Source organism: Manis pentadactyla, chromosome 5 (genome assembly GCF_030020395.1).
Source record: "Manis pentadactyla isolate mManPen7 chromosome 5, mManPen7.hap1, whole genome shotgun sequence".
NCBI lineage: Eukaryota > Metazoa > Chordata > Mammalia > Pholidota > Manidae > Manis > Manis pentadactyla.
The window spans coordinates 86,119,324-86,263,502 of record NC_080023.1 but is presented as its reverse complement, the minus strand read 5'-3'; the positions used below and the strand labels follow the sequence as shown (position 1 = coordinate 86,263,502).

Below are 144,179 nucleotides of genomic sequence, written 5' to 3'. Positions count from 1 at the left end.
AAAGGCTCACATACCTGAAGTTTAGAACCTGACCACAGAAGGCAGAAGTGCAGGACTGATAGGGAGAGAAAGACAAAATAAGGTTGTATTGAGTTTACAAATATTACCCTTTTATTAATATTAGGTGGTTAAAGGGCAATCTTCCCAAATAGTACATAGTAAGAAATGAGCTGTGGGTTGCCAGGGGCCATCACCGGAGCTCAGAACAAATCCAGTGCAGAGGAGGGTAGAGCTAAGAGAGGAGCACAAACCAGTTTTGTTCATGTCCCTTCAATCCCTGGACTGAGATGCGCTACTTGTCAGTTATAAGGACCATTTTTTTTCCTCCAGTTTTGGTTTTGTAAACCAACTCATTTTCTTATTGCTTGGGCCAGTGTGAATCATGTTTTCTGTCACCTGCAACCAAGGACTTCCAACTACTATACTTCCACAAGAACAGACATCACACTGTGTTCTAGTTGCTTGTTAGTGTCTTCTCCAAGAGGCTGTCACCTCCTTGAGGTCAGAGTCCATGCATCTTATTCAACTTGTATCCCCAGCACCCAACAGAGCACTTGGAATATAGTAGAAGTTCTGCACATGTCGGATTGATAGAATAAATCTGTAATAGTAATTTCCATCTGTAATATTGATCCTTTCTAGTCTGTCAATGCATTCTTAAAGAACGTAAGTGGGTTAACCTTTCTTCCTGAGGGGAAGAAAAGCAGATGAAAATTTACAAAAAAATTTGATGAAATACATTCATTGAGGAAAAAAAGATGGTTAGATGAAAGAGTTAACATTATTTAAAGGTATCCTATCAAAAGTACATCTTTTTAGACCTCTTTTTTCTTGTTGACTGTAATAGAGCTAAAAGGTCAATAAAGGTATAGTTATAATTGATCGCATTAAAGTATGACTAATATAATGGAGAGATATTTTTCTCTTTTATTTGTGTGGGAAAAATTTCTATGTAAAATGAAGATATGGCAAAGAGAAAATGCCGTGATGTTGATATTTTATCTTGCTTAGCCCTAAAAGAGAGTTACTGTGGCTAATTATGATCCTGTTGTTTAGAAACTCACAAAAGAAAAGCTTATTGAACATTTGAAAGTTTCTAAGAGGGTACATCTTAAAAGTTCTTACCACAAGAAAAGAAATTTGCAACTATATATGGTGATGGATGTTAACTAGACTAATTGTGGTGATCATTTTGCAACACATATGAATATCAAATAATTATGTTGTAGACCTGAAACTAATATAATGTATGTGCCAATTATACCTCATTAAAAAAAGAGAAAATCTTATTCCATGACCTGGTTCATTCCTTTGTATCAAGACAATACTACCTCTTCCCTCTTAATTGAAAAGATTTCTGAAAGAAAACATATAAAGTGGGAAATTCAGGAAACCCATGATTTTATGCAATTATTCATCCTTCTCTTTGTATTTCTTGTTGAAGGAGAATTAAAAGATTTCATTATATTTAACCTTAAAACTACATATGCTCTTCTACTCTACAAATTGAATCATGAAGTGATTATCTGAGAAGCTCACTATATAATTGTATTATTGGCAAGAAACTCATGCAAGTAGCAAGTACTGCTGAAATATATTTCTCTAGAACCCAACATTTATGAAAACAGCATACAGATAAACAAAAGGACAATGTATCTTAATAATAACATTTTGGGGACAAATCCCAACTATTTTCATTAAGCCAAAACATGAGCAGTTAAAAGATTTCAATCCCCAAATAAACTTCCTGCCTCAGACTAATGGTAAAAATAAAAGTTTTTTTTTTAACTTAAAATTCAGACTGAATCAAAAGCAAAGGAAAAAAAAAAAGTCATCCTTCTTGCCTTTCAGTAAGATTCAGAAAGCAGAAGTAAATTAAGTCTGATAGAAAGGGCAGTTTATGAACCCTTCTTCCCAGATAAGGGGCCTGCGCGTCAGCATCGGCTCCCTCCAAGCCTGGCAGCAGGCCCGGCTGCCTGGGTGCGTGAGCGGCGCGTTGCGTGCGCATGCAGTCTGCAGTGAAGGCTGAGCAGATGGTTTGCAGAATTATTTTGGACGTCTACAAAATCGGGATGCGTAAATCATGACTCTGCATTTCTATAATGCTTGTCTTTATTTGTAAGTGTTCAGTCTGTACTTTCACTTCTATGAGCCTTTTGAATATAGTTTCATCTTGATGAATCCTCCTTAAAGTCCTTTATGTTAATAGGAGCAATTACTAAAATCTGAAAAAAAATCTAATACTATGATTCTTCAATGTGAAATTGAGGTTAGAATATTTTAAATTAATGAATCACTCTGATAAAAATGAAATAATTCATTTCCCAGACCATTTTTTCTACCTGTAATTATTTTCATGATTTCATATTATTTTTCTTGAAATTGTTAAAGTTTTAAAACATTTCTGTTTAAACGAAATAGATTCATAAACACAGAGAACAGACTGATGGTTGCCATAGGGAAGGTTGGTGAGGGCATGGGTGAAATAGATGAAGGAGATAAAGAGGTACAAAATATCGATTATAAAATAAATTCATCATGGGGATGAAAGTACAGCATAGGAAATATAGTCAGTAATATCGTACTATCTTTGTATGTTGACAGATGGTAGCTACACTTAATGTGGTAACCATCTACTAATGTATATAATTGTCAAATCACTATGTTGTATACCTGAAACCAATATAATATTGTATATCAATTATAAAATTCTTCGTTTAAAAATAAATAGCAAAACCTTATATTTTGAATTTAAAATAAATGACTTATTATTAACTCTTTGGACTACTTTCCAGATTTTTTAAACTGTTAAAAAAGTTTATTTGTACTATAATATCCATTCTGAACTTCACAAAATATTATTATAGGAATATGTAGGTATCTGGTCAAAATGCAGAAAGGCAACCTTAAAATCTAAAATCTTCTCTTGATTTATTCAGAAATCTTCCACTCTCTGTCCCTTCCTTCCTCCTTTTTTCCTTCCTGTCCTTCCCTCCATTCTCTCTCCCCTAAAACCTGCTCTATCTGTCTCTCTTTTACTTTTTTTTAAAAGATGATCTCAGTCTGGAATAAACATTCTTGCGAAACTGGACAGGATATTTGCCAAGCATAGTGTGTGCATGTCAGCTGTTTTCTGGAAAATAACTGTACCATGTGACAATGTCTATTATTTTAATAAGTACTGAGGAGTGCTTCCAAGATATTTCATCAGGTCAGTCTCTTACACAGGCAATAGCTTTTTATTTCCTGAAATGCTGATTAAGCAGATAGATGACATTTGACATTTTGTATAAGTTAACAAAATAATTTTTATAATTAATAAGCCAGAGCTCATAGAAGTAATAATAAACCATTCCCAAGAATACAAAAGGATTTAGAACCTGTATTCTGAGGAGAACAGGACCATCTGTAGAGAGCAGTGTTCCAAGTACCAAAAGGCAACATCAACCAAACTCTAGCACTGTGGCAGGCCACTCTCAGGAAGGCCCTGGTGTGTCTGGGAGCTCAATGCATGTGGTTTGTGCAGCTTCCAGGGTTTTAGGCCGTCATCTGGGGTCTTTTGTAGTTCCAGGATACTTGCCTATGTTTGTGAGTTCAATTCAAGCATTAATTCCAAGATCTGAAAAAAGAGCCACTTTGTGAAATGGTATTGAGAACACACATTCAGAAATTCACAAACCTGCAAACTAAGTGTGTTAATAGTGCTGGAGTGGGAAAGGGGAGCTTTGTTTCCTCTTTCCCCAGCTGTTCTGCCGACACCGCTGTAAGATGAACTAAAGATTAGGTAAAGAAGCAGTCATCTGGAAAGGAAAACATTCTAGGGTCATTATGCAACATCACACAGTGTCAGTGTGATTTTGCAATATAACAAAACACAATCTTGTATACTGTTTTTATATTTCTTCTGTGTGAATAAAGGCAGTTAGTCAGTTTTATTGTGAGTCTTTGAGGAGGTTGGAAGGCCACACCCCTGTGCATGGACATGATCTCCTGTCAGAGAGGTGGCAATCCCTGATATTAGTCACTCTGAGAAGAGATTTCCAGAGTGGAACTGGACTGACATTGGTTGGAGGAAGTGATTCCCCTCCTCTTCTGGGTCGTTATCTTTCAGTCTGCATACATTAGAGGACACTGGCCTGTGCTTGTGGATGGCGGGTTCTGTGATGGGGCCCATCACTTGGATACCAGAACCTGATCCAGCCAGGCTTGAAGGAGGGCACATCATAGTTTGCAAGCTTTATCATTTATGTAAAGAATGACTTTGCTCTACTGACATTTCTAAAAATTCTGTATTTCCCTATTTTCCATCAGATTTACCCCTCCATTGCTTAGTGTGGACAGGAAATTCAATATTAGTAAATTATCAAGGCATGCTTTGCCTTGCCTAAGAACCTTGGTCTTACCCAGTCCAGGAAATCTAGAGGAGGACAGTTTTCAGTCTGTGTTGTCACATAACGTGGTAGCCTCCTTTTGGGCAACTAAGCTTAATCACCTGATACACCTTCCAAACAAAGGCCTACTTTCTTAGGGGGTGGTATTAGCGAGGATCACTTTGACATTTTTAGTTTCAAAACACAAAAGATCTGTTCCTTGTCCCCACAGTGCTGTCTCCAAGGTGGTGGGGAGGGAGGGAGAAGGGGATTGAGGGGTATTATGATTAGTACACATGGTGTGGGGGGGATCATGGGGAAGAACAGTGTAGCACAGAGAAGACAAGTGGTGACTCTGGCATCTTACTACACTGATGGACAGTGACTGCAGTGGAGTATGGGGGGAGACTCAATAATATGGGTGAATGTTGTAACCACATTGTTTTTCATGTGAAACCTTCATAAGAGTGTATATCAATGATACCTTAATAATAATAAAAAAAGAATCCATCAGGATTTGAGATTACCAAGGTCTAGTCTCTAAGAGGGATCAGAATAAGGGTAGGATGGGACATGGTTTAATTTTCCCCTGGTGACTGCTAAAAAACCAAGGGACCAGTTAAATCTTTTCACATATCCATCCTGATGGCAGTAGCATTATTCTGTTTCAAATCAAGTTCCCTCTAGTTATTCCTTTCCATTTAGTCAAGTGTTGTTGAAATATGCTAGCCCTGTGGTAGTTTTACTTGTTGATATTAAAGGAATGGTCTGTGTCCAAACTTGGTCCGGTATGTTAAAAGTGAAAGGGCATTCTCTTTCTCCTCATCTTAAACCAAACTAGTAGTGTCAGGTGCAGACGTGAGATCCCAAAGGAGAAATTAATCTATTAACTAGAGATAGGGCTTCAGGCGCCTTCCATCCTTTTTTGTGTGGCAATCCTTTGACAACTTGGGAAGGTCTGGATTTTATTTATATTAAGAAGGATACAAATTTTTACATAAAAAGCTGTGGCTCCATTGGATTCCTGAGTTATATAGTATTTATGGTTTGCAACTAGAGAAACCTCCAAAACCATGCATCTTGTTGGCGTTTCAAGGTGGCATTATACTTCTTTCTGATTGGCAGGAGAAATTAGGAAGAATCCTTAGCTTCAGAAGCAGGATAAAACAGGGAAATGGAATGATAGTCACAAGGTCCCTTTCCCCAGGATTTCTTTCTTTCCTTCTCAAGACAGTGTATGACTCAATCTATGCTAACAAGTTGGTTGCATTTTTTCATTTTTTTTCTGCCTCTGTGTTTTGACTTAATAATGTTTTGTTAATTAGTAACTATAGATGAAGAGTCCATACAGGTGTTGCTGTTATTATTTTTTGGTGCTGATCATGGGGCTTAGACAGAAGCAGAGAGAAAACTGGTGAGATTCTGTAGTCTAGGCTGGGCATACTATCAAAGAAAGCAAGTAGTTACTTTAATATTTTGCTTCAATTTAAGAACTAAATGATTAAAAGAGTGAAAAGTAGGTCATTTAAAAATGCGACTAACCTATGTTGCAAAGAATACTGTTAAAAAAAACCCTGTAGTATGTTTTCTTTACTTTTGAACTAGGCTATAGATATCCCAATTAAAAAAAGAAAAGGATGAATAATTGTTCTTGAATGTGAGTTAATTTCCAACTTCATCAAAGTTCTCATTCCCTTTAAAAGGAAATCTACTGCCACCTACTGTCCAACTCCTAGAGTAACTGAATTACTGCGTTTAGAAATATTTCTAAAACTGATAGTACCACTTGGTGGCACTATGTACAAAATATATTAAAGGCAAAATTCTGTATATACTACTTGGTTTACCTGTATTCAAAAGTTTGTTAAATGTGATACACATAGTTTTCCTTTTCAGATTAATAATATTATATTTTCTAGCCCAACATGACATATTTTGGAACTGCTGTATAAACTCTTATAAGTCATGAAAAATCTGAAACCCTTCAAATTCAATTCCTGATTTTTGAAGTTATAAATGTTTAAATAGTGTAAACTTTTCTTTTTCTCCCCTTTGTCCATAGAACTGTAAACCATACCAATTTCAACATGAGGAGAAAGATTTAAAACATTTGCACAAATACTAAGTGAAAATATGCAGCACATGTACCACATAACCCGGAAGAAGAAAAATAACTCAGATGAAACTATAACAGGGGCTCTTTTTTTTGAAGCAGAGATCGTTATCCATTTTAATTTATTTTTGTTTTTAATTTTTTTCTTGAAATACAGTTGATGGACAATGTTATATTGGTTTCAGGTGTATGACATAGTGATTTGACAATTATGTACATTACTAAATACTCACCTTGATAACTGTGTTATGTCACCGTACAAAGAAATTACAACATTATTGGCTATATTCCCTATGCTGCACTTTCATTCCTATGACTGATTTATTTTATAATTTGAAGTTTGTACCTCTTTATCCCTTTCACCTTTTTACCACCTGGTTACCATTCTCCTCTCCTATGGTAACCAGCAGTCCATTCTCTATGTTTCTGAGTCTACTTCCAACAAGTGCTCTTTAAATCTAGAAAGTATAGTGGTGGTGGAGTAACTTCTCTTCTAAGCTTTAAATCTAGTGGGGAAAGTTTACCTACCAACAAGAACATCTGCCTGAGATGATTATTCATTATAAAGTGATGCACAGCTTGTGTCCAGAGAAATCAAGAATGCTACTAGGAAACTTTGGTAAGTTATTATGTGAGCATACTCCAGGTTTGATTTTGTTTTTGATACCATCAAATTTGGAAGTAGTAGCAATGGGGAATGAAATTCATTCTATTTCTTCTAATAGATCCTTGAAGAAATTGCTCCAATAAACTGATTTTCCTTATAGTTATGTGAGAAAGAGAAGGACAAACCAAACCATTGCTTGAAACATATCAACTGGCTAAATAAACATTATACCTTAAGCACATCAAAACATCAAATAAAATTTTGGTGCTTAATACCACATAATACCTATCTATCTGTCATATGAATATAACATATACACCCATAATATCTACTGTAGCTTTTGCAATTTTGTAAATCTAGCATGTTATCAGTAAAGATATAATTGTAATGGTGTCATTTAAATACTGTTGCTAGTGAAACAGGAAGCCGAATGCCAAACCACTTCTCAGAATGATTACTAAAATTTTAAAGGCTTATGAGAAATGAGTTTTCACAGCTTATCACAGAGCAATAGAATTTTACTTGTTTGGATAGATTTGTTCATCCGCTTTGGCTCTATTCCAAATCACCATCATTCTCCTCAACATTGAACTCCCAGTGCTCTCAGTAGAGAGCCTTGTCTCTTACCTAACTGAGAAAGCTGTGGTCATCTGTAAAGCGTCAGCCCTCCCCCACAAGTACTAAAACACAAGCAGTTCCCTACCTCCTTCCCTCCTACTCAAGGGCCGAGTCACTCCTCTTGCTGCTCAGAGCCAGCCCTGTCCTGGAACTCCTGGTTCTGCTCCTCCCTCCGCATCTCCAACTGCCGGAATTTTGCTTCATCAATCATCCCGTTTGTTCTGTAGTTTCCACCTTAATCTTTCTATTGACTCTGATCCTCAATGCACAAACTCAAAATCTTTCTTATCCTTAAAAAACAGATAAACAAAATATCCCCCAAAACAATTAAAAACAAAATTCCCTTGACCAAAAAGCAAAAGAGACACAACTAACAAAAAAATCAGCCCCCGTTTTTTGGACCTGAAATGTCCCTTAACTTGCATCCCATCTTTTTTTTTTTACTTTTTTGAATTGTCTTCTTTTCACCTGCTTTTCACCTCTGCTTACTAAACTGTACTTTCCCACCATTCAACTGATGCAATGGCTATTTAACTCTTTATTTTATTGGAAGGATTTGCCAAATTTGAGGGAATTTATTATAGCTTGCTTCTTGAAACCATCCAGTGTTCTCTTTGTAGTCTTGTCATCATCTCTTCTTGGTTTTCTCTTAGTATGTTCTTGGGTTCTTTAAGGGTCCACAGACCTCTTGAAATTGTTTATGCAGAATTTTGGGTGTTTGGTTATGTGTAATTTTCTAGTGAGAAAGTCCATATCTTGTGGCAAATTATCAACAGCATTCCTCTCTCTCAAAAGTTTAATAATCACTGTTCTATGGGGTCTTCCAAGGAGATCTTGGCAATTAAGATTGAAAACAACTGACATATATCAAGTGCTAAGTAAGTATAACAATTTTCAGTAACCTTCAAAACAACTATATGAAGTAGGTATGATAATCTCCATTTTAAATATTAGGAAACTGAGGCATAGAGAGGTTAAGTGACTTGGCTAAGGAAACACAGTTAGTAGGTAGTTGTCATAGTTCTAATTCCCATTTATTTGCTGATGATTCTCAAACTTACATCTCCAGCCTATACTTCCCAAACTTCAGATTCATGGATGACTCAATAAATCATTTCCATTCTCCTCAACATTGAACTCCCAGTGCTCTCAGTGGAGAACATTGTCTCTTACCTAATCGAGAAAGCTGTGGTCATCTGTCAAGTGCCAGCCCTCCCCCACATGCACTAAAACACAAGCAGTTCCCTACCACCTTCCCTCGTACTCAGCTCACCCTATGAGCTGTCAAACTCAACATTTTGTACTTTATGTAACAATATCCTACCTGTCTAAAATCCCTTGCTGACAAGGCTTTGTCAGCTGACAAGGCTGTGGTAACAGGATACGTGGGACAGGCCTTCCGTGATCCAAACCCTACCTCTCCACTATCATCTTCAGCCTTCCCTTTCCCATAAGGGACTCTTCAACTACACTACATTACTCGGTGTTTTTCTGAGATATCTTGTTATTTCTCACTTTCATGCTTATGCTCATGAGGTCCTCTCTGTGTGGAATGTATTTCACTTCCTTTTTTCATCCAGCTAAGTCCTATTCATTGTCAAGTGTCGCTTCATGAAGACTTGCAGGCCTCCTTCCCTGTGCTGACACAATTTGCTGATGGAATAGATGAGAAAGGGAAGAAATGAAGATAATTTCAAGGTTTTGGGGCCAGCAAATAGAAGGATGGGATTGCCATTCTTTGAGATGGGCAAGACTGAGGCTTTACAGGTGAAGATCATGATCTGCTTTTGGAAATATGGAGTTTGAATGGCTATTAGAGTTCCACATAACGTTATTAATTAGGCATTTGGCTACAGGAGACTAGAATTCAGAGGAGAAAACCAGACCAGAGATATACATCAGCACACAGATGGTATTTAAAGACATGAGACAGAGTGGGATTACCCAGGGAATGCATGAAGAATGGGAGAAGAGGCCCACAGACTGAGTGCTGAGCACCTGAGCAATAATAACCTGTTCATGTGTCTGTGCCCCCATAAAATGAGATGGCTGAGCTCCTGGGCCATGCTTTAGTCACCCTTTTCTCTTGATTTCCTTTTTATTATGCATGTATAAGCTTTGTTTAAAATATGCTTGTTGAATAAAATGAGTGAGTGAATGAATGGATGAACTGAAATGGGTGATATTCAAACAGAGGTCACCAAGTCAGATCTCTACAGGACTCAAGCAATAATGCAAGTAAACGGAGCAGCTTAGGCGAATATACCAGGAAACAGCATGGATCATGGGCAACCGAGTTGTCCATGCCCTGGTAAGAGCAGGAAAGCTGCGACTTGGCTTCATTTGGCTGCTACCACTCACATATGGGTCAAGCGTAGCCAATTTTTCTGATTTCAAGAGAAGCTGGAAATCTCTGATTTTTTTTTAATGAAAAAATTTCTGTGAGCCAAGATTCTGCAGGTCAAGTGAAATTTGTCTTGAATCTGTTCATTATCCTGCCAGGTCATGGCCTCTGATCAAGTGGTTCAACCTCTTTTTTTTGATGAAGAAAAGCAGGCCTTCCTATTATCCATTGTTAGATGGGAAGCTAACCTTTACAGGCAGCAAATCACTCTTTAAGCTCTTAGCTAAGATTTAGGCTGCCTTTCAGCTTCAACAGAAATGCAGAAAAACTATAATCATGAAAGCTGCTTAATATATATTGTTATATGTATTCTTATGCTTAAACATGATTGTTTAAGTCACTCCTTTAATTTGGATTCCAGAGATTTAATTAACACATGTATCAGTTTTCCCATCTGTAAAATGGGGATAATAATCTTTGCCTTAATAATCAACAGGGTTATTATGAGATTGAAATGAGGTAATCTATGTTTAAGTGATTTGAAAGGCTTAAATAGAATGCAGTTGTGATGTGTTATTCTCACATCACTCCAGAGGTTAATCCAGGATAAGGCATAAATAGTTGGCTAAGATTTAATGATCTTAGCCAGTTTGATATCATATAGTGGGCTCTTTCTCCAGACACTTGATTGTTTTTCCCCCCTGATTAAAAATTCTTACTAAACTTTGGAATTCAGAAATACATAGAATATTATAATATGGGATGTTAATGGAAAATTTTAATTATTTCACTGAGCAGGATATGACATCATATAAGTACTTTAGAAATTAGACAACACAATTGTGACACTTTGAGAGGAAAAAATTAAGATAAGAGATACTATAGGACTTGGACAAGTTTACACAATTCAAACCTGAAGTCCTTAAGGTACATAGCATAAAAGTGAAATTTTACAATAAAGTTTTTCTGGTAACTCATTAAGAAAATACTGTTGGCTGGAGTCTAAGGCAGCTCTACACTGTACAGAAGTCTGCTGTATATTTCTGTGAGAATAATATACATGTATATTGTTTTGAGGTTTCACTAAGTTATTTTTAAACAAATTCCCCCTCATTTAAAAAGCATTATATGTTCCTTGTAGAATATTAGAAAAACATAGAAACAGAAAAGAGGAAAATAAAAATTACTATTAATTCCAGTAACCAGAGATGTACCTTGATACATGTTTTGGTATATTTTTCTCCAGATACACACAAATATTTAAAATACATATATAAACACATACATTAATACTTTCAGCAAAGTGGAATCATAATACAGATTTTACTTGTTTTTAAACATTGTATCATTAAATATTCTTCAAAACTGTAATTTTAATGGCTTCTTATTTTTTCCATTATAGTCTGCAACCTTGTGGAAAAATACTTAATTTAAGTTCTTTGATCATCTTTTCCTCTAATGGTAGGATTATTTTGCTGTGTTTATAAACTTATCTTGCTAAAGTAGCAGTGAGAAATTTTTTAACAAGGATAAAGGGGTTTCATACGTTGAAATACTATCTGCACATCTCTGTTATGATTTGTTTGACTAATGAACCATATTTAATCCATCAGTACCTCAGTACAAACTGGTTATTTGGCTTGAACGTGTGGAGCGAATTGTCACTGCAGTTGCTGATAAAGTAATTAAAATGGTGGCTCCAACCGGTGCTCTTAGCGTTAAAGATGCATTATATCTACTTAAAGGAGATGTGACACAAGATACACTTCTTAAAGCTTTACTAGTTATTCTAAGTGTTATTAATTCTCTGAGGCTGATTTCATTCTCAAAGTTATATCTCAGCAACCCAGTAATACTTTACTCCTACATGACTGTGTTTCCCTGAAATTCCAGTTCATAATGTGTGTCATTCTGTGATGTTTTATTATTAATGAAAAGTTAAAATCAACGTGGTTAAAAAAAATGGTAATATTTGTCACTTCAGTAATTTAGTATTGTTGAAAGTTGGTAGTGTTGTATTTTTCTTGTTAGGTTGCAAGAAGTGTATGTTGCTTCCTATTTTCTTTGCCGTCATTTTCTTCTAAAATTTCAGAGAAGGTTGCTTGAACATCAGTTTTACATGATTGAAATTATGTACAGATATGAAAAGTTTGGTGGACTTTTGGTGCAGGTTTTATTTTTGTAAAAGGTGGAGCAAATCTTGAATGGTACCCCTTCCCCTTCCCCTGAGTTGGGACAAGGATCCTGGATCCTGTGACTGAAAATCTTCCTATTTCTTGCCCTCAGAGGAGCGCTTCTGCCTCTTGCTTGATTGGAAGTCATGCATTTATAGAAACTAGGACACTTCTTCATTCCTAGTCCAAACTAGAAAATCTCCTGGAATGTTCATAAGGAACAATAATAACATAATATGTAGAAGTTTTGTGAGATTTTAATGAATTAGAGAAATGGATTTTTACCAGGTTTTAAAATAGAAACTCTCAAAGGCTCATCAATCCTCCCTATGAATAAATTTAGTGAGATATTTTTTGTCTCCTATAGTAATAGCAGAGGTGAGCAAACCAACTTTATTCTCCCACTAGTATTTCTAGTATTGTAGGTTATAAATTTGTATATATGAGCAAACAGTTTCAACTTTTTAAACCCAAAAATTTCAATTTGCAAATAAGGAGATATTGCTAGAATGATTAAAGAAGACAGCATAGACATACATAGTTTATTAAATCAAATGCAAATGTATTAACAGCTTGGAAAATATTAGTGTGCTTTCCTCTCAAAAATATGTGAAGTATCCCTAATCGACTGAAATTATATACAGCTGCTCTCTTCTGTTTCTAACGTCTGGACTATGTCAGCATTACTTTTTGCTGTGTCTTCCAGCAATTGTGTAATCAATTTTCTACCTCAATCTCCATGTCTGAAATACCTGGTGTGTTTTCTGTTTTTCTTATAGGCACTGATTGAAACTTCTTATTTTAAACTGAATGAAGATGAAAATTTGTTTTTCTCTCCTTTTAATTAGTGGCTGGCACAGGGTAACAAGATCATTTTAAATTGAGGCAAAATAACTGAAAGACATAGTCTCTGCATATCCAATTACAGTTTGAATAACATTTGCAATTCAACTGTACATCTCTACTTCTACTTTTTATAGCTTAAAACTTCACTTAGGATTAATGTTTCTTTGTCACAGTTCTGCTAATTAAACTTAACAATTCTGAGCAAGACAATCCTAGAGTCTCAGAATTTTCTTAATAGTAACTACTTAGAAGAAATGTTTCAATAGAAACATTTTCCTAAAACTGTGAATTGGCTCCTTTTAAAGATTAAGATACTATCTGCTATTTTTTTCATATAAATCAGATGTGGCTTTTAGTAATTTTCAATTTATTTAAAAACATGTGATACCTTCAGGAATTTCTATTGTGACCAACCCAACAGAGTCCTTACCAGCATTCGCTGTGTTACTTTTTGCACTTTGACTTTTGATAAAGATTGGTCAGTCAACAGCATTCACTGTTCAGCCTCCTACCACATCCTACCCATTCATTGTACATATTCTTAGAAAAGTTTATCACTGAATTGTGGTAATTTATCAAGTTATGACCAGTTTCCTTTCAAAGAAGATTTGCAATACCTTACTGGATCATGCACAGTGTAATAGCATGAAAATTAAAGAAATTTATTTGCAAGGAGAAAAATTTAGAATGTTGAGATGTATTAAAGATAAAGTTAATAATACAAAGGAATGTATGCCACAAGTCTCCACACAGCTGTTAAAAGAGAAATACATATTTGGTTCCAAGCTTCTGATCAGTCAAAGCCAAAAGAACAATATTACTAAGTAAAGAGAAATACTGCCTGTATACTACTACTATAACTACTACTACTTCTACTAGTAATAAATGAAGATAAAAATAAGAAGCTACTGTTTTTCTGGTTATGATATTTGAGGAAAATTTGTCCTCAAAATAGAATTTTGGATGCTTACGAATATGACACAGAATCATGGAACAGGTAGTAGTATCAACAACATCCTTAAAATCAAATTTTTGTGTAGCAAAATAATGAAGTAAGCTTTTTTACTATCTGGGTTGATCCAGAGATAAATATCTAACTTATTTATCAGGTTAGATACCTGGGTGACTCTCTACCCTTTAATTAGACCTTTAATAAGTGTTAGTTTTTGCACTTTGACTTTTGATAAAGATTGGTCAGTGACAGATATTTTATTATTTGACAAATGCCTTGGAGTGATTATTTGGTGTTACTGATTGAAGTACATGCATTTTAAAAATTCATATACTTCAAAAAGCTTATATTTTAAAAATCAACTGAGCAAAGAGAATAAAGCAAATGTGCCCTGTGAATATGAAAGTGCCTAACCTAGACTTGTCTTGAGTAGGCATTGGCCTACCTCTGAATGGAGGAGGCCTGGAGAGCACTGTAGACAGTGTAAAGATTTTTCTCAGAAAACAATTCCAGGTCTGCTCCAGGATAAGGGCAAATCAACAAATAAGATTCCAAAGTTCTACACTGCAGATCATGGCTCTGAAAATTTTAGCCTGGAAAATTTTCAAAGCAGAATTACCCATAGAAAAATTTCAGAAATCCATCTGTGAAATGTCTGAGTTTGAGAAATTCCTAGTGAGCTTTCTGGGGAAAATTACTTGTGAAATGTTCCCCATACTAATGAAAGTGATTGACATGCTATTTAGAGTTGTTAGATATAAACCAATTAAACCTTAGAAGACAGCTGCCAGAAATGTGAATTTGTGTTTAGAGATCATTGACCTTAAATGAATTCTTTCTGACTGTTATGTGATAGGAATGCTGTGTAGTGAGCCCAGTGCTTCCACAGAATAATTGTCTTTTTGGTTTTCTTTGCAAGGTGAGTTATACTTGGGTTATAAAGTTGAGATTGGTTTCTTTCAATTTCTGAAAGTCTTAATGAGATTTCTGTTAACTGGCTATTTGTCTGCAAGTTGTTAACAAACTATAAATGTTAGGATTTTCTGTATAACTGCCAAGAAAGGTAGATAATTAAAATAAGTACTCCGAGGTCTTCTAAATTTCTACTTATTATCTACGGACCAAAACTTTGTGTGTTAGAGGAGCTGTCAGTGACTGAACTTGTGTATAATGGATCACACTTCATTTATATAAAATAGCTCCTCTTCTGTACCAGTGACCTCCCATCTTCTCTGCTAACATTTCTAATTCTAACTTATGTGCTGTAATATGTAGGATTCTGGTGTAAACCAACAGACATGGTGGGGAAGGAGGAGGAAAAGTAAGTTAGCATGTTCTAAGGCTTTAAAAAATATAAACAACAACTTTTCCTCTTTAATTTCTCTTCAAAAATTGCACAAGTAATGTGAGTTTAGTGTAAGTGAAACAGCAAAAGAGAAATAAAGAAAAAAGTGAGTAATTAATAATTTTCCTCACTCTCCTCTCCCCCTCACCCCCAACTCCTAGGTCCAACAAGTGAAAGAATCTCTCACACATTTCTATATGCTCACTCATTTACAAATCTACATGTACACTTGAAATCCCATGGGTCTTAAGTTCAGTTTCTCTACCTTCTCAGTGTATCTGGACTTGGGCTATCTTTTTTCTTATGGACACCAAATAGTTGCTATTACAGTCTGGGCTGTGAAATGAGGTATGGTAAAAAAATTTGGGATGAGCACAGAGATGGCTCTAGGATCTCAGGGTGGCTCAAATGGATAGGGATGACTTGAATGACTGGAGTTGGGGATCTATTTCCAAGACAACTTCTTCATTACATGTCTCTCCTGGGCTGAGATGGCTGAGGAACCAGCTGCTGGAGCATCTGTCCATCCCCCTCCAGCACGACAGTCTCAGGGCAGTCAGATTTCTTCTTCTATGGTGGCTTATGTTGATTCAAATCAACCTGAGCAAGGCAGAAGCTGTATGGCTTTTTGTACCTCCACCATAGAAATTACATAGTATTGCCCTCTCTGTACCATATTAGTCAAAAGAGTCATCCAGATTGAGGGCTTGGGCACAAGGGCTCCACCTCTTGATGGGAGGATGGGTACAGAATTTGTAGCCACTCCCTAAGAGTCCTCATGTGAAATATTTATCTGAGAAGCTCATATATGCATTGTATAAAAGTGAAATAAGCAAAAGTTAATAGGTCAATGATTTTGGGTTGCTCTTTTAAAAATGGGGCTGACTACACTCTGAGTCTAACCAGGCAGGACCATGTTCTTTAAGATTATAAATGCCAAAGGAGGTTATGAGTGTCGATGTCAGCCTGTCAGAGAAGACCTTGACTAAATCATGGCAAGGATTCTTTATTAGGAGCTTTATTTAGCCTGAGCTGTTAATCAGCTCTTCTAAAGGAGAAACTTTACTGGGACGGAGGTAGAAATAGGCCTGGATCACCAAGTTCGGGGTCACTGCCCTAAAAATAAAGCTGAGAAAAGCAAATTTCTCAGGGATCACGTATGATTTGGACTTCCATTATCTCACCCAACACAGTGATACTGTTGAATTCTGCATCTCCACATCTGCCTTCATTAATGGTTTTAAACAGCGAAACTCAGGCCCTGCTCAATCACGCGTTACACCTATGGTTTTAAAATGCAGCAAGTTTATAGTAAAACCACGGCTAAGTGATGGGCATGGTACCAAGTGCTCAGATATAAAGATGAATATAGGGTGGCTGCCATATAATCTGGTGAATGTTTCAGGCATGTGAGCAGATAAATTGCAACATAAGGCATACTTGTGAGTGAACCACGTGATCTCAGAGAGAGCGCTACCTGCCTGGGTGTTCCCACTGGGACTTACTCCCTTTCTGTCCACACCGGAGCCTTTGAAACTTACCTCTTATCTGGCCTTCTAGATGTCTCTTTGAATGACTTCAAACCCAGTTTTTCCCTCTGTGGAGTTTTTTTGCTTTAATGACCCACTTAGGTTTTTATCTCTTTCCCTCCCCTCCAATATCCTGTCTCCACCCTGTTTTTGTCTCTGTGCTCTAAAGCCTGAGGACAAGAGATTCATTCATTAAAAATATATAAGCTGAATAGTGATTATTGCTGGGCAAAATATTAGATGCTGGGGATACAATGGTGTATCAGTTAGGTATAGTGTATATCTGTTACAAAGAGCTTCCTTCTAGTTGGGTGCTTCCTACACTCTAGGAATTATGTGCCTGGCCTAGTCAATGTGGAGTGCTTTATGCCCTCAGAAAATCAGGGAAGCCTTCCTAGTCAGGTGACATTTAATCTATTTTTTTTAAAATGAAAAATATTAAATTTTTAATAAAAAATATTAAGTTTTTTAATGAAGTTTTTCTACAGGTAGTGGTAGACTGGGGAAGACTAGACATGTCATACAGATGGCATAATGCATATGAAAAATAGGAAAGACTTGGTCATTTTGGGAGATAAAGAGAAATTTATTTGAAAGTTTGGAGAGGTATACCAGAGAATGAAGCTGGACAAGTAGGTTGGGGTCATATGGGAAGGACCTTGTATGGCCTTTCTGATTAAGTTTGGACTTTGTCCTGTAGATTAGGGAGAGTCAACAAAAATTTAATAAGCAGGACTGTGATGAAATCGGGTATGTTGTTCTTTAAGAGGATAAACCCAGAAGGATGGTCTCAAAGAAAAGACACTTAGTAGGAAGATGAGTTAGGAAACTATTGCATTAGCCTAGACTGGAGCTGCTGAGAAGCTGAGGAGGAGATTGAAGAGGGAACAGAGAGCAGTGTTCAGTTCTGCAATGGAGTTTTAAGGTGGAATCCTGAACACTTGGCCACCCATTAGCATGGAACATTTGATGGATGATGTGATCATAAATAAGGTGAAAAAAGAGGGATGAGGAGGAGATTTTGTGAATAAGATGATACCAAGTTTTGTTTTGGAGACTTTGATAGTCAAGTGAAGATGAACAGGAGGCAGTTAGAGACTTTGATCTGAATCTAAGAAGAGAGAGAAGATGGGCTGGCTGGAGACCCATTTTTTGGAGACTGTAAGAAGTGAATGGACAGAAAATTAAGCAAACACCTGAGAAAGGAGAAAAAAAGTGTGGAATCAGCAAATAAGGAGGAGAAGCAGCCAAGATTAGCCTCCTGGAAGGGAGGAAAGGTTGAATTGATGAGTAGTGTTGTTTTCTTGCCCCAAGTTCTGTGAGTGCCTGGGCGAAGTGCTGCCTGTGTGATGACAGAGATGCAATGCTGGTCAGCGGCCGGCCCTGTTGTGGGCATGTTGTCCCTGATGGTGGATCGATAACCTTGTGATTTCTTGGTTCTTGCTACTCAGGAGTTCGAATGGAGTTAAAACACACACCAGATTGGTGTCACTCCCGATAAAGAAAAGACGTGAGAAACTTTGTGCACTATGTGCCAAAGGTTGAAAAACATGGAAAACATAACCTTTCCATCTTGGGAGATAATAGCATTTTAAGTTCTAACTTTAAAGCAGTTTTTCCATTTCTGTACCTGAATTTAATTTGCCTCATGCATTTGGTTGGATATCACTTTCTGTTTTCTAATGTATTAGAGATGTTTTTGAGTAGACATGTTATGCAATTTTATGCTGGAAAATAGTTCAAACTGTTCCGATAACTCCCCAAGAAAGTGGCAAGAATTTTCTTTTTCCACAGCAAACATAAAAAGCTGACCTGAAGAGAAGGACATTTGTCCCAATGTCATTCGTTTCCATTGTTTATTAATTTAATTTACATTGGAAAGCATATTAGTTAGAAATGTTCCTACTGTTCAAGATGAATCATTAAATTTACACAGTCCCGTCCCTTGTGAGTAGTGTTTGGTATCAAAAGATCTGGGCTCAGTTTAGATGCTAAGTGACACCCACTAAGGTGTGGTGGAGTTGGGTTGGAATGATGCTGGCTGAGTGCCCTGGAAGGATTCATATCCAAACACGGGGTTATCTAGCTGGGTGAAAGCACTGCTTGTAGAACAGAAGAGAGTAAAGTAGCCAGGTGGTCTGGAAGGAAAGCCACCATAAAACCAAACCAAACCAAGTCGGATGGAACAGTCTGCCGTAGAGAAGGTGACATTGGGACTAGGCTTAAGGAAGCCCTGAAATTCACTTCCAAGATTTAGTCTCCTCACTCATTGTTAATAGTGTTTTCATTTCGATTCCTTCTAAGTGATACAATCTGTATGATGACTCCTTCCTTCTTTTTAAAAATTGGGTATTTATCAGCAGTGTAATTGAAGCCTTTCCTGTTTGGCTTATAAATGAAAGTGCCCCATTATATGCATTTAACTAGGCTTTCTTTCAGATCGGAATCTCTGTTGTGAAATACAGTGGCAATCATGCAACATTTATTGGCTTGTATCTACTCAACTATCTGTGTACAAGTTGTATTTTTCTTACTTGGTAATAAGTACCTTGAGGGCAGGAAACACTAGCTTTTCATCTGTGTGTCCCTCCATCTGTCCATCCATCCATTTACTGAAAAGTTGAGTATCTATGTATCAGCCACTGTGATGAACTTAGGGATGAACAAGGCAATCTTTTCTCTCAAGGAGCTCGTGGTCTAGTCAGTGCAGTGGTTCCTGACATGGCTGTACAGAAGAATCACCTGAATGGCTGCCCTCCATCTCAGGAAATCTGTTTTCATTTGGCTAGACTGTGACCTGGGTATTGGTATATATATTTTTTAGAGCTTTCAAGGTGATTTCAGGGGCAAACAGATTGAGAACCCCTTAGGTATGAGACTAGCCCTATATTAAGTTGTGTAATAAGAAAAGCCAGAGTTTTGTTGACACACAGAGGAATAAAAAAGCTGTATAGTTTTTTTTTCTTTTTTACTCTTCATGCACCTACCAGAGGGCACAGGGTCTTGAGTATACTAGATTAAACATTTCTTTAATTAACAAACTTATTGCCAGTGGGCTCAAACAACCCTACTTCAGTATCATTAGATGGTATTCTGCATTGCAATTAAATTGGGACAATTCTTTCATTTATTAGTTGACTTTTGTCTCAACTTAGAGTTTTGTGGGTTTTTTTTGAGAAATAATGTATTTCAATAGTTCTATATATAGTTTTATAGCTTTTGGATTCTTGATTTTATTTGATGCAATCTAATTCATCCTTTTATGGGCAAAATCTTTCTTGATTTTGAAGCACCTGACTTTTTTTTTCTTATCAGACCCACTCCTAGTTTAGTCAGATAATTTTACAGATTAATTATGATGCATGTAAATTATCTACTTTAATGTACTTCATACACTTAAAATTATGATTTCAACTCTCAGAAAGTCAGTAGGAAACTGTCACACAGTAAACTCCTGACCTAAGAACATTTGGAAGTTTATGGTGTGTTTCTCTTCAATAGGGAATCCCCTACTGCTCAGACGCCCAATCTGGGAATTACTCTTCTCACTCAAGTTCCAGTGAGATAAAGTCCTCCTCTCCTCACAGTAAGCATGAAACTGGAGAGCACACTGGGGCGGACTGCAGAGGGCACAGATCAGAGAGACCAACTCTAGTCATGCTGAGAGAAGCCAGTTTTGGGGGAACCAGTAATTAGTGACAGACACTTTGTGGTGTGTCGAAGGTAGCCAACCTTCAAAATACTATTGATCAAACATAGTTCTTACAGCGTACTTTGAGCATTTTTGGAACAAAAACGTAAAAATCTGTAAGACTTTGGCATAAGAAAATGGCATCTCGACCCAGACCACATTTCTTAGGCTACCCTGCAGCTCGGTGTGTCTGTGACTAACTTTTGGTTAAGAGGATATGAGTAGATGGTGTGTGTGCAACTCTGGGCTTCTGTTCTTGAAAGGAGTGGGAGCTCCCTCCTTTTCCCTTTGTCCTTTTCCCACTGATTGGAATACATATGTGGTCGTGAGACTCTGTGGATGAAGACCAAGATAAAAGCTGCCAGAGACCTTGACAATTCTTCAGAGCAGAGGTACAAACCTGAGCAGACCTTAATGTGAGAGAGGAGTAAATGATCAGATTTCAGCCCCTGCTACTTTGTGTCTTGGTCATACACTGCCAGAACCATGTCCTAATTCACCATCCCTAACCTCTAGATCAATCCTGTTGAATTAAGTACAGTTCCCTGAACTTGAAATGTGTTTTGCTAATGTCTTCTTACCTTTACTCTTACTGTTGCCTGTACCTGAACTGAATTTTCAAATCCATTTTCTCTGTGAATGAGGTAAACTCCTACTCATTTTTCAAGACTCAGATTAAATATTACTCTCTCTGGGAAGTCTTCCTCTATATATCTGTGTACAGGTGATAATCCTTTTATGATTTTCTCGGTAGTATATACATAATTACAATAAAAACAGTATTCACACTTTATTGAGTATCTACTATGTGTCAAGTACTCTAAGTTTTCTTTACATAAAGTAACTCATTCATTCTCATAATAGTTTTATGGGATGTGTATTAAACTCATTATACAGATGAGCAAATCCAGACTTGGAGAGAGAGGTTAGGTAATTTGCCCCAGTTCATAGTGTTACAATAAATAGTAGAGCTGACATTCAAAGACAGGTTAGCCTGGTTCCAATTCTATGTTCTATTCACTCTGCCTTTGTTATAGCCCCTCTCATTTATCCATCGCATTTACTTGTTAACATGTACATCTTGTCCAATGATACCCTGGCTCATATCCAGTGCATTTTGAGTTCTCAATAAATAACAAATTAAACAACTGAGCTACCACTCAATTTTCCTCACCAAAGTCTGCTTTCCAAAATTATGGTATAAACTCCAGGAGTAGTATCCCACCCCCAAGGCAATCACTGTTTGATACTCTGATTTCTGTTTGGATCATGTATTTGTAATTGAGCTGACGCTTCATATCCTAGGCTGGCCTTGGTTACTGTCAGTGCATTAGTCTTCTACACAAAATACCATAGATTGTGTGGCTTAAATAAGAGACATTTATTTTCTCATAATTCTGGAGACTGGAAGTTCCAAGATCAAGGAGCTGTGGGGTTGATTTCTGTTGAGACCTCTTTTCCTGGCTAGTAGAGAGCTGTGTTCTCGCTGTGTCTTCATATGGCCCTGCCTCTGTTCTGTGCATTAGGGCTATATCTCTCTCTCTCCTTATAAGGCCACCAATCCTATCAGATTAGAGTGTGTCACCCTTATGACCTGATTGTCGAAATACATTTCTATCCCCAAGATGGAGCCGCGCCTGCCACAGGCACCAAGTCAGCACAGTGAAACTTAGAATCTATCTTTTGTGTCCCTGTAAATGCTCTGCTTGACCAGAAAAGCAGTATGGTTAACCCTTAAATAATGCAAGGGTTAGGAGCACCATCCCATGTGCAGTAAAAAATCCATATATAATTTTTGACTCTCCCAATTGCCTACTGTTGACCAGAAGCCTTATTAATAACATAAATGGTCAATTAACACATATTTTGTATATTGTTTATATCATATGCCGTATTCTTACAACAAAGTAAGCTGGAGAAAAGAAAATGCTTTTTCAAATTGCTGCAAATCTCCAAAAACTTTTCTAATGTATTTATTGAAAAAAATCTGCATATAAGTGAACCCACACAAATCAAACCTGTGCTGTTCAAGGGTCAACTTGAAATCAAGAGTATGTGAAATCAACCAATCCCCAAACACCAAGTCAACTCTGGGTTTTACACTTATTTTCTTGTTCTGTATTCATTTTCTGCTAGTCTTGTCCTTGTTCCTTATTCTTTACCCTTGAAAGCTCCTGCCATCTGCCCCACTTTGCTGTTCTCTGGGGTCTTGGGAATGGAAATCACTTGCTTCATGGAGCATCAAATAAAGTTGGTTCATATCACCAAAATGGTCTTCTTTAATCTTTTTTAGCACTGCAAAAAAAAAGTTTTCCTTTCCAATATGTTGCATGTATACTCCTGCTTGAATGTGGTATGAGTTCACAGCTCTGCCTACCTGATGCTCGGTTTCCTAATTTTTAAAACGGGGATAGTGATAACAGTACCACTATTTCACAAATGGCTTTTTCTCCTTTTCTTTTTTGGTATTAAATGCGATAATATTCAGAAAGTGTGTTACCAGTTGTGAGTGCTCTGTCTGAAATGTTCTTTCCCCCGCTGTGTGGTGACTGTTGGCTCGTTTTTAATAGTCATTAACTATCATCTCCACTATTGAACTATTATTTTTCCTTGTCATCTTATTGATTGGTGGATGGGTGAAGTTTTTACACCCTAGGGACCAGGTCAGTATAGGTGAAATACAAGAGCGTGGATGATTTGCTGAAGTCTTGTAAGTAACCAGCACTTGCTTCTCTACCTTTGGAACTGCTTGGTCCTGAGTAAGTCCAGACACAGGACAGATTTGTCATTCCTTCCTCTCACCCCACTTCTCATCATTATCTTATGGGATAAGTGTAAGATTTCAAGTTAAATCGATCAGAGTTTAAATCTTGATTCTGCAACTATCTGCTTATTTGATCTTGGGCAGCTCACCTTACCTTTATGAGCTTCTGTGTTCTGAGTCTGTCTGATACTTCAGATAGAATTGCTTGTGGTTCCTATCTCTGCATGGGCATAAAGTGCAGAGGCTGGTGCAAAAGAGGAAAGAGAGGGGAGGGGGAGAGAGAGAGAGAGAGAAGTACTGAGAACTGTCAGGTCAAGTGACATGTGTGCCATTGTTGGTGTTTCTATTTCCACATCTGTCTCCAAATTGGGATCTATCTCTAAAATCTATAGATCTTTTATATTAATTTCCCACTAAGGAAAATCAGGCTTCTATTATTTTTTACAAGTGGTGCCCTTTGTGTTTTAGGGAGGCAGATATCATAGTTTATGCACAGACTCCCAGAAGCTGGGGAAGGAGCAGGGTACATGACTGGTAGAGCAGGTGGGCAGCCCATGGACACCTGTAAGGCATGTGTGAGGGGTGTTGCTTATTGCATTGGTTTGACCTAGAGCATAGGGGAGCTTGAATTTTCCAAGAAGCAGAAAGAATTCTTTTTTTTTTTTGGCACTTGGGACTGAACAAAATAGCCATCTCTGATTGCTTTCAGATTTGCAGGCCTCTAAGGAATTTGAAAAGGGTGTGGCAATTAAGCAATAGTGGAAGCTCCACAGACTGAATAAGTAAGTGTTTTGAGACTTGTGAAAGTTCTGAATATGGTCCAGGCCTTTTCAGTAAACATCTATTACATTTCTCAATATTGAGATGGCTGAAGAAAAAAAAAAGAGGGGGGAAATACCTAACAAGAAGGCAGAGCTGAGTTATGAAATGACAGGAAAGTTTTTTATTTTAAGACTCAGTAAATGCTGCTTTATTCGAAGGTGATCTGAAATGCTTAGTAGTGACTTAAGGGCTGAATCTCCTCTGCCCTAACCTGTTATTACATATAAATTCATTCCTTTTTTAGAGTGATATTTTATTCAGCAGACAAATATTTAGCCTTATTCACATCTAATGATGTATTTAAAATAGGCAGTGGAGAAGTGGGAAGTGAATTGAGAGGTACTTAAGACCAGAGTATTACAGCAATGATTGGGGTGTAACATTTGTGTCTGGGAAAGGTGTTTTGGCACCAGGAGAGAGAAGCATGGAAGAAAGTTGGAAAACATGAGGTATAAAAGCTAAGTGTCTCCTAATACACAGAGTATTTCCCCCAGCCTATGGCCTGTCCTATCCCTTGAAACACCTTGGAAATCTTGGCTTGAAGAAGCAAAATCAAACACATGGATATATATCAATGCAAAGGTGACTGAGCATTGAATGACTTATTTTAAATTAAGGAATCACATGATCTTGGTTTACATGCTTCTGAGCCTCAGTTTCCTTCTCTAAAAAATGAAGACAATAATAGTAGCTACATCTTAGTGAGCATGGGCCAGGTGTTTCACATTCATGATTTTTGGTCTTTGGCACTGAAAGTTTGTGCATTGTGCCATTGGCAGCATCACAGCAGATAATGTCAGTGCTGGCAGGATTTGAGCAGTGCACACATTTAGGTAAGAGAAAAAACAAATTACCTTGTCAAATCTTTGCTCTCAGAGAGTGTGAATGTCATAAATTCTGGCTAAATGAAGTACCCTTTTAAGTGATGAATATTTTCTTGACTTTTCTTTGTGACCAGTTCTTGCTTCTCTTTGTGTTCAAGATGTGGTTCAAGGAAGATTTGCAAATTAGCATGTTATCTGCAACATTTGTATATAGCAGCTAAGGAATAGTCTGTAATTTAATAATTACTCAGCTAAACATCATTGTCCCATAACAGAACACCCAGACATGTGCAATAATAACCAAGTTCAGTCTCATCACTGATATTTTAGTCAAAAATTTAATCAACTTTTAGATATTCATAAATATATGTATATTTAAAGTCAACTTTGAACATATGTGTATTTAAAGATACCTTCAGATATGCTTGTTCTGTCATTAAGAAAGTATATTTATCAAAGTAAAAGGATAGAACATTTATTTAACAATTTATCAGCCTGATTTTATAACTTGTAAATCTTTTGACATATGCAGATCTCCACCTATATTCTTGTTTCAGGCCCTGAAAATGTTATATGTGGATTTGATCCATGTATTTATTTATTTTTTTGCTTAATATGTGTAGTTGTTTTATGTGCATTTTAAAAGAAAAATAATAGAAATGCTGTTGTCATATAGACTTCATTTTTCCTTTATTCTTTTTTCTAAACATGGCTACTGGATGTAAGATCTGTCCATGTAACTGTGTAAATAGCACAGTCCTTCTGAATATTACATAATATTCTTTACTGTGCATCTGCTACATCATACTTAACACATCCCCTGGGGGCAGACCGTGAGATTGTTTCCAGTTTTCTTTCACTGGGAACAATGTTGTGATGAGTATCCTTGAGTATGTTCCCTATAGGCTTGTTTGATTGTTAGATTTCTTTCCAGAAAGAGCACACCAGTTTGTACTCCTGTCAGCAGGGCATGGGGTTTCCTATATCCTTATATCATTGCTAAAACTTGGCATTATCCTTCTTGCTAATTTTGACAATATAACGCATGTAAGGTGATGTTGCTGTTTTAGTTAGGTTTTTTCTCTGAACTGCCTGTTCATAACTCAAGCCTTGCCTTCCTTTGTTTCTGAAAGAATTCTTTCCTATGCTAGACATTAGATCCTTATAAATTTCATGTATTTCTTTCAATCTGCTACTCATTTCCTTCTTAATCACTTGTTGGGAAGACATTTTTACTTCTGATCCAAAGAAATTATTCAAATTTTACCTTATGGTTTGTACTATTGGGATTTTATTTAAGAAGTCCTGTTCGTAAGGATACTTTGCTATATCAGCTTCTCTAAAAGTGTGTCATTTGCTTTTGGATCTTTAATCTATCTATAGTCCCATGTTGCATATGGTGTTAGATCTTTTCATCCATTCAATGACTCACTTTTTCACTGGTATGCACTGCAGCAATTCTTCCTGTCCCCATCGATTTGTGGTGTCTTTTTCATCATTCATTAAATTCCATGAATGAGATCTGTTTCTGTACTGTCTATTCTGCTCATTGTTCCATTTGCTATTCTTGTACTAGAATGCATATTCTTTCATCGTAGTATGTTTTTATATCCAGGAAGAAGGTCTTCCTTTTTGCTTCTTTTTCCTAAGTTGCTTTAGTTACTTGTGGGTATTTATTCTTCCATATCAATTTTAAGATTGCTTCATTGAATTCCTAGTCAAATCTGGTTGGCATTTTTATTGGCATAATTTTAAAGTTATAGACTCATTTGATCAGAATTGGCTTAATAAACTTAAGTTGTCCCATCCAATAGCATCGAATATCACTTCATTTATTCAGATCTTTTAAAATGTCTTTTCATGCAGTCTTAAAAATTTCTCCATAGGGAAGTAATTTCTCACCTGCAATTGCTATTTTCTCTTTCTGGGATGCTATTTTGAAGATGTTGGCATTCCTACTCCTGTTATCCATATCTCTTAGTTTCTCATTTGTATTTTTAATCCCATTATCCTTTTCTGATAAGTTTTGGTAGATGTTCTTCAATTTGTCTTCTAGATTATTTATTTATTCATTAGTACTATTCATCTTATTTATCCAATTTATTGTATTTTAGTTCAATTGTAATGTTTCTTCAACTTCTATGTCTTTTTTTTCCTGATTCATATTACTGCCATCTTTCTGTATGTCTTTGAGCATAAATCTTATGCTTACTTTAAGTTCTTCTTCATGTGATAGATTCTTTTCATTTTGATTTCCTCCCTTTATACCCATTGAATTCCTTATGTGATTAGTTATGTAGGCAGTCAGCTTATATTTTCCTGGGGATATCAGCTATCTGCCTGGAAACATGTATTGGGAAGGACTCTAGACCTTATGCAATTCCAAATAAATGAATAAAGAATTTCAGTGAGGGTAAATGGTGTGCAGAAATAAATCAGGCTAATGTGTTAGCATGAATGCAGGGATATTTGGTATGTTAGCAGTGGCTGGTTGGTAAGGGAAGGTCTTTGTGAGGTTACAGCTGATATGGCAGTAAATTAAGAACAGCAATGAGAAAATCTGGCTGATGAGCATTCAGGTAGGTAGAACACACATGCAGGCACTTTGAAGACAAATAAGCTTGGTGTATATTTGAAAAACAGACAAAAGGCCAAGATCTTTGGAGCAGAAAGGCAGAATGGTGGAGTAATGGGGGCTGAGAACAGCGAGATAGGAAGGGGCTAGATTATAGAAAGTTGTAAAGGCTGTGCATTAGGAGTCTGTGTTTTATTCAGAATGAGATGGAAGCTTCTTCCTTAGGTTTCTATATAAGGGATGAGATGATCTTATTTTCTCTCCTGCTTAACACTTTATTATGATAATTTAAAAGATACAACAACAAAGTGTATAGAATTTTGTAGTGAACACCTATATGTCCACAACAGATTCTCCTTTAACATTTTACCAAACTTGCTTTATTGCATACCTATTCACTTGCCCATCCATTAATCTATCACATTGCTTTAATGTATTTCATAACTATTTACAGTAAATTTACCTTTAAAAAATTCAGTATGTGTATCATTACTTAGAATTTTGATTCTTTTTATTTTGATGAAGTTTTATATAAAATGAAATGCATAAGCTGCTGACTTTTGACAAATATTTCTTCCTGTGCAACTCAAACCTCTGTCAAAATATGGGCCATTATCATTACACCAAAAACTGTATGCTCTTTCTCAGTTAATATGCATACTCACTGCCTCAGAGACAACTAATATACTCAGTTTTTCACAATGTAGATAGCAAAGCTTGTTGTAGATCTGCTTTTAAATATACTCAACCAGTATGGCTCGTTTGTGTAAGGTGTCTTTCATTTAACATATTCTTTTTCAAATCCATCCATGTTGTGTGTGTCAGCAACTTGTCCCTTTTTATTGTGGAGTCATTATATAAATATACCACAGTTTATCTATTCCATTGATGGACATCTGGGCTGTCTGCAGTGTTTGGCAAATATGAATAAAGCTGTGATAATTCTTGTATAAATCTTCTTGCAAAAATATACTTCCATTTCTCTTGGGCAAATCTCTGGTAGTAGAATTGATGGGTGATAGAGTAGGTTTCATTTTACAAGAAACTGGCAGAGCTTTTCCTGAAATTCCATACCATTCTCATTAAACTTTTAAAGATGCTCATTTTGGTTGCAATGTGGGAAGGTTTGTAAGGAGACAGGAATAGAAGATAGGAAGCCAGTGTATTATCATAGCCTATAGCTAGAGTCTGTGTGTAGGCTCTACCCAAATCATCTGCAAAATATTTGTATGCTAATTGCTAACAAAGCTGACATCTGACTCAGAATGTGATAGCTAGCCACAGATCCAGTTCCAGCTATGTAGTTTGGAGATAAGGAAGGAATTCAAAACTCAAGTTCTACTTACAGGAAGGAGCCCTTCATTTAAGAGAAGATAATACCTGTTAAATCACACAGAGAAGATATTCCTGTGAGCCCCTCTGGTGTTTTCCATGTGAGTGATGAGGTGTCAAATAAAGCTGTATTAGCTTTTTTCTTATATAGGCTTATGTATTTTTTCTTTTCTATCATAAAATATAATATAGATCCAGAAAAACCACACACAAAAAAATTGTGTGGCTTTGAATTATTATAAGGCAAATGCTCTTTTAACTCCCACCCAGACCAAACTACAAGTTTTGCCAGCCATTCTAGAAGCTTGTCCAGGTGACCTGTTCCAGTCACACCTGCCCCTCTCTCCAAAGGTAACTACTACCTGACTTTTCAGTAGTCACTTCCTTCTCCATGATTTTGTCACTTGGGAATGCTTTGTTGGACTAATATAGTTGATGTTGCTTACTTAAAACATTTGATATGTCTTTTATTCTATAGGCTTTTATTTTCTAGGCTTGTCCTCCATTTCATTCTTTGACTTAACAGTTTATCTGTTGGAGAACCTGAAATGTTTAACATGAAGTGTCTTGTACCTTGACTTTTTTGACTGCATGCTCATGGTGAAATACAACACACTGTTTTATCTTTTGTATTGGCAACTGGATCCAGGAGCTTGATCAGATTGAGTCAGATTTGATTCCACTGACCCATATGTCTGGCTGTTTTTCTTTTTCTTGCCTTAGTATATATTGACACTCATTGCCTCAAATTATTCATTAGGAGTTGCAAAAGGGTGATACTCTACCATTTAGTTTCCAATTATTAGAAGAAACACTTTTATAAAGATATGATTCTTAACCTACTTTTGGATTATCTAGTAGTGTAACTCACATAGGAAAGGCAGGATACACTTTTGATTCATGCTCTTCACTGACCTGTTTTTAGGTAAAGAATTGGAATTGGTTCTATATCATCCTCTGAAGGTGAGTGATAAATTTATATATGTATAGGGGAAGGAAGTCTGAAAAGGTTTAATAATTCTTTTACCTGAAATATTAACAATTGTACTAGTATTCAAAAGGAATGGCTCTTATATATATATGTATATATTTGTGTGTGTGTGTGTGTGTGTGTGTGTGTGTGTGTGTGTGTGTGTGTGTGCCCCAGGAAAAACAAACTGGCACAATAAAGATATTAATGAATAATTGTACCTTGGCTAATATAACTAGCACTTCTCATTTTTGACAAAGTAAGTTTTCTGTAAAACAAGACAAATTACCACTCTTTGTACTATGACATAATACACTGTATTGAATCACTATCTTTATGAATATTTTTGTCCTATTTATACAAAAAACTTTAAAGAGCCATTTTACTTACTTCACATATTCTTTGGCAGTATAACATGACAGGATAAAGAAAAATGAGCAATCGTAGGGTTACCTAATTAAGAATTAACATGTGAGGATCCCAAGTTGACCAGACTAAAATAACATCACTTTATTTCTTTCATGAGGGAAGTAGAATTATTCCACCTTCAAAAAATAAAAGGCCAGGAAAAGGCTGTGCTTTGCTGACCAGATGTTTTGGGGTGCAGAATCGTAGCCCTAATCTGGGCACGGTGGCTGTGGCTCCCATGCCTGTTGGGTGACTCCTTTGCATGCGGCACCCCACTGCTCCACTTCTTCACAGAGGGACAGCCCCAAGGAATCTGCATTTTTTCTCCACTGGTAAAAAGGGGTCAGGTAAATGCATGTTCTTTCAAGCCTCAGATAGACTTGGAAACATACCTAAGCCTAAAAGATCCTGTCCAGAGCCTTTTCAACGAATGTCCTCTATTTAGGTTAGTTTAATGGGGTTTGTTGAAACTTAAAATCATTGTTCTACATGTCCTATGCAGTAATAAAGGGGTATCAGTATCCTCGGCTTTCCGTAACATGTTTCACTACTTTGCTTTTAGGAAAGGCCTCCATTAGGATGGTGTCATTTTTTTCTTTAAAGGGAAAATCTTGTTTGTGTTTCTTTCCATTAATGAGAACAGGTGCTAATGGAAGTTTTCCCTAAAAGCAGAGTGGCTCAACATGAACTTTCAGAAAGCAGGAGATATTCTTCATTGTAAACCATTTCAGCTTACAGAATGTTTTGTAGGATCATTCCCCTTTAAGATACTGGGGGATCTTACGTTTATGAAGTCTGCTGTGGTGCCCTAGCCCAGTTTCTTCTGACCCTTTTTCTCAAATACCTCTCAGTAGCTTGTTTATAAAGATTTCTAGTAAGTACTTGCGTAATTGCTAACATTTCAGGTAATGGAACTTTAAAAAAATATTTCTCAAATTCTCCTCCTCCTTTAAAAAAAAAACCTGGGCTTATTCTTAGCAACTTAGGATGCACTTTCTGTAAATAATTATATGAATTGTGTGTCAAAGTTCAACACTGAAGTTGTCATTTTAGAGCTAAAGTGGTTCTATCTCTATTTTTGTGTTGTTTTGACTGTATGTTATTTATTTCATAAGGATGTCATCCTACTTAGTGGAGTTAAGGTATAAGCATGTGAAATGAAAAGCATAATTATCATTTAATGTAGAAAAATTATTGATATTGCTAGTATGAGCCATAGCCCTGTAGACTGCTGATTAGAAGTTGAGATGATTTTAACCAGTTTGCATTGCCTAGTTCTGAATCCAGTATCTTTTCACTGGTTATTTGAATTATTTATCACCCAAGCTGCCATCTGTAAGTAGGTTGATTAATCTAATTTAACCAACAAAATCGATCTGTGCTATGTGAGGAGGTAAAAGGTGAGTAAAACATGCTCCCATCTTTGAACAACACATACCTTAAGCAGTGCTACCCAAAGTGTGGGCCGTGGACCAGTGCCAGTCCACAAACTGTTTCTTAGGCAGTCCATTATGGAGTACAGCAACTGAGAGTGAATGTTTAACTGAGTTATTTTATGTGTGATGATTTCATTCTGCTAATAATGTATTTTTAAAAAGTATTGGTCTGAGACAGACTGAAAAAGTAAAAAAATTGATTGTTTGAAATTCAAAAACATTAAAGTAAAAAAAACCTGATAGTTTGAGAAGCACCTGTTAAAGGTATAGACCAGACATGTAAACAAATAACTACAGGTAACCAAAAGGTCTAATCAGGAGCCAGAAATAAATGATAAATAGGTTTCCTGTCATCAAATTCACCTCTGATTTAAGTATTTTCTTACTTAATATCATTGTACACAGTTTAATCTTTCTCTTTGATTACTTTTTATGTGTGATACATTTCACATACAAAAACATCCACACTTTAAAAATGTACAATTCAGTAGTTTTTAGTATATTTATAAGGCTGTGAACCCCTCACAGCCTATCTTAATTCCAGGACATTTTCATCATCTAAAAGAAACCTGAAACCCATAAGTAGTCACTGCTCATTTCCCCATTCTCCCAAGCCTTCAGCAAACACTAATCTCCTTTCTATCTACATGGATTTGCCTATTCTGGGCATTTCCCATAAATGGCATTCTATAATACATGGCCTTTTATGTCTGGTGTCTTTTACTTAGGGTAATGTTTTTAAGATTCTTCTATGCTTTGGCTGGTATCAGTAATTAATTTCTCATTATAGTCTAATAATATTCCAATGTATTGAGATACCACATATTGTGTATCCATTCATCTGTTAATGCGTATTTGAGTTGCTTCCACTTTTTAGCTGTTTTAAATAACGCTGCTATGAACATTAAAGTTTTTCTATGAATATATGTTTTCAAGTCTTTCAGGGGAATATCTAGGAGCAGAACTGCTGGCTTATATGGTAACTATGTTTAACTATTTGAGGAACTGCCAAACTATTTTCCAAAGTAGCTGCAATATTTTACATTTCTGCTGACAATGTATGAAGGTTCTGTTTTTCAACATTCTTTTCAACACTTGTTATTCATCTTTTTATTATAGCCATCCTAGTGGGTGTGAATTAATTCATTGTAGTTTGATTTGCATTTCCATAACAACTAATGATGTTGAATGTCTTTTCATGTGCTTTTGGCCATTTGTATATCTTGGATAAATATGCAATCAAATTCTTTGCCCATTTTTTAATTGAGTTCTTTATGTAGTCTGGGTTCTAGACTCTTACCAGATACATGATTTACAACTATTTTTTTTCCCATTCATGGGTTGTCTTTTCATTTTCTGGACAGTGTTTTTAAAGCACACATTTAAAATTTTATGAACTCAAATGTATCTATTTTTCCTTTCATTTCTTTTGCTTCAGTAGTCAAATCTAAGAAACTATTGTCTAATCCAAGGCCACAAAATCTGCACCTATTTTTTTCTGAGTATTTTACAATCTTTTAATAAGTATTTTTATACTTTCTAAAATAAAAATAAAACATTATTTTTAAAAGTATTTTAATATTTAGGTCTTTGATCTGTTTTGAATTAATTTTTTGTAGATGGAGTGAAGTAGGGGTCCAACTCCATTCTTTTACACGTGGATAACCAGCTGTCATAGCGCCATTGTTTGAAAAGTCTATTCTTTCCTCATTGAATTGTCATGGCAACTTCATGGGAAATTGGTTTTCTATATATGGTATGAGTTTATTTTTGGACTCTTCAGTGTATTCCATCGATCTGTATGTTTATCTTTATGGCAGTATCACACAGGTTTAATTACTGTAGACATGTAGTAAGTTCTGAAATTGGGAAGTGTTAGTCCTGCAAGTTTGTTTTTCATTTTTGGCTGTTTTGACTCTTCTGTGTTCCTTGCATTTCCATGTGAATTTTGGGGTCTGTTTGTCAATTTCTTGGGGAAAAAACGAAGCTGGCTTAAATTTTGATACAGCTTCACTGAATCTATAAATCAATTTGGAAAGTATTGCCATTTTAATAATAAAAATACCAAAATCTTACAACTACAGACTATTTACTGTTAAAAGAACATAAGGGATGTGAACATTCCCCAGGAATGGGTTGTTTTAATTTGTCTGATTTCTCTCAGACTGTTCAAGCTCAGTTGGACAATATCCACCATATCATAGATAAGTTTTCACAAATGCCTAAGGTGCCTAACTGGTTTTCTTGGTTTCACTGGAGATGGCTGGTAATTATAGATATGCTTTGGTTATGTAACTATACTCCTATTATGTTAATGTGTGTGCGCAATTTAAGTAGTAGCTTAAAACCTATACATGCTGAAGTTACTCTACAAGAAGATATGTCAAAGAAATAATCAATCTTCCCATGTTTTCTTCCGCCTGCTACTTCTATAGCTTTTCTTCTTCTTCCTTCCTAATTACAACCCTTAAATAGAATTCATGCCTCATATCGAATTTACCGAGTATCATAATTCTTCCAAGTGGTAAAGATACCTCAAGACAAATGCTGGGCATAGAAGCTACAGGGCATAAATATGCAAAGAAATAAAAAGCTAACCATTTCAAACAATAAGGCTTCTCTCTCACTTACCAACTTTACATTTCCCTGTATGGCCCCGGAAGATGACTGGTTAGCCAGAGACGGGTAAGATTCCTCAAGGGAGGAACAACCTAAGACAGGCACAGTCGCAGGGGGGCCATCAGGTGAGAAATTGGGGATCAACAGAGGTGAGGCTTAGAACCTCACCCCCCCGTTCTGAGAGAAATCTTCTGCATACATGGATGTTTTATTGCCCTTGTCTAGCTTGGATTAACACATAGTCTACAGGCACACACCTGATCATCTACATTTGCTCTCTTACAACACTAAACTATGTTTTCTACCTTTATCTTGCATCTACCTACCACTTCAGCATTTTATTAAAAAAAATAATAATAAAGAGAGAATTGTGGTATCCATATATAAATCAAGTATAAAAATCAAATGAGTATTCATATTTGAACTGACTGTTTATAGTTCATAATGCATGAGCAAAACCGAAGGTTTCTGTGATGGCTGCCCTTGTACTGTTCACCATGTAAGAACTTATTCACTATGTAAGAATTTGTTCTCTATGTAAGAACTTGTTTGTTATGCCTCAGAAGATTGGAGACTGACGAAAATTAGGCTTGGGGTGGATTAATGATTGTGCATTGAGCATTGACTCCCCTATTCAGAATTTTATTGTTGTTAACAACCATTTGATCAATAAATATGAGAGATGCCCTCACAAAAAAAAAAAAAAAAAAAGTATACACTTCCAATGGCAAAATAATAAGTAACCGGGATGTAATGAATATAGTCAAGATGTTGTAACAGCTTGGTATGGTGATAGCTGGTACCTAGAATTGTCATGTATATAAATGTTGAATCACTATGTTGTACACCTGAAACTAATGTAATGTAATACTGTATGTCAACTACCCTTCAATAAAAAATAATTATCTACAAAAAAAAAAAATTACTTCTTTTCCAACGTAGGTGTCTTTAATTCTTTTCCTTACTTATTGCCTTGGCTAGAACCTCCATGCAATGGTGAGTAAAAGTGGTGAGAGCAGACATCCTTGTCTTGTTACTAATCTTAGTGGTAAACCTTCTGTATCTTCATTACATTTTCAACCCAACCCCTTTTGTGAGGGTTCACTTTATTATTTTTCAGACTATTCACAATCTTAACACTTTAATATTGTTAAGAATACTCCTTCATTTTATGTAAAATGTAAACAAACTTGGACTGGGATAATAAAAATTATGATATACATAATAACCTCTTGAAAATCCAAAAGATAATCTATAGAATGTTAGACCAAAGAGCTAGTTCTCTTATCATTAGCTGTAAGTTTTATTATAGTTCCTTTAACGAACCATTGTGATGTGAATAAAATACAGGACATATTTCAGCGGTAAGGTAGGAGGTAGGGAGAAGGTAGTCCTTGGTTGCTCAGGACCTGCTGATTCAGCAAGTGGAATTTAGAATCCTAGGATTTCAAGGTTGAAACAGTAAGTTCACAAGGTTCAGCCATCATGTGATGCTTGGACTCCCCCTACAATTAGCTTTTCTAAGTATCTAACCTGTGTATGTAATTTAAGTATGTAACCTGTGGTTCAATCCCTCTAGTGAGAAGAAACTATATCATATAAGGCCACTTGTATCACTTTGAACACTTCACATTTATTGTTTCTATGACTTAAGCATTTTGTCTCATTAAGACATTTTGCGGAGAGTGCTAGAGCAAGGGAAATGAGAAAAGATTTATTATTAGTAGTAGTACAGTTAGCTAGAAAGTTAAAATTAATTGCATCCATGTAATTTATGAATAACTATTAATTTCCGTTTTACTTAGAAAATGAAACTTGATGGAAAATAAAATATCAAAAATAAATAGTATTTCTCTAAATTAATGGCCAATTTTTCAACTATTATTCTTGTGATCTTAGTGTCATGTTTATTGAGGGCTTTTGTTGTAGGTGCTGTGAATGTAGAAAACAACTTGAGATCCTGTGTTTTAAGGCTTTTACAATCTCTTTGAACAGGTGAGGAAGAAATGGGAAAATAATCAAAACATGAGGGCACTGACAGTACAGGTCAGTGACAGGTTAAAAACCAGATAACTTGGGTCTCCTGGGAAGGCGAGGTGTGGGCAGTCAGTGGGTGCATTACAGAGGCTGCAGGACCTGGGAGGTGATGGAGGTCATGACTTCTTAGGGAGGATGGAGACCATGGGGACTGAGCTGGGCCTTAGAGGATGGTGTGATGCAGAGGCCTGACAGGATAAGGGTGAGAATGAGGAGGCCATTTCAGGCTGAAGAGTGGGGGCTGCAGGGTGTGAGCACAGCCACAGAGGCAGAAGAGAAGTGGGCATGGAGGTGAGTCTGGCAGCTGCAGGAAATAAGGTTGAAAGGTAAAAATGGGCCAGATGGTGGAGGGTGAGGCAAAGGGATGCAGATTTCTGCCCTGCAAAGGTCTGAGAGTTAAAGAATGAGGTTAAATATAGAAATGTTGCACCTCAGAAACTCTAAACACTCAGAAGAATGAAAGAGACTGTGATTATGTTGACTCTGATTATTGCAAAACTTCAGAATTGAAATGAAAAGTGTGACCTAGGTTGATAGTGGTGGGAGTGGAAAAGTAGGGGTGGCTATCAGTGAAGTTATTCAAGAGGAATCAAAAGAATTTAGTAACTTGACTTAGAGGCAAGATTCAAGTAACTCAAACTTTTTGATGATCATCATCATGAAAAATGCATTTAAGTATTTCATATAAAAGTATATATATGTATATGTATATGCTGGAACAAAATAGCAGCAGACTCACAGAACCCAAGAATAGACTAACAGTTACCAAAGGGAAAGGGACTGGGGAGAGTGGGTGAAAAGGGAGGGATAAGGGGGTTAAAGGGCATTATGATTAGCACACATAATGTAGAGGGGGGCACAGGAAAGGCACTATAGCAGAGAGAAGACAAGTAGTGATTCTACAGCATCTTACTACGCTGATGGACAGTGACTTAAAGGGGTATGTGGGGAGGACTTGATGATGGGGGGAGTCTAGTAACCATAATGTTGCCCATGTAATTGTACATTAATGATACCAAAAAACAACAACAAAAAAAACAAATGAAAATGCTAAGAAACAATATTTTTAAGTGACTCTTGATGTTTATATTTCCTTCTTTTATATTTTATTTAAAAAAACAGAGTTAACTCATGAAGGGATTGTTATCCCCAGTTTGAACACTATATCCTAAGGGGGTATGATTTAAAGGATACCAGAGAGGTATCTTCTACTGAAGTTGCATTTCTAGCATTGAAATTAACATTTTCGTTCTCTGTTAAAGCAAACATCGTTGGAAAGGGGCTAAAGTTGCCAGTCTCATACCTCAGAGTGGATGATTTATGAATGTTTCTGGAATGCACGTTGTGCTAGAGGGGAGAGCAGAGAAAATGTGGAAGCCTGCGATGTGTGCCTGACCATTTTACCATCACCATTTTACCCAGAGGTTACTATGATAAGTAGAAAATAAAATGAGTATTTACTGCTGAGACAAGAACTTAGCAGTACATTTTGTGAAAGAGGAAGAATCTGGGAAGAAGGTCAGACCAAGATGGGCAGACGGGACAGTGGAACACATCGTTTCTTAGTTATGCAGAGCAGGCGCTGACCAGTACAGCTGGATGACAGAGGGCAGGAAAGGGAGTGGTCTGGAGTTACCAGAACAGGAAAGGAGGGAGAATGTGGGGTTTACCTCTTTTAAGCAAGATGTGTTAGTGGGCCTTAGCAGAAGAGCCTCTGGTCCTCCGGTTTCGAAAGTCACAGAGTCTGGGTCCTCAGTCTTTTGTTGTCAAGATTTAGCCCCACCAGAATAATTTGCCCAAACAAATCAACATACAAAATATTAGTAGAACTGGCTGCAAGGTCATCAATAGCACTCTCAGGAGAACAGAAGAGTCAGGGTGTTTTCCAACACATAGTGTCAAAAACATCATATTGGATGGGGGATTAGGGCACAAGCCTAAATCTGTGTATGCGGAGGGCTTTTCCTAGCATAATCCGAGCTTTAACTGTTTTGTTGGTATGTTCTGTACCCCCATGACTTTGTCTGGGCTGAGGGGTCACTTGTTAACACTGCAGGGTGGTTCCACACCCACTCACTTCTTCAGTATGTAGACTGTGGCAATTTCACCCTTAAACCTGAGGTGTTAATTTGGCACAGACAGCAGTCAGTGAGTGAAGTCAAATAATTTAAATGGAGCACTTGGATGCATTACATTTTTATCGTAGCCCTGATCTCTACTATCAACTAGATAAGACTACTTTCCTCTGGAAGGTCCAACACCCTCAAGAGAAAGATCATTTTTCTCTTTTTTAAATAAATAGAGGCATTACACATTATTTGCAACCCAGTCCTCAAAATGTATGCCTAAAATTTTTCCTTTAATTTGGAGTAAATTCTCTGGAACTGAAATAACCAGATGAGTTCATCCTTTTTCTCTTTGTCAATTTACAAAGAAGGAGTCAGATAAAGGAAATGACCGTGCTGCTTTCTTCTAAGACTAATAATCAGTCAAGTTCCTGAGGAGAAGCCCAACACACAGTTGAAAGTCTTTATTTCTAGTCTCTGGTGAGAGTTTGAGAGGAAGAACGTGGATCAGCCCTTACCTGTCTGACACTGAAGAGGAAGGAAGTGTGTGTGTGACCCCCTGCCACATCTTCAGTGACAGCCACTAAAGCCTTGCGTTATTCCAGGAGTCCCTACTTGTCCTCACTGGTAGTGAGAGAATTTGACTGGATGGTGGGATCGGGAATCCCCTGAATATCGTGCTCTGAAGAAAACTTTGCCATTCCCTGCAATCATGTAAAATAACCTGCAACTAACAGATGGCTTTGACCTGTGCCCTTCCACCCAGATGCCCCTCACTCTCCACTCTCAGAGACAGAAAAATTCTACCCAAGCTACACCCTGTGATGTAGCCATCCTGGGGCAGCGATGAGAGCCTGCACAGGAAGCAGTGGACCACAGTACTGGGTCTAAAAGTTCTGAGCCCCTTCTCGCTGAGGAGCAGGGAGTACCTGTTTGAGAGCTTTGGCGAGTAACACCACTGGCTCCTCTAGCAGGACTGCTTCATCACTACATTGGTTGTGCAGTGAACCAGCTCTAAAGGTTTTACTGGGGCTCTGGTCTGTGAACATACACTCCCAGGTCAGTTTCACGGAACAGGTGTGAGAACTAAGGTCATAAACAACCACCTTGGAAGACTAATTCACTGTCTCCATGACGTTAGCATTTGCACGTATGATTTCCCAATCAGGGTAAAAGACAAATGACAGCGTGGAATAGGCAAGCAGGTCAAGAAGGACTGGCTTCAGGAGTGACTCTCCATTCCGTGAAAGACTAGGTTGGAGTCCTGATTTTTGTAGCACATCCCTCTCCTTTCCTGAGTTGTAGATGGGTGAAACGCAGAGCTGTCTAACTGATCCACCAGTGGTCCCCAACCTGTGTGGAACAGCTGTTCACAAGGGCATGGTGAAAGGAGAAAAGTCACAAAATGGAGTGGGTTTTTCATAAGGCTAATTTATTACATTTAACTTAGCATTATTTTAAGATTATTTAGTTGAGTAAATGTCCTTCTCCTTTAAGGAATATTATGGAGATGGAATGTAGGAATATGTGTGTGTGTTAAATGCCACAAACAAGTATATTTAATGTGCTTACTCAGCAAAAGAAAAGTAGAAAACAGTATCTCTTCCTGAATCTTTTTGGGAAATTTTACTGGTTTCTGAATTTCCAAGACCTGGGAGTACTGCTTTGCACAGTATTTTGTAGACTGGGAGGTCAAAAAGATAGAGTTCATCTTAACCTCTTTTAAAAATATTAATAGATGTATTTTAGAGAAGTTTAGGTTTACAGAAAAATGAGCAGAAAGTACAGTTTCCTTAAGCCACCCCTACTCCCCCAGTTTTCCCCTTTCATTAACATCTTACATTAGTGTGGTACATTTGTTATAACTGATGAGCCAATATTGATACATCATTATTAACTGAAGTCCATAATTTACTTTAGGGTTCACTATTTGTACTGCAAAGTCTCTGGGTTTGAGTCTTGACAATATCTAATGACGTGTAGCCACAGTATCAGACAGTGTAGTTTCATTGCCCTAAAAATCCTCTGTGCTCTGCCTACTCATCCTTCTCTCTTCCTGAACCAACAACCACCACGCATCCTTTTACTCTCTCCACAGTTTTACCCTTTCCAGAGTTCATATAGTTAGAATCATATAATATGTAGCCTTTTCAGATTGTCTTCTTTCATTTATCAATGTGTATTTATGGTTTCCCCATGTCTTTTGTAGCTGGGTAGCTGATGCCTTTTAATGAATAATATTCCTTTGTTTGGATATAGCACAGTTTGCTTATTCATTCACCTATTGAAGAACATCTTGGTTGTCTCCACTTTTGGCAATTATGAATGAAGTTTCATCTTAGTCTATTTTCACATTTAAAAATACACAATGTAGTAAAATTTCCCAAAAAGATTTGTAATATCACTACAAAGATAACAATAGTGTTACTAATAACTGTTAGTATAAATCTATACTCTCTTTTCTTCCTAAATCTATATTTAGTTATATCTGGAAGCTGTATCTACATCTGCATATGCTTCAGGTAACTTTTTTTATGAACTTGGGAGTCATACATATATATATATTTATATATCCTATATATATGTGTGTGTATGTATATACCCTATATATGTAAAACATATAGTTTTTTATCCTAGTTTTTGCCACTTAACACTGTGTACGTATTTTCAAATCTTTAAATTTTATTCTTTAGGAGGATGATATTTAATAACTATGCAGTGACTTGCATGTTAAGTGTTTTTTAAAAATGAACACTATGTGTTGTTTCATTCCACTCCTGTGAAAATAAGAACTCTAAGAAGGCAAAGAATTTGGTCTATTTTGTTCATCAAAGAACTTTGAGTACATAGAAGAGTGTGTGGCAGGAATATAAGTCACTCCAAGAACTCCTGTTGAATAAATGAAAGCATTGTATTTTTGAAACTTATATGATTCTATTATCTACTTCTTAGAATCAACCCAGAACTTACTTATGGTAAAAGTTATTGCCTGCTTAATTGAGGATCAAAATAACTGTGCAGTCTCAAATATAGTGTTTTTAAGGAGCTGATTACTGGAGTGACTTTCTGATTTACTCAGTGATGATAATGTTTGTACAACTTAGGGGTTTTTGGTGATGGGTAGTATGGTTTCTGTCCTGCTGCTTCTTTTGAGATCAGTGGCACACTGTTCTAAGAGGTTGGTGAGAATCTGAGGTTTGTCTTGAGCAGAGCAACGCTACCTAGATTATGCTGGAAACAGTGCTCTTGGTGACAGGGTCTCAGCTAGAAAGTGCCTCTCAAGTCTTTCTGGATGGGAACCACTTACCCAGAGTGATGGGTAAGATTCCACATATTCCCTGTAGATTGCCCAGGACACCAACCTCTCCATCTCAGCTGACCCAAAATTTCCACTTGTACACTCAAGTGCTGACATTTGTTTGCATCCCACAAAGTGGAGTGGCGGGCAGTCTCAATGACTACACATTGTTCAGATGGTTGATAGCTGGGGAGGGCGGTTTAGTAGGGCATCCTGGCAAGACTCTTAGATTCCCCCAAGGGGCAGGGTGGTGGGCAGACATAGGAGGCTTTTAATTTTAGGGCAAGGGCCTGAAGTGAAAGCATTGAGAGGAAAAAGGGCTCTGTTAGAGTATGAAATCATGGAGTCGAAGGCCTGGAACAGATTTTGCTTACTTCACAGCCTTACTGAAAGGCTAGTTCTGTTTACCACCTTACTGTTACATTGGGTAAGATAATAAAGCCATCACATTAAAAAGTCATTTAAAAATTCATGAATTTATGGAATTGACTAAATTTTCCATTTGAAAATATCTGCTTTGTAATACAAACTTTAAAAATTGCTTTCTAAGTAATGGATTAAAAAAATATGAGTAGGCTTGTATCAGTGGTTACAGCAGTAATGGTATCAAGATTTCTGAAGATAGCATTATCATTTTAGATTTTTTTATTTTGTAGATAATTATTTTTTATTGAAGGGTAGTTGACACACAGTATTACATTACATTAGTTTCAGGTGTACAACATAGTGATTCAACATTTATATACATGACAAATCTAGGTACCAGCTATCACCATACCAAGCTGTTACAATATCTTGACTATATTCATTACATCCTGGTTACTTATTATTTTACCATTGGAAGTGTGTACATTTTTTTTTTTTTGTGAGGGCATCTCTCATATTTATTGATCAAATGGTTGTTAACAACAATAAAATTCTGAATAGGGGAGTCAATGCTCAATGCACAATCATTAATCCACCCCAAGCCTAATTTTCGTCAGTCTCCAATCTTCTGAGGCATAACAAACAAGTTCTTACACAGAGAACAAATTCTTACATAGGGAATAAGTTCTTACATGGTGAACAGTACAAGGGCAGCCATCACAGAAACCTTCGGTTTTGCTCATGCATTATGAACTATAAACAGTCAGTTCAAATATGAATACTCATTTGATTTTTATACTTGATTTATATGTGGATACCACATTTCTCTCTTTATTATTATTATCTTTAATAAAATGCTGAAGTGGTAGGTAGATATAAGATAAAGGTAGAAAACATAGTTTAGTGTTGTAAGAGAGCAAATGTAGATGATCAGGTGTGTGCCTGTAGACTATGTGTTAATCCAAGCTAGACAAGGGCAATAAAACATCCACGTATGCAGAAGATTTCTCTCAGAACAGGGGGGTGAGGTTCTAAGCCTCACCTCTGTTGATGACCAATTTCTCACCTGATGACCCCCCTGCGACTGTGCTTGTCTTAGGTTGTTCCTCCCTTGAGGAATCTTACCCGTCTCTGGCTAACCAGTCATCTTCCGGGGCCATACAGGGAAATGTAAAGTTGGTAAGCGAGAGAGAAGCCTTATTGTTTGAAATGGTTAGCTTTTTATTTCTTTGCATATTTATGCCCTGTAGCTTCTATGCCCAGCATTTGTCTTGAGGTATCTTTACCACTTGGAAGAATTATGATACTCGGTAAATTTGATATGAGGCACGAATTCTATTTAAGGGTTGTAATTAGGAAGGAAGAAGAAAAGCTATAGAAGTAGCAGGCGGCAGAAAACATGGGAAGATTGATTATTTATTTGACATATCTTCTTGTAGAGTAACTTCAGCATGTATAGGTTTTAAGCTACTACTTAAATTGCACACACACATTAACATAATAGGAGTATAGTTACATAACCAAAGCATACCTGTAATTACCAGCCATCTCCAGTGAAACCACAAAAACCAGTTATACACCTTAGGCATTTGTGAAAACTTATCTATGATATGGTGGATATTGTCCAACTGAACTTGAACAGTCTGAGAGAAATCAGACAAATTAAAACAACCCATTCCTGGGGAATGTTCACATCCCTTATGTTCTTTTAACAGTAAATAGTCTGTAGTTGTAAGATTTTGGAGCACTACAATTTGCACTTCTCCTAATTCTTGATTGAGTTCCAACAGTATAGATCCAGTCAAATTTGTTGTTTTACTGTATGCACAGGCCAGCCCAGATATCTCCTTCCTCATTCCTATGGCAAGTCCAGGAACTGGTGGGATGAGTGCATCTACAGCTGTAGCAGTGCGTGGATCTTTGTTGGGGTTTTTTGATGATCATCTTCTGGCATGAGTCTTCCAGAGAGTGCTGATGTTGGAAGTTCTTTTTCATATCATATCTTAGTTTGTTTTCAGTGTAGCCCAATTAGGCTTTGATCCTCTGTATAAACACAAACAGACCCTTTGCCTACACTTTTATATGCCCTTTATACCCTTGTGTAGAACTCATTGGAGGTTACCACACAGGAACTGCTTTTTTTTTTGGTATCACTAATCTACACTTACATGACGAATATTATGTTTACTAGGCTCTCCCCTATACCAGGTGCCCCCTATAAAGCCCTTTACAGTCACTGTCCATCAGTATAGCAAAATGTTGTAGAATCACTACTTGCCTTCTCTGTGTTGTACAGCCCTCCCTTTTCTCCTACCCCCCCCATGCATGCTAATCTTAATATCCCCCTACTGCTCCCCCCCCTTATCCCTCCCTACCCACCCATCCTCCCCAGTCCCTTTCCCTTTGGTACCTGTTAGTCCATTCTTGAGTTCTGTGATTCTGCTGCTGTTTTGTTCCTTCAGTTTTTCCTTTGTTCTTATATTCCACAGATAAGTGAAATCATTTGGTATTTCTCTCTCTCCGCTTGGCTTGTTTCACTGAGCATAATACCCTCCAGCTCCATCCATGTTGCTGCAAATGGTTGGATTTGCCCTTTTCTTATGGCTGAGTAGTATTCCATTGTGTATATGTACCACATCTTCTTTATCCATTCATCTATCGATGGACATTTAGGTTGCTTCCAATTCTTGGCTATTGTAAATAGTGCTGCGATAAACATAGGGGTGCACTGATCTTTCTCATACTTGATTGCTGCATTCTTAGGGTAAATTCGTAGGAGTGCAATTCCTGGGTCAAATGGTAGGTCTGTTTTGAGCATTTTGATGTACCTCCATACTGCTTTCCACAATGGTTGAACTAACTTGCATTCCCACCAGCAGTGTAGGAGGGTTCCCCTTTCTCCACAGCCTCGCCAACATTTGTTGTTGTTTGTCTTTTGGATGGCAGCCATCCTTACTGGTGTGAGGTGATACCTCATTGTAGTTTTAATTTGCATTTCTCTGATAATTAGCGATGTGGAGCATCTTTTCATGTGTCTGCTGGCCATCTGTATTTCTTTTTTGGAGAACTGTCTGTTCATTTCCTCCGCCCATTTTTTAATTGGGTTATTTGTTTTTTGTTTGTTGAGGCATGTGAGCTCTTTATATATTCTGGATGTCAAGCCTTTATCGGATGTGTCATTTTCAAATATATTCTCCCATACTGTAGTGTTCCTTTTTGTTCTATTGATGGTGTCTTTTGCTGTACAGAAGCTTTTCAGCTTAATATAGTCCCACTTGTTCATTTTTGCTGTTGTTTTCCTTGCCCGGGGAGATATGTTCAAGAAGAGGTCACTCATGTTTATGTCTAAGAGGTTTTTGCCTATGTTTTCTTCCAAGAGTTTAATGGTTTCATGACTTACATTCAGGTCTTTGATCCATTTTGAGTTTACTTTTGTATATGGGGTTATGCAATGGTCCAGTTTCATTCTCCTACATGTAGGTGTCCAGTTTTGCCAGCACCATCTGTTGAAGAGACTGTCATTTCGCCATTGTATGTCCATGGCTCCTTTATCAAATATTAATTGACCATATATGTCTGGGTTAATGTCTGGATTCTCTAGTCTGTTCCATTAGTCTGTGGCTCTGCTCTTGTGCCAGTACCAAATTGTCTTGATTACTATGGCTTTATAGTAGAGCTTGAAGTTGGGGAGTGAGATCCCCCCTACTTTATTCTTCTTTCTCAGGATTGCTTTGGCTATTCGGGGTCTTTGGTGTTTCCATATGAATTTTTGAATTATTTGTTCCAGTTCATTGAAGAATGTTGCTGGTAGTTTCATAGGGATTGCATCAAATCTGTATATTGCTTTGGGCAGGATGGCCATTTTGATGATATTAATTCTTCCTAGCCATGAGCATGGGATGAGTTTCCATCTGTTAGTGTCCCCTTTAATTTCTCTTAAGAGTGACTTGTAGTTTTCAGGGTATAGGTCTTTCACTTCCTTGGTTAGGTTTATTCCTAGGTATTTTTTTTTTTTGATGCAATTGTGAATGGAGTTGTTTTCCTGATTTCTCTTTCTGTTGGTTCATTGTTAGTGTATAGGAAAGCCACAGATTTCTGTGTGTTGATTTTGTATCCTGGAACTTTGCTGTATTCCGATATCAGTTCTAGTAGTTTTGGGGTGGAGTCTTTAGGGTTTTTTATGTACAGTATCATGTCATCTGCAAATAGTGACAGTTTAACTTCTTCTTTACCAATCTGGATTCCTTGTGTTTCTTTGTTTTGTCTGATTGCCGTGACTAGGACCTCCAGTACTATGTTAAATAACAGTGGAGAGAGTGGGCATCCGTGTCTAGTTCCCGATCTCAGAGGAAATGCTTTCAGCTTCTCACTGTTCAATATAATGTTGGCTGTGGGTTTATCATAGATGGCCTTTATTATGTTGAGGCACTTGCCCTCTATTCCCATTTTGCTGAGAGTTTTTATCATGAATGGATGTTGAACTTTGTCAAATGCTTTTTCCGCATCTATGGAGATGATCATGTGGTTTTTGTCTTTCTTTTTGTTGATGTGGTGGATGATGTTGATGGACTTTCGAATGTTGTACCATCCTTGCATCCCTGGGATAAATCCCACTTGGTCATGGTGTATGATCCTTTTGTTGTATTTTTGAATTCGGTTTGCTAATATTTTGTTGAGTATTCTTGCATCTACGTTCATCAGGTATATTGGTCTGTAGTTTTCTTTTTTGGCCGGGTCTTTGCCTGGTTTTGGTATTAGGGTGATGTTAGCTTCATAGAATGAGTTTGGGAGTATCCCCTCCTCCTCTATTTTTTGGAAAACTCTAAGGAGAATGGGTATTATGTCTTCCCTGTATGTCTGATAAAATTCCGAGGTAAATCCATCTGGCCCGGGGGTTTTGTTCTTTGGTAGTTTTTTGATTACCGCTTCAATTTCATTGCTGGTAATTGGTCTGTTTAGATTTTCTGTTTCTTTCTGGGTCAATCTTGGAAGGTTGTATTTTTCTAGGAATTTGTCCATCTCTCCTAGGTTTCCCAGCTTGTTAGCATGTAGGTTTTCATAGTATTCTCTAATAATTCTTTGTATTTCTGTGGGGTCTGTCATGATTTTTCCTTTCTCGTTTCTGATACTGTTGATTTGTGTTGACTCTCTTTTCTTCTTAGTAAGTCTGGCTAGAGGCTTATCTAATTTGTTAATTTTCTCGAAAAACCAGCTCTTGGTTTTATTGGATTTTGCTATTGTTTTATTCTTCTCAATTTTAATTATTTCTTCTCTGATCTTTATTATGTCCCTCCTTCTGCTGACCTTAGGCCTCATTTGTTCTTCTTTTTCCAATTTCGATAATTGTGACATTAGACCATTCATTTGGGATTGTTCTTCCTTTTTAAATATGCCTGGATTGCTATATACTTTCCTCTTAAGACTGCTTTTGCTGTGTCCCACAGAAGTTGGGGTTTATTTTTGTTGTTGTCATTTGTTTCCATATATTGCTGGATCTCCATTTTGATCTGGTCATTGATCCACTGATTATTTAGGAGCGTGTTGTTAAGCCTCCATGTGTTTGTGAGCCTCTTTGCTTTCTTTGTACAGTTTATTTCTAGTTTTATGCCTTTGTGGTCTGAAAAGTTGGTTGGTAGGATTTCAATCTTTTGGAATTTTCTGAGGCTCTTTTTGTGGCCTAGTATGTGGTCTATTCTGGAGAATGTTCCATGTGCACTTGAGAAGAATGTATATCCTGTTGCTTTTGGATGTAGAGTTCTATAGATGTCTATTAGGTCCATCTGCTCTACTGTGTTGTTCAGTGCTTCCGTGTCCTTACTTATTTTCTGCCCGGTGGATCTATCCTTTGGGGTGAGTGGTGTGTTGAAGTCCCCTAGAATGAATGCATTGCAGTCTATATCCCCCTTTAGTTCTGTTAGTATTTGTTTCACATATGCTAGTGCTCCTGTGTTGGGTGCATATTTATTTAGAATGGTTATATCCTCTTGTTGGACGGAGCCCTTTATCATTATGTGGTGTCCTTCTTTATCTCTTGTTACTTTCTTTGTTTTGAAGTCTATTTTGTCTGATATTAGTACTGCAACCCCTGCTTTCTTCTCGCTGTTGTTTGCTTGAAATATGTTTTTCCATCCCTTGACTTTTAGTCTGTACATGTCTTTGGGTTTGAGGTGAGTTTCTTGTAAGCAGCTTATAGATGGGTCTTGCTTTTTTATCCATTCTATTACTCTATGTCTTTTGATTGGTGCATTCAGCCCATTAACATTTAGGGTGACTATTGAAAGATATGTACTTATTGCCATTGCAGGCTTTAAATTCGTGGTTACCAAAGGTTCAAGGTTAGCCTCTTTAGTATCTTACTGCCTAACTTAGCTCGCTTATTGAGCTGTTATATACACTGTCTAGAGATTCTTTTCTTCTCTCCCTTCTTGTTCCTTCTCCTCGATTCTTCATATGTTGGGTGTTTTGTGCTGTGCTCTTTCTAGGAGTGCTCCCATCTAGAGCAGTCCCTGTAAGATATTCTGTAGAGGTGGTTTGTGGGAAGCAAATTCCCTCAGCTTTTGTTTTGTCTGGGAATTGTTTAATCCCACCGTCATATTTGAATGACAGTCGTGCTGGATACAGTATCCTTGGTTCAAGGCCCTTCTGTTTCATTGTATTAAATATATTATGCCATTCTCTTCTGGCCTGTAGGGTTTCTGTTGAGAAGTCTGATGTTAGCCTGATGGGTTTTCCTTTATAGGTGACCTTTTTCTCTGTAGCTGCCTTTAAAACTCTTTCCTTGTCCTTGATCTTTGCCATTTTAATTATTATGTGTCTTGGTGTTGTCCTCCTTGGATCCTTTCTGTTGGGGGTTCTGTGTATTTCCGTGGTCTGTTTGAGTATTTCCTCCCCCAGTTTGGGGAAGTTTTCAGCAATTATTTCTTCTAAGATACTTTCTTTCCTTTTCCTCTCTCTTCTTCTTCTGGAACCCCTATAATACGGATATTGTTCCTTTTGAATTGGTCACACAGTTCTCTTAATATTGTTTCATTCCTGGAGATCCTTTTATCTCTCTCTATGTCAGCTTCTATGCGTTCCTGTTCTCTGGTTTCAATTCCATCAATGGCCTCTTGCATCCTATCCATTCTGCTTATAAACCCTTCCAGAGTTTGTTTCATTTCTGCAATCTCCTTTCTGGCATCTGTGATCTCCCTCTGGACTTCATCCCATTTCTCTTGCGTATTTCTCTGCATCTCTGTCAGCATGTTTATGATTCTTATTTTGACTTCTTTGTCAGGAAAACTGGTTAGGTCTGTCTCCTTCTCTGGTGTTGTCTCTGTGATCTTTGTCTGCCTGTAGCTTTGCCTTTTCATGGTGCTAGGAATAGTCTGCAGAGCTGGGACGAGTGATGGCTGGAAGAACTTCCTTTCTTGTTGGTTTGTGGCCCTCCTCTCCTGGGAGAACAGCGACCTCTAGTGGCTTGTACTGGGCAACTGTGTGCAGACAGGGTTTCTGCTTCCTGCCTGGCTGCTATGGAGTTTATCTCCACTGTTGCTGTGGGTGTGGCCTGGTTCTGGCCTCTGCTCTAAAGTGGTGGAGTTGTGTTGGAGGGGGAGCGGCCTGGAGGCTATTTATCTCCTTAAGGGGCCTCCCTGCTCCATGCAGCCCAGGGGTTAGGGTGCCCAGAGACCCCTGGATTCCCTACGTCTGGATTAAGTGTCCCGCCCTGCCCCTTTAAGACTTCCAAAAAGCACCCGCCAAAACAAAACGACCACAAAAAAAAAAAAAAAATTTTAAATTAAAAAAAAAAAAAGTTTTTAATTAAAAAAAAAAAAAAAGGTGGCCGCTCGTTTTTCTTTATTCTCCGGCGCCAGCCTCAGGCATCTGTTCACCGGTCTTGCTGCCCTGTTTCCCTAGTATTGGGGTCCCTATCCCTTTAAGACTTCCAAAAAGCACTCACCAAAACAAAACAGCAAAAAAAAAAAGGTCGCGCGCTTTTCTTATGTCCTCTGTCACCCAGCCTCCAGTGCCCTCTCACTGTTCTTGCTGCCCTGTTTTCCTAGTATCGAGGGCCCTGCACTCTGGCCCGGATGGCGGGGGCTGGGTGTTCAGCAGTCCTGGGCTCCGTCTCCCTCCCGCTCTGCCTGCTCTTCTCCCGCCGGGAGCTGGGGGGAGGGGCACTCGGCTCCCGCGGGGCCGGGGCTTGTGTCTTACCCCCTTCGCGAGGCGCTGGGTTCTCTCAGGTGCGGATGTGGTCTGGATATTGTCCTTTGTCCTCTGGTCTTTATTCTAGGAAGGGTTGTCTTTGTTATATTTTCTTAGATATATGTGGTTTTGGGAGGAGATTTCCGCTGCTCTACTCACGCCGCCATCTTCCGCCCCCTCTCATCTTAGATTTTTTTTACAGAGTTTCTATTTATTAGCCTTCCTTCTGGTTTGTCTCAACACTTTCTATGGGATTTGAAAACTTGTTTGATGGTTTTATTCATTAAACATTTTTAGAAATATTATTAACAATTTTTCTTTCATTAATTCATTTATTTTATCAATTTTTATTGAATACCTAAAAAATGAGGAGTACTTTGACACAATAGGACAAAGAAACCCTCAAAAGTGATAATCAAGTGTATGATATAAATGAATAAACAGGCAATTAAAATAGAGCACAAGATATTTTAAGAACACTCCAGAGGGGCACCTAACCAGAAAATTAACATCACAGGTTTTCAAGAGTAAGTGTCCACTAAACCACGAGTGGTAAAGATGGGCAGTAGTGGTGGTGAGGAGTGGAGGAGAGCATTTCAAGAGGAGGGAGCAGCATTGGTAAAGGCCCCGAGGTGAGATATCACAAGGCTGGTAAGAGACCCGAAAATAAGTCTGCCAAGTGAGGCAGTGAGAGATGAAACTGGGAAGGGAAATTAGGTCTAAAAGACCTTGCACATCATGTTAAGGACATCATACTAAAGACAATTGAGAATATTTAAATGTTTTTACAAGTTAGTAAGTAGGATTGACTAGTCCACAAACTTTTCTAAACAATAATAAAACAATTTAGTGGGGGACAACTCACAAGGCAAAGAGATTCATTAGGAGATTTCAGTATTATCCAGGTAAGAGTTGATGGTGGCCTGAAACCAGGATAAAGACAGTGGGCTTGGAGAGAGTACTAATATGAAAGCCATGGCAGAATCAGCAGAACTTGCTAATTGATGGTCAGATAAAGTGGATGAAGGAGAAAGCTAAGAGAATGACATTGACTGTGTTGGTATATGGGTTCCCCCTAAAAGCAAATCTAAGGGTTCAGGAGGTTTATTTTAGAGATGACCCCAGGAAATAAGAGTACAGGAAGGGACAGAGTAGGTCAGGAAAGGAGAAAGCAACTTCTAGGAAGGAGGAAAGCCAGTCAAGTGTGCATTACTAAACCGTTCATTGCTGCAAAACTGGAGCACAGTCCTGTGGGAGCTCTCCTGGGGAGCCAGGCTGATGGCTCCTCGGAGATTCTCTCTGTAAGGTGGGAGACTGGGCCTTTATTCCCTGACTGTCCTCTCTCTTTGGTTTGTAGTTGCCTCCAGGGATGTGGTTAAGCCCTCTGCTTTTGAAGGCTGCTGAGCAAGTTCTTAGAATTTTGGAGAAAACCCTGAGGCAGAAAACTGAGAAAACCACTTGAGGTGAAATGGGACATAGGCAGGCTGAGAGGATTTGACATGGGGCACAAGGAGGGTATATCATGGTGACCACATTCTGGCTCAGGCAACTAGATGTGCCACCCTATGTTGAATTCTTGGAATGTTTTTGAGACGGTCATGTGGTGAGAGCCGGCAGGTGGTTGGGTATGACCTGCTCAGAGCTGACACCACAGCACTGAGTGTAGGAGCCAAGGCCTAATCACAGGTCCTGTATTAGTTTGCTGGGGCCGAAGTTCCGTGGACTGAGCGGCCGGAACACAGAAGTGTATTCCTCACAGTTCAGGATGCTGGAAATCCAAGACCAAGCTGTCGACCAGGATGATTTATTGGGAGGCCTCTCTCCTTGGCCACCTTCTCCATGTCTTCACATGGTTTTCCTCTGCGCCTTTCTGTGCCTGATGTTTCTCTTCTTAGAAGGATGTCAGTTATATTGCATTCAACTCATCCATTTGATCTCATCTTAACATAATTACCTTTTTTGAAAACCCTATCTTCAAGTACAGTCATATTCTGAGGTATTGGGGGTTAGGACTTCAACATACGAATTTTGAAGGGACTCAATTCAGTTCAGACTAGGTAGTAATTGACACAAAGGGAACAGATAAGTTTGCTCAAGAAATATGTGTAGAACAAGGAGAAGAGGACCTAAAATAGGATTTGGAGGGACACCAACATGTAATAGAACTAACATGAACACTAACAGGACTAACATTTGACACTAACAAAACAGACCGATAAGGAGGTCAGAAAAATAGAAGGAGAATGAGGAGTGTGTGGCTCCATGGAAGACAGGGCAGGATTGTTTCAAGAAGGAGGGTGGTCAACTGATGCCAAATGCTGCTGAGAGACCTAGCAGAGGAGGGAAAGCACGAGATTGTTGAGCCTGTGGGTTGATAATTGAAAAGAAGGGGGCAAATTTGGCTGAGAGGAGAGTGAAATAGTGTAGTAGCTCCAGTGGAGTGTGGAGTAGGTGGATGGCTTTGAGAACTGCTAGGGAGAAGCCAAGGGCTAGGAAAGGGCTGAAGGTGCAGAAGGGAGAGGAGCCACTGGTCAGCAGCCTGAGGTGGAGGAAGAGAAATGGGTTCATGGTTCAGGGGCAGCACTGGCCTTGGATAAGTACGGAGACACCTCTTCCATTTGTCTAGGATGGAAGGAGGAAATGATGGGAGGATGATTGGAAAGGAAGGAGGGTTGGCTATGAGGCAAAGTTTTGCGAGAGAGAAGACAGTTGGAGTTAAACTACGGGTTGAAGTTAGCTTTCACAGAATAGCATGCAAGCATATTTTCATAAATACTTTTTGTGTGAAATCCAGTATCACTTGAAATTTTCAGAATCAGTTTTCTTCATGAAATTGGTGCTTTGATGTATTTTTGAAAGATGAATTTGTTGGAAATATGAAACACAGTACTCCTAAAATTATTGTTATTGTATATGTACATGACTGATCAAAATGCTATTACTCCATTTCCAAAAAACAACTTGAATGAAATACATAAAGCTCTTTTATGGAGGCCTTCATCGGACGGGGACAAGGGATCCCTGCTGTCTTCAGTTAGCAAAGTGTCGGCGTCTTCGGCATCCTGCATAACCTTGCTGTTACTGACATGTAGGGCAATGAAAGAATGGAAAGACAAGTTTATGGGGCTATAGATGGTTGATTACAGTGAAACATCACATCACAGACTAATGCGATCACAGTCCTGTTCCCATTTAAATAAGGCATTTAACGAACCCGTTCAACAGCACTCCTTAGTTTCCTCAATTCACTGTGCTGTCTGCTGCTCCTCTGAGCACTGAACTGAGCAAATCTTCATTTATTGCATTTATTTGCATAATATCTCTGACTTTATATTTCCTCATCTGTAAATTGCCTTAATGTCCAGGAGGAAGTTATTTTTTCTCATTTAATATAATTAAGATAATAATCTTAAATGTCAATGAAATTATAAGGTGGGGTTGGTGATGGGGGATTTTAGTGGAAATTAAACTGATTTGATAGCGAAAAGCTTTTATCCCAGTTTTCACTGTGTCATTTACCCACTCAGATGTCATAAAAAGGCCCTTCAATTCTTAGTCATTTAGTCCCCAAATCTGTAAGATAACAGTTAATACTTTCTTTCCCCAGTACATAAGATGAATATGAAGATTAATATCTGCTAATAGCATTGGAAGGGACAACATAAAGACATCGCAGTTTACCTTAGGGTAAAATATTGGTGAAAATGTATGTTTGCCAAACATAAAAACTTTTTATTAGTAACCTTCAAATTCCTGAAAAATTATAACTGAAAAATATAAAAATCCTTGCAAAATTTATAGAGTCCATAAAGAAAGAGTGCCTAAAAGCAAATGGAAATTTTACATATCACATGTAATTAATAATCTAAAAGCAAATTAACTGCATCAGTCCACAAAATTTCATTAAGGACCTACTGAATATCATTGCCTGGAGCATGGTAGTAAAATAATACACCAATTCCCTGTCTTTTTAGAACTTAGATTCTAGTGCAGGAGACAGACAATAGCTAAATTAAAATTAAATATAATATTTGTTTTGAGAAAAAAAAGCTATAGTAAGTTACCTTGACAAAAGTGTATTCTTGAGAGCAGAAAAAGGGGTGGAGATCTTGACCAGAATGAGTGTGTTGGAGAAGGGGAGGGAGTAAGTGACGGTAGCATTACAAGGAGTTCTTAAAAGATACTTGTATTCAAAGGAAGCAAGGAGTAGGGTGCTAGCCAAAGGAAGATTTAGAGTCAAGGGAATCTTTAAGTAATGCGAGAATGTTTTTTGCTCGTGGGAAGAATCCAGTGCAGAGTGGGCCAAAGTATCAGTTTCCTAGGGCTGCTGCAACAAAGTGCCACACATGAGGTGGTCCCCGCAGCAGAAGTGTACTGTCGCACACAGTTCTGGAGGCACCAAGTCTGAAATCAAGTTGTTCCTGGGTCCTGCTCACTATGCAGCTTCTAGGGGAACCTCTCCTTGCCTCTTTCTAGCTTCTGGTGGTCACTGGCAATCTTCGGCATTCTTAGGCTTGCAGCTGCACTACTCCTATCTCTGCCTTCAGAGAGGCCCAGCTGTGTGTCTCTCTGTGTCTTCAAATGTCCCTCCTCTTGTAAGGACACTGGCCGTATTGGATCAGGGCACCCGACACCAGTATGACCTCATCTTAACTACTTCCATCTGTAATGACTATTCCAAAACAAGGTCAATTCTGAATTACTGAGGGCTAGGGCTTCAACCTGCCTTTGGAGGAACACAATTCAACCTTTATCATAGTGATAGCTGGAGAGATGTATAGAGTGAAAGGAACTTTTAAAAGATAAGATGTTTTCTGCTCATGGGAATAATACCACTCCCGGGGGGAAAAACCGATGATATAGGAGAGAAAGTGTAATTGTGGGAACAAAGACTTTGAGTAAGCAAGAGAAGATGGGATCCAACATAGCAGTGTAGGGCTGGTCTTGGAAAAAACCTTGGAAAATTCATTTGCTTTAACAGGAGAGAAGGCAGACTTGAAGAATTCAGAAAAAGGTGGGCTCTCGATATGATGGATGGGAAGATAAATTTCTCCTCTGAATGTTTATTTTTCTCAGTGAGAAAGAAACAAATGTTTTTGATTTGAAATTCAGATCAAATATCATAATCGCAATTAGTATTGTTTCAGGGACTTGTGCTATATGTGAAAGTCCAGCATAGTGTTTGAGATACACACACATACCATATGCCCTTTGCTTGATAGTATACATATATTACATACTTTAATCTTCACAACATTTGACAAAGGTATTTTTTGGCAAAAGAATCTCTTTTTCTACATACCATTAAGGTTTAAGTTAAGTATTAAACATGGTCACATAGTTGTCCAGAGGTTAACTAGCACATGGTCCTGTCAATAGGTCCTTTGAAGATTGTAATGTAATTAGTACAAAGCTGAGAAGAATAGAGTTTATAATAAGAGAAACTTTTAATGAAATATTTGGGATATGGATTAAAGATCAATTAGTGAATATTTACTGAAAAACAAATCATTTTATTAATATTACTGCTTACCAACAATCAGTTATATGCTGTAAATGACAGGACTAAGAGGTGTAAATTGAGCAAAACAGAAAGTCTGTCTTTTGACATTTAAAACTTGTGAAGAACTCCGTATTATTTTTTTTTGTCATGTATTTTGGATAATAATTAGCTGTTGGAAGCGTCCAGGCCAAGAAAAGAAATGCCCCCCAACCACACCAAATCTCCCCAAAGCAAAACAAACAAAACAAAATCCATTTTAACAGTTGTAAAAGTTGCAAGTGAAAATGCACCATGATCAAGTGCACTCGGATTCGTCACAACCGACTTCACAAGCTGATCAAACACGGCAGCCCCTTTGTACTTTGACCTGGCTTCTTGCTTCCTGGCCAGAAGCCCAGGCAGGAGACATTGTCTCTGTCTGTTTTTGTTTCTCAAATATTGATCGATTTGTTGGTAAGTAGCGGTCTTTACCATCCTTAAAAATATTTATATCAATGTATTTTTCTGTATTTAGCCTATCTTTGATTTAAATTCACTCCTAATATTTAAGAATATAGACTATATGTTGAGCATTCTTGTCTGGTTAGGGCAATTAATTAGTTTTCTAAATGATCACACTCTAGAACTGAAATGTCAGATAATAATTCAAGTGATGGTTATATGAAGAAATAACAGCTGTAGGAAAGTGATGGCATTTAGCCAACTACATATTAATCTGGATGATAGAGTGAGAAAACTGTTATCATCATTAAAGGCCTCCACCAGACCTGCCCCGTAGACCAGATTGCCCCAGAGTGAGGATGTCTTCAGACTCACTGTGGGTTAGAGTGATCATAGATACTATTTTTCTTGATGGCACAGCAGCTATAGTCATAGCATTTAATTCTATGGTGTTAGTAGCAACATAGATGAATAAAAAATGATGGTGATACAAATGTTCTCTAACTACCTTAAAGGTGCAAGCATTTCTGAACCTACTTTAGAAACAGCTTTGGTATGGCCTGGTCTGTGATGGCACCCAGCTCCATGCTTCGGTTCTGTATCTACGGCAGAACCCAGGTGCAGTGTATGAGGATGGTAGTGCTATGCATACTTTTTCCTTTCCTGATCCTGGTCATTTTGCTAATCTTACTCTCATTGGCTAGGATGGAGTATTACAAACGTCTCTCAAGATAAAACAGCAGAAAGGACACTATTTTATCAGCTTCAACTTTTTGTCCAAACTTTCAGGATGACAATTATTCTGGTTCCAAGTTTGTTCCATGATTTTCCTGAGTCTTTAAAAATTCAAATCCTAGAATCACAAAATGATGAAGAATAAAATATAGGCAGTGACTTAATAGAAATAAGTTTGCATTATAAAGATAGAAAACATGCACATAATATTGGTAATAATTTGTTTTGTATTAACTCACAGTGGATTAAGTAGGAAGAAACAACTTGGAGAAGTCAATTACTCCTATTTTAGATTCAAACTTTATTTCAGTTTATTGAAATGTTTCAGCATCTAGATATTTAGTAATAGTTTAGATTAAAACTCTTTAATAATTATTCCTATGTAATATTTTAGATGAAAACTTGCAAAGTGGTGGCTACCCAGAATTAATTGAACCATTTATTATACTTATTCACTTGGAACTTAAATATTAGTCTACCATTTTCCTTTGCATGTAGGAGGGAACAACTGCAGGTGGGAAATTTTATGGAGCATAAAAATTCTGGGCCATCAGGGATATTTTTTCTCCTGCTAATTATTGGGTTTGCTGACTCAGTTCTTGCTCTTAATGTGAGTCTGTAATTAACCCTTGGATAAGGAGAAAGCTTGGTCCTTTCCTCAAATTAAAGGAAATTCCATAGGCATGAAATCCAGAATAGGATAGTTTCACCCCACCTTAACATTGGTTTTTCAGTGAAAATCTGTTTATGTCCTCATTCTACTTAACTCTCTTTTAATTTGTTGTTGCTTTAAAATTGATATTGAAAATTTAATTATGAAATCATTTTTGAGACATTTAGAAAATATAAAAAATCATAAAGAAAAATTTTCGTGTTCCTACCATCTAGAGATGATCAGAGTCTATGGTTTTGTGCATTCTTTTCTCTGTGCATACTTACTTTTTACAAAAATGAATTGAAGCTCATTTAAAAAAATTGAGACTACCTCAGCAACATTTTAAATGACATTTAAAATAATGAAAATCATCTTTAAAGAACAAGTACAGTACAGTAATAGAGTGAAAGTTAATATGTATAATTAAACCTTCAAGTTAGTTTGAAAATAAAACAGTTGGGAAATTACAGTTTGGAGATTACCTTCCATTTTTAATAATAAAACTAGTTGGGAAATGTCAAAGGAAATAAAAACTTAATTCAGAATATGAAACTCATATTATCAAACTCATACCAATGGAGAACATTGCTTTGGATAACCTCCTCTTCCTTTTCCCCTCTCACATTCACAGGTGATAGATTGAAAAGAATCCATCTGTGCTCTGTATTTTTCTGGAATTAACTTCATTATAGTAATTCAAATTAAATTCATTATAGTAAAACTTCATAATATAATTCTTATATGCATATAGCATATAAGTATAGATGAGACAACAGTTATGGAACTTCAGAATACAGCACCGGTTTACTCCTGCTTGCAGTAACTTTAAAGACTCATGGTGCTTTTGTCTGAGAAAATGCTTTCTTTTAACATGAAAAAAAATTTTCATATATAATTTAGTTCTTAAACTGAAGGGGAAAATATATTTTCCACTGAGAAAAAGAATAAGCAAGTTTTGGTATTCAAGTTTGAATTAAGAACCAGGCTATGGGGTTCCTGTAAGACACCCAAAGGCCATCAGTTGTCCACAGACTTTAAGAAATACACATCCGCCAAACAAGACATTTCTAGAGATTGTGCCTGGAACATAAAACCCTGGACATTAGTAAATCTCTAATTCTCTCAGTGGCGTCAGACTTCATGTCTGGGGAATAGATTTTCTATCACAAGTTGAACACGTCCTTACTGTTCTTAAGATATTCAGATGTGTTATTTTTGGACAGTAAGTTTCCTGTGTATTCAAAACATTATCTTTTCCTGTAATATCTACCCTGCTTTTACTTAATTTTTGTGTAAATCATACTTTATTCCAAGTACATTTATCTACATTAAGACTTTGACATAAGAATGGATTATATTTAAGTGTAAAGCCTCAGGTACCAAAGTCTGGTTTTTTTCATTTGTGTGTGCCAAGAATAATTTTCCTCCTTTCTGAAACACACCAAACAAAGGTATCAAAACAGAAATAGAACTAAAAAGCATTAAAGTTTCTTTAATACAATGACAAATTCCATCCAGGTTAAAAAAAGAAAAAAAAAAAAAAAGCAAGCAGCACTTTCTACAGTGGGTCTGTGGACCACGTCCTGGCCCAACAGTGAAGTGACTTTTCTGCCTAGAGGGGATGGGCCACGGGGTTTTATGCGTGTCAGACAGACAAGTAGTGACCCAGTGCTGGAGGCCATGTTCAAAATGGGGTCTCAGTCTGATCTGGTTGGTTGAAATTTTAGTTTTCCTTGTCTTTTTAGGTTATAAAATTCTTTGTGTTATTTCAATTAACTCTTCTAACAACCCAGGAGATACACAGAAGAGCTCGGGACTCAGACTACAAAGACGACAGAGGTGGCCTCAGAATGAAAATGCAAGTCCTCTGATTATTCCACTTGTCTTTCTTCAGTACTGCGCTGCCTGGAGACCTTGGGTTGGAGTAGTCTCCTTAGAGATCATACAGTTCTTTCAGACAGTTTTGTTAGTCAGAGACAAATGCTTCCTAACAGCGAGTACTTCTGCAGCAAGCATGTGGTGTGAGTGAGCTTCTGGAAAACGAATAGAAGTGAAACTGGCCAAGAGGATTCCTGTCTACATTTAAGTTCCTAATAGTGCATACACTGAAGAGAGAACACTTGCTCTGTTTGCCTTTATTCTTCTAAGAATCTCATTTAAATTCTAAACTTAAAAATGCTTTGTGAACTCAATAAACCAGTGATACCATCTGCCAAAAAAAATTGCAAATAGAGCCTTGGTCAATTATCATTTTTTGGTTCTTAATCTCTTATATTTTAATGGAGATACAGGGATCAGAAGGTTTTAAGGAAGGGAAGGCAAGGGTAGAGGGTGTGGGTCTGAGAACCCAGAGCTGAAAAGAGTTTCTGGTCATAGTTTCATTCCATAAATTCGGCTAAGGCTACCCTTTGTACTAAGTTCTTATGTTGAAAACAAAACTCTTAATTGTTCTCACATTATTTTATTTCTCAGCAGCTCAATTTCTTTCAAGCTTTGGGGCTCTGACCATGAGGTGTTGGGAGAGTTGAGGTAGGGGAAGTGGCCCTTCCATGGCCAATTATTCACACCTGTTGTTCAGTTTACCAGTTCTTCCCCAGCAAAGACCCGGGCTCTCCTGGGTGCACAGAGCGAGAGGGGTTGGATGTCTTTCAGGGCTGTTTTTATACATCTATGCTATTTTTGTTAGCTTCTGGTGGTTACGAAGCCTGCTGCCCACACGGCGTGGGATCTGCACGTCTGCTGCTCAGGATTCTCACTGCTCACGTGGAGACACACTGATTCTAATCCCAGTTTAGAGGCCACCCAAAGTTGTACCACCACCTAAGTTTTGATAGTTCCTTTATTCCTTTAATGTAAAAGTAAGACAAACCTTTTGAAAAATTCAAACACCAGAAGTAAGCATATAAAGAAAAAGATACTGTTTCCTCATTCTTCTCTCCAAAGAAAGGTGATGTTCTTCACTTTGAAGCCCCAAGCCTACTCCTTAGGAGGAAAACATTGTGAACTGCTTGGTGCCTTTGTTAATGTAAGTGCAAACACACACACAGACACACAGACACACACACAGTTGTTTATATGCTTATACAACATATTCTGCTCTTATTATTTTGTTAATTTATTCAACATCTTTCTATGTCAGTACACATAGCATACACTTTCTAAAAATTCTAAGAATATGTTTAAAACTGTATGGAATTATGAAGCACAAAAAAGCCATGGTGAGGTTGTGCTGGGTGAGCTAAGCTGAAAGGGAGGAAAAGGCCTGGAGATACTGGTCCATCAGAAAACAACTTAAGAAAAAGGAGAAGAACAAGAAGAATATAGGCTAATTTCCAGTTTTTTTACTCAATCTAGTTAAACTCACATGAGTACTATTCTCAAAACATTGGTGTTTATTCGTGGTGGTAAAATGGAATGAGAGATTTGGGCCTGTGTTCTAGTGTAGACATGTTCCTTTACCATTTCACTTAAGTCTCCTGAGCTTTCTTTACCTTACTCAAAAAATGACCAGATTAGACTTGATGATATCTAAGATTCTTTCTATTTCTGATTAGTGCTTTAATTTCCTGGGAAAAAAACTCAAGAATTTTGTTAGGCATACAGTAATCTTTGTTCTAGGCTATTCTTGGTTGTTCATGTCCATTCCTCAACGGCACTTCCCTAGGCTGACACAGGTCACATTATTCTTCCATCTTAGCTTATAATAATACTGACATTCTGCTTTATGGTTTTAAAGGAGTTTTCACACACCTTATCACATCTTATTTTCAATTACTCAGTGATGTAGATTGCGCAGATATTATTTTAATCCTCATTTTATATCTTAGGAATTAAGTTCAGAGAGAACTTGCAGAAACCTTATTGCTACCTACATAATCTGTAGCATTGAGAGCTGAATAACATATATGATGTGGATAGAGTAATTTCTTGCTCTTATTTGAGAATTTTATGCGTGCCATATATAACAATATATAATAATAGTTTGTAACAATAAGGAATGATCTTATTTATTATAATAAAGGAAAAAAGAGGTTAAAATCAAATTTTTACTGCAGATGATTATAAAGAAACTGTTAGGGGGTTGAGTTGGTTCTCTTCAGTTTTTATGCCACAATAAAGAATTGAAGGGCAGAGACACAGTAGTAAAGCAGAGCAAAAGTTTTATTTGAATGCACTGTAAGGGTGGAATGGGCCAGAGTCAAGGTAGACAAAGGCAGGTTTACTTGAATAAAGCAGAGAGGGGAAGGGAAGCACATTGATGGGAACTTGCAACCTTGTTACTCTGGTCGAGGGGGGGTGGGGGTTTGGGGGGAGGGGAATCCCAGGACAAAGTATCTTTGAAACTGAAATCAGTCAAAGTGAGAAATAAAGTGGGAGAAACCCATTTATTCCTTACAAGCAGTCATCCTGCATCTCTCCCCACCTGGCTGCAGAAGAAGAGGCCCCACCCAACCTCTCTGGTCCAGATATGCCCTCACTCGCCCTTGTAATTACTTGTTGATACAGAGATGAACTACTTCACCCCTTGGAAACAGCTATTGCTATAGAGATGCACTAAGGCCAGGCGAGAGATTCTTGAAATATTGCAATTTTATCCACAGCCCATCCCTCCAGAAATCTCGCCTTACAATATACTAGGTTCCCATCTTCTGCAATGGCCCTAGGTGAGAAAACTGGAGCACTGTAACCAGACTAATAACATACAATAGCAACAGCAATAAAGTCATGATAATCCTCAAGTCAGAGGATTCCACTAGGGTCAAAGTCCTATGCAGATTAAGTCCATAGCTCACCCATTCCATAGGCAGCCAGTAGCTGAACAGGTAGGGAGTTCAGAGCAATCATCATGTGGCAGCTGCAGCCACAGGGAGTGTCCAGGCCACAAGGACTTTAAAAGAAAATTACCTTAAGGATGATAAGATACATATTTTCATGACACCAGCATAGGCAAATCTTGTCCATCAGGTAGGATGCATGCAAGAGAGTGGTCCAGTGATAGGACAGTGGCAGGAATGGGATATTGTCCTGGTCTAGAATACCAGATTTTCACCCCCTCCTTGTGGGAGTTACAGATGGGTCAGTATATAGGGCTATGGAAGGTATATGCACTGGCCATAAACATAAAACAAAACTTCCCTGTAAGATGCTCTGACTTCCTGGACGTTTTGGGAACACTATTGTGATCTTTGAGGGCTACTCTGCTGTTACTCCAGGAACACACAGGAGGCCAGCTTCCAGGTCTTTTCCTGAAGGTGCTGGAAGACCAGCCATTGCTGGTCCGTGTGTTAAAATGTCCAGGGCCACGTCCACTCACCATGGTCTCCAGGGTTTAATGCAGTTGGGACTAGCAGCAGGACATTGCTCTGCTGGCCATATCCTGGCTTCAACAACTCTTCTTTGGTTTGCACATACAGGTGTATAGGAGAGGCAGCATTGTGTGTTAGCATGTCCACAGGGCTCAAGGACCATTTTTGGGACTTCTCGTTCAAAAACTTTAGCACTGTCCATACACAAACTGACCAACCCTGTAGACTATTAGTGTCTGACTTTAGGTTAGATTTAAACAAACCATTGTACTCTATCATGCCTGCCCCAGTAGGGTTTTATGGTACATGAAACTTCCACTTTATTCTTAATTGTTGCTCCCATTCTTGTAACGCATTTCCAGTAAAGTAGGTGCCTTGATCGCTCTCAATCACCTGTGGCTGGCCATAGGCTTCAAAGAGATGCTCTAGGCCCCTCTTGGTGGTTTGTTGATATGCATGATGTACAGGAAAAGCAACCAGTAGGCCAGTAACTGTGTCCACATAGGTCATCACATACCAATATCCTTCTGATATGAGCAGAGGCCCAATATAGTCTATCTGCCACCTGACAAGGGGTATCAGCCCATTTATTATTGTTTTGTGTTGCTGTAAGTCCCTCTTAGAGCACACAGGGCACTCCTTCCAGGCTCTGCTGACTTCTTCAGAGATCAACAGCAAGACCCACTGATGGGCTGCAGATCACATTGTCTTTTGCCTGTGTGCAACAAACATTGATATAACCGTTGGGCTATATCAGAGGCAGGCTTACCTTCTAGCCAACACACCTGGGCCAATATGTCTGCTTCATCATTTCCTGGGTATGCCAAAGGTAAATAGCCAGTCACATGATATACAGTAACTGTCTTGTCTGACCAGAGGCCCATAGGTCTTGCCACAATTCTTTTCCCCAAAGGGGCTGGTGACCAACCATCCAGTTGGCATGACACCATGTCAATAGCCACATGGTGAAGCCCCAACAGACAGCCCAGCTGTCAGTACAAACAACTATAGGGGAGGGCTCCTGGGTGATCATGAGCCATACTGCCCACAACTCAGCCCATTGGCTGCTCTTCTCCTCTCCATCTTCCATCCATATTATAGATGATATTTTTCATGCCCAGCTCCCGTAACACCTGCTGGGGCTCTGCATACATTTTCCAGCTAGTGGGTAAGTATGGTCAATCACCCTGATTAGGCCAAACTGCCCTGATGGCTGCTGTCAGCCAATCCAGAAGTACCTAATTCCCTGAAGTGTGTCAGGCACTTAGCAACCACGGCCAGAGGGAAGGGTGAGTCATCAGGGAAGCCAGTCTACCCATTTCAGAATCGGACATAACTATGTTTTCCACCCCTATATCCCAGAGACGCAAAAACCATAGGCGAAGGTTCCAATGACTTCTGTCAAAACTGGATGCTCAAGTCCACCAGCTCATCCTGGGTATAGGGGCAGAGCATGGAGTGCTCCATAACCTGGGGAGATGGTGGCTCCTCCCCCTGAGGAGTCTGCAGTTGTTGTGTTTTTACTTTCTTAATTATAACTGGGTTGCCCTTTAATACAGGAGAGGCTGGTGCCTTGGGTGGTGGCCTTGGCAGCAGATCAGCTCTTGGCCATGCCCCCTTATTCTCTCCCGACATTTCTTCTACTGTCTTGGGGGCTGAAGGCACCACTCTTTTCTCCCCCTCCCCCAAGGCCTCCTGCAACGCGGATTCTCCAGCTACCTCTTCCCTCACTGCTAATGTATCTTCCAGTAGCGTGACCCGTCTTCTCAGTAATTGTCTCTCTTTCTTAAGGACATCCTGTAGGTCATCGCCCAGATCCTCCAAATGATGCTGAAATGTGTCTCTCTCCTGCTGAAGTCTCTCTCTCTCTCTCTCCTCGGTAATCCTCTCTCTCTCCTCGATAACACTTTCTACTATCTCGAGGAATAGAGATCCTGCAATCCCAGCTGCTACACAACCACTCAGGGCCTCTAAGCAGTTTTCTATCTCACAGAAGGCTAATTCCACAGCTTCCAGTGTCTCTACCCTTCCCCAGTTCTGGGGAAGGTCCCACCCCTCTAGGAGATGCTTTACCCTAGACCAATTCCCCAGTACCGGCTCTCCAATTGGAAGCCTCACAGATAGGGGGCTCCCAAGTGAAGCTGCGCCCTCTGCAGCCACTAGGGTCTTCCCACCATCCACAGGGGGTATTCCAGGCATCTCCCCACCATCTCTAGACACAGCCTGCCTATAGGTAGACAGATTTCAGGTTCAGAGGTCCTGCCGACTACTGCCAGATGTAACTCTGGGGGAAAATCTTGGGGCAAAATACCTTTGAAACAGAAATCTACCTTTGAAACCTTATTTCTATCTTTGAAACAGTCAAAGGGAGAAATAAAGTGGGAGAAACCGATTTATTTCTTATAAGCAGTTGTCCCATGTCTCTTTTGACCAGGCTGCACAGAAGAGACCCCACCCAACCTCTCCAGTCCAGATATGCCTTCCCTTGCCCTTATAATTACCTATTGATATGTAGTTGGACCACTTCTCTCCACCTCTTGAAATACCTATTGATATAGAGGACTACTGCTCTCCACCCCTTGGAAACACCTATTGATATGCAGATGCACTGAGGCCAGGTGAGAGATTCTAGAAATACTGCAATTTTGCTCACAGAATGAAACAGCCAAGTGACAAAGACACCCCTGGAAGAGCACAGAGACAAATTGTAGTTAATTGAGCAGTAAGAAGTCTTTTAAAAATACACACTGCAAGAAAGGGGAGTGTGGGCAAACTCAGAGAGGGCTTAGGATTCTGTCTTTTAAGGCTTTCAGGAATGGGGCAAAAGGTGGGGGTGGGGCAAGGCTTGACTTGTGGTCTCATGATGTCTCTCTCTGGTGAGAGACATTATGTCACTATTTACAGTCAGTCTCTAGATAATTCTGTAGGATAAACTTCCTGTTCTTCTCCAAGATAGTGTTTTCCCTCAAGCCTTGGGAACATATCAGTTAAAACTGCTTGTCTGCCTTAAGATAGGGTAGTTTTTGTCTGATTACCAAAGAATATGTACAGAATTTTATCTTGTAACTCCCTGGTTTTTAAAATGGGATCTTAGCCTTAAGGTAAGTCCTTCCTGTTCTCATCAGGGTACTCATATCTTGGCATTTTTAGGGAAATTAATCATGATGCTTGTCCCATGTCTCTGCTCTATCTCACCTGCATCAGCTAGAGTAAGTCTCAAGGTCAGCCAGATTCAGAGCCTGTGGAATGGACTCACACCGCAAAGGGCCTTAACTCTGTGAGTCCTTTCTGGTTCTTTGGCATTATCTGATTAACTCCCAGAGTTTTTGGTGGGCCCACCTTCTTTTCATCCTACTCATATCTGTCTTTCTGCCTAACAAAACTTTTAGATTATCACTAGATGAAGATATCTGTGACCCAGCGGAATCTGGAGATGTTTCCTGATTTATCTCATCCTGCCTCTCTCTGCTCCTGCCTCTCCAGTTCCAAAGACCTCCTCGTAGTTCTCCTGGTTCTTTTAGGTCTTTTCATTTTGCATTTCTTCACTCTGAAATGTGCTTCCATGCTCATCTTTCTTTCTGTCAAACTTGTACTTACTTATCTTTCAAGCTCAAGGGTCACCTGCTCTGTCAACTATTTGCTCAGCATCTTCTACAGATGATACGTGCTGCTCTCTCCACTGCAACCTTTAAAATCCCTATTATAGCAACCTTCTCACTTCTGTTGAACTTTAACTACAAGCTTCTTAAAAGTAACATAAAATCTATTCTTCTCCCTCTCCATATTAGCAACTTCCTTCTCTGACAGTGAGAAAATCGGCTACTATTAACTTTAAAATATTTACTTATTTAATGAATTCCTTTATGTGTAAATAATCATCTATTTCTGCTGCCATCTCCTTCCCCACCCCCCTGATTCCCTCCTTCTCCTCCTTGGGTTCTGACACCCTATTGATGCTGGGGTTCTTGTTTGCGGAGTCGAAGAACGAACTTAGCAAACAGTCAAGGTAGGAGTGCCAGGGAGAGACTTTTATTGAGAGGTACAGTGAGAGGACAGAGCTCCTGGCTCATGCCAGGAGGACAAGAGAGCCCCAGGTGATGTGTTGTCTAGGGGTTTTATAGGCAGTTCAGGATTTTTAGGAACTGATAAAGGGCTTAGGGTGTGGACTTGTACAACCTGCCCTGTCCTCAAGGTGGGCTGGGTTATTGTCTGTTTGCTAGGGCTGTTTACAGTGAAGTCACGGGTTATGCTGAGATACCCTTGTGGAACACTCAAATTCCAGGCAAAGTTGCTCCCGGTCTTTTGACCTTTAACTGATCTCACTGAAGATGTCTATATTCCTAGTCTGGTATCTTTACCCTAGAGAATTAGTGTGACCTTGACTTTGCATAATGCTGAACAGAGTTTTGATAAGGGACTTTACATTGTTACATTGCTTTGAGTGTAAATATCCTGCCTTGTTTTTTCCGGAGGCCCTCACCCTACTCTGACTATACCCGTGGTCCCTGTCTCACTATAATTCTCCATCCAAATTTCCATATGGGGGTGGGGGTGATTCCCACACTCTTCCAAGCAATTCTGAGATACCAGCTGGGTGCCCTACAATTCAATCCAATTCTGACACTATCTACCTGGAGATGGTGTCAGGTTCCACAGGTGAAGTCCCCTGCCCTACAAGTCCATCAAATGCCAGCCACAAAGTCCAGTTGTCTGTCACCTTGCTTCTGAATGATAGGAGGTTCTAATGACTCATGCAACTGAAGAGAGACATTTTGCTTGTGAGACCCCCAGTTTACTACAAAAGGATGTAACTCCAGAATAGCCTGATATAAGAGATGCATAGGAAAAGGTGTGGAGAAAGGGCATGGAATTTCTGTGTCCTCTCCAAACATGTCACTCTCCACAAATCTCTGTGTTTACCAACCTGGAAGCTCTCTGAACCCAGCCCTTTTGGATTTTTACATAGATGGGGTTGGCTAAATTGTTGGCCATTGGCGATTGATTCAATCTCCAGCCTCTCTTTTCTCCCCAGAAGTCAGGGGAGCAGTAGTGAAAGTTCCAACCCTTTAGCGGCTGGTTGGTTTTCCTGGCAACCAGACCTCAGGTGCCCAGAAGTCACCTCATGAACACGGCAAGAGGCACCCTCAAAAATCTCTCACTAGTTAGGACATTCCAAGGGCTTTGGAAAATCTGTGCCAGAAATAGGAGGTGAAGACCAAATCTGTATTTCTTACTACAGATCACACTGCCACACACCCCACATCAGGCCACTCTCCTCACTGCACACACTGTGGTACCTTACCTTATGCTACTGTTTGGCAGGGGCTCCCTCCTTACCCTTGTTCAACTCTAGCATTGTGTGTGGGGCCACCATCAAACATGGGTGCATCCCTCACCCACCAGGCTCTGACCCTGAACTCACACTCGACTGCCTCTTTCCCCTGACCCACACAGGTGCCAACCAGCACTTGCTCTGGCTCTGACACCCTCACACCAGGCCACTGCTTTGCATGGATGCCCTCCTCTTCCAGTCTGGGCTCTGGTGAACCTTGCTGGGAAGGAGGCTTTCCTCACTATACTTGCACTGACATTTTGCACTAGGGTGCATGCACATACTCTTACCCCATAGGGATGCATCCTTTGGCTTTCCATGTTCCCTCTCCAGTGTGGACACCTTTGTCACCCTGCTTGGGCTCTAACGGCCCACACTAAATTTCCCTTGTACTTGGATACCCTTTTTCCTTTGTTCAGGCTTCAGTACCCCTCTTTGGGCCACTATGACTGCCCTCTACACAGGTACTATTTATTGTGCTGTGCTCCACCTAATGGCTTTAGGACTGGGAGGGAGAGGAAGAGAAGGGAAGGGGAAGATGACAAAGGGACATGCTGTGTCTTAGATTTGCTTATTGGGAAATGAATTTGTGAGAAAGTGTAAAAGATGCCAGTTTGCTTCTTATTTGCAATATAACAAAAGATTTAGACTTAGAAAAATTTGACACCATTAGAAAAAGTAAGATTTGATGCTAAATGTCATTTTCATTAGAGAATTTAACTTCTGTCTGCCAGGTGTTTCTTGTTTTGTTAGATAACTTCTAAATTGAACATTTAGAAATAAAAGCACTAGGATGGATACTTGCTCTATCCCAATTTTCTTGTTTCATAGATGAGGGAATTGAATACTGGTTAGGTCAAATAACTTTCCCACAGTCAGAAACAGAAACTACATCTTTCAACCTTCTGGCTAGTGTTCTTGGAATGCTCCCTTCATTTAGTATGTGATTTTAAGGTAAATTTCTGAAAGAATTTGTAGTGTATAGGTTATACCCTGCATTTTAAATTCGAAGTCCTTTTCTTCAGTAAAGATGAGGCTGATGGAATTTCGTATTTTGGGCGCTAAAGTACTTTAGTACTTAGTACTTAGTACTTAGTACTTAGTAGTACTTTGGTCGTGAACCCTCTAGAGTGTTCATTAATTTTTAAGAATCAGCTTGTGTCACTGAGGCCACAAGGAAAACAGGCAGCAAACTACATTTAAGAACCCAATAAAAATCTTTAAGAGTCCCATCTGCTGTGTAATTTAAGACCTTAACTGTGAAATGAACTTACTTTTGGCCCTTGGATGAAATATTTGCCTGTTTTCCTCTAATGTAATTCTGTAAATTAACGAATATGCAGACTTTATCATTGGAAGGGACTCATCATCAAGATCTCCCTCCAAGGCAGAAATCCTTCCACCACATACTGTTGGGTTTGAATCATTTCCAATCATGGGGAAATCACTGCCTCCCAAAGCAGCTGTGCCTTATATTCTGCAGAAACCCTCTTATGGCTAACTTTGCCTTGTTACTGCTGCCTTCTGCCCCTTTGTAATAAGGCAGAATACAGTTAAATCCTCTCCATAGGACTGCCTTTCAATTTGGTCCACAGGTCCTCCTTCTTCTGGAATTTTCTCTGCCAGTCTGCCTTTCATGGTTACATTAAGTTCCTCATGGGAGATTGACATTCTTTCCCCTTACCCACCCATTTACCCTTGTCCAGACTTTGTGTCTCTGTTAAAATGTGCTGTTTTGGGAGGCTGTGCACTCTTCCTATGAAAGGCAAGAACAGCCCTTTGAATTCTTAGGGTCCCTAGCTATGTAACAGAGAATCATGGTTTCATTTTGTCTCTGGACAATTATATCCACCAGACACAACCTTTGCCCCCAAACACCACACTTTGCAGAAGCTTGTTGACGTCACACCTCAGTCAGCTTTTCTCGAACCCTCATCTGAACAAACATTCACTCTGATCTGCGGATATCCTGAGCGGCGTCAGGAAGGGCCGGCTTGGTCCGTGCTGGCTCAGTTAGCCGGCCACCACGCTACAGATTTGGTTTCCTTTTTCTCCCCTCAGTTTTAGAAGTAAGGCAAAAAAGCAGTTTCTGCTAATCTCTTAGACAATGCCAAGCGCTCCAGACTCTATTCCAGGAAGCTGGTTTCATCAAGGTAACAAAGAGACCACCGAGACCAGAGAGGAGGCTAGGGACACCGAAAGGGATGGCACTCGGGTAACCCGCAGGGCTGAGACCGGGAGGGAGCCCCGCCGACCCGAGGAGAGGCCGGCGCTCTGCGCCCCGGTGCGGCCGCGCGCGGGACTTCAGGCTGGGGGTGTGCGTGTCACCACGTGCTGCGGAGGCGGGGACAGGCGCCTCCTCCTCCTGTCTGTAAAGGGTGCAGGGCCCGCTCCCAGAGTCTCACAGCGGACTTGTCAGAGGTAGTGACGAGAGAGAGAGAGAGAGACAGAGACTCAGAGACTCACGTGGACACACACACACAGAGACGCAAAGAGACAGAAACAGTCAGACGGGCGAGGTGAGAGAGGAGCAGTCTAGCGAGTACTTTGTATTAGCGTGCCGAGCCCAGAGAGGAGATCTGGGAGAGGAAGGGTCCCGTGTAGACGCGCAAAGCGCAGGGCTCCGAAGAGGCCCTTTCCTGCTCCTCCGTGGGGACTGCGCGTCTCACCCCTTCGAAGTTCGCTGTGAGGAATTAGACAGACAGGAAGAGGAGGTGGTTTTAGTTCTTCCGAAGCAGTGGCGTGGCGTGGGGCTTTATATCCGGGAGCAGCGGGTGTCACCACACAGTGCGCAAACCCTGGGACGTTTGCAAACCCGACTCCGGGGCTGTTGGCCCCACGCCCGGCAGGGCGTTTGAAGGCCCCGGCCACGCGGCGCTCCCGGGTCTGGCCGGCGGGTGGCCCGGGGCCTTTATCTTTGTCCCCCTTTGTCCTCTTTATCTCAGGCTCTTCAGGAGGCCCGGGGGCCCGCGCTGCCTGTCGTGCCCTCCCCCGGCCGCACCGCCACTTCAATGCCCCGCAGGTCGCGGACTGCTGCTCTCTCCAAGGCGGCGGCGGACCAGGGGCACTTCGCGCCCCCGCCGACTCTGACAGGCGCGCACGCCTGACCCGTGCGCCCAGAGCTTGCCTGTGCGCCCCAGCCCGCGTCCGGCCCTCGAGGGGCAGCGCCGACCAGGATGGCCCCCAGCTGGGCGGTGGCCGCGCTTCTGCTGCTGGCGGCCGCCGGCCACGGAGAGGCGGCGGCGGGTCCCGTGCTCGCCTTCGGGGAGGATGTGCTGAGCCTGTTCGGCACGAATCGGAGCCTGTCGGCGGCGCAGCTCGGGCGTCTGCTGGAGCGGCTGGGAGCCGCCCCCGTGGAGGGCGCCCCGGAGCCCGGGCAGTTACACTTCAACCAGGTAGGGCGCGGGCCCCGGGAGGCGCTTCCAGGCTGTGGTGTCCCTAGTCTTCCATTTGTATGCGAACGCTATTTCTTTGGGAGAAGTGCAGAAGAGAGAATTCTTTTAGGCTTTTCAAGTATGAGGCGGTAACGATTGGTGGCCCTTGATTTTCACTAGACCAGGTTGCTTGGCCGGCGTTGAAGGGGCGTTGTTGAGGGGGCCAGGAATTGCAGTTTTCCGCCTGATGAGCTGAGAGGTCAGACGGTTGTGATCAGAAGATATTATGGAAGAGTTTATGAGTAGTTAAGGGCAGGAAACACCTTAAGAGATGCTGTTTAGATAGCAATGGCACCCTAAATCTCCCCAGCAACGAGAGCGACTCACGGGCCACCCTCATTAATAGTTGCTTGGTGGGTAACAACTGCTAACGAGATACAAGGTAGTTCTGTCCTTCCTTTGTACACTGCATTAAGATCCTTAGAGCCCAAGGCCAAATGTACAGAGATGCGGAGACCCAGGCGGCCTTGGGACTAAGACCACACGTACAGTTGGTGGCGGAACTGGGTTCAGAGGCTTAGTTTGTCGTTAAGTACTTCATTCTAATACTCAAAATAAAAAAAATAGACTTCTCAGTACATATATACCATATTATCTAGGTATTTGGTAATTCCTAGGTTTGTTTTAAGGACAGCCGTAAACTAAGGAGCAATTAAGATCATACCTGTTAGTAAATTTCAAAAAGGGTGATATTACAGATTCCTAGTTATTTCCATAATAAATATTCTAGGTTTATTTCTTAAAGTTGTGAAGTAGGCAAAGTGCCTAAAGTGCATTCAACATAACCCCCAAAACTCCTTCTCACTTGTTAAAACTCAGTTAACTCAGCACGTTAGATTTTTTTCCTTCTGTTCTTGTTCCAGTGACAACTGGAATGGATGGCCAAGGGGAGTATGCAGTATTTTCCATGTTGTTCGTCGCTTCTAGGAGATGCTAGTTTGTGTTGGGGTCTAACATGTTTGGGAAATGCTGCGTACCATACTCAGCTCTTGGACATTTAGCATTTCCCAATATATCAGACCTTTAAGTTAGGGGAACTTTAATAAGTAAATTCCTTACTAATAACATTATGAATAGGTTGGCTTTCTTTTTGTTAGAAATATCTTAGCTCAATTAGGAGACCCAATACTCAAGAAGAAGTAGAACTTCCTGATACCATGGGGAATCAAAGGGTGATCTCCCTGTGATCTGGAAGGGTTTTGTGGTCTGCCTATGAATGTTCTTTGGTCTTAGAACAAATCTGTAGTTCCAGTTCTGGCATGGTATTACATTTGGTTTAATGTCTGAAAACGGTATGTTGAACAAAGCGAAGTGTCCCCGTTTTATACTGATAATTTGAAAATAAAAGAAAGCAAACAACTTCCTAAGTGTTTTCTGTGTAGTTGCGGTCTCTTCATTGAAGAGAAACAGCTGAGTTGACTGAAGTGTTTCTAGGTAGGAGCTGGGCAGTCATTTGCTTGGAAAGAAGCCTGGGGACTTGACTTGCAGCTGCCTATCTGTAGTGTACATGTTGTTTTGACTTAAATTATCTCCTTATCATGCAGTGTCTGGAGGTGTTGATGAATTATAAAGGGACAAAAGACCCACAACCATTCCTTGACAAAGACACTGGAAAGTATGCCTAAATTATATTTAGGAAAATTGGTTAAGTTTATTAGTGATATGATTCCCAGTTTATGAGTAAGTAGGATTCATCAATAGGTAAATTATATGTATTTTAACACGTTGTTTCTCATTCTCCTGTTTGTCTATTTAACTACCCTTATGGCCTCAGTGGGCATCAAAAAGAGACAGGAAGAAGCCCATTACTTTGGAAACAAAGGGAAGCCAAGGAAAATTTATCACTATCAGGTCTAACAAACATCTGTTTGATGTTTTAAAAAGTCCTAATGAAAACAATCTTCCTCAGTTAAATGATGACAAATGGAATGCCTTTCTACAAGAATCTATTAATTTGCTGGTGTTCATATCTGCTTCAGCAGGAAACCATCCCGTTTGCAGAATTTAGGACCATTGTATCTCCCTACCTTGAAGCAGTCAACTTTCGTTCCTTACATGTAATAAAGGACAATAAATATTGTATGGGCCCATTGTGGGAAGCTTGATTTTCTGACTTTGAAAAAGGCTGAGAAATATAATTTATTTTTATGGGCCAGGGATTTATTGACTCTTCTATGAGATCTGTTTACAAATGACATTGTTCCTTTAGATGAGGGCTGTGATATTTTCTAAAAGGTCAGCCTTTCTCAGGTGTAGACAGTTATACTCTGGGGGTCTATAAGGCAGTTTTGGAAGGCTTTCTATTATTGTGTCAGGATTTCTAAGTAGTACTAAATCAACTTTTTGCTTTGGGAGACCACAGTGACATGAGTTGAAACTGGACGCATTAGAACAATTGAATTTTTTTTTTTTTTTTTTGTAGATAATTATTTTTTATTGAAGGGTAGTTGACACACAGTATTACATTACATTAGTTTCAGGTGTACAACATGGTGATTCAACATTTATATACATGACAATTCTAGGTACCAGCTATCACCATACCAAGCTGTTACAATATCTTGACTATATTCATTACATCCTGGTTACTTATTATTTTACCATTGGAAGTGTGTACATTTTTTTTTTTTTGTGAGGGCATCTCTCATATTTATTGATCAAATGGTTGTTAACAACAATAAAATTCTGTATAGGGGAGTCAATGCTCAATGCACAATCATTAATCCACCCCAAGCCTAATTTTCGTCAGTCTCCAATCTTCTGAGGCATAACAAACAAGTTCTTACACAGAGAACAAATTCTTACATAGGGAATAAGTTCTTACATGGTGAACAGTACAAGGGCAGCCATCACAGAAACCTTCGGTTTTGCTCATGCATTATGAACTATAAACAGTCAGTTCAAATATGAATACTCATTTGATTTTTATACTTGATTTATATGTGGATACCACATTTCTCTCTTTATTATTATTATTTTTAATAAAATGCTGAAGTGGTAGGTAGATACAAGATAAAGGTAGAAAACATAGTTTAGTGTTGTAAGAGAGCAAATGTAGACGATCAGGTGTGTGCCTGTAGACTATGTGTTAATCCAAGCTAGACCAGGGCAATAAAACATCCACGTATGCAGAAGATTTCTCTCAGAACAGGGGGAGTGAGGTTCTAAGCCTCACGTCTGTTGATCCCCAATTTCTCACCTGATGACCCCCCTGCGACTGTGCCTGTCTTAGGTTGTTCCTCCCTTGAGGAATCTTACCGTCTCTGGCTAACCAGTCATCTTCCAGGGCCATACAGGGAAATGTAAAGTTGGTAAGTGAGAGAGAAGCCTTATTGTTTGAAATGGTTAGCTTTTTATTTCTTTGCATATTTATGCCCTGTAGCTTCTATGCCCAGCATTTGTCTTGAGGTATCTTTACCACTTGGAAGAATTATGATACTCGGTAAATTTGATATGAGGCACGAATTCTATTTAAGGGTTGTAATTAGGAAGGAAGAAGAAAAGCTATAGAAGTAGCAGGTGGCAGAAAACATGGGAAGATTGATGATTTCTTTGACATATCTTCTTGTAGAGTAACTTCAGCATGTATAGGTTTTAAGCTACTACTTAAATTGCGCACACACATTAACATAATAGGAGTATAGTTACATAACCAAAGCATACCTGTAATTACCAGCCATCTCCAGTGAAACCAAGAAAACCAGTTAGGCACCTTAGGCATTTGTGAAAACTTATCTATGATATGGTGGATATTGTCCAACTGAACTTGAACAGTCTGAGAGAAATCAGACAAATTAAAACAACCCATTCCTGGGGAATGTTCACATCCCTTATGTTCTTTTAACAGTAAATAGTCTGTAGTTGTAAGATTTTGGAGCGCTACAATTTGCACTTCTCCTAATTCTTGATTGAGTTCCAACAGTATAGATCCAGTCAAATTTGTTGTTTTACTGTATGCACAGGCCAGCTTAGATATCTCCTTCCTCATTCCCATGGCAAGTCCAGGAACTGGTGGGATGAGTGCATCTACAGCTGTAGCAGTGCGTGGATCTTTGTTGGGGTTTTTTGATGATCATCTTCTGGCATGAGCCTTCCAGAGAGTGCTGATGTTGGAGGTTCTTTTTCATATCGTATCTTAGTTCATTTTCGGGGTAGCCCAATTAGGCTTTGATCCTCTGTATAAACACAAACAGACCCTTTGCTTACACTTTTATATGCCCTTTATACTCTTGTGTAGAACTCATTGGATGTTACCACACAGGAACTGCCCTTTTTTTTTTTGGTATCACTAATCTACACTTACATGACGAATATTATGTTTACTAGGCTCTCCCCTATACCAGGTGCCCCCTATAAAGCCCTTTACAGTCACTGTCTATCAGCATAGCAAAATGTTGTAGAATCACTACTTGCCTTCTCTGTGTTGTACAGCCCTCCCTTTTCTCCTACCGCCCCATGCATGCTAATCTTAATACCCCCCTACTTCTCCCCCCCCTTATCCCTCCCTACCCACCCATCCTCCCCAGTCCCTTTCCCTTTGGTACCTGTTAGTCCATTCTTGAGTTCTGTGATTCTGCTGCTGTTTTGTTCCTTCAGTTTTTCCTTTGTTCTTATATTCCACAGATAAGTGAAATCATTTGGTATTTCTCTCTCTCCGCTTGGCTTGTTTCACTGAGCATAATACCCTCCAGCTCCATCCATGTTGCTGCAAATGGTTGGATTTGCCCTTTTCTTATGGCTGAGTAGTATTCCATTGTGTATATGTACCACATCTTCTTTATCCATTCATCTATTGATGGACATTTAGGTTGCTTCCAATTCTTGGCTATTGTAAATAGTGCTGCGATAAACATAGGGGTGCACTGATCTTTCTCATACTTGATTGCTGCATTCTTAGGGTAAATTCCTAGGAGTGCAATTCCTGGGTCAAATGGTAGGTCTGTTTTGAGCATTTTGATGTACCTCCATACTGCTTTCCACAATGGTTGAACTAACTTGCATTCCCACCAGCAGTGTAGGAGGGTCCCCCTTTCTCCACAGCCTCGCCAACATTTGTTGTTGTTTGTCTTTTGGATGGCAGCCATCCTTACTGGTGTGAGGTGATACCTCATTGTAGTTTTAATTTGCATTTCTCTGATAATTAGCGATGTGGAACATCTTTTCATGTGTCTGTTGGCCATCTGTATTTCTTTTTTGGAGAACTGTCTGTTCAGTTCCTCTGCCCATTTTTTAATTGGGTTATTTGTTTTTTGTTTGTTGAGTCATGTGAGCTCTTTATATATTCTGGACGTAAAGCCTTTATCGGATGTGTCATTTTCAAATATATTCTCCCATACTGTAGGGTTCCTTTTTGTTCTATTGATGGTGTCTTTTGCTGTACAGAAGCTTTTCAGCTTAATATAGTCCCACTTGTTCATTTTTGCTGTTGTTTTCCTTGCCCGGGGAGATATGTTCAAGAAGAGGTCACTCATGTTTATGTCTAAGAGGTTTTCGCCTATGTTTTCTTCCAAGAGTTTAATGGTTTCATGACTTACATTCAGGTCTTTGATCCATTTTGAGTTTACTTTTGTATATGGGGTTAGACAATGGTCCAGTTTCATTCTCCTACATGTAGCTGTCCAGTTTTGCCAGCACCATCTGTTGAAGAGACTGTCATTTCGCCATTGTATGTCCATGGCTCCTTTATCAAATATTAATTGACCATATATGTCTGGGTTAATGTCTGGATTCTCTAGTCTGTTCCATTGGTCTGTGGCTCTGCTCTTGTGCCAGTACCAAATTGTCTTGATTACTATGGCTTTATAGTAGAGCTTGAAGTTGGGGAGTGAGATCCCCCCTACTTTATTCTTCTTTCTCAGGATTGCTTTGGCTATTCGGGGTCTTTGGTGTTTCCATATGAATTTTTGAATTATTTGTTCCAGTTCATTGAAGAATGTTGCTGGTAGTTTCATAGGGATTGCATCAAATCTGTATATTGCTTTGGGCAGGATGGCCATTTTGACGATATTAATTCTTCCTAGCCATGAGCATGGGATGAGTTTCCATCTGTTAGTGTCCCCTTTAATTTCTCTTAAGAGTGACTTGTAGTTTTCAGAGTATAGGTCTTTCACTTCCTTGGTTAGGTTTATTCCTAGGTATTTTATTTTTTTTGATGCAATTGTGAATGGAGTTGTTTTCCTGATTTCTCTTTCTGTTGGTTCATTGTTAGTGTATAGGAAAGCCACAGATTTCTGTGTGTTGATTTTGTATCCTGCAACTTTGCTGTATTCCAATATCAGTTCTAGTAGTTTTGGGGTGGAGTCTTTAGGGTTTTTTATGTACAATATCATGTCATCTGCAAATAGTGACAGTTTAAGTTCTTCTTTACCAATCTGGATTCCTTGTATTTCTTTGTTTTGTCTGATTGCCGTGGCTAGGACCTCCAGTACTATGTTAAATAACAGTGGAGAGAGTGGGCATCCCTGTCTAGTTCCCGATCTCAGAGGAAATGCTTTCAGCTTCTCACTGTTCAATATAATGTTGGCTGTGGTTTTATCATAGATGGCCTTTATTATGTTGAGGCACTTGCCCTCTATTCCCATTTTGCTGAGAGTTTTTATCATGAATGGATGTTGAACTTTGTCAATGCTTTTTTCAGCATCTATGGAGATGATCATGTGGTTTTTGTCTTTCTTTTTGTTGATGTGGTGGATGATGTTGATGGACTTTCAAATGTTGTACCATCCTTACATCCCTGGGATGAATCCCACTTGGTCATGGTGTATGATCCTTTTGATGTATTTTTGAATTCGGTTTGCTAATATTTTGTTGAGTATTCTTGCATCTACATTCATCAGGTATATTGGTCTGTAGTTTTCTTTTTTGGTGGGGTCTTTGCCTGGTTTTGGTATTAGGGTGATGTTAGCTTCATAGAATGAGTTTGGGAGTATCCCCTCCTCTTCTATTTTTTGGAAAACTCTAAGGAGAATGGGTATTATGTCTTCCCTGTATGTCTGATAAAATTCCGAGGTAAATCCATCTGGCCCGGGGGTTTTGTTCTTTGGTAGTTTTTTGATTACCGCTTCAATTTCGTTGCTGGTAATTGGTCTGTTTAGATTTTTTGTTTCTTTCTGGGTCAATCGTGGAAGGTTGTATTTTTCTAGGAAGTTGTCCAAGAACAATTGAATTAATTATTTTGCTTCTTATGGTGACTGAGGACATAAAAAAGCAGGTAGAAGAGGGCACCCAATCGGTGAGAAGAGGGAGCTCTTTTAGCAAGCGGTGTCTTGGGGCCCAGGACTAGGTGTCAGTCTTATCTATCTCAGGGAGTTCGCTGGAATACACAGGGCAGCTGCACCTGAAGGAATCCTCATGTGATTGACTTAGGGGATTCATGAAGGGCCTCAGTGCAAACTTTTGTTTGTGTACATTTTCCTTTCTCCTCCAAATGTTCTTTTCATTTCCTCTTCAAAACACTTAACCTCCAAGTTCTTATGTGGACACTGATTAAACAGGTTGATAAAAAGGAAGATTCTCATTCTCCAAACTATCACACTAAAGCTGCAGGAAATACCTCCATTCAAATAGGGCCATCTCCCAGGGAGGATTAGTGGGGGTCCTGGAGCTTAAAGTGGGTGTGGCAGGCTGGCAATGAGGCCCCCTTTGTTCCACACCATCACTGACCTTACAATTTTGTCTCTTCTCTTTTGTCCTTTGATATGTGTCTTGCAGCACATCTCTGACTCTTTCTTTCCCTTTCATGTTCCTATTGCCTGGTTTGCCTGAATCTTGTTTTTAAACCTCTTGCCATTTGCACTCAGTCTTCCTAAAGCAATACTTAGAGTCTGTGTCTCTTCTTTCAGAAGTCCTCCATGAATTGTCTCTTGGCTGGTTAAATCTAAATCTTGACCTTGTCATTGAAGGCTCTGCACCTCATGGTTGGACCTCGAGTTGTCAACCTACCTCTTCAGTCTTAGTGCCCACTAAATATTCACTCTTCTATGAATTCCCCTTGTACTTTTGTTCAATCACTTCTTAGCTCATTGTCTTCTATGCACTCTTCCTGTTTCCCACTTAAGAGTCATTCTCCGTGAATTGGCCTATCAAAAGCCCACATTTTTAAAAGCCCAGCTTTGCTCCTCCATAAATCTTTCTGGGGCATCATTACCTCCAGCACTGACATGTGGATCTCTCTCTTATTGAATTTCTAAAATATTTTTTATTATGCTAATGATGCTTTGTGTTCAACAAATATTTTGAATGACTACTATAATTAGTTTACTCAGTTTGAAGTGCAAATCTGATCAAATCACTCGTCTTATTAAAACACTTAAATTCCTTCAAGATAAACTTCAAACACTTCCGTGTGGCTTAAGCCCTTTTTTTGATTTGGTCCCTGTATATTTCTCAAGCCTTACCCTTTGCCACTTCTCCACTCTTAATGGCCTGCCTGAAGTTCCTGATTCTCCATATACACCTGCTTATGCCTCAGAAGGCACTGATTGCTTCTTCTGAGAAGCCTTTCTTGATCTGCTCAAGAGTTGGTAGGAGACCCTTCTATGTGATCCTATATTAACTGGTATAATTATAATATGTAAATAATTTTATATGTATTATAATTTTCAGTTTATATAGCTGCTCCTCCACCCCACAATTTCAAAGCAATAGAAGAGAATTACCTGACTCATCTCTCTAGGGCCTAGTGTACTGCTTGGACAAAAATTCTATTCATTGTATAATTTTTGAGTGAAGTGAGTGAAGACAGTTGAATATGAGTAAGATAATTCTGGTTCTCACAATGCAATTTATAGGGGGAGGTTTATACTGTAATGCACAGTAGCATGATATGTCTGGTTAAAGAATTATAATTAAAAGTGGCCAGAGGTCAGACTTGTGTTTTCAGAACATTTATCAGCATGAATGTAGACTGTGTTGCAGAGGGTCAAGATGGGAGCTGAGGAGGAGACTGCAGTGGTTTGCATGAGCTACATGTAATGATTGCTTAAACCTGGAGACTGTCTGGAGGTAGCGTATAAGCTCTGCTCCTTCTGGAAGGGCTGGCTGAAGAATAGGTAGAAAAAGCCCCCAAAGTAAATATTTTCAGCTTCACTCTTTTGCCTGTAGTGGTCGTTTAACTGTGGCTATATCTTTTCCTTCATAATCTTCTTGCCTAGGGATGCCAAAGGGAGAGGCAGTGATGTAACTCTTGGCTTATTTCAATGGATGGCCAGGCTAGTGGTGTGTAGCAACAGAAGCTGTGTGCGTGTGCTCATTACACACCTGTTGTATGCAGAGCCTGTTGTCACGTATTGTACTTTTTCCTGGGGTAGGGGTGATGGTGCATTAGAGGAGGGAGGTTCTGGGAAGCACCGACTGTGGACAGAGAAAAGAAAGAGCATTTTTGTTTTTAGCCTTTAGGCTCTGAGAAATGGTGAGGGCAAATCTTCCAGGAATGTCTTCCAGCCTGCTTGTCAGGTGAGAAACTGGGAGGGTGGAACAGAAGGGCAGGTCAGAGGGTGAGTTTTCACTTAGGTCTCTGGTTGCTTTTCCTTCAAGACAATGGACCTATTCTAATCTATTATATCACTCTCATTTAAGTTGACTGTGTACAGTATTATCATTGTTTCCAAGAGGTTTGGGGAAAATGAGGGACACTCTTGATTCATTTGACTCTGCTGTCAACAGTTTAGTTTGCCTTCATACCAGATATGATTGGGATCCATACGGGAAAGTGCTCTTCATTCTTTCGCTATCTAATCTCCAAACTGGCATCTTTACCCACTACACTGGGAGTCATGTTGGACCCATTAGGACAAAACATAAATAATTATATCTAGGATTTATTGGTCTTCTACTGTGTGCCATAACTCTTTTAACCAATTTATTTATATTACCACATTTCATACAATAACCCTATGATAAAGGTACCATTATCACCCTCATTTTGCACATGAGAAAAATATGGTACAGAGAGGTGAGATAATTCAACCAGTGTGATGCAGTAAGCGGTAGAGCCTCAGATAGTCCTAAACATCATGCCATTGTGGGTTTTTGGATTATAGTCCAGAAAATCATACTTTCTCTAACGAGTGCAACTTGTATTTCAGGTTTTTGGACCATGGGTAGATGTCAGTAATCATCGTTGCTTATCAAACTGCAGTGCTTAGTCACCTGAAGGGAACAGTGCTAATACTACGGAAACTACAAAGAGGATGATGGATCCTCAGAAAGCTTATCATCTAATTAAGAAATAAGATGGAAACTTGTGTAAAGTATGCCAGGCAACATTGTAGCAGCTAAGTAATTACTGCAAGAAATTATTGTTAAAATGTCACAAGAGAGTGTGTGATTCTCAGGTGGGTACTGTCGATAGCATGTTCTACCAGGTCAGAAGAGTGAGGGACCCTTTTGGAAAATGCCTCAAGGAGGAATTACAAATTGGTCATTCTCCTTTTGGAGAACTTTGTTTATCTTTTTTTTTTTTTAATATTCATTGAACATCTGCTTGTACCAACTGTGTCTGTACGTTACTCATAGGATGGATTTTCCTGTGGGTTCTGTGACTTCTTTTTTATAGAGAATGATGAATTTTTTTTGGAGAAAACTTTTTGGCACTAACAGTTTTCTTAATTCTGAGTTCCAAAAGTTTTCCCAGAGATAGGCATATTAATCAACTAGTTTTTTCTTCTAGGGATAGGCTTTGGATATAAGAGAAACACCTATGTCTAGTATGAAATGTTCAGTCTTGTTTTCATTTTTACTCTGTAAGGATTCTGCCAATGAATGCACTCTCTCTTACCGATTAGAGTGTAAATCCTGTCCCACAACTGTGAAGTGACTGCATTGAAGAAAGTGGTTTATGCAGAGGCACTGGGGAATGAGTTGAACCAAAGAGGGAGAGTAGGTGAGCAGAGTCCCTTGACAGAATTGCTTACTCTAACCATTGGCAAGTCATTGCTGCTGGGTGGAGTTTGAGCTCTCACAGTGACCACGAGAGGGGAGAGGTAAACGGTTTTCTTGGCTTGGGTTAGAGCTTTACTCCTCTCAGGGATGTCCGGAGTAGCTGGGTGGCAGATTTGTAGTTCTTATACTTTGGTTCACACCATATTCCTGTTGCCTGAAGGTGCCCATCTTGGGGATATTGAGGGCAGGGACTTCATTTCCCCATTGTAAAAACCTGTTGCTTTTCAACCAAGACTGTAGTTTAAGGGTTTAAAAAAAATTTAGTTTACAGTTGAATCCTCTGTGTTATCAATTTCTTTTGGTGATTGTAGGGGTTAGGTGAGAACAGTAGAAATATATAATAGTAATAGCAAATAAGGCCTGAAGTTGAGAAGGATTGACATTCCCCATGGAAAAGAAAAGTAACCCTTCACTGAAGGCAGCTTAATGGGGTTGTAATAAGAATTTGAAAGTTACTTATACTTGGAGTGGCATTTCCCCAGGAACTGTCTGTATTACTAAGTGGAAACAGTTATTATTAGGATCATTTACAAAGCAATTTATTAAAAAAAATAGAATGTTACTGAACTCTTGGCAACCTAAGAAACTATGTAGTTTTCAGAGCTTTCTCATTTCCAATTCCTGATAACAAGTCAACTCTTGTTTGTAACTGAAATTAATTAATTTATTCTTATACTATTCCCAGTTGTCTATTTCTGGAGCCAGATGGGTTCTCTGAGTCTTGAGATGTATTTTAAAAAGAAATGAAACAACTATCATTGAATTACCTTTGTGATTATGGGATTTGGAAGCATAGAAAATCTTCAGAATGGAGCCTTGTTTAATCTGGTTTCTGCCTCCTTCCAAAGATCGTTTGTTGTTTTTCTTGGCCTGATGTTTAAGGAGAACAAAAACAAAAATCTGTGAATGTAGGTCAAAGGTGTTAACCTGAAAAGTAGTGTTAGGCCTTCCAAGTCCAAATATTTAATACCTTGACTTTTTTTTATAACTAACTGAATGGTTAGAGAAAAAAAAAACAAGTGAGCACTGATCAGGCCTCTAAGGCTTTAGTTCTGTGAACCTAGTACAAAATAATCCAGAGTTGTCATTGATTTATTTGATGAGCTTCTTAGATCTCTAACTATAGTAGAGAATACAACGTAATGGTTAACAGTTTGGCCTCTGGAGTCAAACATACCTGGGCCGAAATTCTTATTCTATCACTTATTAGCTGGAGAATCACAGGCAAGATTAACCTCCTTAATCCTTAGTTTTTACATCTGTGCATTGAAAACATGAAATTTTCTCATGGTTGGTTTGAGAAAAGGATGGTTGTTTGAACTAAAAAAATAAGAACGATAGCATTTACTGAGCACTTACTCCATTTTAGGCACTTATGTATTTGGTGTATTACATGTAGTAACTCAAACAAGTAAAATATATTTTTCATTAACTGTATTGCTTCAAATAATAAATAATAAATAAAAAATAAGACAATGCATATAAAATACTTAGCATCATGCCTGGCCCAAATTATATGCTCAATATAAAGTTATTATCATTATAATACTGTGTGACTTGATAAAATTATACTATTCTTAACAAAAGTGTCTTCATTGGAGCCTGAGCACATTAGGTTGATCAACTTATGCAGAAAAGCACTGCTATAAAAAGATAGATTAATGAAATAATATGCTCAATAAGAAATATGTCAGTCCAGTGATTTTGATTACAATGTTAATTTCCATTGGTGACTCTCACTTTGGGAAGAGCTTTTAACTGTTTGCCTCTGCTTCCCTTTCATCAAACACTAATAGTAAATTCCTGAAAATGTAAACCTTAGGTGTAGAGACTAATGAAATAATTGGAGTATTTCCATATGCATTGACATTATGAACATTCCCTTTCCTCCAGAGGAATTCTGAGGCTCTATTTAGGAGCTGACTCTGTCTTTCTGTTTTTGTCCAAAATTTACATTACTACTGAAATGTGAATGGTTGGAAGTCCCTATTAGACTTCTAGAAATTGATATAATTATGGTTTTAAAATTAGAATTACTGCAGGACCTCTGTGTGAGTTTTGCAAGCTGAAAGAGTCCAGGCTCCCCCAACCCCACCCCATTACAGCTGATCTTGTTAGTTTGAAAGCAGGTAAGAGAACAGGAGCTGCTTTGGTCTCACTGAGATCTGTGAGAGAGAGATGCAGCTCTTCAAGGACAAGGAAATAGAAAGTGCAAACTTCAGATGAAGGGGAGCAGTACAATCAGTAGACTGTACTGAGCTGTATAATAGATCCCTTATATAAATATTTATGTAAATACTTTATACAAATATTGAGCATGTGTGCTAAAAAACACACAGAGCCTTTTGTTAAGGGATACGTGTAATTGATAGACCAGATAATTTGAGTTTGTATATCAATCATGATACTCTACAGTTTTCTTTAGAAGCAGGGGTCTCAGAATTTAGATATATTCTTTGGTTGTTTCACCTACATGTACTAAGGAGAAAAGCTAGACATTGGCCCTGTCCCTAATCTTGGGATGAATGCCATTTATGTAGATGTTCTGGTTGGGCTTCACCTCTAGCAGAGGAAGCAGGTCCTGTCCTAAGAGGAACGGAGCTGACATTTTACGAAGCACTTGCCGTGTGGCAGGCATTGTGCTCGTGCTTTCTTACACACCATCCCACCAGTAGTTCACCTCATCTCCTTGGGTATGTACTCCAGGTATTCCCATGAGGCAACCCCGTCTAAGCTAGGTTAAATACCCGACTCAAAGTCACAGCTCAGAAGTAGCAGAGTGAGGATTCCACTCCAGGGTCACTGGACTTCAAAACTGATGCTTTTCCCACTGTTGCTGCTCATGCTGATGAGGATCATCCCACACAGGGTCTGGTTTATTTTTCAAAATGCCAAGTACCTCATATGTCATCCAAGAGCTGATACAGAACTGATGCTAGTTTCTTTAAGCTACTGGGATCTGTACCATCATTTGATGAAGGAAAGTATTCTCTGCTGATATTTCTCTTGTTTCAGTAAAACAAGAAAAAAATGATGATTATTATTTTTCCCTGTCCAAGCTGTCTCTGCAGTAGTCAGGACTAGCTCCAAATCCTGCTGTGAATTCCTCCATAAGCTTTCACTTTACCACATTACTTCCTGATTATTGGCACTTGATACTCAAAACAGTATTGTGAGAAAATTAGGGAATATCAGTTTCCTCAGAAACTGAGGCACAAATAAATCATTGGACAAAAGACATCAAGTGTCCAAATTTGTCTGGAAGGACAGATGTTCTAATTTTGAATCCTCAGTTCTCCTCCACTTTGCTGGTTTTAGGCAAATGCTGCCATAGTGAGGCCTCTGCCGTGACTCCCTGAATATCCCAGGGTCTTCGTGTATCACTTTACATGTATAACTGAGCCGTGCAAATGTATGAATTCCTGTCTGATTTCTTCACCTTCCTGTCACTCCACCACACCTTGTGGTCTGGCTCTGTCCCCAGAACTTTCTTGAAATGACTCCACAGGACATCACCCAGAACCACTTTATTGCTCAATACAATGGGCACTTCTCAGGCCCTACCTCTGTTAAGTTTGATGGTATGGAACACATCCTACTTGAAACACACCCTTTCCTTGCCTGCAATTATGCCTTTATTTTTCTTACTTCTCTGGCTCCTTCTTTTCAGTTTCTGTGTGCATAGCTTACTTTTTACATATTGGTTGTTCCTCAGGGTTTTATGTCAAATGCTTTTTTGGACTCTATACACTGTATTATTTCAGCCACTCTGGCTGCAGTTATCTACTGTAGATGCTTCCCAAGGAAGGTGGCTTGGTTCAGATTTCTCTTTGAGGTTCAGCCTTGTACATCCTGCTGTTGATTGATGTCTAACTCTCTCCCTCCTTAGTTCAGTAGGTTTAAATCCATCCCAAATGGCACTCCTTACCTCCACCCTTTTCCGTCAGAATGTTCTGGCAAATCCCTATGTTTTGCCAATGTCAGTGATCAGCATCACCATGTGTTGACTAAGCTGAAATACTTGATGTTATTCTCACCTCTTCTCTCTCTCCTTCCCAGATCAGATGCACGTAAGTCATGACACAGTGACTTCTATATATTTCTCAGTTAATCTCGCTAAACTCCAGTGTGCCCTTTCATGTGAGGAAGATAATTTTATCTACTTTATGGGATTGTTGTGTAAATGAAATTAGATATTGTATCTGCCATTCTGTCTTGTGCCTGGCATGCTGTAAATGCTCAGGGACTGTCTGCTATGTTTCTGCTGCTGTCCCCTGTGTCCCATCTTTCTCCATGTCCCTCTCAAGCCTCCACACCACTGCCAGACTTATATCTCAAATATGCAAATCTTATCATTTCGCCATCCTCAGATGGCTTCTCATTGCTGTTAGAGAACAATCTAAACTCCTTACCTGATATTTAAGGCCCTGCAGTATCTACCCCTATCTCCATATTTCTCCAACCATATCTCTTCTTTTTCCTTCACATCTCATCCTAGATATTGTTTTCCCCAGGAAACCTTTGACAACCCCTTTACTTTAGGGTGGGTAATTATCCTTTCTTCTTCACATTCATGGATCCTACCTAGCGCTTACCAGGTCATACTGTGATTATTTAGGTGTGTATCTGAACCCTGCCATACATAGTCTGTAAGATCTGTGAGCTTAGAGACTGGGCTTAGCAAAGTCATGTTCTCTATTCCTGTAGCTAGCATAGTGTCTAGCCTATGGTAAAATATTTGTTGAATGAGTGAATAACTTCAACTTTTAAACAATTAATTTATGTGAGTATAAACCTTCTAAATTACTTTAATCAACTAAGTGTCTCATTTAACTCAAGGTAAACCAGCAATTCCTTTATCTGATACAAAAAAAATTAATAAAAACATAGCATAAAAGAAATAGTCTGTTAAAATTTAACCCATGTATCATCTGAGTAGAAGGAAATTAAGTTTTTATTCCCACTAATAACTGAATTTTCAGACTTTTTTTTCCTCCTCATTTGATTTGGATTCTTTCTACAGTCCACAGTTATAATTTTTAGGACAACTTGGAAATATTGGTGTTAGGATTTGTTTATTTTTCATATTGGCCACACTGAGCTGATTCCGGGAATGTTTCATAGAATGAGCAGAGACATTGTGACTGGACAGTTTGGCTCTTCAGAGGTCCTGGTAAATGACTCTGAGGTTATCAGTTTGTTATTTCTCAGAATTATGCTCAGACACTTTGCACTTGTTTCTAATCTTCTTTCATCCAACCCCCTTTCTTTGATCTGTCAAATTAGCTGTTGTTATAAATTGTACATCTTATGTGTCTGAAGCCTTGTTGATAGTTGAGGGAGGTATAAATGGAACATATCCATCCTCTCTAGATCTTCATGCTCTCATTAAAGAGATACCTATTTTCATGAACAGATGGTAATACAAAGAAGCACAGGATAAGTGCTAAACAAATAAATACTTTGTGTGCAGGAGTCTGGAGAGTGTAGCAGTATGAAGCAGAGGAGTTTGGAACCAAATGTAGGACAGAGAGGAGTAGGGTACTTTGAGAGCAGGTCTATCAGAATTCTAGGCAGGGGTCATGGAGCATGCAAAGTTCCAGTGAAAGCAAATGCGAAGAAGACGGTAAAGGGAGAGATCTGAAGTTCTTCAGTGTTAGGACTTTACACTCCTAGCACAAGGGAAGTTTTTTTGTTGTTTGTTTTTGTCAAGGGGCCAGTTTGATTAGAAAAGTGACAATAGCAATGTTTCAGTAGAAACAATCTTGTGGGGGTCTAGGATAAACAGGATGAGAGATGTAGTAGATAAAATTGATTAGAAGCTCCCAATTCACCAGTGAAGAGGTATATAAGGCTATGTGACATTCTTAAGTGCCAGATCAAACCTTTTGGTCCCAGGATCCCTTTGAACTCTTAAAAATTATTGAGGATATAAAAGAGCTTTAGCATATAGATTAATATTTAGTATAAATATGTATTGATTTTACCCTTATAGAAATTAATGTTGAGAAATTTGAAATATAATATTTATTAAATATATTAAAAACAGTCATAAGCCCATATCATTTTAATATTTTTTCAATGAAGAATAACTATTTTTCGTGACCAAAAAAAAAAAATTAGAAGAAAGGCATTGTTTTACATTTTTGCAAATCTCTTTAATATCTGGCTTACAGGACGACAGGTGGATCTCATTTATGCTTTTGCATTCCATCTATTTTGATGTATGCCATGTAACCTGGAACATTCAAAGCTCACTCATCAAGGAATGAGAGTGAAAAAGGGAAATGCAGTTTTAGTATTATTATAAAAATAATTTGGCCTTGCATATTCTCTGGAAGGGCCTTGGTAACTCCCTGGGGTCCCTGGGCCACACTTTGAGAACCACAAAGAATGGTTATATAATTGGGCTTTTGGTGGACAGGGCCATCCCCGGTATGCAGAAATGAGAGGACTCAGAAGGATAGATAAGGTCACTCCTTGTGTCATGTTCCCCAGCCCTGAGCTGGAGGAAAGGCATGCCCTGCTCGCTTACCCCTGGGGGGCCTGAATAGGAGGCCTCAGGTGAGCAGCGAAGTTAAAGGCCTTTGATCTTGGCAGCAAGGGGAGAAGGTCTGGGGAGCTATTTTATAGGTGATAGAAATAGGGTGGCCCTTGCCATCTGGAGGTAGGTCAGGGCCAGGAAACCAAGAATCCAGACTATCTGTGCTCTGAAACTGCTAGGCTTTTAGTCTTGAGAAACTGAATATGAAATAGGCAAGGACTGAGAAACTTGTCAATAGCGATGGTAAACTCAGAAAACTTTGTAAACTTATTTTAAAAAGCATATCATACCTTTTAAAATTTCTTTTTCTTTAACAAAATTAAAAAAAAACATCCAGCTTATCTTGTATTTGGAGGAACTGAGAAAAAGAGATTTTAAACCCCCCATAAGTTAATGTTATTTTTCTAATTGGAAACTGAATACATGTATATTATCTAAAACTTTGGCCAATATAGAGAAACAGAAGAGAAAAAAAAATCACCCATAACTTCACCGTCCAGAAATATATACTGTTATTTTAAAGCATGTATCTCCAGATTTTATGTAACCTTATTTATAAGTGTCATATCTATAGCTATTATTTCATAATAGTCTCTTCCCTTAACAATGTATCACGAAACAAGGTATCTTTCTGTTTTAAATAATATATCTAGGAAGGGCAGTTTTTATTTCCTCTCTAGGAAAAGTTTTGAGACTGAATGTGAGCGCACGCGTGCGTGTGCATTTATGGGTGGCAGTGCCTCATCGTCATAGTGGCTTGGTAAGAAGTATAAGGAAACCTTATATAGAGTATAAGTATAAGGAGGGAAAAATGGAAAAATATGAATCTTGGGGAAACAGAGTTGGGATCATGTAATTAGCCACCTCTTAAACCTAGGGAACTTCTATCTAGAATGTTCTTTGCTCAAACCTTAGAAAATTCTGTTTTATCTTATTGTAATAATAATGAATAAACCTTGAATGAACAAACTAGGAAGTTCTATTATTGATCAATAGTAAACCTGGAAGTGGTGTCCTCAACCACCCCCACGTCTTTGTTGCACCTGCTGCCAGCATGGAGCATTTAAATTACCAGTGCCATGACACTGTGCCATCACCCATGTACAGATGAGTTAGAGGATGGTTCCGTTGTTTTAGATGGTTAAACTCAAACCACCCTTTTCAAATTTAAATATTTAATTTGTTATCTTGAGATCTTTGGCTAGTTGCCATATTTGAAATACTTGTCTATTTTACTTTTTGCACTTCTTTTGCTTTTACATAATTTTGTTTAAGCTACTACTATGAACTTAAAATTTGAATTGGTTTTTAAAAATAGTGTGAAGACAAGTGAGGGGTTCATTCATTCATTTACTCATTTATTCATTCAACAAGTATTTACTGAGCCCTACTGTGTGCCAGGCACACCGTATTATTAGTATTAACATTAGTAAATACTAAGGTAGATATGATCTCAAGGATTCCAGAGGTTTCTTTCCCATTAAATAACTATTTTGAGTCTTCACTTTTTCCTCCTCTTAATAACATTCCTAACTATTTACTGTTGTATTGATCTCCTAGTTGTATGGTTATGTGATGGTAGCTCAAGTGGATGAACAACAATCTGGTTTCTCTACTTGTACAGCAGAAATACTGGGTTTAAAATAGGGAAGCAAAGCATTCAAGATGGCACACACTCAGATATTCTGGGTTTGCTAATTCTGTTACAGGAGTACTTGAGGGCAGTGTCAGCAACCACTGGCACATGGTGCCAGGTTCTGGACTGTTTGCTGCCTGAGTGTGGCTGTGGCACCTGCCCATTACTGCTATTTGTGTGATGGGTAGGAGGGCCTCCTGGGGGCAAAGAATCAGGACTACCTTCTATTTCCCTCTTGAATCTTACCATGAGAAAGCTTGGCTGATGTTTTGTTTTTGAGGTATCTCTTTGCTAAATGTGGTCTAAGAGTAATGTAATTCTATGACTTGAGTCACTATTGGGGCAACAAATATACGTACCTTGCCAGGGTCTGAATGGTTCTCTTTCATTATTTGTATTCTTCTCAGTGTTCAACTCACCAAAACAGAAAAGTATAGCAGCAAGAGTATTGGCTTACAGGTCAGTGGGCACAAGACATTGGTTTGAATTCTGTGTTTAGCATTTATAGATTGTTTCATCTTGGATAACTTACCTAAGATACGATTTTTTCATCTCAATTTTCTGCTAAAATCTACTTCAGTAGTTGATGTGGGGATTGAAAAAGATTATATATGTTAAGCATATAGCTTTTATGTGCTTCTCAGAACTCCTATAATAACTGTTTTTTATTAAATTAATTTGTCTACTAATCACATAACTTACTTGCATTCCTGATTTCTGTCTTACTTAAGTTTATATGGCTCATGTCTTATCTCTTTAGACTTCAGACTCAGCACAGGTATCTGGCCCTCCAAGAAGCCTTCCTGACCTCTTCCCTCACAATGCCTGCACATCTGTGTGATTTTTCTTGCCACATTATATTATAGTTACCTGCATTGCATCTATATACTTTAGATACTGAATGGGGAGCTTATTGAATATGAAACCATGTCCTATATTGGAACACCTGACCCAGAGAAGATGAGATCAGCCTTTGTTTAGTGAATGAATAAATGAATGAGAGGGAGAGAGAAGTGGAACTAGCTTCAATAAGAGCAGGATAGATGAAGATTTTTGGTGGATTCTTATTCAACCTCTTACCTGTGGCATCTCTTCGAAGAACAGGAGACCTGTCATTCACCTGAGGAAGGATAAGCTACAGGGCTTGTCATCTCAGCTACATGGCTTTCGTGTCATGTCATGTCATTTCATAATTTCACTTCATTTTGTTTCATTTCCTTTTGTTTCGTTTCATTTCATTTCATTTCCTATGGCAGATTCCAGAAGGTGGGTGTAGATCCGACTGAAAAACAACAGCTGTGGCAAAGCAGTGCAGGGCAGAGAAGTCCCTAAAGAAAGTTAGATGGTGCTCTTTCAGACTTGATTCTAACCTCAGTTCTACCTCTGGCTCTCTTTGGGACTTTGTAATGAAAGTTAGTTTGTGTAGCTCTTTTACTTAACAATATAGAAAACTGACTGGACTTAATGCTTCATTCTAATGTTGATTGTCACCGAGTCTCAATGCATTGAGAGGAGCTCTCTCTCCCTACCTTTACCTCCACAGGAGAGAACACAGCTCTACCATGGTCCTGACTGGACCTGTGAACTGCTCAGCTTCCACAGAAGCACTGTCAGGTCATGGCAAAACGGAATCTGAAACCATCTCTGGGGTGATTTCTGAATGGGGTGATGTTTCATTTCTGATATGGTGTGAAGGCCTTAGCATAAAGCACACAGGATCACATGGTCCAGTTGTTTTGTATTATTTAATGGGAGCCATTTGGCAAGGCAGCGAATCAGAGAAAACAGCTCATGGGTTGAGAAAAGAAGAATGGAGATGGTTTAAAGAGCAGGAAAGCTTATCGTTTTGTCTTCCCATGGGTTCTGGATGTAGCATTCATTTGCTAGCTTTAAAAATGCCTTATAAATAATAACTTCATATTTCAGTCAGGACTCTTTATTTGTAAGTGAAAGAAACTAAACTTTAATTAGCTTCACTCAATAAGGGAATTCATTGGCTCAGGTGACCAAAGAGCCAAGGGCAGGCCAGCTTTTGGCACAGCTGTGTCTGGGGGTTAGGGATGCTATTGGCAGCTTCTTTTTCTCTGCTTGTAGTTCATCTTCTCTTGCATGGTGGAAAAAATGGCCTAAAAGTCTGCCAGACTCACAGCAATCCTAGTGGAGAAAGATTTCTTCAGTAACTGCCAGAGAGTGGACAGGTCTTGGTCCTGTGTCCCCGGGTCAGCCCCAACTGACGCGTGTAGAAGGAGGCTTCCGTGGCAGGAGGGTGGCCTGTTACCAGATGACGGGGAAGGGGTCTCAGGCAGGCAGAACAGTAGGCATTCACTTCAGTTCACTGGATTTTTTCTTATGCTTTGGGCTTATCTCGCTCTCTTGTTCTCCAGCTTCCGTTCCTGCTTTTGCACAAATATATGTGCATTCTCAAAGCTTTTCCCTTCTTCCTAGGCTCTGTTCTGATGATCTCCTTCCCTGGTACCCCACAGGCATTGTAACTCAAAATGTCTAAAACCAAGCTGACCACCACCCTCCCAAATGTGTTTCTTTTCCTTAAGCTCCCCAGTCACACCAGCAGCAACATTCTCTTTCGACTTTCCTGGAGTTCTGACCTCAAAGCTGTTTTTGACAATTTCCTTGCATATGATTTCTCCCTTTAATGAACTCTCATAGTTCTTTATCATTATGTCTCTTTGAATTTATGGTTTTCTCTGTGGTTTTATAGATACAGGTGTATCTGATTTATTTCTCCCACAGTTATTTAGGTTTCTTGAAGGAAAGTGTCATGACTTAAATGTCTTTGTACTATTTCTCTCTTGATTGTCCTCCAGCTTCCCCACCTTCCACTTCTCCCACTGATATTATATGATACAATAATGAAGGAAAGAACTGTGTGATATGTAATAATATGGTTACATGGATATAATTACATGGTCATTAAACTTGGTATTGCTAAAGAACATCAGAGCTTGTCAGTAGCTAAAGTGATAAAAAACATTTCATTCAAGAACTATTGGAATAGAGGAAAAGAGACCTCAGTATAGAAATGGGCTCAATTTGTAATGCATCCTGGCCAAGTGGGACTTCTAGCCATGGAGAAGGGTGAGTCAGTGGATGGAACATTACTGAGAGGATATCAGAGGGAGGTGGATATTTTGGTTAAATGGGCTTAACAGCATTCTGGCTGAAGGCAGACCAGGGGGATCAGATATGCAGGGTGGGGGATTCTCTGTAAACTGACTCAGCACCCCTTCTTGCTAGACTTGGGAAGGAAGGCCTCATGAGGACGGATTCACATTCCCCAGTTCCTCGTGGTCTTAGGAGGACCTGACTGAAGTTTAATCGAGTGACTCTGTGTCTTTATCTAAACTATAATTTCAAGTCTTGCTTCTTTGGCATTTATTATAAGTAGATTTCAGCTATATAACATGTTGAAGGAGGAACTGCCCTAATCATTCAGCCTTCCCTCTGTCCACTCCCTGCACCAGCCTCCAGCTTTCCCATGGAGAAGGGAAAGAAGCAAAAAAAGACTTTTGACTAGTCAGAACTGGGGAGGAAGGAGTAGGGGAAGCAAAAGAAGAAATCTGTGGAACTATTTGCTAAAATGATTTTGAACATAACTTGGGGTCTCATCTATCATAGGTGTCTAAATCCCCTCACTTGGCATTTAATGTATATATAGTGCCCATTTGAGATCACGTTAATGTGGCAAGACACTAACAAATAGGAGTTGAACTCAAAATTGAAAAATATGCCTTTGGGAAAAAGTCAACCCACTGAACATTAGGATGCCTTCTGGTTGGAATTTGCCTCTGACAGCATGAAGCTCAAAAGGCCTCAGCAGCCACCAGGGTGGCACTCGTAAGAACAGCAATGCTATTAAAACAAATAGATGGAAGGGAGAAAAGCTCAGTACCTCGATGTGGAGCAGATAATGAAAGCTCAGGAAGTTTTATGCAGGCACATACTGTTCAGGCTAGTCACTCCGAGTGGTTTTCTAAGGAGCCCTTGTGGATCCTGCTAGTTTCATAACTTGTTGTTTGTTTTGGGGGTTAACGTGTGTTGGGGGATGTTTGAACATCCTCCGTGGTTCTGCCAGTCTAGGTCACCCTCACTGCTCTGGCTCTCATCCTGTTTGTCCCTGTTCAGGGGAAATAACGCCCTTTCTTAGACAACTACTGTCTTTGTTTCAGGTTCTACTTTGTTAAATTAAAGCATAATAAAGCATCAAGGTTGTAAAGTCAGAACAGGCTGCTGTATAAAACTTCATTCTCCATGGTGGGAGAGAGCTATTTTAAATAAATCAGGCCTGCCTTAGTTCAGCTCTGCCATACTATTATTCTGTCCTCATTCTCTTATCAACAAGCAAGGCCTAGAGTTCTGTCATCTCTCCACCTCCTTGTTTTTTTCTGGACATTGAGGAGTTGCTGCTGTCAAAGTAGTATTACCCGTGACCACTGCCCAGCTTCTGCACAGATGCTGAGCAGACCAAGACTCTAAGCTATTTTACAGGATCAATTATATATTCTTTTGACTGCACTGTTTTTTTTCTAATTGTGTGGAGGAGAGTGTCTTCAGTGATGTACAGTGGGCGATTTGGGCACCCTTAAGGGTAGTGACTTTGCCACTTGTACTGCTATTTACAGAAAAAGATGGATTTTACACTGATCCAGTATAATGTGTGTGGAATGTAAAATGTGTAACTGAGGAAAAAGTTTGAGTAAACAATATTTATTTTTATGTGTGATCCCTTCTATAATTTCTATTACATAGTTTTTTACTTCCTTATAAAATGCTGACTGTCACATTGTAAGTGCGCTTCCTGACTCAGTAATGAGTCAAAATTTGTGTCTAAAGAGAATTTCTACCAGTTGTCAAGTTTTAGGAAGTGTTAGAATGTTAATTCTGAGAAGACTTTGGAAATTATCTCTGGGCAGCTTCCCCTTTTCCTCCTGTTTTAAAGCTGGAGGAACTTGAAGTCCAAGTAGATTAAGACTTCCTTGCAGGTACACAAGGCTGTTTTGTGTTTACCCTATGCACCCGTTTATTCCTGGAATCATGCAGTGGGCAGTTTAACCACATGGACTTTCCAATTTTTGAGCCTAGTAATTATGCTCCTGGGCGGCTTCACGGCACTAAGTAAACTGCACATACTTTCCCCCAGGCAGTTGGCTGCTTAGCTGTTTTTTACCTTCACTCATTTATTATCCCCTGTTCTCTGCCAGAGGGAAGACTGTTAACAGTATGGACTGTGGTGTCACTTCTGCTAGGGACAGCATACCACTCTCATCGTCATGATCTCAAAGGAAGGAACATGTGTTGTACGAGGAACAACTTTAAGCACATACTTAGACATTTGAAAAGAAAAGAAGTTGAAAGGTTCATTTTCTTTAAGGCAGTTGCAGTTCTAGTTTTTGACAACTGTGTAGGTCATGGTGTATCTGATCTGTTTTTGTCTCTCCTTTATGATTGGTGGTGATTTCCTTGGACCAAAATCTTACAGTTGTAGTTTTGTTGGTTCTGTTGTAAAGGAAATTATAGTACCTGATGGTCAGACAATTAACATCACCTTTTGAGTTCTCAATACCATTCTGGTTTCTACGTTTACAGAGGTGGGGGCTGCTTTACAATTTTAGGGGTCCGTACATTTCTGTAGTGAGCTTTTGTATAGAATTAGTGCTGTGTGTCTAGATGAAATATTCTGTGTCTCTTTGTAGTATCTTTGCTTGACTGCTCTTGTTAGGCCAGCACATATATGTTTACTTTGTTTCTTCTATTTCAGTGTTTATCTGCTGAAGAGATCTTTTCCCTTCATGGCTTTTCAAATGCTACCCAGATAACCAGCTCAAACTTCTCTGTCATCTGTCCAGCAGTCTTACAGCAACTGAACTTTCACCCCTGTGATGATCGGCCCAAACACAAAACAAAACCAAGTCTTTCAGAAGGTATGTTGGAAGCTTTCCCTCCCATTTGTTTGAAAGTCTATGGGCTAGTCAGAAATGAAGTTAACATACTTCTTGTTCTGCTTTATTGCCTTTTAATAATCTACATTTGAACCCCTTGGTAAACTACTTATGTTCTGAAAGTATTTAGAATAGGAATAATTAGAACTCATATAAGCTTCATAAGTTATACTCTCATATTTGTAGACTCAAAATTATAGTTGGTACGATTTAAAAACTGTAAAACGCAATTCTTGATTTTAAACAACGTATGTTTATGCTGTGCATATTGGATTGCACATTAAGTGTTTGGCTTATAATTGATCAGTTCATTTCCATTACCCTGTGCTTATGTTATTTCAAAATCAGTCAGTTTATCTGTAATTGTCAGTAAAGGGTAAGGGAACCAGGGAGGTTTCAGATTGAATCTTAAGGTACTGAATGATTACCTCTTTGATTTTCATAAATGAAAGAAAATGCCAGGGACTATTTTAAGTACTTTTGATGGTATTGCCATAGATATTGCATTCTAAAGGTATAATCTGCTACAATTTTAAATGCAATAGAACAAGTGGGTACTTACTGTATAGTTCACATACTTAAAAAAGTAGAAAAGAGGAGTTTGTTTCGCAAATGAGATGAACCAGTTGTTCAGGGAGTCTATCTGCTGGCTGTGTGCAGTTTCTTGGTATCTCCAAATTGTTAACTTGCCCCACATGGATATTTTAATTCTTACCTTTTGTTCATTTGTTCATTTAATAAATGTTTATTGAACAAAATTTCAAGAACTGTTCTGTGCATTGAGAAACCAGTAACAGGAAGAAAAATTCCCTGTCCTTTTAGGCCTTACAATATAATAGGAAAGAGAAATAATAAACATTTATATAAACAAGCAGATAAATAGTATAACTTCACAGTGATAAATGCCATGAACAAATAAAGTAGGTAAGGGATAGAAGGAGGTAGGGGGTGGTATGATTTCAGACAGGTTAAGGGAGGCCTTTCTGATATTACATTTGAACCAAGTCCTGACGGAGAGAGAAGGCCATGGCAAGGTCTGTGAGGGAAGAGCAGTGTTGGTGGAGGGAACAGTCAGCATAAGCCTGGGAATGAGTGGCATTTGTAAGGAGCAGCAAGAAAGCCTGTGTGTCTGGAGCACAGTGAGCAGAAGAGAGACTAGAAGGGGAGGATGCTCTGGGGGAGCCTGCAGCCTTGTAGGGTGTGGTGAACTGATTGGATTGTGTTCAGATGTGGTAAGAAGACACTGGAGGCTCTCAACAGGGAGTGATGTGATTTTACTTGTTTGTAAAAGGTTCTTCTACCTGCGCTTTGAAGAATAGATTGTAATGGGGTAATAGCAGAAGCAAGGAAATTGATGAGGAGGCTGCTGCTCAGTGTTGGTGCTCAGAATGATGGGGGGTTGGATTGAGTGGGAGAAGTAGGAGTGAGGAGACATGACCAGTTTCGGGGTGGATTTTGGAGACTGCTAAAACGGTTGCCTTTGGATTGGACGTGGGAGAAAGTAAAGTGATCAAGGTTTGAGCCATTGGAAATGGACAAATGGTTGCATCACTTCTCAGGATGGAGAAGACTGGGGACGAGTGGTTTGTGGCAGAGGAAGTGAGTGGTGAGGTCCAAGAGGATATTTTTTAACATGGTGAGTTTGAGGCATTGATGTAGACCAACAAGGAGAGATGTCCAACAGGCAGTGGCCAGCACACATTGGGAGCTCAAAGAACAGGCTGAATCCAGAGATTTGTCGTCTTAGAAGCCACTGGTGTGAGTGAGCATCTCTAACGTGAGTATACATAGAAAATATAAAGAAACTAAAGATAGAGAAGAAAAGGGAAACCTTAACAAAGGAAGTGCCTGTTTTACTCACTTTTGGATTCCTTTGTGTATATATGCATACTCCGATCTCTCTATACAGTTGATCCTTGAACAACACAGGGGTCGGGCACTGACTTTCTGTGCAGCTGAATATCTACATATAACTTTTGACTCCCCCAGAACTTAACTACTGATACTTACTAAAGCCTTACTGATATCATAAACAGCCAATTAACCCCCATTTTGTATGTTATATGTATTATATACATATTCTTACAATAAAGTAAGCTAGAGAAACGAAAATGTTTTTTCAAATAGTGGCAAATCTCCAAAAAAATTTTCCAGTAGATTTATTGAAAAATTCATGGGTAAGTGGACCCACACAGTTCAAACCCAAGTTGTACAGAGGTTAACTGTGTATGAATAACAGTAGTAACAAAATAAGCAGCTGTAACAACATTAATAATAGCTAACTCTTATGTAGTACTTACTGTGTGGCAGGTGTTATTCCAAGGTCTTTACATATATTAACTCATTTAATCTTTGTACAACTGTATGAAATAGGAACTACGTTATTCCTGTTTTACAGCCAACAAACTTGAGGTACAGAGAGTTTAGTCATTTGCTCCCAAGTATGCAACGTGTATATACATTAGAGCCAAGTTCAGACTAGGGCTGTCTTGGCTTCAGAACTCTTGTTCTTTTTTATTTTCTGTATTTACATATGCAAAGAGAAATCACCAAGCATACTTTATCAATATAAATAGCAATTTTGTGAGTAACAGTAATTTCAGAGATGATTGTTAGAGCAAATATTTTTCTACAGTATGTACTAAATGGAAATATGTTTATATTTTACAAGCCTGTTTAACATAGTTTGCACTTTAGATTTTAAAAAATCAGCAAATGGCTTATATACTAACATTTACTAAGTATAACATAGTAAAGCATAGATTCTGAAGTCAGCCCACCTGGGTTCAAATCCAAGCTCTGTAATTTTCCAGCTATGTTAGGCACATAACTTTATGTTTTTCTGCCTCAGTTTTTTCACCTACAGTAGTGCCTTTCTCATAGGGTTGCTATAAGGATTTAAATAACTCAATATCTGTAAAGCATTTAGAATGTTATCTGGCTCAGAGTTAGGTGCTATATATATATATATATATATATGTCTGTTAAATACAATTTATCTGATATGTGCATAATTCTGTACAGGAGGAGAGGCTCAGAAAAAGCAAATATATTCTGTGCAAGTTAATTATGGATACTCAGAAGTGTTTTTAACCCGAGTTCCCATGGGTATTCTATCTCAGAAACTAGGAGGTAGAAAAAGAAGGGGGAAAAAGGAAGTGAGAGAATTCTTAAGGTCAACACTGCAAAGTCATAAAATGGAAAAATCAATATTCTAAATTAGAAGATCAGAAATGCACCAAATATTTGGACAGAGGCCCCAAGAAAGAGAGAAATGCCTCTTAGGGTGCACATTATCTTAGGAATTGAAATGGGGCTGCAGTGGATGGGATGGCATAGGAAAAGGTATAGAAAAGTATCTGGAGAATTAGGGAAACTAGTAGAATGCTCATTATTACTGGTCTAACAGGTTTAACTTAACAATATATTGCCTTTATTTGCTTTAACATACTAATTGTTTCACTTTAGTGCAGGTGATGTTGAGCAGCTTATTTAATGTCTCTGTGCCACAGCTATCTCATCTGTAAAATGGAGATAATAATAGTACTTTCCTTAGAGAATTGTTAGGGGTGCCAAATGAGTTACTATGTAAGAGTGCCTAGAACAGCACCTGGCACAGAGCAGGGAGACTATGTCTTTTGCTCTTCTTATACTTGTGTCCATAGGTTCACTCCATTTCCTGGTCCCTGCATAAGCCTATTATTTTCCCACAAATAAATTATTTTTTTAAATAATGCACTGGATTCTTGATATAACAGTTCATTTAATATAGAGTCAATTCTGAGCTCATTTGAAGAAATGAAAAAACAACAAAAAAGTAATCCCAAAGAGCCACGATACTAGGATTTTATGAACACATTTACACTGATGTATCAGTGGCGGGATAAAATAGTCTCATTTGCCAAAGACCTCACATTTTGAGGTGTTTTTGAAATTGCCTTTCAGGTGCTTTATAAACTCATATTGATGATGCAATAAACTGATGGTAAATTAAATTCTCTAGGAGATAAGTAAAGTTTTAGCAATAATTTATTAACCCAAAATTGCCTCATTTTTTTTTGAGGAGGTCAAAGGATGGTGTTTAATTCAAATAATAGGTAGGAATAAAGGAATTCTACTTGTAGCATCCCTGGAGACACATTGTCCAACTTTGCAATAGAAGTGATGACATAAGTCTAAGCTCTGGAGAGGGTAAATGGCTTCTTCTAGGAACAATACCTGAGATAAAAGGAGAGCCCAGTGCTCCTGGCTTCTAGTGTGTTATTCATTTACTGTATAACAATTAGCTAAATGAACTGAAATTTATATTATGGACTACTTACTAATTTTTTTGAAAATAATAATAACATTTGTTGAAGACTTACTATATTTCAGGGACTGCATTAACTGGTTTTATTTTATTCTCATAAAAACTCTATGAAATATGAGAATTAAGTGAGTTAAAATAGGTGAAGTTGTTAGAAGAATCTTAATACCTAGTGGGTGTCCAACTAATATTATTTGGAAATTGATTAAAATCTTTCAGAGTTCACTAAGTAGCAGAGAGAGAAGGAGTCTATCTGGAACAGATCATTAGAAGGAACTCCATGTATACATGGAGATGTGCAAGGAATATTTTTATACTGGTACATTCTTTGGTGTGCTAGTTGAGTGGGTGAATGGATTGTTTTTTTCTGAATAATGACCCAAAATACAAGAAGGGGACACTATGCAGTGTGCCTAGAGCCTAATGATTCACATTCCCAGAGTTCCCCAAATTGTTCTGATAAATGTGCACAGTAAGTAAGGAAGGTTAGAAAGACCAGATAAGCAAATGAATCGGTGTTTTTCTGACAGAGTTTTCTGAGCAGCACCTTGAAATATGACATTCATTAATTCATTCATCAAAGAATGTGTGCTATTTTCTGGGCAATATTCTAGACACTGAAGATGAGTAAAACATAGCCCCTTTCCTTGAAAATCTCATAATTTGTATGACATAGGCAAATATATAAGTGATAATGTTACTGGAGCATGTAAGAAATGGAAAGTGGTGCAATTACCTTTAACTGAAAGCTATGGGGAACTTGAGAAGCAAGAGACTGCCTTCCGGAGGGGCTAGCAGAGCTCTGTAGAGGAGTCTGAGTCGGCCTGGAGAGCCCCTTGGGAGTCTCTCAGGCAATGAAGGCAGATGTTTCCAGATAGACAACCACAAATAAAGGCAATTTTGTATTTGGTGGACATTGTGTCTGCATAAAGGCCGTGTTGAGAAGGAGCGAAATAACACTGGAGAGGTTGTGTGTGGGGGCTGGCTTATGAAGGGTGGTTTTGAATACAGGCACTAGGCGATCAGAGGTGTGTTTGGATAATGAGTCTGGTGGCCAGTCTGGTGGAAGACCAGTCAGAAAACTGTGTGCTAGGTGAGGGAGTAAGAGATGATGAGGACCTGAACTCAAGGCATATGGAGAAGCCAGAGTGAGGATAAGCAGACTTGATAGTTTGGTCACCAGTCCTCTATGGACTTGACTGTTGGTGAGAAGAGAAATTCGCATTGATCCTAAGGCTTTTTCTGTTATGGAGATAGTGAACAAAGGTAGTAGAGCAGCATTTCTCAGGAGAAGGGATGCATTTCAATATATGTATGTGTCTTTGCTTCTATTTAGTATTCCAAAGTTTGCCATTTTTACTTTAGTTTCAACATGTATGTGTCCTGTCTATCCAAAGAGATTGTAAGTATTTGTTGAATGAATGAATGCATGTACGCTAGTGATGGGATAGAAGACTGTTTAAGTTCAGGGAAATTACACATAGATAGGTCATGGAGGAAGGTGTGGGATTGAGAACTTTCTCCAAGTGGTAAGTCTGAGGGGCGTAGTGAGTATTGTTTCGGGTGATAAGGTGATGAATGGCAATGAGGTGGACCTTTACAGGCCCACAGGGATGACTTTGTAGGGCATGGTCAGGAGTCTGGAACTGATAGGAAAGCGTCTGGAGAAGATAAAGCCATGGTCAGTGCTGTGACGATCCTTGTGGTAACATAGTAACATTCATTATCTGTTTTTTTCCATTTGGTAGCCAGCCCATGGTCTCTTGTATTGCTTTGTGTTTGTGTACACCCGCACATTCCCCAGCTCCCCAAGCAAGAGATCCAAGCTCTTTGTTGTATGATTTGGTCCACATCCTAGGCTCCATAAACATTTGCTGAGGTTGTTTATTTATAGATAGAATTGCTTGAGCTAGAATAATGGTGAGCAATCTTGTATTCATGAAGCACAATATAAAATATGTATAGTTTTGTTGAGCCCCTTGGGGCTCTTAGAAGTTAGATCACCTCTGCAAGAGTAATGAAGCATATTGCTGAGAAGCGTGGGCCCTGGAGCCAGCCTGTCTGGGTCTGAAGTCCAGCTCTCTGTCTGTGTGACTCAGGCTGCTCACTGGAGCTCCCAGTGCTTCAGTTTCCTCAGCTGTTGTGAAGGCGATAACAGTGCTCCTTACCTCATAGGGTTTTGTGAGGATCAAAAGCATTAATACATGTGGGTTGCGCAGCACAGGGCCTGGCACAGGGTGTTCAGTCACTGAGCGTGAGGTGTTCCTTCAGTGCTCCCCTGGGAGTGCCATTTTAAAGAAGCTGCGGTGAAGAGGCAGCTGTCTAACCTTTCATGTTATCCTTTGTGCAGTGTGGGGTTCCACAGGCAAAGCCTCAGGCTGCTCATTTCCAGGGGCCCCTTTCCACTCAGCCAGCACTGCCATCCTGTCCTGGGTTCACAAAGTATGGAGGTCTTGCATACCCATTGTGTCTTTCAATCAACCACTCTTGGACAACTGGGGAAAACTGAGGCCCAGAGGCAGCAGGTCACACTTACCATTAGCTGGAGAGCTTAGGATAACATTTATTCATTTCATTCTAAGCAACATTTTTGAGCATTTTATTGGGTGCCAGGCCCCCAGGATGGAGAGATGAAAGATACACTATCTGCTTCTGTCCCCGGGGTCTCCACTGCACAGGATGTTTGCCTTAATCTGGGCCCAGCAGATGAGTTGTGCAATGCAGCCACTCCCGCCTGCTGCCTGTGCTCACTTTCTGAGTGCTCCCTGCGCTGGGCTGAGCCCGGGATCCAGGAGGCCCTGCTGGAGGGCTCAGGTCCTACCTTTTCCAAGGAAGTGTGCTCCAGGCTCCTGCAGACAAGGGATTATGATAAGTTTAGTGTCAGCAACTGTGGTCACCTTGAAGTTAACCAATCTCCACACCGACCCTCCACCCATCCTCCTGTACTTTGAAACGCACACTGCCTCAATGTTCCTCTGAAAGGCTGAGTTTTAAGCTAGGCCTTGAGCCATAGATGAAACTAGGTGGCTTGGAGCCTGTGGGTCTCAGATGGTTTGTCACCATTTTAGATCTTTTCCAAATTCCCTACAAGCTATGAAATTCTTTGCTCCCATAATGATGATTTAGGACTGATGAAAACATAGGCAGTGTTACTATTAATTTATTATGCTGTATTTATGTTCTCAGTTTTCCTTATAATTTTCATTGAGAAGATTTTATTTTAAAGAAGATACCTGTTTCAAGTTTATTAAAAAAATTCTTTCCACTTTGATGTACAGTAAGATTACATTTGGTTCCTTTGCTGTGATTAATTTCTATTCTTTTCCCTCTGATCTACAGTTTGGGGATATGGATTCCTGTCAGTGACAATTATTAATCTGGCATCTCTCCTTGGACTCATTTTGACTCCATTGATAAAGAAATCTTACTTCCCTAAGATTTTGACCTATTTTGTAGGGCTGGCTATTGGGACTCTATTTTCAAATGCAATTTTCCAACTTATTCCAGAGGTAAGGATGTTGGCTATTTGTTTCTGTGAATAACTGTTTATTTTAAATGTTTTAGCACTTTGTACATTTTAAGCCTCCGTAATTCTCACATTTTATGGTCTGGTTTATGGTGTTTGGAATAAGAGAAAGCTGAATCACAGAAAATGAAAAAGCTTGTCCCAAGCTACAGGGCTGTCAGCTTCAAGATAAAATTAATATTCTATGAGGCCAGCCACCGGGACGTGCTCAGACAGTTCTGGGACACCTCCGAGGGCCTTAAAACTTTATTCTGTCTCACATTTGGGCAATTTAATTTGTCTTCACACTTCTGTTGTTTATTTATTTATTATAAAGAGTTTGCAGTGTCAAATTTAGTGAAGATATACCAAAGAATTCCCTCATATCTTTACTACAGCTGTAGAAGATTAAAGGCTAAATTCGAGCCTGGTTGACAAACCTTTTCATTTCTTTTTTGACTGAGAAAAGTCAGTTGAGGGCCAATAAGCAGCCGCTTATTTTTTTCCTTTAACAAAATGTATATAGATCTGACATGAACAATAGTGTGCCATTCAGTTAACCAACAAGTAATACATATGTTTTATTTCAAATCTATATTGTGGCCATATAAGGAAAAGAGAAAGAGGAAGGTGAGTAAGTAAGAGGAAAAGGGCGGGGAAGGAGGAGAAACATGAATAGGAGGGAGCCACAAAGGGGAACCAGGGAAATACACATACACGTGGACTGTGTCCCCCAACCCCATGCACCCCTGAAGACGGAGGGGCAAGCCCCAAGGAAGAGAAAATAGTATTTCAGGGAGTACCACCCGTATCTTAAAAGTTTTAGAAAATTATAGATAAGTCTTCTTTTAGTTTTTACAACTAGATAAAAAGCGGGGTATGTAATTTCTTAGACTCATTATTATTACTATTATACCTAGAAAGGACCCAGGAGACTACTTCAAACCCTCAGCTGTAGTGATGGGAAAAAAAACATTAAAATCCAGAGGGATTAAGTGACTTGTTTATAGCTATACAATCAGCTAGTAACAAAACTAGGATGACAACACAAATTTTTTGGTTAAAAAATGTGTTACATGTAGTGTTATACATGTGATATATTTAATGTAGCATATAAATGTATATTAACTCATTTGATTTGTGGATCAAATTAAACAAACTGATGCTGTATGTGGACTGGAGATTCCACATTCATGATTTTGATATTTTCTATTTTATTGCAAATGTGGTAATACATAAGAAATGTCGATCAAGAGAATAAGAAATTTCTTCAGCAGCACTTAGGAATGCTCTTTTGCCTTTCTGTGATATTTAAGTATTATGGACATGATCAGAAAATTATATAAGCACTAAAGAATCTGTCTTTGCAACACTACTTCAAATTTCCATAGACAGTTATTTCTTTCTCGGACAAAATTCTTTCCCTTCTCTTATTTTATTTTGTTTTAACCATAATCTCTGTGTTAAGTATATGGAGTAGGTATTTGTGTACCATTTTCACACACTGTAAATGGGCACAGAGAAGTCACTCAAATGAAGAGTGGCCATGCGATCTCTCCAGAGGCAGATGCAGGACAGGAATTCAGGTGCGCTCTATTCTAGACTGCTGTTCAGAGGGAAGATTTACAGTGTCCGGAATGGTGGATGTGGCTTTTCACATATTCTCTCCTGCTATTTATGTTTGTGTTTCTTGTCTGTTAGGGATACCTTGACCTCTTTTTATGATTTCAAACTCCAGCTCTTGCCCTATGTCCTTGAAACACTGCATTATTTCATTTTCATCATTGTATGTGTAAGAAATCTTCTTTCCTTCTCTGTTCTTGAGCCCAGTCCTTGATTGATTTATCTCTTCAGGACTTAACAGGATCCTCTAGGTTCAAAAGGATCTCTCTTTGGAAGAAGTGATACAAGTCGCCTATATGTTTGCTTTAAACATTTTGACCGTGGATATGATGGGCAAATACATTGCTTTTAGAGAAAGTGGGTAATCAATATCTCATTTTTATTGTTTATCTAAATCAAATACTATCTTTAAAGGTGGGAATCAGTGCTGCTTCCATACTACTAGAAGCTTACTCTTTCAAGGCAACTATTTCTGAAGGTGTTGTAGGTAGGAAAGTATAAGACACTCTGGGACTTTATTTAATAGAACTTCCTCTGGTTATGACTTCTTTGCCATTTCTTACAGTTTGGTTACCCAAATTTCAGCTTTTGGTTTGTGGTTTTTTAGCAGGTAAATTCCAAATATTACCTGGATGTAAAGATGGATTTTGGTGAAAATTATATACTGAAAAATTTTGGTTATTATTATTATTATTACTTTTTTTTTTTACCTGAATCACCTTTTTCTTTCCCTTAGGCATTTGGATTCAATCCCAAAATTGACAACTATGTTGAGAAAGCAGTTGCTGTGTTTGGTGGATTTTACGTACTTTTCTTTTTTGAAAGAGTACTTAAGATGTTATTAAAGACGTATGGCCAGGTAAATGGACTTTATTTAAAGTATTTAATATTTGACCCACTAAAGCTATTTTATGTAGGCAAATAAAGGTAGGAAGTTTATTCTGACAATTACATGACCAGTCTGTTTTTCAGACTTGTGAGGAAAAAGAAGAGTTTCAATATAATGATGTGTTAGAGAAACACTTGATTTGTATTATAGAATTTGGAGTAAGTACTAACAATTTAATGTCAAATAACAGATGAACATAATTTTTATTCCATTCATATCCATCAAATAAGAAGATATATGTACCCTAAAATGAGGAAAGAAAAACATCAGAATCTAGTAAATGAGGATACGTTGATAAATTTATAAAGATTACATTACACATAGAATAGACATTCAATTTTTCTCTTATAACTTAAAAGCACTTACACTCTATTTTCTTGCTTATGTAAGCCATCTTTTTCTTTTCTTCTTATAACCTCTTCTTCCTTAAAAAATTTTTTTTATGTAGAATGATCACACCCACTTTGCAAATGATGACTTTGGTCCTCCTCAGCAAAAAACTCATCAACCTAAAACTTTACCTGCAATCAATGGTGTGACATGCTATGCAAATCCAGCTGTTACAGAGCCTAATGGACATATCCACTTTGATAATGTCAGTGTGGTGTCTCTACAGGTATGAGGACTCCATTTTCTCTTTACTATAGGGCATCCTTTACACTGTGTGAAAGCTGCTGTAAATGCAGCCAGCCTTGTATTTTGTGCATTTAAATGTGTCAAGACTTACTTTTATATATGGGATAAGTAAGTCTGAATTTTTTTTCTACGTTCCGTATTTTTCAATAATTGAGTTAAGCAAGAAATTGTGGGTTACTGGGTCTGAGGTTTCACTGTTCTCTAAGATTGTTTAACTATATAAGAGTTACTTAGATTTATACAATAATATGTAGCAAAATTAATCAGAGCATTTCTCTTATTTACAATCCTTTCAAGATCCCAAACCAAACAACCCCCTTGAGTGATTCTGAAACAGCAAGAAGAAAAAAGATTTGTAAGCTATTAAAATTGTATTCATTAATTAATTGCTTTAGAATTTGTATTCCCATCTTCTAAATATTATTACTACGTATTATTTCCTGAGTGAATACTATATGCCAGGTGATATGCTAGGCACTTTTATCTCATTTACTTTCTACAACAACTATTCAGAGCAGGGTTTATCTTGTATGTATTAGAGCTATTGTGGTTTCAGGTAATGAAAATCAAACCTGAACGTATGCAAAAAGGAGACTTTATTGGAAAGAGAGTGGGCTGTCTAGTGGAACAGCCAAGCTGCAGGAAGGGCAAGAGCCTAGGAACCATTGGAACCGTTAGGACTGACCCCTCCTTCTCCTCCCTGTGTCTTAGAGTCGTTCTTTTCTTTCACTGTGAACTGGCTCCTTCCCTAAGTTGAAAACAGCTACTAGCAACCCCTGAGGTTTCTGGCTTATAATTTCAGCTTATAGTTTCAAAAGGAAATTGAATTGGCTCTTTCAGTCCTAAAACCAAAATTCCTGGTAAGTGTCTCTTTAGTCCAGCTTGAATTAGAAGTCTACTTCTAGACTAATCTAAGTGCTTAGAGGATCAGGCCCCTTATATGGCTCCACAGGAATATGGGTGGAATAGAGAAGAGTGGTTACTGAAAAAAGATGCTGAGGTGACAGTATCATTGATGTCCATGACGATTCTCATTTGACAGACGAAGAAAGTGAAGCTTTAGATGTTAAATAACTTCTCTGGGGGTCACTCTGCTTGTAAATGGAAGATATACAAACTACAAAGTTAAACACAATGAGGAAAATTAAAAATGAAATCAAAAGGAAAGCCAGCTAAGAAAAGAAATTATTTAAAAAGATATCCGGAAGAGGTTATTATGGCAAATGACCTGAGTTTTCTTCTGGTAGAAAACATGATTATTCGTATACTTCTCCCCACCTGATTAAGGAAATTTTTAAGTGTGTTTGAAGAGGCAGTTTTGTGTTGTGTTAGCACTAAACTAAGAGGGGAAATTATTTCATGTCAATGTAATAAATGATGCTTTCAGCCAAGATTTAGCAAAGAATATGGAAATGTTCAAATAGATAATTTCTTATAATATTTACAGCTAACATTTATTAAATGCTCAGGGACTATGCCTAGAACTTTAGGCAAATGACCTTCATACTAGCCTAGTAGACAAAAGTGTTATAATTAGGAGTCTGTAGCTTAGAGATGTTATGTAACAAACCCAAGCACACACAGCTCTTAAATGGTGAAGATTGGATCAAGACTGAGGCTGCTGGATGCTAAAGCCTGCACTCTTCCATGTCTTGCTGGATTGCCTTCTTTAGGCCACTGCTCTCCTAGAATCAAGATGATGGCGTTGACTTAATAAATATTAATTTTTTTATGGGGACAAAGATAATTTGGCCCAAGGGTCTTTCTGAGGACAAAAAGTTGAACTGTTCAAAAGATTGATTTTGGTTTTAAAGTTTAGGGCTTATGATTCACTATGGCCAGAACACGTTTACAGTAAATAAAAGCACCATGACAAATATGGGCTCCTGGACATGATCCTGTTTTACATAATTTAGGACTATCAATCAAAAGGCCATTTTTACTCTACTTTGGATGGGAGGGCTAGTATACAGGGTTTCATTCATTTATTCAGTAAACACTTAGTCATTTGTTTAGTGTCATCTATGTGTAACAGTGTGCCTGACACATTGTGTGTGTGTGATAAATAGGTATTTCCCTCCCTCTTCTACTCACAGATTTATTTTCTTCTTCCTTAGTTTTTAATCATAGTGGTCTCATCAAGTCCTGCCATTTCAACTTTTACTCCTCTGGGAATGACTTCTAAATCTATATGGTTAATTATTTGTAGATCGCCATTTAGAAGAGAGTTTCTCATAGTAAGTCATAAAGCTTTTGGATCTATTTGTGTTTTTCCACTGGGATTGAGTAACACAATGAGAGGCTGGAACACATGAAATTCCATGCTTTCTTATCTCTATTACTCACCTGTTTTGTTTTTTTTTTTACAATTTGAGTACTTTTCCTAGAAATCAAAATTTGATTTTTAAAACTTGAAGACCATTTGATAATAAAGACAGCCTTTGGAGTGTAAATGCTTGCAGCCTGCCATTGACCTTCAGTCAGAGAGACTAAGAGAAGTTGAAACATTTACTCTCACTTAATAGAATAAAACTTTAAAGACCAATTTAATTTGCCATTTAAATGATATCAGTGTTTGTACAACAGATTCTCTATCAGAGTTGTTCATCTATGCACTTAAAAGCCCAGTGATACCTGTTACACTCTGACACATTCAGTTCATTTGAAAGTACATTAAAATATGTGCAAAAGGTACTTGATTGTCATATTATTGAAATAATTGGGGTGCATAAAATATCTTCAAAGTGAATTAAGGGTTGCAGTTAGTGCTGTTAATTTTTAAATCTGGATACAGAAATTTTATACAAATTAATTATAAAGATGAGAAATTCAGTGGTATAAAACATAAAATTTATAATTTGAAAGATGAGATAGAGCAATGGTGAATAAAATCACACTACTAGAGAGAGTACATTTAATCTAAATTAAATGAGAACGAAAATGGAAAGGTTTGAATATGGTCCAGAGCAACTTGCCACAAAGGAAAATTCTCCATTAAGAACAATTTTTGCATTTCCAGATAAAACTGTGTCCTTTTTGGCAAAAGTGTTTTATTTGACACCCAATGTGAGGAGGGACTTAGGGCTACGTGTTCTGACTTCTAAAAGTAGCCAGTCCTTTTACCAGCAAGGACATTCTTGATCTCACCCACAGAGGCTGGTAACATCATCACTGACAGAGAAAATTCATACAGAAAAAAACAATAGTATTACCAACTACTAGTTGGCTGGGAGAATCAGATAAGAGAATGTACATGGAAGTGCTTTGAAATGTACCCAAATTTGTACCATTTAATCTTTTTGAAGGACAGACAGTTGCCTAAGGGTTTCAGTCATGGACTGTTTATGGTATTCAAATGAAAAGGGAACATTTTAGTTCCTTTTTTATTTGGAAAATTATGACATTTCCAAAAGCATCTGATAAACATTTAAATGGTTAATATTTTTTGTGGAGCTTATAATTTTAATCTATTTAATCTATTAATTTTATCCATTTAATCTATTGATAGGTGGAGGTCCATGCAAACATACTTAAAATATTCTGAATTTGACTTCTGGTATAATAACTTGTAGACTTTTAGGGTTTATTTTCTCTCTGTATATAGCCACACACACACAGAGATAAACACAATTTAATTTCTATTGAATAAAAGAATATGTTAAAGTAAAAAAGAAAAGAAAGAAAGGTGTTCAAAGTCAAAATACTCCAAGAGAAGTCCTCTCAGTCTTCCTAGAAATCGTCAGAGAAATCTTGACTAGTTCCTATTCCACATAATGTTTACCAAAGAATCTTTAAAAATGCACTCAAAGAGTTCTACTTACAGTGAACAGAAGCCTTTTGAGTTATCAGGATAAAATGCCAAAAACTTTTTGGTTTCTAAACTGATTTATAAAAGTAGAGTAAGACAGAAAACAGAAGGTCTGTTTAATGTCGGTGGGAAAGAAGGAAAGACAAATTTGGTAAACGTTCCAGTTACTATTCATTGGTCTTGGCAAGAATTGGTTTGCTGGGATTGAAAGACCGAAAATGAGTACAGGAGCCTGGTTTGTAGAAAAAAATGTGGTGTGATTAACAGAAATGGGCAGTCAAGAAAGATCCCTGGAAAGGGAGGCAAGTGAAGAGGAGGGAAAATAATTAAATTTTCTCTAGTTTCTGTATAGATAAGCAGTTATCCTAGCTTTTTAAATTGGATATATTATTTTATCTCTGCCTTATGTCATTTCTATATATCACTGTCTATTTCTAGGCTTTCTATTCTCTTTTGTCTATTTAAGAAAAATTCCTGCCCTAATATCACACTACCTTAATTATTACAGTTTTTTGTAAACATTGAATCTCCCAAGACAAGCTCCTCACTTTCTTTTTTCTTTGAAAATTCTTTGTTTTACCATAACAATATCATTTTAAGGATTTTTATTAATATTGCACTGAACTTAGACATCAGTTGAGGGATAGCTGACATCTTTATATTTCAGGTTTTCTTTGTTTACATAATTTTCCAAATAAATGTCTTTAAACTGTTCTGCTAGATTTATTCCTAATTACTTTGTAGCTCTGAAGGTATTCTAAATGCTATCTGTTTTTCCTGCTGTATTTTCTAATTGATTATTACTGATGTGTAGGAGCACAGATTTCAGTATATTGATTTTGTGTCCTGTAGTATTGCTGAACTCTCCTACTATTGTTTGTATTTTGCTTGCTTACTCTTGGATTTTCCAGGTGGACATCAAGGAGCACATTAAAAAATTTTTCCAATTGTTATAACTCTAATTTTTCTTGTCTCATTCCATTGGTAAGGACTCATGCAATAATGCTGCCTAGAAGTAGTGATTGTCAGCATTTTGTCTTGTTTCTGACTTTGATGGGAAAGCTTCTAAGTTCAATATGTTGCTTTAGTTTTATTTTTTTTTAAATAGATGCTCTAACTAAATTAGGGAAGTTCCTTCATATTCAGAATTTACTAAGTATTTTTCTCAGTGTTGAATATTATTGGCATTTTTTCTTTTTCTATGCTATAACCAAGTATGGACTCTCTATACTCAGTTAATTTTTCTACTCGTAGAATTGGGGAGTCTTAAAGCAGCATGAATAAATAAGCATATTTTCTCACAAAAATTGTGTCATTTCTACAGTATTATTCATTAGCTATTAATTGATTAGTAACATGAAAATTAAAGCAACTCTGTTTTGTTAAGGAACTTGAGTCAGATATGAATTTATTTTGACTCTGATAAATAATCATGTTACTTCCCATCATCTATAAATTGACAAAAATCTCTACCCATTAGGATTATTACTAAGACAATGAAATATTACAAAGGTAATGAATAAGTGTAAGTAAGCAGTGAGTGTTAAATGTTACTATCACCACTACTATTACCACTACTGTACTATCAAACGCCACTATATTCCTGAGAAGCAGTCGGTACTAGGTGACAGTAACAGTGCCAAAGTGTGTATGGACTCAAAGCCAGAACGTCCTCTATTTCAGTGACAGAATTTTGAGCTGCTCTTGAAAGAGTAGGAGATTTGGTACCAAGCTGTGGGATCATATGCCAGGTTTATAAGCACATGTCAACTGGAAAGAGGAAAGCATTTATGAAGTGGTTTTTCTGTGAAGATACTATGGGGAACATTTTAAAAATTCAAAAACTGATGGGTGATTTCAGTGCAGGAGCAGTTTATAGCTGGGGTTATATTAATGAAGGTTGGCAGACCAGATGAGGAGAACACGGCTTTCATAGCAGTTGGCAGACAATAAAACCTAACGGCAGGTTCGAACACAGTGAATGAAAGCAATTGGATTGAGTTTTGATGTTGATTAGCTTTCACTTTAGAACAAATTTCCCGGTGTCTAGGTTCCTTAGAAGAGACTTTGGTGGCCAAAATCTTGTGCATGAGGCATTGCTGTCTTCAGGGGCAAAGAGAAGAAAAGCAGAAGAAAGTGGCCAGCAGCTGGGCTGGGCTGGGCTGGGGTGGTGCTGTGTTGTCAGCTGTGAATAGCAGAAACCTGGAGCCCCCAGTATGTAGTAGACCCAACTTGATAAGTGTGTCTCTGTCTACATCCATCAGTATAAGGTAATGCATGAGAATCATAGATCAGCTTCCATAATAACGACTTTACGTGAAGATGGAGAACTGTGGAGGGTGGGAGACAAAATTTTGGAAGAATTTTCAGGGAAGAGGAGATTGAGAGGATGTGCCCTGAAGGCTGACACTGGGCAAAGAGAGTGGTTTGAGTAGTACTTAAAAGTGGTGCCATGTGTGTGTGCTGAATAACCCCTCCCTCTGTTATTGAAAAGGCTTCAGAAAAGAATACATAAATTCTCAATGCTTCTGAAGTCAGATACATCTACTTTTGGAGGCATTTTTATGCTCCAATGGGCTGTAAGATTTAATAAATAGAAAAATACAGATTGAATAAATTTAATAAATACAGAAAATAAGAACTAGAAAGGTGAATTTACTTCAAGGAATTTGTCAGTGAAGGGATGGAAAATGAGGGAGGATGGCAGTTCAGTGGGATAACAGGATTATTTGGGATTTTGTCGATCTAAGAGAGATTTCAGACAGGGAAGCAAGGTCCAGGGGACAAGAAAAGGTAGATGCAGCAGAGAACGGACGTCATGGAAAGGGCATCTGATGCAGCAAATTCCTAGAGAAGAAATGAAAAAGAATTAGAACACATGGAGCTTTGGATCTTGAAAAAGAGAAGGGCTCTTTGAGATGGAGTGGAGGGTGGAGAACGCATCTGTATTGGGCAAGAGGGAGTGTGTGTCAGGTGGCCTCTGTCTGGGCAGGGGTATTCACTCTGAAGGACAGTGGGGTGGTGGAAGTGGAAAGGCTTGGCTTGGGCTCTCTATTAATGCCCTTGGAGGTGATTAGGGATGGTACGTGGTTGCTGATCAGCCCTGAGCCTGTGTCCTTACTTTCAAGGCTGGAAATGTTGATCTTTACAGCCTGGAGCCCACCAGCTTGGGCACCACTCTTCACAGATGTGAGGTGCAGAGTGATGGTGCATCTGGGTAGAGGCCTAGCCATTGCAGATGGGGAGAATGGCATGCCTGCAACGTTTGCAAGGTTCAGGGAGCCAGGCGGTCACGTTTGAAGGAAGTCTGCTCCTGTGTACGAAGGTCCAGAAACGTTTTGTCCTGCACCTTCTGGAAGTCTCTCTCTGAACAGATTTTCTTTTCTCTGGTTTCTAAACCATAGTCAGTGTCAGGTAGGGAAACCTGTTAATAGGCATGCCAGATTTCTGTTACCTGTCCTTCCTGAATCATTAACAGTCATCATAGTGATGGTGGTGGCTGGTGGTGTGATGGTGGTGGTGCCTGTCATATGCAGAGAATACACTCAATACTTTATGAATATTATTAATGTGCAGCCTTGATGGGTAGGTGTGATGAGTTCCATTTTATAGATGAGGAAACTGAGTTCTAGAGTGGTCAGAATTTATTTGAACTTAGAGCAGTCACACTCAAAGTTCTTTCCAGAAAGCTAAGTGGCTTCAGCATTTTAATGTTTCTCACACACAAAAATGACTACTTTCAGTGAAATCCAAATCCAAATACATTTTTGTGAGAAAAGTTCTTAACCACTCAACAAGCATCCACTATGCACTTGGTATTCCTTAAAGGTACTTGTGGAAATGTAAAAAATGTTGCTGTATAGAATGATGAGTTTTATAGTGAAAGTATACGCAGGTTGCTATGTTGAGAAAGATGTGTCACAAACTGGGTTTGGGAAGTGATGCAAGTGAAGTGGCTCCGGGTGCTTTCCTGAGAAGGCAATACTTGTCCCCGTCTTGAAGGACGGGTAGGAGATTGCTAGTTAAATAAGTTTGGGTGAAACAGTAACCTAAGTGCAGAGGACAGCTCCAGTGATTATTTTTACACATTTGGCCATCTCTAATTTTGAAAAATTGAGGGAAGTGTCTCCATGGAGCAGTGATTCTTCATCATTCCCCTCAGGAAGCTGTTTAATGAAGCACATTAACTTCTGCAACAGAAGAATATACAGAACCACCAACTATTGCATATAACTTAGAGGGGCTCATGAATCTACTGAAGCACCTCTACAACTTCCTAGCTAACCCTCTCTGATGTAGAGATACTTGAAAAAGGAAAATTAATGCCTAGGGGTAAGAGTAAATGCATTGTAGCTATTTTCTGTTTGTTTCCTACAACAGCCCCATGAAATGAGCATGAAAAGTTTATTTACAGATGAATAAATAAAGACTCAGTTAAGTAACTCACTCAAATTCACACAGTTAATAAATGGCAAAACTATGATGACATTTCCCTCCTAGGCTCTTGAATCCCAGGTCCACCTTCCTTCCATATACATGGCACTGACTTCCTAATGTGAACATTGCTCTGATCAGTTGTGATTTCTACTAACTTGCAAAAAATCTTCTGGAATACAATTTATAGTGAGTTAAGGATTGCCTGCATAACGAAACCTTAATAATTTTGATTTCACTAGTCTATCATAGCTGATAAATTACGATTTGTTATATTTTGTGTATAGGCTGGGCTGTAGGGCATCTTGGCAGTATCTACAAACTGCTTTTGAAACAACTGGTAGGCAAGATGCACTTAAAGTTTTAAGTTATCTGAAGAAACACCAAGTTGTTAATATGTAATTGGTACTTTATATTAATCTTATTCATACAATGTGGCATTTTTTCTTAAGGACCTCAATCACCACCATGTGCTTGCTGGGAGAGCCTTTTGTTAGTGTGAGTTCTGGAAAGCAATAAAAGTGTATTTATCTAAACATGTTCTATACTAAATTATTTTCACTAATCAAGCAGGACTTGGTGCTGTTTAGAAGAATTAGTGAGGTTTGATTAGGGTTGATGTCAAGTTAATTTTCCCACTATTAGTGTATGAAGAAGTGCTATACATGCTGATTGATTAAAAACAATTGAGAATGAATGCCAACATATGTTTCTTTTGATAAATGAGGAAAAAAAACTTACGAGGTTCAACTAAATTATTCTGGGCATCAGAAAGAGTTGCTGAATTCTATTTTGTAGAAACCCCAGTTGTAAGCCAGCATAAGCAATGGAAAAATTTAAATACAATTTCTGTTGCTGGTGTGTCTTTAACATCAGCTTTTTCAAGTTTTCTTTTAAATGTTGCATTATAAAGGATGTCCATGTCATAAATATTAGACTTGCCAAAATAGGCCTCTTTCTTTTCGTTGACTTCTCTTATTTGCTCATTTGGAAATATTTATATGGTGCTATATTCTTTACATGCTACATCCTGCAGTTTGGGAATACTGGATCAAGATCTGGTGAGTAGTTTTTACTCAGTGGATTGATTGCATGATAGAAAATTTGCCAAAGCATGAGGTATTTTAGTATAATAAATGAAATTCATGTCTCAGGGAGAAGCATTTGGGGAGGTAGAATTTATTCTACATTCTATTATTTCATGCCATATTTATTTTATATATTTTAAAGTAAGTATCATAAATTAGAAAGTTCACAAAGCAAAACCAATTTGCAAATGAAGTGTATTCTGCTAAAATGCTTTTTGAGTTTGACATTACTGCACTATGCAGTGGAGAATTAGCAGATTGCCTCTCTCTGTCACACACACACACATACACACCTATAGGTATTCATCTGTCTCTATATTTATTTCTATTCAGTTTTATTTCTGAGGCAAATGTCCAGATCACAAATATCACTTTTATAACTATTAATACTTACCTGATAATCTTAGTGAATAATAAAAAAAAAAGGCCTTTGAAGGCCAAATTAAGTGCTCATTCTTATAAATGTACCATCAGGCTAGAGTCAGATCATTGACTGGGTGGTGACATTTGATTTTACTACAGGTCTGCTCTTTTGGAGAGGGGATTTCAGTTCCTTTCTTTGGATCTCAATCCAATCAAGTTAATGACTCCTCATTTATTTTAGTTCAGAAGTGACTTTTTTCCTGTCTTTAACTTTGCTCACCATGTTAATAAGGCTCAGTTTATTCAAATGCAAGTTTTCAGTTCTAAGGAGAGAGCCCAATGTGTGGGCCCAGTTATTTCTAAAGTGGTTGGGACATTATTGCTTTTTATTTCTGTTATCAGATATCAGAACATTAAAAATACAAAAAACCCCCACAACCTTTATTCTATTGAATCTTTTCTATTTAGGAATATCTAATTTTTTCATCAACACAACTTTATTAAACTTTTATAGCAACTTAGAAAAGGCAGATTAAAGTAAAAAGAAAATCAATAGCCAAGAAAGCACCAATAAAGATTACCTCTGAAGGTCCAGTAAACCATGCAGGTCTGTGCTCTGATGCTTTCTCGTTCTTTACTTTTATTACTAGGGTGTAAAATACATGTCAGAAAAACTGAAGTGAAGGATCGTCATAAATAGTTTTCTGTTTTCTAGGCTTCAAAACAAACACCCAAATCTAGAGATTGTTTTACATTTGGAAAGTAAAATCACAAAAATCCTTTACTAGCAAGTCATCACTTTTACAGAAACAGTCCACAGTTTCTCTAAATTCTTTGTAGTATTTGTGACCAGAATTTCAGTTACGCTACTTATGTATTAAAACAATAATGGCAATCTTAAATTGGGCCTTCTTTCATGATTTCATGTTCTGAATGAAATGCTGGTCTATAGGCTAATTCAGTAAAGCTATATTAAATGGCAGGAGGATGGTATTCAGTTATTCATTCTGTCATTCACTCACTTGTCATGTATCCTGTGATGACCTGCTAGTGCCAGGCTCTGTTCTATCTCTGTACCTGGAGATACCGCAGCAAATTAAAAGGAAATGTTTCTGTTCTTGGACACTTTTTGCATCCCAGTGGATACACAGGCCAACATCCTGTGGTTACCAATGTTGCCTCAGGAAATAAAATGTGGTGATATGCTGCTGTCTCGGAGGCTACTTGAATTTGGATGGTCAGGGCCACATGAAGCCAAAGCCTGCACTGTAAGAAACAGCCATCTGTGCACATCAAGGAAAAGAAGATCATGGCTGAGGGAACAGCCAGTGCAAAGTCTTTAGGGTGGGGAAGAGTTTGGTGGGTTTTAGCAATAGAAAGAGGGTCAGAGTAGCTTAGGCACAATGGATGCTGGTAAAAAATGACATGGGAGAAAATTCTAGGTAGAACTCTTTCTTCAAAGTAAGTGTTATTGTGTACTAATATTTAAATAGTATCCATAATCTCAAATAAGTCTTTGGTTTTAAAATTAGATTTTATTAAATGTAATACACACAAGAAGAGAGTCAAGAAAATAACTGTATTTTCCCATCCATGCTATAGCTTGTAAACAATAGATTACATGGAGTAGATTTGAAAGCCCAAGGATGGTGTTTTTTCCCCTCAATGATTAGAGGAATTGTTTTAAGTGTGTTTGAAATGTTAGCAAACCTGAGAATATCAGCTTAGTGTGTTGTACTCAAAACTAGAGGTACTTGAATCACGGCACCTTCCAGGATGGTGATTGGCAACAGCAATAAAATAATCTATTATTATGGCAATAAGCAACTGAACTCAGAATTTCTTATCTGAAAAACTCAGTTCTTTTGAGCAGTTTTACTGCCTGTATTGCATGGCTTAGGAGTCCCAGCACCTGGGTCTGAAACCTGGCTTTTCCGTTTCTAGTGTGGTCAAGTCCTCATCCCCAGGACCCTCGTGACTTCGTCTGTAATGAGGACGTTAGAAGTACTCCCCTCAGGGCCTGGGGGACAGTACCAGGCAAGCAGTGAGCACTCAACAGTGTGAGCTGCCTTTGTTTCTACTACTGTTATTTTTATGCTGTCCTCTTGCAACAATCCTATGGAAAATCTGTAAATCTCATCAAGCTAGATGTAAGATGGCTGCTGTTAAGAATCTTCTGCCGTCTAGTGGCCCCTGGGATGCAGATGGACGTGCTCTGAAATCTGTTGACTAGAATGTCATTTCGGCATTTCCCTTCTCCATTCAGTTCAGCAAAACAAGTCCCCTCTACCCATCTGAAGGAAACATTTAGTGAGCTAATGACCAATGTTAAACTCTGAGCTGAAATGAAATAAAAAATCCTTGTCTTCCAGGAGCTTTTGATCTGCCACAACTTTCAGTCACAAAGAATTGGCAAGAAAACAAAGAACAAAAAACACTTCTGCACTGTCAAGAGTTTTTTTCATGTGATGAACCCATTTGGAATTGATCAGTAAACACTTTTTATGTTGTTTTTTTACATTGTGTGCAAATGCCCACATGCTTGCTCCTTGGGAAAATTGGAATAGATGCCTCCTGTGATGATGATTTATGACCCTGTCATGAGAGAAAATGTACTTTTCCTATTGCTGCTCCTTCATATATTCAGACAAAAATATCCAGAGTACCTGTAGTGCTAGGTACTGGTGAATAGGAGTGAGCAAGATAGAAAGATCTCACATCTCCTAGCGGTCACAGGCCTAGCTTGTTTGACATAGGGGTTCAAATCCTTTCTCTGCTCCTTTCTATAGATAAGACTTTGGGCAAGTTACTTAATCTCTTTCTACCTCAGTTCCTTGTCTTTAAGATGGGAATAATAGCCACACAGAATGGTTAGAAAGATTAAATGACTTATACTATTAATATTGTCATTGTTATCCTGGTTTGAGCCTATGTTTTTTGTGCTCAGATCCCCCTTATAAAACTCCTTTTCTTTTTTTTTTTTGAGAGGGCATCTCTCATATTTATTGATCAAATGGTTGTTACCAACAATAAAATTCTGTATAGGGGTCTCAATGCTCAATGCACAATCATTAATCCACTCCAAGCCTAATTCTCGTCAGTCTCCAATCTTCTGAAGCATAACGAACAAGTTCTTACATGGTGAACAAGTTCTTACATAGTGAATAAGTTCTTACATGGTGAACAGTACAAGGGCAGTCATCACAGAAACTTTCGGTTTTGATCACGCATCATGAACTATAAACAATCAGGTCAAATATGATTATTCGTTTGATTTTTATACTTGATTTATATGTGAATCCCACATTTCTCCCTTATTATTATTATTATTATTATTATTTTTAATAAAATGCTGAAGTTGTAGGTAGATGCAAGATAAAGGTAGAAAACATAGTTTAGTGTTGTAAGAGAGCAAATGTAGATGATCAGGTGTGTGCCTGTAGACTAAGTGTTAATCCAAGCTAGACAAGGGCAATAAAATATCCACGGATGCAGAAGATTTCTCTCAAAACAGTGGGGGTGAGGTTCTAAGCCTCACCTCTGTTAATCCCCAATTTCTCACCTGATGGCCCCCCTGCGACTGTGCCTGTCTTAGGTTGTTCCTCCCTTGAGGAATCTTACCCGTCTCTGGCTAACCAGTCCTCTTCCGGGGGAAATGTGAAGTTGGTAAGTGAGAGAGAGGCAATATTGTTTGAAAAGGTTAGCTTTTTACTTCTTTGCAGATTTATGCCCTGTGGCTTTTATGCCCAGCATTTGTCTTGAGGTGTCTTTACCACTTGGAAGAATTGTGATACTCAGTAAATTCGATATGAGGCACGAATTCTATTTAAGGGTTGTAATTAGGAAGGAAGAAGAAAAGCTATAGGAGTAGCAGACAGAAGAAAACATGGGAAGATTGATTATTTCTTTGACATATCTTCTTGTAGAGTAACGTAAGCATGTATGGGTTTTAAACTACTAATTAAATTGCGTACACACATTAACATAATAGGAATATAGTTACATAACCAAAGCAGACTTATAATTACCAGCCATCTCCAGTGAAACCAAGAAAACCAGTTAGGCACCCTAGGCATTTGTGAAAAGTTATCTATGATATGGTGGATATTGTCCAACTGAACTTGAACAGACTGAGAGAAATCAGACAAATTAAAACAACCCATTCCTGGGGACTGTTCACATCCCATATGTTCTTTTAACAGTAGATAGTCTGTAGTCGTAAGATTTTGGAGCGCTACAACTTGCACTTCTCCTAATTCTTGGTTGAGTTCCAACAGTATAGATCCAATCAAATTTGTTGTTTTACTGTATGCACAGGCCAGCTTAGATATCTCCTTCTTCATTCCCATGGCAAGTCTAGGAACCGGTGGGATGAATGCAGCTACAACTGTAGCATCGCCTGGATCTTTGTTAAGGTTTTTTGATGATCGTCTTCTGGTATGACTCTTCCAGAGAGTGCTGATATTGGAAGTTCTTTTTCATATCGTATCTTAGTTCATTTTCTGGGTAGCCAAATTAGGCTTTTATCCTCTGTATAAACACAAACAGACCCTTTGCCCACACTTTGATATGCCCTTTATACCATTGTGTAGAACTCATTGGAGGTCACCACACAGGAACTGCTTTTTTTTTTTTTTTTTAAGAGAAAGGAATATTATCAGAAAAATGTACCTCCATAGCCGATCATCTGAAACCCTTTCAGTGATCAAAATTAAGGATATTTAAAGCATGCATTAATAATTGATTTACAGTTAGTTTTATCCTATCAGGGAGTAATCCCCCTTTTCTTTCTTTTTTTTTTTGTTATCATTAATCTACACTTACATGAAGAATATTATGTTTACTAGGCTCTCCCCTATACCAGGTCCCCCCTATAAACCCCTTTACAGTCACTGTCCATCAGCATAGCAAATTGTTGTAGAATCACTACTTGTCTTCTCTTGTGTTGTACAACCCTCCCCTTTCTCCCACCCCCCCATGCATCTTAATACCCCTTTCTTCTCCCCCACCTTATCCCTCCCTACCCACCCATCCTCCCTAGTCCCTTTCCCTTTGGTACCTGTTAGTCCATTCTTGGTTTCTGTGATTCCACTGCTGTTTTGTTCCTTCAGCTTTTCCTTTGTTCTTATACTCCACAGATGAGTGAAATCATTTGGTATTTCTCTTTCTCTGCTTGGCTTATTTCACTGAGCATAATACCCTCCAGCTCCATCCATGTTGCTGCAAATGGTAGGATGTGCCCTCTTCTTATGGCTGAGTAGTATTCCATTGTGTATATGTACCACATCTTCTTTATCCATTCATCTATCGATGGACATTTAGGTTGCTTCCAATTCTTGGCTATTGTAAATAGTGCTGCGATAAACATAGGGGTGCATCTGTCTTTCTCAAACTTGATTGCTTCATTCTTAGGGTAAATTCCTAGGAGTGGAATTCCTGGGCCAAATGGTAAGTCTGTTTTGAGCATTTTGATGAACCTCCATACTGCTTTCCACAATGGTTGAACTAATTTACATTCCCACCAGCAGTGTAGGAGGGTTCCCCTTTCTCCACAGCCTCGCCAACATTTGTTGTTGTTTGTCTTTTGGATGGTAGCCATCCTTACTGGTGTGAGGTGATGCCTCATTGTAGTTTTAATTTGCATTTTTCTGATAATTAGCTATATGGAGCATCTTTTCACGTGTCTGTTGGCCATCTGTATTTTTTTTTTGGAGAACTGTCTGTTCAGTTCCTCTGCCCATTTTTTAATTGGGTTATTTGTTTTTTGTTTGTTGAGGCGTTTGACCTCTTTATATATTCTGGACGTCAAGCCTTTATCGGATGTGTCATTTTCAAATATATTCTCCCATACTGTAGGGTTCCTTTTTGTTCTATTGATGGTGTCTTTTGCTGTACAGAAGCTTTTCAGCTTAATATAGTCCCACTTGTTCATTTTTGCTGTTGTTTTCCTTGCCCGGGGAGATATGTTCAAGAAGAGGTCACTCATGTTTATGTCTAAGAGGTTTTTGCCTATGTTTTCTTCCAAGAGTTTAATGGTTTCATGACTTACATTCAGGTCTTTGATCCATTTTGAGTTTACTTTTGTATATGGGGTTAGACAATGGTCCAGTTTCATTCTCCTACATGTAGCTGTCCAGTTTTGCCAGCACCATCTGTTGAAGAGACTGTCATTTCGCCATTGTATGTCCATGGCTCCTTTATCAAATATTAATTGACCATATATGTCTGGGTTAATGTCTGGATTCTCTAGTCTGTTCCATTGGTCTGTGGCTCTGCTCTTGTGCCAGTACCAAATTGTCTTGATTACTATGGCTTTATAGTAGAGCTTGAAGTTGGGGAGTGAGATCCCCCCTACTTTATTCTTCTTTCTCAGGATTGCTTTGGCTATTCGGGGTCTTTGGTGTTTCCATATGAATTTTTGAATTATTTGTTCCAGTTCATTGAAGAATGTTGCTGGTAGTTTCATAGGGATTGCATCAAATCTGTATATTGCTTTGGGCAGGATGGCCATTTTGACGATATTAATTCTTCCTAGCCATGAGTATGGGATGAGTTTCCATTTGTTAGTGTCCCCTTTAATTTCTCTTAAGAGTGACTTGTAGTTTTCAGAGTACAGGTCTTTCACTTCTTTGGTTAGGTTTATTCGTAGGTATTTTATTCTTTTTGTTGCAATTGTGAATGGAGATGTTTTCCTGATTTCTCTTTCTATTGGTTCATTGTTAGTGTATAGGAGAGCTACAGATTTCTGTGTGTTAATTTTGTTTCCTGCAACTTTGCTGTATTCCGATATCAGTTCTAGTAGTTTTGGGGTGGAGTCTTTAGGGTTTTTTATGTACAATATCATGTCATCTGCAAGTAGTGACAGTTTAACTTCTTCTTTACCAATCTGGATTCCTTGTATTTCTTTGGTTTGTCTGATTCCCATGGCTAGGACCTCCAGTACTATGTTAAATAGCAGTGGGGAGAGTGGGCATCCCTGTCTAGTTCCCGATCTCAGAAGAAAAGCATTCAGCTACTCTATTTCCCCCTTTAGTTCTGTTAGTATTTGTTTCACATATGCTGGTGCTCCTGTGTTGGGTGCATATATATTGAGAATGGTTATATCCTCCTGTTGGACTGAGCCCTTTGTCATTATGTAGTGTCCTTCTTTATCTCTTGTTACTTTCTTTGTTTTGAAGTCTAGTTTGTCTGATATTAGTACTGCAACCCCTGCTTTCTTCTTGCTGTTGTTTGCTTGAGATATGTTTTTCCATCCCTTGACTTTTAGTCTGTAAATGTCTTTGGGTTTGAGGTGAGTTTCTTGTAAGCAGCATATAGATGGGTCTTGCTTTTTTATCCATTCTATTACTCTGTGTCTTTTGATTGGTGCATTAAGTCCATTTACATTTAGGGTGACTATTGAGAGATATGTACTTATTGCCATTGCAGGCTTTAAATTCGTGGTTACCAAAGGTTCAAGGTTAGCCTCTTTAGTATCTTACTGCCTAACTTAGCTCACTTATTGAGCTGTTATATACACTGTCTGGAGATTCTTTTCTTCTCTCCCTTCTTATTCCTCCTCCTCCATTCTTCATATGTTGGGTGTTTTGTTCTGTGCTCTTTTTTGGAGTGCTCCCATCTAGAGCAGTCCCTGTAAGATGTCCTGTAGAGGTGGTTTGTGGGAAGCAAATTCCCTCAGCTTTTTTTTTGTCTGGGAATTGTTTAATCCCGCCATCATATTTGAATGATAGTCGTGCTGGATACAGTATCCTTCGTTCAAGGCCCTTCTGTTTCATTGCATTAAATATATCATGCCATTCTCTTCTGGCCTGTAGGGTTTCTGTCGAGAAGTCTGATGTTAGCCTGATGGGTTTTCCTTTATAGGTGACCTTTTTCTCTCTAGCTGCCTTTAAAACTCTTTTCTTATCCTTGATCTTTGCCATTTTAATTATTATGTGTCTTGGTGTTGCCCTCCCTGGATCCTTTCTGTTGGAGGTTCTGTGTATTTCCATGGTCTGTTCGATTATTTCCTCCTCCAGTTTGGTGAAGTTTTCAGCAATTATTTCTTCCAAAATACTTTCCATCCCTTTTCCTCTCTCTTCTTCTTCTGGTACCCCTATAATACGGATATTGTTCCTTTTGGATTGGTCACACAGTTGTCTTAATATTGTTTCATTCCTGGAGATCCTTTTATCTCTCTCTATGTCAGTTTCTATGCGTTCCTGTTCTCTGGTTTCAATTCTATCAATGGCCTCTTGCATCTTATCCATTCTGCTTATAAATCCTTCCAGAGTTTTTTTCATTTTTGTATTCTCCTTCCTGGCATCTGTGATCTCCCTCTGGACTTCATCCCATATCTCTTGCATATTTGTCTGCATCTTCGTCAGCATGTCTATGATTTTTATTTTGAATTCTTTGTCAGGAAGACTGGTTAGGTCTGTCTCCTTCTCTGGTGTTGTCTCTGTGATCTTTGTCTGCCTGTAGCTTTGCCTTTTCATGGTGATAGGAATAGTTTGCAGAGCTGGGACGTGTGACGGCTGGAAGGACTTCCTTTCTTGTTGGTTTGTGGCCCTCCTCTCCTGGGAGAACAGCGACCTCTAGTGGCTTGTGCTGCGCAGCTGCGCGCAGACAGGGTTTCTGCTTCCTGCCCGGCTGCTATGGAGTTAATCTCCGCTGTTGCTGTGGGCGTGGCCTGGCTCGGGCAGCTGCTCCAAAGTGGTGGAGCTCGGTTGGAGGGGGAGCGGCCGGGAAGCTATTTATCTCCGTAAGGGGCCTCCCTGCTCCCTGCAGCCCAGGGGGTTAGGGTGCCCAGAGATCCCCGGATTCCCTACCTCTGGACTAAGTGTCCCGCCCTGCCCCTTTAAGACTTCTGAAAAGCACTCCCCAAAACAAAACAACAACAACAAAAAAAATTAAAAATAAATAAAAAAAGAAAAAAAAAAAAAAAGGCCGCTCACTTTTCTTTATTCTCCGGCACCAGCCTCAGGCATCTGCTCACCGGTCTTGCTGCCCTGTTTCCCTAGTATTGGTGTCCCTGTCCCTTTAAGACTTCCAAAAAGCACTTGCCAAAACAAAACAACAACAACAACAACAACAAAATGGTCACTCGTTTTTCTTTTGTCCTCCGGCGCCGGCCTCTGGTACCTGCTCACCGGTCTTGCTGCCCTGTTTCCCTAGTATCCAGGACCCCACGCATGCACTATGTCTGCGCTCTGGTCCTGATTGCTGTGGCTGGGTGTTCAGCAGTCCTGGGCTCCCTTCTCCCTCCCGGCTCCGACTCCTCTCCTCTCCTCTCACCGGGAGCTGGGAGGAGGGGCGCTCGGGTCCTGCCGGGCTGGGGCTTGTATCTTACCCCCTTTGCAAGGTGCTGGGTTCTCGCAGGTGTGGATGTGGTCTGGATTTGTCCTGTGTCCTCTGGTCTTTATTCTAGGAAGAGTTGTCTTTGTTATATTTTCATAGATATATGTGGTTTTGGGAGGAGATTTCCGCTGCTCTACTTACGCTGCCATCTTGGCTCCCCTCTAAAACTCCTTTTCTTAAGCTGGTGAGCAGGTCTTCAGAGTCCACCTTTAAGGGGGAATGAGGTCCTGGTACCCTTACCCCCGTGTAGTTCCCACCCCTCACTCTGCACACAAAGTGGAAATGGCCTCTGTTTTTCTAAACTATTGAAATATAGACCAGGGTGCTGGTTGCCCCCTTAAAGAGAAGGGCTTTTTATTTCTAGCTCTCAGTAGCTCACTTTCTTCTTTACTGGAAGATTACTTAGTTCTTAACTCCCCACTGTGGTCCTGATTGTCTGTTCTGTGGCTGCGGCTGCAGTTAGCACTGCCTAGGTCCCGTTGCTATCTGTCATTCTTTGCCTCCTGCACTTGCCCCAAGCTTCTTGCCCTTAGAAGCTTGCCTTTCCATATCTTCTCTGCCAATCAGAGAGCCCTCCTTCATCTTTTGCAGGGCTGGTTAATCAATCATTGGTAGTACAATGGGTAGGATTTTCTGTATTTCAGTTCTTTTGACATAATTAATGTCAAGTAGTGATTATACAACAGGCAGTGGCTGCAGGGGCTTGGTGCCTCCACCATAGCCACCCTACCCCTCTTTGTTCATCGGAGTTATCCTGGAAGCCTTGATGCTCAGCAATGGACATATTCTGCATTTTGGCAACACTAGTTTTCAAGAGCCTAGTGATAAGTTTCTCCAACTTACATTAAAATATAACCAATTTCCCAGTGCCTTCTGACTCCCTTTAAGACTTCTCAGTAATGATGAGAATTGTGTGACCAGGAAGTACATTATACAGGCTTTTTATGAGAAGTGGTATCTGCTTCCCAAATGGACTCGAGCACTAATGCTACCTTCCTCTGTGGTAGCAGTGGGAAGCCTTTTAAAGTTGTGCAAGTAGTCCATTAGGATAACTGTAAATACACAATTAGTACACACTTTAAATTCCATTGGCAAAATAATAGCATATTTCTTGAAAAAGCCCAGATTTCTCCCTAATTATTTTACCAAGACAGTAAAATGATACAGCCCCAAACTGAAAATAAAAGGCAGTTATTTAATTCTTAAACACCAAAACAACTTTACTCATATTCTACAGAAGGGATGAAGGGAGAGGAAATAATTTTCAAGGTTTTTGGAAATTGTTATTTTCCTGTTAGTGGTTATTTTCATTAGCAAAGACAGTTTTGGAAATAGCGAGATTTTCCTGAAACCAAATGCTTAGAGACTAAGTGCATTTGAATTATATTTGGTTGTGTGCATTATAATTTCTACTTTCTTATCTGAAGTTTCCATTTTGGTTATGGTAGATTAAGACTGACTCTTCAGGGCTAGACGAAGGACAAAAGGACCACCAGCTGTCAAGTACATTGAGCTCACTGGGAAGTATAGCCATAAAAGGCAAAGCCCATAGAAATTTTTTCTTTGTGTGGTGCCTTTAACTCTGTAATATCTTCACATCTATGTAATCCTCTCTTAAGTTATTCCATTAAAATATATTTAATGGTATCTATAGAGTTGTGTGTGGAATGAGCATTAGACTTTGAATCAGTCATGTCCTTTCCAGAAAGAGAGGGAACATTCAGAGAAGGATAAGTAATAAACAGAAAAGAGACAATTTACAGAACTCTGAGCAATGTGTAGGTGAAACCCGGGGGAGACTGCAGTAAGACTGGAACTTGGAATAGTGGAAATGTCTTATGTCCAAACGGAAAAAGGAAGGAGGAAGTTACTAGAACCTAGGAGCTAGTCTTATACAGAAAGCCACTGTGAGTGGAGCAGTGACTTTTAATTAGGTACATAGCCAGCCTAAGTTACCCCTCAAGGACGGAGCTGAGAGCGTAAGTACTCTGGTCTTTCTCTCCAGTTTTATGTTAGAGCACTTTGTTTGAAACCAGCTGGAATCCTGGCACATGGAACCCTTTGATAGGGTGCATACAGGTCTCATGGAGCAAAGAACTAGGAAAAGAAGGGTGGAAATTGTTTTTGGAAGAGGGAATGAGATAATAACATATTCCACCCCCACCCCCACTTCTTTTTCTTGTCAGCCTCTACTCTTCTCCTTCATCTGCATGAAAAATTCATGTCCCCAGCACAGGGAATGCACAAAGCCCCTTTAACTACCATCTCATCAACTACTGTATCATCAGTTCAGTAATGTTGCAACCTGAAACTAAAATGTTGGCCACCACTAGTATTCTTCATGTAAAATATGGGGGAAAGGGAGATGGAGAAAAGATGCAATCAAAGAACATAAATTTAAATTATAGCTGCTCCTCACTTGTATAGCTGGTTATAAGGCCTAAGCTGGTAATTGTAGGTGCCTCCTCCCACTACACACTCTGTGTTTACATCACTGTCTAGCATCCCCCTGACAGTTGGGGTGGCCCAGACCTTCATTCCAGCAACATCTGAGTCCTTGTGGCCTTATCTTCACTGGGTTGCTGCCATTCTTCCCTGACTGTGTCTGCTGGGAAGGGAGTACAAGATATGTCCCCCCTGAGCTCCCTGAGTTCCAAGCATTATTTTTGTCTTCCTTCTGTAGCAGAAACTCAGGGCCTCCAAAGCATGGGATGCCGTTATCCCAGTCAGTATAGTGACTTCCTCATCTACCTGTTGGTTTAGGGACATAAAGAACCCTAAATTTCCAGGGGTTAGTATTACTACACTTCCAATGAATCAGAAAATGGTCATATTTCCTGGTGGAAAAATTACTTCCTTGGATGACTAAGGTGCTGGGCAAAGGAAGGAGGAATTCTTCAGGTGAACATGAGATGGGCCCCGCTAAGCAGCAGCCCTTGGTCCAGGACCTGTGCATCCTCCATAGCAGTGGCAGCCTGTGTATTTGGCGGCTGCTGTAAGGTATACATCCACATCCTGTGGCAGAAGTCCGACCACTCTGTGCTGTGGCCTGGTGTCCACCCTAGATGAGGCTTCAGCTGAGCATTCCACAGTTCTGTCAAGCTGGTTGCTTCTGTGTGAGAACAAGTGACATGACTTGTGAATTCTAAGGATTGAGCCCATCATCTCACTTTCTTTGCTGAAAAATGGTTTGGAGGAAATTTATGCAGGTTCTAGTGGCTGTGTTTCAGGCACACTATAAATCTGTGACTGTTGGTGCTAGCAGAACCACTGAAATCAGGTAAGGCATATTATATGTGTCTGTCTTTGTGAATCTAAAGAGTACTTCTTTACGATGGGAAGGATCCAGTGTAATCATCCTGCTAGTACATATAGCCAGCTGGGCCCTCCTGCCCCACTGGGCGATGGCGCCTTTTTGGTGTTCAGTGTCAGCCTTGGCTTGTTGACAGAATGGAACTTCTTCAGTGCTGGTAAGCCAGATCAGCCTTGGTAGAGGAAGAGAATGCTGAAGCCATGAATAGTCTGCACCCCACCACTTTGACCCCTTTGTGTATGGGTCTGTTAAGCAAACAAGGGGATAGCTGATGAAAGAGAACAAGTGACGTTTATAGTCAGGTCTTCTTGTTCAGTTTATAAGTGAGACTATCCTCTGTGACAGCCTTTTATGAGATTACTGAAGTAAGATTACCTTCATACTCTGTGCCTTTTATAAGAGGTCCATCTATTTCTTTCTTTCCACATCTCTTTGCCACCAATTTCCAGTATCATTTTTTGAAAGTCTCTGACTACCTGGCAAACTTTTTAGCACCTGACCATGAGTTAGTGTAGATCTATATCTTAGGCCATGTTTTATACACACAGTTGCACACTACGCTCAAAGTTCTGCCCACTTCGAGGATTTATCTTTATTGGTGTACTTTAAGCTCATTGGGAGAGGAATTGTGTAGCTGGCTGGTGCTGACATGCAGATCTATTCGCAGTTAACTGGCCATAGGGAACTTCCCATGAAGCCTTATTGTTATTGAGGGAAAAGAGATGAAGCTTTAGGTTCAGGTTTAGATACTATGGGAATCTGAAGCACCTGCTGTTGCAATTTGTTTGTGTCTTCAAGACTGGCGTGGGCCCATTCTTGTTTACAATTTAATAATGAAATGCTGATGTGAACAGCTGATTTTATGGGATCTAATTCATGTTGGGCATGATCTCATAACACTTAATGTCACATGGACACAAGATAAGTCTCTACAAGGACCCAGGAATGAGCAAAAGCCTGCTTTTAGGAAAAAGAATATTTAACAGCAAAAGAGGACATGGCTTTACCTTAACGTCTTAGGGGTCTGCACTGTGATTCTCTGATCAGGGCTTGTCAGAAGTCTCCTTTTGCATCTCTGTCTGAAAAAGGCCCTTCCAATTCCAGTGGGTCTGCTGGGTTGTAAGAACCAAGTAACAGGACAGCTTGCAACACAGCCTAGACCTTGCAGAGCCCTACCATGTTCTGGTCACTGAAAAATGCAGCCCACCTATTAACCAATGTCCCACTTTCCCATACTAAAATATATGAAAACCCAATTAAATCCCATTTGAGGGTGTTTCTTATGGCCACTCCTAGCATCAATGATTGATGAGTTGAATCCCAATAGGAAACAGATGGAACACTGAAATTAGAATAATTTCAGGAAGATTTATTTACAAGGTGTGAGTGAGGTGTAAGAGAACCACAGGGGTAGTGCGTGAACAAGGGACCAATAATGGCAAAGTTGTTAGCACCCTTGGACCCAAAGGGTGGAGGGGAGGAGCAGTTACAAGAGCCTGGGAAGAGAGTTGTCCTGAGAAGAGCCGTGGTCTTCACTGGGTGGTCATGGACAGTCTGAGGCAACCTCACAAAGGGGTATCAGAGGAATAAGTGCTCTGTCTTCTTCCACTTCTCTTCTCCTGGACTCCCTCTAGGGCTCCCTTCTGGAGAAGATAACAGAGAGCAAGGAGCCTGTAGAGGTGGCCCATTCCAAACAGCTTCAGAGCAGAGAGCTGGGTGAGATAGTAGAGAGTCATTGTGGAAGGGCAGACAGGAGCCATTCATCGCAGGCCTTAAGTCTGAATCCTGGGTGTTCCTTTCTAGACCATGAGTTCCAATAAGATGGACATTTTTAAAAATTTGCATTCTTTCCTCAATTATTAGCACTGTTCCTGTCTGCTATAAAATAGGTGTTCAGTAAATAATTAATAGCCTAATCCCAACAGTTCCAGTGTGACTTTGAGCAAGGCATTTATATTCATGGGTTGTCACTTTCCTCATCTCTAAAGTTAGGATTCCAGTATCTGTTCTGTTTAACTTGTGAGGATGTTGTAAAAGTCAAAAGAAAATGAAGACACTAACATATGGAAGTGCTTTGTAAACTGTCAAGTGCTGAATATGCAAGATGTTCCTTTACCTCTTTAAGATTCCTTCCCTCCTCTATCCAGTCAACTATCTGATTCATAAAAACTTATTAACTTAGATTTTGTACTTTCATAGTGGGTTTTACTTTCTGGCTAATTATTCTCCTGACTCTTTCATATATCTTGAATTTCAGTAATTGAAAGTTCAGTAGCTTTTTTCAAGAGTATATTTATGCCCAAGCTCAAGAACCCTTGTTAAAAGTTTTTCTCTTTCTAACAAAGCTCTGCACCCCCTCACTTTTCTAAACCTCTTTTTCAGTAGATTTTTCTCTAATAATCATGATCAGTATGCTTTGTTAGATAAAATGATCTATGTGACATAATAATCATTTGTGGAGCATTGTGGTTTATAAACATCTCATTTAATCATTACAGCAATCCTATGAAGTTGGTAGTATTATTTTCTCCATTCAGAGAATATTCTTCTTCAGGTAAAGCATCTGAAGTCAGATTCAAAGTAATTTTTTTTAAAGGGACCTTATTTTTTATAACAGTTTAAGTTCAGAGCAAAATTGAGAAAAAAGTTACAGAGTTTCCCATATATCCCCTGCCTCCACACATGTGTAGCCTCACTTCTCATCAACATCCACCACTAGGTTAATAAATTTGTTACAATTGATGAACTTACATTGACACATCATAATCCCCCAAAGTAGAGAGTCATTGTGGGATCTAATTCATGTTGGGCATGATCTCATAACACTTAATGTCACATGGACATTTGCATATTTTGTTTAATAGCATTTTATCAGACATCTCTTACAAATATTTTCTTCCAGTCTGGGGCTTTTCTTCTCATTCCATTGATAATGTCTTTTAAAGAATAAGTGTTTAATTTTAATGAAGTTGAGGTTATCAATTATTTTTGAATGAATTGTGCCTTTGGTGTTATATCTAAAAGGTCATTTCCATATCTAGGGTTATCTAGGTTTTCTCCTGTTATCTTCAAGGACTTTTATAGTTTTGCATTTACATTTAGGTCTGTGATCCATTTTGAGTTAATTCTTGTGAAGGGTATCAGCTCTGTGTTTATATCTGTTTCTTTTTGGCATGTGGATGTCCATTTGTTCCAGCACTTTTGTTGAAAAGACTATCTTTCCCCATTCTCATTGACTTTGCTCCTTTGCCAAACATGAGTTGCCATATTTATATGAGTATTCCTGGACTGTCTGTTCTGTTCTATTGACCTATTTGTCTAGTCTTTCTTCAATACCTCATTGTTTTGATTACTGTAGCTTCACAATAAGTCTTGAAGTCAGGTACTGTCAGTCCACCAACTTTGTTCCTTTCCTTGAATGTTGTGTTAGCTATTCTATGTCTTTTGCCTTTCCATATAAACTTTAGGATCACAGAATATCCACAAAATAACTTGCTGGGATTTTGATTAGGATTGCACTGAATTTATAGGTCAAATTGGGAAGTCTGACATTGTGACAATATTAAGTTTTCTAATCCATGAACATGGGGTATTTCTCCATTTTTTTGTTGTTCTTTGATTTCTTTCATCATAGTTTGATGCTTTTCCTTATATATATGTTGTACATATTTTGTTAGATTTATACTTAACTATTTCATTTTGTGGGTGGTGCTAATGTAAGTGGTATTGTGATTTTAATTTCAAATTCCACTGGTTCATTGCTGGAATATAGGAAAGAAATTGACTTTTGCATGTCACCCTGTGTCCTACAACCTTGCTATAATTGCTTATTAGTTCCAGGGTCTTTTTTGTTGATTCTTTTGGATTTTCTACATTGACAATCATGTCATTTGCCAAAAAAGACAGTTTTACTTCTTCCTTCCTAATGTATATATGTCTTTAATTTTCTTTTCTTGTCTTACTGCATTAGCTAAGATCCAAGGAACTTTCCTAAGGATGCAGAACTTTTAAGTAGCAGAGCCATTACTCAAACTCATGCCCATATGATGCCAAGGCACATACCTTTAATCATTAAGCTACTTACGTTCAGTGCTCCTTTCCTTAAACCTCAGCACCCTCCTGCTTTTATTTTAAACTTCTTACAATGATATTTTATATGGTTCATTTCATATAATTTTCATCTTCAGTTGTCATTTTTACTCCTTTTTCCATGATTATTGTGTTTTTTGTGGGTTGCTACTTTCCTTTTTGGCTCAGGTTTCTTTTTATTAGAGCTCTTCCTCTGCAAAATTATTTCATCATGGGATGTGGAATTTGGAATTTAACTTTAACCTGCAATGGTTGTTTACTTTTACCTTCTTATCAATAAAACATATTGACAATAAACCATAAGAACATTTTCATTAATCATGGCTCATCTTGCCTCCCCCAGTGCAGATTAGGTATGACTATGCTCATGCTGGTCTCTGCACCATTAACCTAACAAAAAAAGATTCACTTTAGTAGGACAATACACCCTTTTTCCAAAGCAAACCAGACCTGGCAGACAACCTGCTTCTCCAGCTTTGCGTCATTTGCTGATCATCATCAAGGTGGACTCTTCCCTCTTGCTGGTTCCCATGGCTTCAATGCTTTGTTTTGTGTAAAATAATAGATAATAAGTGCAAAAAAGTAAAATCCAGAATACCCGTGAAAGGCCAAAGAAAAATCCCAAGGATTATCCACAGTACCATCTCCCAGGGAAAAACCACAATTAGCATTTTTTGTATATATCCTGCCAAATATATTTGTGCTTAGACCATCATAGAACTACAATAATTGTTATTTTTATGAAAAGGTGTCCTCTAGATATGTTGTTTTATAACTTTTTTTTTTACTTCAACACCATGGTTTGGACATCTTATGTGGAAAATATGTCCGTCTTCTCTAGTACTCTGTATACTATCTCGTTGCAGGTGTAAGCCGTGTTCACGTGACCCGCACCCTATGGAAGGACAGTCAAGTCCTTCCTTTTTCTTTCCCATCTCCCTCCTCCTCCTGCTCGTCCTCCTCCTCATCCCCCACCCTTCCTTCTTCTTCTCTCTTTTTATCCTCCTCCTCCTCCCGCCTCGTGCCCTTCTCCTTGTTTTTCTCTTCCTTTCCCCTCATGCCCACCTCCTCTTTTTGTTTTTCCTCCTCTTTGCTTAAACGTGAAATATTCTGCAGTGAGCCCACTTGCTTTCTTCATTTTGATTTCTTAGTGCCTTTTTTTCCTTCTTCCCCTGCATGCTTATGTTGGGATTCTATTTTAGTCTCTTCTCTCCTCTTACAGCTTTTCCATGATGTTCTTTCTCCCCCCATTCTAATTAATCTGCACTTTGCTTTGACTTTCGTTTCCATTAATAACTAAGGTGAGAGATGTTAGGAGCCTTTCTGATGATTACTTAGTGATTCTTGTCAGAGCCAAGCTAGAGCTCAGTTCTCCTGACTTTCAGACCTGAGGTCATTTCACTGGATGGAGTTGTCTCATCATGGCTGGGGTTAGACATGGCCACCATTCAGCATACAAGACAAACAAGCAAGCAAGCAAACAAAGAGTAATAGCAACAAAAATAAAAAGAAAAGGGTACAGTGCCCCAAATTTTGATGTGGAAAGGAGACTTGAGTTAAGTGCAATATATAGTGGATGGAAAGAGGAAGGGATATATAACATTCTGGAAAAAGCAAGACCATGGATAGGGTGAAAAGATCAGTGGTTACCAGGGACTAGAGGTGAGGGAGAGGCAGGATGAATAGGCAGAGCCCAGAGGGTTTTTAGGGCAGTGAGAATACTCTGCATGATACTGTAACGGTGGGTACGTGTCATTATACGTTTGTCTAAACCCACAGAATGGACAACACCGAGAGTGAACCTAATGTAAACTATGAATTTAGAGGATAATGATGTTGTCAATGTACGTTCATCAATTGTAAGAAATATACCAGTTTGGTAATGGATGTTACTAATGGAGGAGGATGTGCATAAGTGAAGACAGGAAATCTCTGTATCTTCCACTCAATTTTTCTGTGAAAATGAGAACTTCTATAAAAAATAAAGTCTATTTGAAAAAAAAAAGAAAGGGGGACAGAAGACTACTCATTAACTTAACTAGAAGAACTTGAATTTAGTGTTCTCTGCTCCATGACTTGGTTCCAGGTGAATTAAGAAAGAGCTCTTTGTGAGCATTTGCCTACTTTCATTTGTTACAAACCTATTAAAAATCTATGACTTTTGACCTACCCAACAGTGTTGTTTGAAACCTGAGCTTAAAAGAAGACCTAAGCTAAAAGGAAGCATAATAAATAGAGTTAATAATATCTGTACTTAGAGGTAAGAGAATCATATCTGATATATTAACTTAATTTCTTTTTCAGAATTAAAGTAGTTTATAAACAGACTCTGTATGTAATATCAGGTAGTTAAGACTTGGTCTTGTAATCTTTTTCCTAAATCATTCCAAGTAAATAAAGAAATTATAAATGTGTGATTAGGTTAACCAGGTCAGAAGATGAGAACAACTGGTCTTATTACTCATATCTTGCAGTTAGTTTTTGCAAAGCCAAGGTTCTGACAGCTTTTCACATGATCCTTTTTTTCTCCTTTGGCAGTAATTCCTTCCTGCTCTGGGGCATTTCTCACCCAAGCCACCCATTTGACAAGTATTAAATCATGAGTGCATTTAAAATATATCAATTGTTAAATTAATTAAACAAAGAGGCTTTTAGACTACGGTGGCTCTAATGCTGTGGCTACATGCATAAGCAAACCAAAATCCAAGCCCATATATGCATCAGGGGTGTCAAACTGGAACCCAAAGACAGTCTATAATCAATAATTTTCTCACTTTGCTTCCACCTTTTGTCTGTAAGTCTCTCCCTGGGCTCCTGTTGGTGGCTCACTCCTGAGGTAGGGCAGGGACATGGGACAAGCATCATGATTAGTTTTTCCTGCCTATAATGAAAAATGCTGAGATATAAATAGTATAGTAAGAACAGAAGCAACTCGATGTTAAGGCTAAGATTCCATCTTAAAAACCAGGGAGTTAGGAGGTAAGATTCTTAACATATTTTATGGTAATCAGCCAATAACCAACCCTCAATTAAGGCAGGGCAAGTAGTCCTAAATGATATGTTCCCACTGGTTAAGGTTAACCACTATCTTAGAGAACAGGATCAAAAAATTTCTTGTGTTAAGTTTCTCTTACAGAATTATCTAGAGGACTGACTATGGATAATAACATAATGTCTTTCACCAGAGAAAGACATCATGAGACCACTTGTCAAACCTATGTGACCCCCCACCCCACCTCCAGCCCTTTGCCCCATACTTGAAATCCCTCAAAGACAGAATCCTAAGCTTTTAAGAGGGCCTTCTCTCTGAGGTTGCTAGTACTTCCCTTTCTTTGAGTGTGTACTTTGCCTTAAATAATGACTTCTTGCTGCTTCACTTACTGTGTTTTATCTCTGTGCTTTTCCAAGGCTCTTGGGAGGTAAATAAGAGACCCCTTTTCCTAATGGGAAGCATCTTTGTTACTTTGCTATTTCATTCAATTTTCTAGACTTAAGCACAAGTTTTCACTCTCTCTGTCCTACTTCAGATAAGTAAGGAAGGGCTAAGATCTCTGATTTGGGCTTGCAAGCTCCCTTCATCTGGGCGATCCAGACAGGACAGCAACTGTATGATCATGCTTTTTAGTAGCCTCCTTGATGAAAATCTCTCTGTGCTTTGGGGATTTCTCAGAACATAATCTTACTCCATCCAGTGCTCTACAGCTCCCCAAAATCCTGGGGTGGTAGGGGCTTAGTTCCCACACAGCACAGATTCAAGCGGACACTGGACTCCGGGTGACCCTGGCTTCAGGAGCTGTCAAGGGATCTGTCCTGTGCTGAGCAGGAGTTCAGTGAACTTCCTTTTCCTTGTTCTGCTTTTCCTTGCTCTCTGCTGCCCGCATGGCTGCTGCCATTCACAACTACACTTGCTCTAATGAATTCCGTCCTTACCTATACTCATCCAACCTGGTCAAGATTTTCTCTTATCAGAGTCAAGAATCCTCCCATCTGGGTTGAGGTTTTGCCTAGTGTGCAGGCAGAGACCGCTCCAGATGCAGCTGCCTGACAACACTCCTAACCACTTCCAGTTTGATGCTGCCTGATTTGATCTTTTTCTGCTCAAATAAAGTCTTACAATATTTAATTTGCCCCAGTTTATCTTTAACAGTATAAAATAAGAGTCCACATTTTAAGACCAGTTGGAATTTTGTTTATCCTCATGAGATTTGCCTTTTCAAATAAAAGGAGATTAAACACTTATTGCACCATTGTTACAAATATTTAGAAGAACTTTTTGAGAGGAAGGGCTGTTCTCCTTGCAAACTGCCTTCAGATCCTAAGACAAACAAGGAGCAGTCCTTCCTTGCATCATAAGTGTGGAGTAGTAGAACAGTTACTAAAAGAAGCCCACATCTGCATCCCTGAGTGAGCTCACCAACCTTTTTGCACTTGAGTTCCCTCAATAGTAGCACTCAACTCATAGAATTGTTCTAAAGGAATTAAATACTCAAAGTGCTTAGAGCAGTGTCTGGCATGTAATATATACTATATACCTTTGCTCTGACCATTTTACTATTATTTCAAACTACTACTACTATTAACTAACAACCCATCTGTGCTTGTAAACAAAAACATACTCCAAAGATTTGCCACTAAGGAAACAGTGAAAAGATGTAGTGCGAGATCGTTAAGTCAATTCTGAAAGAACAGTCCCAGAAGTGTTTTGAGCAAATACCGATGTTGGCATAAATGTAGAACTTCTTGGGTGGGTCTGTGAAGGAAGGCCCTGTCAGTCGGATATACACTGCCCGTGTTTTAAGAAGTCCTTCATATTCTTGACCTCTTCTTCCTCCAACATAAATACACTCTTTTAAGATATAAGCTGTATTTCCCACTTCTACGTACTTCCCATAGCATCCCTTAACACTGTTTTACAAATCGCAGATGTTTAGTGAATATGTTGATTAGCTGCTGAGGTAGAGTTGAGATTTAAGAGGAGAATTAGGAATAAAATGTATCCAGTTCAGTGCAAATTGCTTCCCCACTTAAAAATAAATTCGTGTTTTGTTGTGTTTTTCGACAGTTTTTGGAAAATGCTTTAGTTGTCATTTGTCATTTGATTTTATACTTTTTTGTAAATTTTACAGAAATCTAAATTCTAACGAAGGATCCATTGTAGGATTTTCTGATTTTATTATTGCTTCAAAATGGAAAAAAATGCTAGTGTAAAGACAGGCATGTCTCGGTCATACTTCCTGAAATTTGTTAAGCAGATTATTGAAATTTAGGGCTAGCAGGGACCACATCATTACAGCCTGAACACCACCTGGAACACAGTGGAAATTTACTTAAGTTGATAGAAAATAGGAGGGATTAGAATAAATGCTTCTTGATGTCGTCATGCTTTAAATGTGAATTTCACGTTTAAATTGTAACATGGAAAAGACTTTAAATTTAGTCTTTGAAAAATTCCTTTATTTGAAAATATGTGAGCAAATCAAATTCTTCAATGAACCTGTTACATTTTAGGAAGGCAATAGTAAGAATTTGTTCATACTAAAGTGTTGGTTTAAGGGAAAAATAAAAAATGTGTTTTATGTGGCTTGTTCAAGGCCTGCCAATCTGTTCTTTTCCCTTCTCCCTCTGCTACATATATTTCTATATATATAATATTCTCTTCTTTCCTCAACCATGATGAGACCAGAGGCAATAGGACATCCACTCTGAAAATTGGAACTATTTATCTCTCTCAATACATTATGTCTTATCTCTCTGTATCTCTTAGATGTTCAAGAAATGCTGGTTCCCCTACTGATTGCTTTTCTCTTATTTTACAGGATGGAAAAAAGGAGCCGAGTTCATGTACCTGTTTGAAGGGGCCCAAACTGGCAGAAATAGGAACAATTGCCTGGATGATAACCCTCAGTGATGCCCTCCACAATTTCATCGATGGCCTGGCAATCGGGGCCTCCTGCACCTTGTCTCTTCTTCAGGGACTCAGCACTTCCATAGCCATCCTGTGTGAGGAGTTTCCTCATGAGTTGGGTAAGGGGCTCAGCTCACCCTGTCCAAGGCGCTCACTCGGTTTCAGGGGGGTGAGGCATTTCAGGTGACACACTCCTAAAAATCCTATGGGTGCATTAAAGTGAAGGAGCCCTTGTTGGATATTGATGGTTCTCTTTGATCTCATCCCCAAATAGAAAAAAGCTATTCACTTGATCTTTTTCTTCTTCTTTCAGGGGACTTTGTGATCCTCCTCAATGCCGGAATGAGCACTCGACAAGCCCTGTTGTTCAATTTCCTCTCTGCGTGTTCCTGTTATGTCGGGATGGCTTTTGGCATTTTGGTGGGCAACAATTTTGCTCCAAATATTATATTTGCCCTTGCTGGAGGCATGTTTCTCTATATTTCTCTGGCAGATATGGTGAGAAATTTTAAAATGTTATCTTGTTTTAATTTAAAGTTTAGAATGCTTAAATTGAGATATTTTCCCAGGTTTTTGGCTCTGGGGTGGGTAAACCTTGTGTACTATAATATGTCCTCAGAGGGGTTCCCTCCCTCTTTTGTGAAGGCTGTCACATTTGAAAGGGATTAACTTGTTAGAGTAAATAGCATTTTGTGTTGTCAAAGTTCTAAAGAGTGAGAGACTTTGGGGTTAAACTAAAACTGGTAAATTTAAATTGGGCAATATTTACTTGGGTCAATATATATTTGTAGCTTTGTTAATGTCTAAGGTAAGTCTAGGTCTTTGTGTATCTGTCCTGTGTGTGTGTGTGTGTGTGTATAACAGAATATCAATGGCCTTGAGCATTTTCAAATGAATCATGAGCAGCTTTCTAGAAAATGAAAATGTGCTAAGTGTATGCAAATCTTTTCTGTTTAGAATGAAATATGTGTTACATATATAATTTAATGATTTAATTTCCTTCATCTGCATTCTTAGCTTCAAATAACTATTTAACTTCATGTCCATTGTTCAGTAACTTGGATTTCATCTTTTAGAACCATCACTGCATTTATGTTTTTCTTTGCAGAATTTGTGTCTCACGCTATGTTTATACTAGGCTATCACTTCTTTCTCTGACGAAAACAGAATCTGTTAGAGTTGTTTGGTTTAAATAAGTAATACTAATAAATGGAGCTGCATGGACTTACAGCAGCATGTTTCAGAATGGTTTCCTAACTTTGACTCATTTTATCCTAGTAACAGTTTTCTTAACTTAGGCACAGGGATTGACTGAATTCTGGAGACCTCTGGGATCAGTGCACCACTGCATGTATAGCAAATCATTTTGGAGTATGTTTTGAAAAGCTAGCATTTACAGATTTCTTATGGAGCCTTTTCAATAGATGTTAGCTGCTGAGAAAGAGTAGCTTGTAAGTATAGAACTTGGCATTCTCTCACTGTAATGAGGTTGTTATACAATCCTAGAACAGTGCAGGATTTCTTTAAAAATCTTAAAATTTTGTGAGGGGCAGAGCAAGGAAAAGGAAACAAATTGAAGAGAAGAGGTATTAGATGTATAGTGATGTCTAAACATTTATTTAATCAGCTACTATTGACCGACATTTCTATACTAGGCCTGGGAACTGGTAAGGTGCTGTGGACCCTGGAGCAAGCAAGAGAGGCCCGGTCTCCACTTTCCTGGGTGAAAAGAGTGAAGTCTGATTCACCAGACAAACCAAACACATACATGGCTAAATAGTTACAAGTAAAAACAAATCTGTGAAATAAAAGGAAGAGCAATATATATGATGAGAGATGATAATAGGGGAATCCAATGTAAGTTAGGACGGTCTAAGGAAGTCTTTCCAGGAAAATATGATTTAAGCTGAAACCTGAAGGTTTTAGCTCATTGAAAATTTGGAGAAAGAAGAGTTCATATAAAGATTTTGATGGGTGTGAAGATTCTGAGGATGGAGAGAGGCTGGATGTATTTGAGGTCCTGAAAGAATGGTGTGGATGGAGCACAGAGAGTAAGAAAGAGATGGAAAGGGACATAAAATGAGGTAAATCCTATCCCACTGGGGATAGTCACTTGGGGAACTCTATTTTATGTCTGAGAGGGCTAGATGTCTCTATTATGCTATCTATGTCAAAACATTAAAACATCTGAAATAAATGGTCATCTCCCCACCTCCACAGAAATCTATACATGGCTGTTTTATGTTTTACCACAAGGGGGCAACAGTAATCTAACAATATATCTTTCTTCTAGTTTCCAGAGATGAACGATATGCTGAGAGAGAAGGTAACTGGAAGAAAAACCGATTTCACCTTCTTCATGATTCAGAATGCTGGAATGTTAACGGGATTCACAGCCATTCTGCTCATTACTTTGTATGCAGGAGAAATTGAATTGGAATAATAGGAAATGAAAGGTGGCGTTGCTAATGAAGGCAAGCGAATAAAAACATCTCCAAAGGGATTTTTAAGTTGATCCTGTTTAGTGGAAAGATAATTTTTTTTTTGAACTGTAGGTCAAGAAAACTGATTATTGGTTTCAGATCTGTGGAATAAGCCATTGTTTGTTGTTTAAAATGCTTCAAAAGTTTTTCAATTCCAGTCTGAAAAGCCTGGTATATGAGATCTTTGGTAAATACCCACTCTTCCATGTTTCATGCATACTAGAAAATCACTGCAAAGAAAGAAATGTTTATTCTATAATCATGTGGACACCAAGACCCAGAAAAGAATACAGGCTAGGTTATATAAGCCTTTAAAACGCTATGGTAGGTTCAAAAGGCCAAGTGGTCTCACACTGGTTTTCTTTCAATTAATTTGTACTCTTGCTTTCACGAGCAAGTACATCAAAATGTATTTTGTATTTCTATACCAGAGAAATGGAATCAAAACATATATAACACAGATATAAATGATTCCAAGGCCTTAATGAACCCAGGAAAGAAAGACTGCTCACAGCTTTTGTTCTGTTTTGTATTTGTTAGGGACTTGTACGATTGTTTTGAAAACCAGCCTAAGATAATATGAATGATTTATGAGGTCAGTAAATGTTTGTTAGCCCCACTAAGCTCATACTTTGACTGATACTTTATCTCTAAGTATAAACTCTGCCAGATTCCATAAAAAGCCAGGATTGCTTCTGTAAAATGACTTCTGTTGTGGTTGTACCAGGACAAATGGCTGAAGAGTATGTAAAGCTGACAACTCAGTTTCATGATACAATGCATTTGCTCCGTGAAGGCAAAGAATGTGTTGGTTTGTAGAAAGCAGTTGAATGTAATGTTAAGCAATTATCTTTTAAAGATGGACAGAGTTATTTAGGAGGGGATATTTTAAATAAATGCCAAATAATAGCTGGACTGCTGTCGGTCAAGGACTGATGAACTAGAAAGCATAGATTCCTTATGGGTGATTGAGAGTCATTCAGGAAAGACCTCTTTTGTGTTCGGTCTGCATTTTCCCTATATGGCTTTCCTTGGAAGAAAAATTCTGCACACTGTGGTTATTTTTCTACCTTTCATAAAAGATAGAATCTGTTTTCTCATTTAGCAGATATAGAAAGTTGTCTATAATTGAACATCCTGACCCCAATTCACACTCCCAAGTCACTTAAGGAAAGATGATGGGACAGTGAGGAAAATGATTGATAAAAGCCAATAATGATCTCAGGAATTGTATTTTCCCATGGACCATAAAGTGGTGTCACATAGCAATAATGCAGATTTTATGAATATTTAACATTTTATGTACATTTCACTTTATGACTGACAACTTAAAAATTATTGTTTGACCTACTAGTAAAAACCTTTGAAACCATGTATTGTGTTACTCATTATTCATTTTACTGTGTATCTTTTCAAGTGACTTCCATGTACCTGGTATTATGGGGAAGAGAAACAGGAAACTGGTGATGTGTTTATTTCAAGGGTATTCAGCAAATAAATACTATAGAGACTAATCATTGTTCATTTAAGTCAGTAAATATAAAATCTGTTTTTATCATTTCATCTGTTTACATTGAATCTTAAGAAATAATCTTTGCCTTTTTAAAGACCAGATTGTATGTCT

General features: G+C 38.7%; 1 protein-coding gene across 1 annotated transcript; it reads left to right on the top strand.

The window, feature by feature from the left end:
• Positions 1-71,350: 71,350 nt before the first annotated feature.
• On the top strand, positions 71,351-143,929 carry SLC39A8 (solute carrier family 39 member 8). Its single transcript, XM_057502474.1, has 8 exons — positions 71,351-71,657; positions 96,594-96,756; positions 104,420-104,589; positions 106,945-107,067; positions 107,546-107,713; positions 139,984-140,191; positions 140,386-140,570; positions 142,366-143,929. The coding sequence occupies exons 1-8, from the start codon at positions 71,439-71,441 to the stop codon at positions 142,513-142,515; spliced, it is 1,386 nt and encodes a 461-aa protein (XP_057358457.1). The 5' UTR covers positions 71,351-71,438; the 3' UTR covers positions 142,516-143,929.
• The last annotated feature ends 250 nt before the right edge of the window (positions 143,930-144,179 follow it).

Bases quoted from the DNA above. Each gene is read 5' to 3' on its own strand.
- SLC39A8 (XM_057502474.1), top strand. From the start codon at position 71,439: ATGGCCCCCAGCTGGGCGGTGGCCGCGCTTCTGCTGCTGGCGGCCGCC. The intron at 71,658-96,593 runs GTAGGGCGCGGG...CTTCTATTTCAG, and splicing joins GGCAGTTACACTTCAACCAG to TGTTTATCTGCTGAAGAGAT. The intron at 140,192-140,385 runs GTAAGGGGCTCA...TTCTTCTTTCAG, and splicing joins GGAGTTTCCTCATGAGTTGG to GGGACTTTGTGATCCTCCTC.